The sequence below is a fragment of the Carex rostrata genome, chromosome 29 (assembly GCF_964058835.1).
Source record: "Carex rostrata chromosome 29, lpCarRost1.2, whole genome shotgun sequence".
NCBI classification, from domain to species: Eukaryota; Viridiplantae; Streptophyta; class Magnoliopsida; order Poales; family Cyperaceae; genus Carex; species Carex rostrata.
In genome coordinates this window covers 1,046,839-1,168,734 of record NC_135946.1, presented here as the reverse complement: position 1 = coordinate 1,168,734, position 121,896 = coordinate 1,046,839, and the positions used below count along the sequence as shown (strand labels likewise).

Here is a 121,896-nt window from a genome sequence, read left to right as displayed (position 1 = left end):
ATCCCCAACCATATTTTAGTTTGGATATCATGCATGTTGAACGGTTTGGATCGATAATTTAAACTTTGAAAATAAAGATATAAGATATGAGGTATGAAAAGCATGAGGCATTGTAACCCTCCTCTTGAGTAAATATGTGAGTTGTTGTGATTTAGAAGGGTAAATATGTTATTATAGAATTTGGAGGAGGAAATACGTAATTTTTCAGTTTTTGAAGGGTATACGTGAAATTCTCCCAACTTTATTAATGGATGTGAAGGCGGTATTAGTTATTACAAATTAAATTAGTTGTGGTTCAAAATTGAAATATTTAATTAATTAGAAGCTTTGCTACATTGTTTGGAAACTCGGCCGATTCCAAGTCAACTCGGTATTAGCCGTGTCTGGTCCGAGTTTCACCTGAGTTTTGCGTTCATGCGATTTTTTCAGCAAAAATCGATTGAACAATGTTTGACTCAGCCGAGTCATTCAATCTTCAGGCCGAGTCAACTCGAGTCTGGCCGAGTTTGGCCGAGTCTGGACGAGTCTGGCTGAGTCAACAATTTTTTCAATTATTTTTAAATGCTTACTCAATAAAATAAGAATAATATCGAATAGATAATGAGTGGAACCAAAAACCACCAGCGAATTACTATACATTCCAAATTCTGGTGGTTGATAATTGCATTGCAAAAAAAAATGTGACTGAAAGGAAAGAAACTGATGGAGCTTTTCACCGATAGATAATTCATTGTATCTATTTATAACCATGAACTGACTACACAAACAAAAAAAAATTACATAAGTGATAACAAAGTTAATATGTTTAAATACACGTAACTATGTTTAAAAAATGTGTTTTATTTGTAATGCTTGTATTACATTATGTAATTAGTAGATATTATGTAATTAGTAGACATTATGTTTAAAAAGTGTGTTTTATAACTATCCTTGGATTACATTATGTAATATTTTGTTTTAACATAGTTTTTTTACAAATTATTTTTTTATCCATTTTTTTTCCTACTTTTTGGCTACAAAACAAGTTTCTGCCAAAAAAATATGAGTTACCGATCCAATTCTTTCGATTTCGGCCGATTTATCTGATTCCCATTCCACAGTCAAAATCCTGATTCCGATGCCGATTCTGTGTTTCAGAACCATGCTTTACTAAGTTTTTTTTTTTTTTATAATTATCTTTTAAGAATGCATTATCTTGAACCCACTTGTGGACTGATCTGCTAATTAAATCAATTTTGGTTTCTGGAAATTAATTGATTTGTAAAAGGTCAAGGTCTTTGAAAGAGAAATATTGAAAGCTGCGTTACAATGACTCTGAAATGCACTGACACTGACTCTGAAAAAGAAATGCATGGGAAGACTGACTCGGTCTTTGGCAAATTTTATTTCTATTCAAACTTTTAGAAAAAAAATCTCAGAATCAAGTCTATTTTTCTTCTTCTGAAGAAGCTTCACAATAATTGTGATGTGATAACGACAACTCTCCTAATAAGAATTTTTTCATTAGGCCTTACATTTTAAACTTGTTTCAGTTATTTGTCTGTCTATTTGTTTGTTTGTTTTTCCCAAGTACTTTGTTTTCTGTACTAATAAAGAAAAGAATTACAAACAATAGGTTTGTTGAAAATTATATTATGAAATAAGATTTCAGTTATATAAGGTAATGGTAAAATAGTTGAAAAAATGAGAATTAATAAGAAAATTCTATGGAAGCATTGCATGGGTCTTTATAATAGCCACCTCTATCACACTGCAAAATTATGTACTCGGAATCGGAGTCGGAAACGAAATTGGTAAGTTTACTGTTATAGAACTAGAATCGGGTTAAATGGTTAAATCTGATTAGAAACTCTGCTTTTTTTTCCATAAGTTGTTTTGTACTAAAACAATAGGAAAAAACTAATTATAAGTTAATTTGTCAACCCTCAAATAATCTACTAATATAAATATAACACAATCATTCGAAAACAAAATAGAGTTACTTTTAAATTAAAAAAAAATAGAAAACACAAAAAAATTAAGAAATAGTAATTTGTAAATAATTCGGCACAATGATTAAGAAGACACAACGAGAGTACAATTATTAAAACGATCCATCCCAAACATTAAGTGCTAATTTTAGCAACTAATTATAGAATTGATCCGGATTCACAATCAACCAATAACTGATATTATATCTAAAGTCTAAACAAAAGGGAATGTACAAAGCTTATGTACAAAGTCCACTTCCTTCTAAACAGTCGATTCAAACTGCTCAACATGATCTTTATATCAAAATGTACCTGGAGACTAAATGTTTCAATTTTTATAATGTTTCTATTTTGTTAAATAGGTACAAATTCACTACTTTCGGATGGTTAATCAATGTTTATATGAGATGATTAAACATTTTAAAAATACTATTTTTTATTTAAAAGTTAAATTTGATCTTCAAGTATATTTTTATGTGGAAATAAATATCCAACAGTTCTGATTAATTAATTATTTGGACTTTGTAAACATACATATTGATTCATAGCACTGATCATTCAGTGAATTTGCAAATTACCTTAGTCTCACAGTAAAATATTAGTTTATACACTAATTTTCTTTAATTAAAAATATTATATAATCAGTTATTTTGTTAGATTCTTCACATGACTCGTTCGTAGCTAATGCTAAGAATACGAAATAAAAAAAAAACCCAAAAGTCGCCTCATGCCTCATGCCTCATGCGCATAATTTGTCTTTCTTTGAAAGTTTGGTAGCTGCTACCAAATTGTATTGCATTATAAAATGGATTACAATGCAGCCAATTAATATAGTATCAGTTTATCATTCCCCCATGCAACTGGCTGCACGTTCTACAACTGCACATGCATGTATAAATTGAATCTCTATCCAATATCCTGATCTATACAAGCGTGCATAATTTGTCGTTGTATAGTAAAGTTGCTTAAAAAATATATTCAGTCTTGACCGAGTTCTCTCCTTGGTGTAGATCTATCACATTCTGTTCCCCTCCAAGTTCTCTGGCCTTTGTCCCTCTCCATGTTCAGATCTAAGCATATTTCCTTCTCTTCTTTGTATTCAATTAGCACTTACAATTTACAAATTAAGTTCCGATCTATGCATATTTTCCTTGTTAGCACTTACAAATTATCGGATGCCATGTCAATCCTATCCAGTTGTGTATAAAAAGAAAAATCAAAATCAGTCACTTGACCATACATAAAATCAGAATTGAACGAATCAGTAGTTATCTCTTGAATCAAATCAGAAACTCGGATTTTTTTTGGTCTAGAATTTTGTTTTGTACTAAAAAAAATTAAATAATTGATAAAAACTTAATTTGTCAACAATAATATATAATGAGGCAAATGACTCCATTCAAATAATATAATATAATGCAAACATTGATAAACATAATAGAGTTAATTTTAATTAAAAAACATAGAAAAATACAAAAAAATGAGAAATAGAAATTTAGAAATAATTCGGCAAAAAAAAAAAAGTTTCATTAATTGATAGAAAGAAGTAATTTATAAAATAACTAAAATATCTTCTAACACTCACAACACTAATGGCAACACAATTATTAAAACAATTCATCCCACATCAAATGCTTACTTTAGATACTTAATTGTATAATTGATCCGGGTTCACAGTGATCCAAGCTGTGAGAGAATTGGTCTAAAAGTGAAGAATCAGTCTGGAATAGGTCCAGACTCGCTTCACTCGGCCGAGTCACCACTGTTATATATGTTGGAAACAAAATTTGGATTGTGGATTCAAGAGAAGACTCTATAAACTTAATTTCTTTATTTAAAAAGTACAAGAGTTTACAAGTACAGAACTGTGATATAATTTTACTTACCACTCTATCTCCTATTCATACCACTCTAATGTCGGTTAGGACAAATTGTATATTATACCTGAAGGCTCTGCATTTCAGTAGCCGTGAAGACTCCCTTCTGATGAGTCATGCATACTAGCAAAAAATTTCAACTTCACTTTATATATACATTCATGAAAAGGAGTTTTTACGGAAACTGAAATAATATACATTTTTAATGTCAAATTGAAGATGAAGTCTTTACATGGAAATTCACAACTGATTTCATAAAATTTGGAGAAGTTTGTAATTTTACATTCTTTCTCAAGGCCAACGCTTACTGAGCTTGTTTATCATACCTTCCTATCTGTTTTTATTTTATTTTTATAATACATAAATTATAAGGAGCTTGAGTACTATCTTATTTATTTGAGAAAATAGATAAATAAGTTAACTTCTCTGTTGAATCGACAAAATTCAGCATATACATTCATTTTTTACTGATATACGTACTATTTGTTTTCAAAACACTTCAGAGAAGATTAATTATCACACACACGTACAATTAAAGATATTCATGTTCTGATAAACACATAAAAGAGGTTATGGTAAAGAAAGACAATTAAGCAAGCCTAGCTAGCACACACGTGTTCTAAATTCTGAATATTTGAAAACCTGAAGAACACATACAAACATATTAAAAATAAAGGGAACATAGAAAACAAAACAGGAACTTTCAAAGCATGATACAAAATGAATGGGATCAAATTTATTTGATGATTGCCAAATGTTAGGTGGTTTAAATAGGCCGTATTTCAATACCTGCAACGGTGAGTCCGGCCTTTTTGATGTCGAGGCGTTTGGTTTCCTGGATGATTATCACCACCTCTTTATCAGCAGTAACATTATCGCAGTAAAACCGTCCCAGCTCCAGCTCCAACCATCTGTCTGAGAACTCTCGGGGCCTTCCAATGTTGGATGGTGTGTTCCTTGTTGGTTTTAAGCATACAGACCTCTTATCATGCTCTCTGCCCGCAGAAACCGATGTGTTCATGATAGCATGGAGGCCTTTTGAGTCTTCCGCTCTTTTGAAGATGAGATATGCACCATATTGTGTGTTAGCCGAAAGTCTGAGGAAGTTCACACTAGTCTTTATGTGGAAGAACCAGACTTTCGATAGCACCGCTACCTCCGTGATGAACCTTATTATTATTATTAGTAAACAAAATTAATCAATGTCTAATTTGGTACACTGATGGATCAAATAAATGTATCAAAATTGAAAAATACTTCATGTATATCAAGGTTAACAATCCTTATATCAGTGTTAATGACTACATAATGATTGCGTGATCATATTTTCGTACATGTATCTGTATAAAATTATCCTTAAGGGTAAGTATTAAAGTTATCCAATTCCTACTCTACATGTTACAATTAACAGATAATGAATGAATAATGAATAATTATCAAATAATAGAATTGATTATTTATATAATTTTAACTATAAAATAACAATTAAATAAAAAGATTAAACACGTAAATTTTATTATATCAATATATATAAAGTTATAATTGTATGTCTCATTTTTTGACAAATAGAAATTATAATTAAATAAACAATTATAAAAGGCTATAAGCTGATACTATTATGATAAATCAATTTTGGATAATTTACTAAATAAAAAAATCATATAAAGTATTATATAAATCAATATAATCACAATAATAAAAATTATATTTATACATATGACTAAAAAAATAACATATATCATTTTATATTTATTAGTTACATTATTTAAATATTTATTATATTAACCTAACCAAACTTTATCATATTATTTAAAAATTTCTTCTCCATATTTGTTTATTTAATAAAATAAATGTTCTAACAAATATGAGGCAATTAAAATAAACATGTAAAACAATTAGGAAGCCTGAACATCAAAAGGGCAGTACTTACCTTGGATCACTAACCCAGTCCCAGTTCTCGTACTTATCTGAGTGCTCTATTTCTAAATCTCTTGCGAAAATCATCTCGCCAGCGTTCGTTTGTAGGTCTCCATTCTGTTCTTCTGGCGTCCACTGTTCCTCATTGGGCTGGCCTCCATTTCTCTGGCCGGTTTTAATCTGGACTTGCTGCATCTGGCATCCTGAACTCTGGTTAATATTCAACTGCTCATTGCTCATTTCGCCTCCATTCATCTGGACTCCATTCTCGCCTCCATTCTGGTGAATAATAACATATAAATGGTTGGACATGGCACTGGATCTAATTAATTTGTATGTTTTAACAGAAACTAGAGGAGATATGAATGGATCGGAACTTGGGCAATTGGCAAATATATAGCAAGATGGAGAGAGGAAATTGGGAGGTAATGAGATGTCAGGAATCAGGTCAACCGAATTCCGTCCAAGACTGAAGTTTTCTGAAGCAACATCCTCTTTTATTTTCTTTGTATTTTCTTCTGAGATAAGAAAACGTATAGAGGATTAAAAGCATAGTAGGAAATATCGGCCGATACCGATATGGATCGGCCGATACGTATCGGTATCGGCCTACCCCAATCCAATCCTGAGCCGATCCTCATGTAGCAAATCATAAAGAAAAAGAAAGAAAAAACCCCGATCTTGAGCCGATACCGATCCGATATCCCGATCCCGTATCGGTATCGGCTGGGACCGATCCCGATCCCGATACCGATAATTCCTACTATGATTAAAAGTATTCACCAGTCAATTTTGACGCCTTTTTTAGGCCTTGTATTGTATATAAATCTTGATGTAACCATTGGAAAGATTATTAACAATTATTCAATAAAATTCAAATTAATTAATTCAATATAATTATGAAGTTTCAACCAAAAATAATTCTTTTTTTATAAAAGATCGCATTCATCCCCTTAATTTAGGCTTTAGTTAATTACCAAATGAGTTTTGTCACCATCTGTCATATTTTATTTTGTTATTTATTATTTATGTAAAATAATATAATAACCAAGAGAAAGATGGAAGGAAAAAAAGTCATAGACGTGTGAGGACCGAGCAATTTCATTTAAGAAAAAAATTAATTAAGATGGCGACGTTTTATTAATTTTATTTTGTGGAGTTCATTGAATCTTACAAGTAAAAGCATCCAAGCTAACTTTCTCCATCAGGAAATGGTTAGTAATTATTGCTTTAGTTGAACATGGCCCAAAGTCCATATTTGCCAATAGCACACGGTTTAATAATCATTCCAGTGGTTACATCCAGATTTATATCTCTCCTTCTTATTAAGGAGCTTAATATCTAGATTCTGCAAGGGTCTTAATTTACTGTTTTTTTTTCGGAATGATGCTCAGCCGTTGAATTTTCAGATCACACATAGATGAATTTTCCAAATTATGAGCTTCAATACTTAAGTATGCATTGGTCGCGCCGCATATGATCCCAATGCCCGTAGACCACGCGCCGCATCCGTTGACTGCGCCTCTGAACCACGCATGGCACCTGCGGACCGAGCCTGTGCACCGTGCACCCTTTGTTTTTCTGCTGAAAGCAGGATTCGAACCCAGTTGAGTTATGTTGGTGCCAAAATTCTTACCACTACACTAGAGTTCACATGTGTTATCTTGTAAATAAATATAGTATTTAACTATTTTTCTCTACAAATTTGATTTAAACTATCTCTCCTTCTTATTAAGGAACTTAATGTTTTCTACTACATAATTTGCTCCCGTTGCTGTGCACGAGCACGATTACTAGTACAATTAATACAGGGCCTAAAAGAGCCGTTAAATTAAATTGACTGGTGAATACTTTTAATCCTCTATACGTACTCTTATCTCAGAAGAAAATACAAAGAAAATAAAATAGCAAGTTGCTTCAGAAAAAAAAATCAGTCTTGGACGGAGTTCGTTTGACCTGATTCTTGACGCTTGCTATCTCATTACCTTCCAATTTCCTCTCCAGCTTGCTTTATATTTGCCAACCGCCAAGTCCAAATAACAGATCCAAACCATTCATCTTGTTCTCCATATTAATATGTGTTTGGAGACCAAATTTTACATTTTTCGGAAATATTTTACTATTTTTTACTGTTCACCCAGATTTTCATATTTTCAATAAATCTAAAAAAATAGTAAAAAAATTCCAAAAATATAAAATTTGGTCTCCAAGCACATTAATATGAAGAATGATACTTTTTTCCATGGCTGTATCTCATATTTATCTCATAATTACGAACAATGGGCTCCGTTGGAGATTTCCGGGATGGTGAGGTTTCAGTGGTCAGGCCAGTAGACAACGTGTATGGAGCCGAAGAAGGGAAGAAGGCGAAACGCACAACGATCTGGGATGTCACCAGACCCATGGAAATGGTGGAGGTTCACTAATGGAGGTGGAGGTAGGTTGATTAAAGCATGAGAGAGTTGGATCCTAGATTTATTGTTTCCAAAATAAAATTGAAAGTGATTGAAGACACGAGAACTGTAGTAAGGAAAGAGATTGGTTTGTAGGGACCACAAATTATTTAAAGCTGGCAATTATGGTTAGAAAATAAGGAAAGAGATTGGTTTGTAGGGGCCACAAATTATTTTAAGCTGGCAATTATGGTTAGAAAATTTATTTTATTTGACGAGGAATAGGATGGGGAAAGTAAGCTGGGGAAATTTATAATTACCCTAAAAAGATGGTGAATATAACAATTCTCTTTACGTGAAGAAAAGAGAATAACAATCAAGTTTCTTTCTGGTCTCAATTCTTAATATTCACATACATATTCTCTTACATAACTACATAATATCACTTCTTTTATAACCTAAAACATTAAAAGAAAGTTGTAGAAATTTTTAAAAGATTAAAACAGAGAGCAAAATTGGAAACGATACAGTAAATTTTGACGTTCCTTCACTAAAAGAAATATATCTCTCTATAGGAAACTACTAACTTCAAACCTCCACCATTAAAACTAGACTGAACAACCTTAATTCAATAGGTCATACACTCAGATTGACCAACGTTTTCCCTTTCAAAATTGATCTTTAATTAGCCTTAAATGTGTCCAACGTATAAACATTATTGAAAATTAAGTTTATAATGCAACATATGCAGGACAACACAATATTGATTGATTGAATTACGTAACAATACTAGATTCAAGGCATCACCGACTCTGGGTAATGTTCAACTGGTCATGATTATTCATTTCACCTCCATCGAACTGGACTCCGGTCATCCGGCCTCTTGAACTCTTGTCTCCTGAACTCTGGCTAATGTTCACCTCGCCTTTATTGTCCATTTTGCCTTCAGTCATACTGATTCCGATCATCTCGCTTATCGTTCTGTGAACAGCATCCGTCTGACCACCCGTACTAGTGACAGCATCTATCTGACCTCCCGGACTAGTGACAGCATCCGTCTGACTTACTGTACTCTGTTCAGCATTTGTCTGGCCTCTGTCCGATTTAAAACTCTGTTCACCGCAAACCGATCAACAATTGCAATATATATATATATATAAAATAAATTAAACTGGTAGTTATCGAGTAAAGACTGGTGGTAGTAATTTAATTACCTTATTAGATTGGGTTACTTGACGCAATTAATATATCTTTCTTTGTTCTATTTTAGTTTTTTTTTTTGTGTATGTGTTCATTTGATAAGGAGTAACTTCCATTTTTAGAGAAAGTTCTTACCTTCCAAAATACGGAGCAGCACTTGCAAAATGCTGGAAATATATGGCGTTTATAAAAATCAATGATGGCGTTAACAAATGCGAGTATAATGGTACAAATCTCCACCATGGCTCTTGATAATCAATGATGGGGTTAAGAATCGCGTATATATAAGAGATTGGGAGACTTTTTTAGCTTGAAGTGGACTCAGTCCAAGACGTGAGAAGGAAAGAGAGAACAAATTAAGACGACCCAGGATAAACTTGTTTTTCTTTTATTTTTGTTCTTTTAAAATAAGAGAATGTTCATAGAAGGAAGTGCGATTAAAGCTGTCCACCTACCGAATTTAATTCAAATTTAAATATTAAAAATATGTACCTCTATTACACACACTCAAAAGTGTAATATAAAAGAGGAGGGTTCAAATGCACCCAAATTTTTGTGCATCCAAATGCATCCTATCCTTTTTCTCCGTTTTCAAAGTCCAAATAGTTAATCTGAACCGTTAGATGCGATCTATATATTAATATGTGCTTGGAGACCAAATTTTACATTTTTTGGAATTTTTTTACTATTTATTAAGCCACTTTGAAAATCACTGATCCAATGGTCCAGAAAATGTAAAATCAGTAATTTTCAAAGTGGCTTAATAAATAGTAAAAAAATTCCAAAAAATGTAAAATTTGGTGTCCAAGCACATCTTAATATATAGATCGCATCTAACGGTTCGGATTGACTATTCGGACTTTGAAAATAGAGAAAAATGATTTGAAAGATAGGGTGCATTTGGGTGCACAAAAATTTGGGTGCATTTGAACCCTCCTCAATATAAAATTATATAACCAAAAACGTTGGCATTTAAATAACATTAATAATTTTTTTATTATTAGAAATTTATATGATAATTTTTCATAGAAATTTTAAAACTTCACCGATAACCTTTATATTATTATAATTGTTGTGATAAAAAAAAGTCAATTTTCAAATATTACAGAGATTTAAATTTTCTACATACATATTTGATAAAACTATATCTATGGCGAAATTATATATTTATTATGTATAAAATGTATAAAATATTTATTATGTACAAAAAATGTTCTAGATCACTTAAACATAATGATTTTCCATAATATAAAAAATTGTAATATAAGTAAAAAGAAATGTAATAAACAACAATAATGATTCATGAATATCTTGTTAAATAGTTCAGATCAACGTTTGGACATTGAAAACAAAAATATTAGTTCAAAGTACTGACCAATATATGATATGCATAGTACTTTAGACTCACTATATTAACTTATACTGTAATGATAATTTATAATAAAGGAGGGATCCGATTACATCCTTTTTTGGTGACACCGAATTACACTCTCTATTTTTTAAGTTTTCAAAGTCCAAACAGTCGATCCAAACCGTTCAACTTGTTGGATATGTTAAAATGTGCTTGCAGATCAAATTTTACATTTTTTGGAATTTTGTTTACTATTTATTAAGTATTTAACAAAATCGCTATATTCAGACCATTGAATTTTTGTACCCATCTTAATAAATAGTAAAAAAATTTAGAAAAAAATATAAAATTTGATCTGCAAGCATATTTTAACATATCCAACAAGTTGAATGGTTTGGATCGACTGTTTGGACTTTGTAAATATAGAGTGTAACCGGTGTCACCAAAAAAAGGGTGTATTCCGATCCCTCTTTATAATATTGGATCTTTCATGGATAATGAATAATACAACATAATTAAAAAAAAATGGCCTCAATATTAAGCCTGAATGTTTATTGAAACATGGTAATATATTGAGTGCCTTCAAACGCATTTGTATAATAAAATAGATAAGTCCACCTTTGCTTCTTCAATTTAAACAATTGGCTGGAAAATAAAATAAATGGAATCCGTACAGGACCGGGCATACTCGTACGTCATGCTAAATTTATAAATTATGCGATTTTGGTGTTGTGAGTTCAAATTTTTTTTTTCATATATAGTACAGGAAAAGAAATATCATTTTCCAAGACCATATATAGAAATTCTCAAATAACATTTTATTAATATAATATTCGGAAGCATTTCTTCATATATTGAAAAAAATTGTTTCTTGATCGTATACTGATATTGCCGAATTATCTTTGCGAGTTCTTTGTATGTTCGAGATATTGTATGTTCAAAGATAGTGCAAGCACCCCCAATTAAGCAATGAATGATTTTATATAAAATAATAGAAGTCAAGTAGAGCAATAATCATCACTGACCATTTCCTGATGGAGAAAGTCGGTTTGGAAACTTTTACTTATAAGATTCAATTAATTCCACAGAATAAAATAAAACGTCGCCATCTTAATTATATCCCTCAACATATCCACAAGACCTAGTTACTGATTAATTAATTATAACCTAAACAATTATCAACAACTAGTTAATTAATGGGAACCGCTATTTTCAGGGCTAGTTTTCAAATATTCAGCGATCAATCCAGTTTTTTTACAGTTATATCACCTTTACCCCTAATTAATGTTTTCTTTATTTTTTGTTCTATACTTAATTAATTCTTTCCAAAGGAAATTTTCTATGATAGGATTGAAGAAACAGTTGTCCAGCGGTTAGGCTCCTTTTTTATGGAAATAAGTAAATTGTGTTTTTCTACAAAATTGATTTTATGTGGTTTACATTCATATGGTGTTAACTATAATCTATCATGAAAACTAGTAGTTACTATATACAGTTGTATCAAATAATTGAGAAACCTTCATTACAAACAAATTATTATTCATTAATAAACTAAAACCTACTCTGCTATTACTTTCGTAGTATGAAATATTTTCAAAAGTATATCTATTTGATATTTTTTAAAATATCAAACATAATTCAAATTAGAAAACTAAATATGTATATGTATTTTCATTTCTTAAATATCACAAGTATCATATTATAATCAATTTCAATGATGTTTACCACTCCATCAAACAACTTTAAAATTTTAATGGTGTAATAATGACGTTGTGATAAACTACTAATTGAATTTCAAATTGCCTTATTTGTGATAAACTACTAATTGAAGTTCAAATTGACTCAAATATCAAAATGATTTTAATTTTCTAATTTAAACATTTTTAATTTGCCCGAAACATCACATGGATGTACACCATAAGTACTCTAATATATTTTTGAAGAAATCAATTTTCTTGTACCATAACAATTTGGTTGCTGCCGAGGATTATGATTTGTCTGATAATAGTATATTAATATTATCTTTGCAAAAAAAATGAAATTTTCGAAAAAGAAAATACATGTTTCAATATCTAAGATTTGTTTTGATAATGGGTATGGATAATGATCCATGTATTTATCCGAATCTGAACCGAAATCTTATTCGTATATGTATTCGTATAAATCATATCTTTATCCGTATTCGTAGTAAACTATTTGTATTCTAATATGTGAATCTACAAAAATTGGAATATGGACATGAATACGGACGAGTATATTTGATAGGTTTGTACCTCTGCTTTTATCACATCTTGAGATTTGTACAGTCTATATATTGATTTTTGAACAGTAAACAGAGTAAACAATGAGAATAAATAAGATAATATTTTACTAAAGTTCACACGGATGGTTTAAATTTGCACAAGTGTCGCTGTACAAAGTTGAAAACAAAAGCTACCTACTAACATTTAATACTACTAGCTTGTAACATTTTTATTCGTCTACAGGCACTCTTCTTTCAAAGGCGGAGCAAGTTGCTTGCAAAAAATATTTAAGTTGTGGACCGTGTCCAGTTGACCGGATTCCTGGTTCTTGCTACCTCTTTACCTCGCAATTTCCTCTCCAAGTTCCTACATGTATGCCCTGGATATCACCCAAGTTCTCATCCATTCATATCAAATTAACTAGATCCAGTGCCATGTCCAACCTATTCCGTTTTATTGTCAGCCTAGCCCTTGCCCTTGCTGCAGCTGATTACTTCTTTTCTGTATTTGCTGCCCTCATCGATCTATTTCCCTCACTACCTACTCTCCCAAGCTCCTATATATACATATCTTCTCTTCTTGTTGTTTGCGCTTACAAATTATTCAGTGCCTTGCCGAAACTATTCAATGATGGTCTTGGTGGTCTCTTCTTTTCTGTATTTGCTGAAAATATATCTTCACGAATAATCTCCTGGATCATCGATCATTTTCCGGTAAAATTTTTATTTCAAAATAGTTGTTACCTATTGAATGCATATATACAAAAAAAAACAAGAAGAAAAAAACCAGATCATGGTGCCCTGAGTTACCCAAACTGATAAGGTAATGAGTAGGAGACCACCAGTACCAATAAGTACCTTTACTAAATAAATACCAATTTATTTATTTTATTTTCATATTTTCTTTTTCCATTTTTAATCTTGGGGAACCAGTGTTTTAACTCGAACGGAGACCAAAAGAACAGAGACCAGATGAATGGGGGGAAGTTGAACAATAGCCAAAGTTCAGAAGGCCAGATAAACGGAGACCAAGGGGACACTGGCCACAGTTCAGTAGGCCAGATAGGTGGCCAGAATTCAGGAGTCCATATGAACGGAGTCCAGATGAATGGAGGCGAAATGAACAATGGCAAGTTCAACTGTCGCCAGATATCGGTAGGCGAGAGTTCACGAGTCCATCTGACCGGTGTCCAAATGAATGGAGGTCAAATGACCAATGACCAGTTGAACATAAAACAATCAAAAGTAGCAAAAGCAAATATAAAATATAATAATTGAATTGGTAGTTATTTGAGCAAACATATCAAAAGTACCTTACCATATCAGTTCGAGTAACTTGCGGCAGAACAATCTTTCTTTCACTTATTTTTGTTTATTTTTTTGTTTATGTGTTTAATTGATAATGTGTAACATCCATGTGAATATAGATTTGTACCAGAAAATGATCGGTGGGCCAAGACATTATTGGTGAAGATAATTTCTTGAGAAAATTCAGAAAATAAGTGAAGATATGTGGTAAATTTTCAGAATAATTCAAATAGTAAATAATATAAATCATGTTGAAAGGATAATACCCGGATCATCTACGAGACACTGTCCTTAAGCGTATTCCATCATCTCTATCGTGCAAGATGGAACCACAACCAAGATAATATGAGATTGTTGATTTTAGGGTACTAGCATGAAAGCGACTGACAATAAATCTGTAATATCCAGCAGTTAATTTGGTAGAAACAATACGACATATGAATGGTTGGGAAGTTGGGTGGAAATAGGGGGTAAAGAGATACCAAGACCCAGGAATCAGGCCAACCGGACTCGGTCCTGGATTGAATATTTTTTTGAAGCAACTTGCTCTGCGTTCTAACTTTGTTTTTTCTTCTCTGTTACTTATATAATATTTTTAATTTAAGCTAATGATTGAAGAAAAATAGTAATAACTCATATTTTAATAATTTATAAAGGCAATTATATATATAAACGATGTTGTTCAGAACACTCGGTTGATTAAATTTAAAATTTTAATTAACCAAAATTAGTGTGTTATTAGTTAAGACTGGAGGTGCTTTACATTAATTAAGATTGCACTAATAATATATATAAAATAAGGTAGTGTAATTTATTTTTAATTAATTTAGAAGCTCTAAATGTTTTTTTAAGAAAATTTAAATTTTAATATGTTTCCCAACCAATATATCGCGGAGCTTTTTTTTTTTTGTTGATGGTTGGCGGCGAAATGCGCCTCAAACACATATATTGATACTAACAAAGTATATTTATAAAATCATGTTGACTAAATGGCCTCACAAAAACAAGTAAATTAAGAAAATCCAAAGACCTATCATGTCTTATTTCAAACTCAGCTATTGAAAATTGCAGCCAGCAAGGTGCAGTACTCTCCTCTAGTATTAAACGGCTGAATCCTTATTCTCATGCCTCGACACTTACCCATCCTGGGTCCAAATTTTTTTTCAATTGTTGTATCATTGATCCACATTTGTACTCTCTTTCTTTTATCAGAGAATAGGCCTCTATTCCTTTCTCGCCATAGCGCGGAGAATAGCCTTCTATTCCTTTCTATTCCTTCTATTGTCGTATCGTGGAGCTTTCACATACAGTGATAATCACGTATATTACTAATCTAATATTTAACGAGAAAAAACAAAGGTGTAAAAGCATGTTAAACAAATAAATGCACACTATACTGCTATTTAGCATTTCTATAATTGTTCCATATATATATATAAGCAACCACATTTATGTCATAAAATCTCTTACAACCATCTGGCAGATTTTATCTATAGCATCCAAAAAATAAAATAAAAAATCAGCATCTGTCTCAAAAATTTCGGGATGCGTTCAAAATTAAAAAAAATTAACCCAGACTTACGCTCAAAGATAAAAATGAGAAAACAGAAAGTATTTTTGAACTTGATGCAAATTAAAAATTCTAATTCTGTTGCTGGAGTAAATGCATCAGTGAGATAGAGAGGGAGTGTTTACCCTTGGTTTAATTAGTCAAATAAGACAGATTACTCTATTAAAAATAAACGGTGAGCACAACAACTTTTTTTAGTTGAATAGAAAAGAATTACAAACAAATTTCATTCTATTATCAATTTTTAATATTCATTTATATATTCTTTTACATAATGAAAGTGGAAATTGGAATTTCTCTATATATATATTGCAATTAACCATTATGTATAAATATATAGAGAAAAAAAGAGAAACCTAAAAAACGAATATCTAAAATGAGCAACTTTAGTAAATAAATGTATGTGCTCCTCAAGTTGAAGCATATACATCTAACTTGGGCAACTTGTTACATATACTATTATTAATGTGTTCTTTTCGATGTGACTTAGTTAGGATATCTACGAGCTGAACATCTGTTCGAACATGAATCAGTTGGATTCATGGAAGGTGCGAAGTTGTGGATTTATCAGCTGTCAGTTTGATTTATCAGCAGATGGCAAAAGTTTCTTACACCATTGGCTTTGTTTGATTTGGCATTTGACAGTTCCTTGTTTTGCCATATGTTCTTAACAACGTCTGTTGGATGTATATGCATGTATTAGGGGCTAGCCTTCATATATTTGCTAGCCATTTTTTAAATCCAGCAAAGCACGGAAAAGAACATAACATAATCTAAATCGGATAAAAATAACATGCATTATAGACCAACAAATATATAGAACCATGCAACAAAGCAAGATAATATAGATCGAACACCAACATAATTAATTTGTAGCACCAACTTAACCCCAGTACCATCATTGTACTTGTAACATATTTGTTCTGTAGCAACAAAGACATAACCAGCAAGGCATACCAGAATTATAACCCCCCGAAATGTATAACTACACTAAAACCAACAATCGAGCTTTCATAAATCACCCTGACTGGTTGTATGACCAAAACACAACAGCATATTACTTGCAGAGAAAAACCCCCAATTAAGTACTTGTATCAGGTAACTTACAAGTGTACACCCTTTTTTATTTTCTATTTTGGAAATATGAGAAGAAGCGAGTGTATTGCGATGAGGCACAAACAATGGTCAACAAATCTAGGGTTTTTCATTTTGAAAAACCTAAAGAAAGAAGCCATGGAGGAGCGTAAAGATCCTAATATAGCTGTCGGTTCTTTCGTCACGCTTCTCGCCAAATCCTCAAACATAAACATACAAGAAGAAAAAGAAGAGGTACCTGACGATTCGTGCATCAACCTTAATTTCATACCTAATCGAAGTGTAGCAATTAGACACGGTGTTGGATACCTATGCCTCTACATAGGAATGGCAGATAAGATTGCCTTGATTAGTGATAGGTAAAAATTATAGCTAATAATATTTATAACCCTAATTGTCTAATTTACCATCAATTGACAAGTGCATGAATCTATTATATAGTATAAATTGGGGTGTCGATGCACAAGTATAGTGTATTAAAGATATAACTAATAATTATGTCTAGGTTTAGTTGGTTGTTTAGTTGTTTGGTTGGTTAGATAAATTGTGCTAATGAGGCAATTAATATTAAAGTACATGTTATGTATGAAAGAAGTGTTGTAGGGTAACCTTATTTATAAAATAATAAGAATTATATATGGTTTTTTAATTATAACCGTGTATGATTGATGATTTTATACACGGTTTTAAATTAAAAAATCAAGTATAAATGTTTTTGTGAAAAAAAATTGCACTGTTTTTTTAAGAGACGTACATGGTTCTACAGTCTGGCACAATCCCGTTTTTTAACCGTGTATAATCTATATTTCTGTGGCAGTGATAGCAAATTAAAGAAAATAAGAAAGGAAAAGGAAACCATCAATAATGGGATCCTCGTCGTTCGTAACGTGTACTGCACATGCCCTCAAACTTGAAGGCCAAAATTAGCACCAAGTATCACTGTACAAAGTTGAAAACAAAAGCTAGCTAGCTAGTAACATTTAATACTTCTAGCTATAATAAAAATTAAGCAAGTGAACAATTTTAATCCTTTATACCTACTCTTCGTTCAGAACATAAAATAAAGAAATTAAAAAAAAAAAAAGAATGTTCAAACGCGGAGCAAGTTGCTTCAATAAAATATTCAGTCTTGGACCGAGTCTGGTTGTCTTGATTCCTGGGTCTTGCTATCTCTTTACCTACCAATTTCCTCCCAATTAAGTTTATAAATATATACACAGCCTATCACCCAATTTCTAATCCATTCATATCTCCTCTTGTTTCTGTTAGCAGTTACTAATTTATTAGATCCAGTGCCATGTCCAGAAAAATATATTTTATTGGTAACCAGATGAATGGAGGCCAGAGTTCAGGTGTCCAGATGAACGGAGTCCAGATGAATGGAGGCCAAATGAGCAATGGCAAGGTTAACATTAGCCAGAATTCAGGAGGCAAGATGAACAGAGGCCTATTGAATGGATGCCAAAATTCTGGAGGCGAAATGAACGGAGTCCAGATGAATGGGGGCCAAATGAACAATGGCCGGTTGAACATCAACCAGAGTTCAGGAGGCAAGATGAATGGAGGCCGGATGAACGGAGTCCAGATGAATGGAGGCCAAATGGACAATGACGAGTTTGACAGTAACCAGAGTTGATGATGCCTTGACTCCGGCAATACCAAGTAATTAAAAATGTTTTTACCAACACTTTATTTTCCATTGTTAATGAAAATGAATAAAGTCTCAAATTTATAATTTTTTGTTGTATTTTCATTTTTTTAGTTAGAATATTGTTCATGTAAAAATTTGTGTAATGTAATTATAAATGTTGTTTATATTGATAAATGTATTGTTTTTGTGTTGTATTAAATTCATTTTTTTTTTCAATTTTTTTTTTTTTGGTATATTGATAAATCTTTTGTTTTAGTATTTCCAAATTTATATGTAGGTTGACCATATATATATTTTAAAAATAATGCGTTATACATGGTTTTCTTAATTAAAACATGATTGGTGTCACTGTTTTTGGTGAAACGTGTCCGGTTCTACAACCGTGTATAATTTTATTTTTTAGCCGCGTATAATAAATGTTTCTGTAGTAGTCAATGAAAAAAGAAAGGAAAAAAGATTCCTAAAACCTGGGCCTGACCTCAAACTTCAAGATCAAAATTGCTGTACAAAGTTGAAAACACAAGCTAGCTAGTAACCTTTAATACTAAAAATTGAGCATGTGAACATTTTTAATCCTCTAACGCACTCTTAGTTCAGAAGGAAAACCAAAGAAATAGAAAAAACAATGTTCAAGGGCGGAGCAAGGTGCTTCAAAAAAATATTTAGTCTTGGACCGAGTCTGGTTGACCTAATTTCTGGATCTTTCTATCTCTTCACCTCCCAATTTCCTCCCCAAGTTGCGATCCATTCATATCTCCTCTTGTTTCTGTTAGCACTTACAAGTTAACTACATCCAGAGACATGTCCAGCAAGGTATATGTTATTATTAACCAGAATGGAGGTGAGAACGGAGTCCAGATGAATGGGGGTGAAATGAACAACGGCCAATTGAACAATAACCAGAGTTCAGGATGCCAGATCAACCAAGACCAGATTAACGGAGGCCAGATGAATGGAGACCAGATGAACGCTGACCAGAGTTCAGGAAGCCAGATGAACGGAGATCAGATAAACAATGATCAGAGTTCAAGAGGCCAGATGAATGGAGTCCGGTTGAACAGTCATCAGAGTTCCAAAGGCCAGATGAACACTGGCCAGAATTTAGTAGTCCAGATGCTTATTGCAAAAGATTTACAAATAAAGCATGTAGATGGTCTCAATCCTGGTGAAAAAAACAAATACTGGAAGTGCGTTTCTCTAAGGGAGTCAAGGTAACTACTACCTCTTTGATTCTGAGGCTTGCTTATTGTTTTTTGTTATTCCACACCTCTCCATTCAGTAACATATAGATAACATAGATATTAGGCGGTCAACGAAATATTCATCATTACAACGACGTCAGACAACCAATTGGACAGAGGCTCAGGTCATTGATTCATTAATCAAACCGTCCAAGTTAAATGGTCTAACCCTTAGTGTCTTAGCAATATTATATTAGTAAATATAACAGATTTTATAAAACAATAAATTATCTGAGATTATGGTAATATGCATATTATGGATCAACTCATGCTATAGTCAATATGCCCTTGTAAATATATATATATATATATATATATATATATATATATATATATACCCTTGCAAATTCTTTCACGAATAGCAATGGAAATATATACGGAAACATACAACTTGTGCACCAAATTACAATTTGATTTTTCTTTACTAATACTTGTAAGGTTTGTGGAGGCACTGGAGGCATTGCAAGTGTGGGTGTTGCGTGTGGAGGCGAAAATAAAGTTGGACCAACTTTCGCCTGAGACAAACTATGCTGCACATCTCATCTTCAAAACAAAACCAAACTCAAAAGGTCTTCACGAATACCAGAGGGCATTGATTTATTCGGACGGCTACCGGTGGGAGAAGAATGTGTGCATAAGTCCAGGAGTGGTGAGGCCAGGCAATAAATGCAATGTTTATCCCGTAAAGAGGTCAGATGGATGGATGGAGATCGAGCTGGGGCAGTTTTATTGTGATGGTGATGCTAGTGAGGTGGGGGTATGCTTGGAGGAAGCCAATACAAACAACAAAAAGACCGGCCTCATCATTTCGGGTATTGAAGTACGTCCTTTTTAAACTGGTTAGACTTGTGGCAATCATGAAATAAATATTATACCATTCACATTGTATATATCAATGTATCATGTTGTAGAAATTACGACGTGGCATCAATGTTAATTTACAAACATTTTAATGTGTTCTTCAGGTTTTCAAAAATTCAAAATTTGTCAATTAACAACACTTGTCAGGCTTGAATTATTGTACTCATTCCAACCGATTTTATGTGTCTTTTCTTGAACCTTAGTTCTGTCATTGTACATGTATTTATATAAATCTTCTCTGAAGTGTTTTGAAACAAAAAAAAAAGGTATGCCAGTAAGAAATGAAAGTATATGATGAACTTATTGATAATAAAAACAGACAATAAAGTATATTATATTGACCTTGATAAACAAATTTGTGAATCATACTAAAATTTGAGGCTATTTTGTCTCTTAAAATTCGGTTGCATCTCTTTCTACAAAACAAAAATTGCAACCATGAATGCTCACCTATTTTGAGGCTATTTTTTAGGTTTCCCTATATTATTTTAGGAGGAATTTCATGTATACCCTCAAAAACTGTAAAATTTCGTATTCCCCCCTCTAATTTTTATAATAAAGTATTTACCCTCTTAAATTCTAACAACTTACATATATTCCCAATTTAATTAGTAATATGTCATTTCCTTTATTTACGGATGGCTCACTCCCCCTCATTACATCTATGTGGTGTTGGCGTGTGCTGAATTTGGCAACAAATAATTAGGTCAAGAAATCTTGTGTTTTAGGGAAATTTATTTTATTTGTATCTGTTTCTATTTCTTGTGTAAGAGAGAATAGGAAAGTTATTTTTATTTTATTACTTGCTATATTTTCAAGCAACGCAGCAACATATATAGCTAGGTCTCTTCTTCTTCTAAAGATGATCAGAAAATATTTTCTTATGTAAAAGAGGTTGTTACCAATGAAATAAAACTAGGGTGGGAAGGGAGTTTCACGGGAGTTGTATTATTTATTCATTTCTAACATTGTGATATGGTATCAGAGCACACCTGGGGTGGTTATTGATTCCTAAGAAGTATACCAATTGTTCAACTGAATCTCCGTCATGTTTGGAATCGAAGAAGGGATCGCTGGGAGAGGCGCCTCCAGCGAATGGACGAGCATCCCAGCGAAAAAATTTGCACACCCGCGATTTAATCTGCACAATTTTTTATTCAAATCCAATGGTGCAGAGCGAAAATGTGTATGGTAATACGTGTGGCTATACATGTGGTGGGTCCAATTTGAACTAAATGTAGACTTCTACACATATAAATGATGTATTTAATCAAAGAAAGACGGATTATTTGATTGGAGGGTTTAGATTCAATCCGAATTTATATCAATCAATCCCAACCGTTAGAGTTTCTGTCAGCCAATTCAATTTAGATGCATAATATAGAGGATATATATATATATTAATATTTCTATTATTAGTTTCACACAATTTTATCGTATAATTGTATTTGTTTCCCCTGAATAAAACATAATCAATACTTTAATTTACAACAATAGAAAACCTATAAACCAAAAAACTTCCACTGGTTTCTTTGTAATAAATGCTTCATCGTCGTTCCATTTCTTCGTATTGAGCTGATTACCCTCAATAACTATGTTGTTTTGGTAGGCACAGAGTACAGTAACAGTAGTGGTTTCTGTGAATGATTGTCTCTCCTCGGTGTCTTATGTGCAAGGCCAGTCAACAACAAAGGCAATTATATTTCTTTTGTTACTCCATTTAAGGTATAAAGTTTTGTCTGATTTGAGTAAAAATTAGCTATTCTGGTAGGCATAGACAATAATGGTTTTGTCCGTGCGAGATTATTCAGCTGAAAAATAATATAATTTCTTTTGCATTCAAAGTGTGTGATCATACCTCTTTGATATAATGAATTTTAAGGTTTAAAAAAGAAAAGATGTGACATGGCACTACTGTTAGTACTAACTCCCATTTCTATACATTAAATTTTAGGATAACAAGACAAATGTGTCACCTACCTCCAAACTTGATAGATAGGGCTGACTGATGGACAAAATACGTGTGATTTGATCTTGTGTTTTGAGTGCTTGCTTTTTTTCTAATGTATATGTATATTAATTGTTGATTGATTTTAGTTCTTCTCTTTCTCTTATTTGACCCATGCTTGACAAAGCTTCTAGATATCGAAACAGTAACAATGTAATAATTTCATAAATATCATTTTTGCAAAAGATACTTTGATATACAAAATGAGTAGTTATAAGGGCTCGATTGAATTTTTTTCTGTTATTTGTTGCAGCATTTAAATGGAAGCGTTTCTCTTCTTGCACTTGAAATAACATTAATATTTTATTTGTCTGAACTGTTAGCTATTGAAAAATAATATTTTCAATAGATTTATAAAGAACTTGATACTGAAGGCCTCTTGTGAATATGTATACAATCTTTTGTAGTTTTGGACAGTTCTTTGAATTATGTGCATAAAAATTCTAAATTCAAATAAAAACATCTTCACGCACTTGATAAAAATTGTTCACTGTTAAGTGTGTCCCTTGAAAATGGAAAACTGTACAAAACTTGCTCCTGAATAATATGTCCCCGTTGCAACGCACAGGCACGATACTAGTTATATATATAGAGAGAGAAATGCTATCATGTTTTGCAAATTAAAGGGGCTTTTAATTTGCGCTCATATCTCCGGCTATTTTTTTAATACCAAAAAAAAAAATATTTTACAAAAGTGCCCCCAGTTTCTATTTTTTTAAATCTACCCAAACCGCCAGGCCCACGGGCGACCCAGAATCCTAGCTGACTGCCTGGGATTCGGGAGGTCCACTAGGGACTTGACCGTCTGTGGGCCGGGCGGTCCTATTTTTTTTATTTTTTTTAGAGATCTGAATATTTTCATTGAAGTAGTTTTGTGAAGTTTTAGTTTACTTGTTTAGAGTGTATGCAAAAAAATAAGACATTTGATATATTTATGAGTGAGATGTCGTAACTATTTAGAACTTTGATTGGATTTGTCAGTTCGATATCACAAGTCTAAAAATAACACTAATTAAGGACTTGGTCTTGATTATTAATAATTTATTTTATTCAAATATACACAAGGAAATATAGTTAGATTGCCTCAATGATGTCAACTTTTTTTTTTTTTAGAGAATAATTGGAGAGCGAGAGAGAATAATTGGATTATTTCATTATTGTCAACATCTCCTATTTGCTTGAATAAGCAAACACACACAATAAATAGTAAATGCATTTAAAAATAATTATATGGATAATTCTTGAATAATCTCTCAAGTTTTTGACTAAACAAAATACTAATCGTTGTATGTCTACCATTGAACGAAAATTTAAACTGAATTTTTGAGGCACTAAATTATATTTTTTTGAAATTCTGATGCTTCAGATTCTCAGAGAAGATCCTCGAAGTGATATTCAAATCCGTCTCGTCCCCCCTTTCCGAAAAGTGGTCATACGCGCAAATTCGACTTTCCTAGCCAAAGTTATGGCCGTTTAAAGTTTTTTCAAAAACTAAAATTTGGAAATTTATAACTAATTGTAGAAAAATCCAAATAAATTGAAATTTGTGTCAATTCTATATATTTTTGAATGCTCTACATGCTGATCTCATCACTTTTGTAGTTTGGTCCCCTGTATCAGTCCAGACTTGTTGATTTACCAACAAAGATCAAATTTGTGTAATTAAGGACTTGGCTGCTGAGTTTGGACTTGGTACCATATCAAAGGTCAGTCTAGGATACTTTGTACATGGACAGAGATCTAATTTGAGGTTTGAACATGTTTTAGTAGCTTTATTTTCCAATACATCATTTTTGCTATTTCAAAATCCAAACAATCGATTCGGATCATTCAACATGATCTTTGAACAACACATGTGAAAAGTTGATACCATTCAACCCTAAACCCTAAACTAATTGTCCTTTAAAAACAATTTTAATTGTCTTTCACATTGAAAAGTTGCTAAAACTGAATAGTAATAGAATTATTTGTGAAATATGTGATTTATAATATTGAAATATTTTCCAATTTATTTTGAAATTGGAGAAAATTTAGATTGACACTTGCACTTTGGTTTTGAAATTTTTTATGATCTTATAAAAGATTGGAAGTCTTAGATAGTCTAGCTAAGAAGAAAAAATGTTGTATTAGCCTTTTTAGGGTTAATTTTTGGTATGCTCTTACATATTTCTCTAATTTCCTATTTTCTTGCACATGTGCTCTCCTTCATTTTTTTCGCTCTGCCTCTTATTCTTTTCATCGTCATTTTCATCCGCTCATCCCGTTCTTGCTCTCTCCTGTGGTCTCTATGTTTTCCTGCTCTCTAATACGATGCACCCTTGCAATCTTATTTTTTTGCTCCTCTTTGTTATTCCTCTCAACTGCGGTACAACCTTATTGCTAACGGTACCTTTGTAATTGATTTGAAATGAATTATGAAATGTACAACTAAATCTAGTGATGCAAAATGTGATGTATTTAATTACCATGGTGTGCCGCATGAGCTTTTTAGCACTTCTACAGAGATAACACAGAAAAATAATCGTGTACCAATCGAACCAGTGAACATCCAAAACTGTGCCAAAAGCAGCAACCTCATATTCGCTATTCTCATATTGTTTTCTGCTTCGGAAGTAATAGATACTAAAACTGAACTGTACCAGAACTGAACTTAGATCAGACTTTAACATAGGGATACACACAAATCTTAAGCATAGTAAAAAAAACTAAAAAACTGACTTTTAGAAACTGTGCCAACAAATTTTTAAACTGGCCAATTTGGTTCTTTAATGCATAAACTGGCCAATTTAATTGGTTATTAGAATAAATTTGTTGGCGGCAGGAATACTTGATTAGCAGTGGGGGCTGGGGGGGAAGTTCTTATTTCCAAAATGGCTATGGAGCCTCAAGTATCCAGTACAGGTACTTGATATGGGGTTCCCACTATCAAGGTACATGAAGTTAGCAATGGTCTAAGGGGCATTTGATCGAGCACCTCATACGCATGGTTTTTGAAGGTTGTCAGTTTGTCACATAGTTGTTTCTTCTACAGTTTTCATGGTTGCTACCTTTTTCTACTTAGAACAACACTATTTCCTTTCCTTTTATGGCCAAGTTAGAGTCATTGAGAGAGAATTGGGACATCTCAGCTGTCAAATTCAAATTAAGCTTGTAAAGTCAGGGGGAATAATACATGCAACAGAGAGCACAACCTCAGAATGTTTAATTTCTGGTACGGAACAGTATTTCTGGTTTGGACAGTTCGGTACCAGCCAATTGGTAAGCCAACTGGATGACTGATGTGTTGAAAGTTGATCCAAAATTAGCTTTCCACATTTAGAATTATGTTGAGAGTTGGTCTAAATTCATCTCTTTATATTTGGAGTGCTATAATTAGTCATGGAGCATGTAAGAGTTAGTGGGTTCTATAATTAGTCAAGTAGGTTCAGCTTGTAAGGAGGATAGGTAGTGGGGTACTAAATTTAGATGTTCCAGATTTAGTCTTGTTGTTGTGCTATAAATTCAGCATGTTGTAATCGAATTTAATCAAGCAATAGAAGTTAATTTCAGCAGCAAATTTCTTCTCTTTGTTTCATTCTATCCTTCCGAAATTTCCAACATGATGAATCCTCAATGGTTACTGATATGAATCAGAGTTCTCTGGTACGCCACAGCTTCTAGTATGGACAGTTCGGTATCAGCCAACTGGTTAATGGTACGAACCAGTTTCATTTGATGGTTACTGGTACGAACCAGCATTTCTGGTATGACAGTTCGGTACCAGCCAACAGCGCCTCTGAACCTGGAGGTTCGGATGTAAAAATTCATCGTTTTACTTTTACTATTTCATTTAAACTTCAACATTTAGCTACTCTTTTAGGTTATAGTTTATGTTTATTTTGTAGTTTCATTTTGTTATTTTCTATTTTAGAACTTTATGTAAATAATTACAATACTTGTGTCTATAAATGAAACAGGAATTTGAGGGCTTGATCTTTCATTGAAAACAAAAATATTATTCGTGCACAACAAATTAATTCATGTTGCTCATGAAAACATACAAAATTTTACAAGTAAAGAGGAATGGTATAATGGGAAATAATACATCTCAATAACATTTAAATGTGAATAATTAACTCTATGGGTAAATAGAAAAGAATGAAAAGAGAGGCTAAATAAAATAGACCTTGGTATTGGGCCTACGGTCTCTTCCCATAAAAAGAAACATTGAATTTAAGAAACATGGGCTGCAGCTTGATCTTGGGCCGAGATAAAATTTAGTTCTTATCTGATCACTGGGCTTAATAAATTTATTGAGAGAAGCAATATTTTAATTCGAGTCCGAATCCTCTTTGCTAACAGATATTTAATGCATATTATATATCTTTTCTGTATTGAAAATGCCGTGCTTACTCCTTATTCCTTATTGGAACATCAATGCACATAGCCTGATGCATGTAACAGGAGGACGCGGAAGGGGCCAGGTAGTCAAACCACCAAGGAAAAACAGTGTTTGAGGCCAACTCCATAGCAAATAATTGTTGTTGATCAAAATTATGTTGTGCTTAAATGGCTAATCAACAGCAGCAGTTTGAATGGGTCTCTTTCAAAACCAACCATAATGCCATGGTGAACAATCTTGTTGGGAAAACATCTACTTTCTGTGCGCTAACTTTGGATGTGCTGAGAGCTTCTTATCGTATTACAGCAAGATAATGTGTAGTTCAAGAAGCTGGAGGTTTTAGATATTTCAGAATGCTACCTATTAGATCATATGCCAAAATGGGTATATAAGCTCTCTAATTTAAAGGTATTAAAGGGTTTTGAGGTTGGCAGCTTGGGATATAAAAATCAATCCCGTCGATTTGGTGATCTTTCGAAACTAAAGTACCTTAGAAAGCTTGGCATTAGAATTGCCGTTGACATTTTGGGTCCCAATGATTTTTGGGGATTTAATTCTCTTGACAACCTTTTGGTATTGACCATTACATGGAGAGAAAATAAATATAAGGAGTTACCTAGTCTTTACCAAAGAACCTAGAAAAGTTGGATATCAGATGTTATCCAGAAGTTGATGCATCAAAGTTGCAAAACCCTGAAGAACTGAAAAACTTGAAGAGATTATATATTAGAGCTAATAGATGTTGACTTTTACTAAATGCTTGATGTTGATGTGCATAATTTAGACAATTAAATATAATTTGGATAAACAACGTGGAGTTCTAGTTGACTTTTACTAAATGCTTGAAGTTGATGTTCATATTTTAGACAATTAAATATAATATGGACAAACAACATTGAGTTCTAGTTGACTTTTACTAAATGCTTGATGTGACCTCGAGCGAATACACAGTCCTCATCATATGTATTAGAATATTTTATTTTTATGTAATAGATGAAAGTGGACCTAGACCTAGGCCTCCCTAAAGTTTGACAATATTGTCTAACTCTATTCTAATTTGTAATTAAACGTCGCAATATTGTTTTCAAATTTTTGGGATGTATGACCATTTTATAATTAGCAAGCGTCCTCAAAATTATGGATTCTTATTCAATTGATTATTAATTAATAATTCCATCTTGGACTTTAAATTCTAATTTATAATTAAATATGAAAATTTTCTAATTAATTTGGAAAATGGAAATGTTCAAAGTTAATTTCTATTATGTCTATGAGAACTATATTTATTACGTCGACACCACTGAACAACTGCACTCATCTCTCAAATCTTTTTCATTTCACCTGTTGACTTCTCGCAAATCTGAGTTCATCCCCACTTTCCTTAAGGCATACTAGCTCTTCTCTTTTTGATACAAGCAAAGTTAGCCTCTGGCCCCGTGGAGTTCAACTCCCTTGACCAATCAGCAGCCTTTGATTTCAACTTCCAAAATTCATCCCATGGCCAATTGAAGACCTTCTCATGCATTGCTTTCAACTTCCGCCATTCCTTGCTCGTCGTGACTATGAAGCCCTTGAGGAGTTCTTCTCCAAATTGGTGAGTCTTTGCTAAATGAGGCCACAGAAAAGTTCGGGCTCTCACGCCATGTGGCACTCTACAACCTAACTTTTATGACGTCATTCAATGAGAATGCTGGCTTCAAGATCTTATCGCCCATCATCCTTAAATGGCTGATGCATGCCGGGGCAACATTGCACGGCCTATTGGCACAAGAAATCAGGTCGGTGGTTCAGTCATCTAATGGCATAATTACCTTGTATGCTCTTGAGAAAATGGAGCTCACGAAATCAGTCATCTGGGATGCATTACGCCTTGACCTGCCTGTTCAGACTCAATTTGGCCATGCAAGAAACGATCTCGTAATAGAGAGCCATGACACGGCTTTCGAAGTGAAGAAAGGAGAGATTGTAACATAATAGTTTTTGAATACTTGAAAATATTATTTTGATAAGAAGTCAAACTCGTAATCGAAGGAATTATTATTACGATATAACATGTTTAAACTCTCCTTAAAGTACTGTAAATTTATTTTTAACAATTATTAGGGAAAATTCAATTTCAAGGTTATATAAGATATTAGATAGATCGCCAATTTCTTGAAATGTTTTATAATTTGTCTAACAATATATTAATTTGAATTAAGACTTATTTCCAAAAAGATGTATTATTGGAATTTTAGTACTTTATTAATCAATTTCTTTGCTATATATATAAAGGCATAGTGTAAATGAACCCATCATTTTGAATAATTAAATTGTTGTTGAATTTCATTTATGTTATAAAAGTGTAAGAGGGACACGTGTTAACCACTTACAATATGATTACTCAATATTTCAATTATGCCACTCACCTAACTCCATTATTTTTTTTCCGTATTATGTTTTTGTCCCTCCTCTTCTTATTCTTTTTGTCTCCAAATTAACCATCTCTCATATTTGATTATTTATCTTGTTAACTCCGCCAACTCAATCCCTTCCACCTACACGCCATCATACCCTCACCATTTTGTACATTTCAATCTCCATTGATGTTACCACTAGAAATTGGAAAGAATATGAAGGGATGTGGAAATGACATAACAACCAAAGCATGAAAAGAATAGAAGGTGTGTGCTCAAATTCCTTGTCACTTATTTCAAGTTCTTGGCATAGTTCACTCTTTTTAATTATTCCCTTTCCTTGATTTAAAGTTTGGTTGCTCCTTAGATAGCACTTCCTTGTTTTGTTGACCATATACACTTGAATTGGGGATTATTGTTGGGTTGTTTGGGAATAATTGTTAAAAAAATAAACTTACAAAGAGTCTTGAATTCAGATTTAATCTAGCTTTCATGCAAATTTGTGAAATATAAAAGAATTGGAATTAAAAAATTGATACTCCATTAGAAAATTTAAGTTGTTTAGATGCAAGCAACTTAATTTGTAAAATGGTAAGTGAATAATTATTTTTCTAAAAAAAATGATTTCATTCATAATAGACTTTTGCAAGATGTTTCCCCAAATTTATTTTCTGACTAAAGGTTAACCAAAGAGAGAGTATGTGATATATTGTTGTACCGGAATTGACCTCTTTTATGTCCTTGACTGAGGCTTAATCAGGAATTTCACAAATTCTATCGGTGATGGTTAACTAAATTGATAGAGGGCATTATTGAGTTACCGAATCATTTTCATTAAGTCGGCATAGGCATAGATCCTACATGGATGGATTAAGACGAATTGACGAACATGTCCACACGATAGCAACAAGCTGATTCCATTGTCCCAAAATTGCTAAGGTGTGGGTTTCGAGTTATTCTCAGACACCTCTAACTTATTTTATTGTTGTTGTTGCTTGCTTGCTTGGGTACTCTTGCTTTGTTGCTTGATTGGTAATTAGTTTTAGTTAAGTTCTTGAATTTTCTTTTGAATTGCATAGCATGAATACATGAGTTGAACTAGAACTTTTGCATGATATACTTGTATACATAATAAATGAATTGTATTAAAGAACCATATGTCTGAAACCTGACGATCATGTAGGCGCCCTATTCGGAATAAGCGTGTAATTTCTGTTATGTAGGCGCTTAACTTGTAGCATATAACAGAAATTGCATAGGCGCCATATTCAGGGTAAGCATGTAATTTTTGTTATGTAGGCGCTGAACTTGTAGCACATAACATAAATTGCATATGCGCCATATTCGTGGTAGCGCATGACTCGGTTATGTAGGCGCTGTACTTGTAGCGAATAACTTTAGTCATGTAGGCGCCCTATTCGGGGTAAGCGCATAATTTCAGGTTATGGCCATAACATAAATTGTGTAGGCGCCATATTCGTGGTAGCGCATGATCGGAGTCTTGTATATACTTGGTAAACCTCATACTTGAATCTTGACGGTCATGTAGGCACTATACTTGTAGCGCATGACCGAGTATTGTTAATACCAAAATGGTTACCTAATATAATAATATTTTATTCTATCATGAATAGTATTGAACAAAGCATGATTATATGATATGGTTGCACAACTAAATTGGATTGAAATTTTGAAATCTATTGCACATGAGCATTGTATGTCATAATATTTATTTTGCTTGATTGTTATTGCTATAAATTGTTTTTATGACTTGCTGATTATAAATTGTTTCTCTAGGTTGCTCATTTCTTTCGCGGTATTTGAGAAACTTCTTAAATTGAACTTATATTTATGTTTCTTAACTGAATATAGTTGGTAATTTATATTCTTGGACTCTTAGATTATTGTAGTATGTATTGTTTTGCTCGGTGTTGTTTTGGTTTCAGTTGGTCGGATCTAAGGATAACTCAACTGGAACTGAATACCGCACTGGGAGATTTTCAATCTCTCACTGTTCCACTTTGTAGGTTCCAGGTACGGAGCACAAGACGCTGAGGTGAGATGTCAAACTCAAAGATTGTGGAATTTGCCACAAAAAAAAAGTATATGTTGTTTCTGATAAATCTGCTATGGCATTTCATTTGCATTTTGTTATACCGTATCAGATTTATATCGATTTGTTTTGTTACATATAACTCATGACACTTTGAGAAAAAAAAATACTTCATGTATTGTGGCTTATCTACTTGTCATTGGTAATGTATGTATAATTATGTTGTGTATTAAAATATAATCGCCTTGCGTTGATGAGCGCGGCAGGTTGTCAATCCTATTGTCAGGATGTGACAGAGATGATATGTGGGTACCAGTGCATGGCGATGAAGGATGAGAAAGTATTTAAAAATGCTTAAGAATTCATAGCCGACCGATTTGTTGGCAATGAAGGAAAAAAGTTGTTGGAGTACGTGTATAGGTCGAATGGGCCTGAGACAGTTACACCGACAGTGGGCAACAAGCAGTGCCTGGGGAAGGAAATGGTGATCTTGGTTGGTTGATTGTTTGTTGCGAATCTATTCCTTTGTTATGACACATTCTCGGCTGAGCATGATGGAATGGTACTTGGGCTCGAGCCGAGGATCGTAATAAAATCTTTCAACAAAGCTTCAGATCATTGAACACAAAATATCTTGTAATCTCTTTGTTTTGTTTTAATTAAACGTTCTGTGTAATGTTGGCTCTGCTTCAATAAAAGGTATATCGTCGTTGTGTGGACATCCAAACCTACAAGCAAAGGGAAAAGGAAATGAAAAAGTACAGGGGTTTACAAGAAAATGTATTTTTTTTTTGGGATGCTTCTTTTTGAAATCATGGGTAGGAGGCGGAACTTTGAACTAGAGCTCCAAAGCCAAGATCAATGGTACCCAAGATTTGTCTGGCAAAAGTTTGAAATAGGAGAGATAGATACGGTATTCGCCATAGCAGGTATAGAGGAGATGTATAGAGAGAAAGCAAAGAGGATGTGTAATGTTGCGTTGTGGTGTGTGCAACATCGACCCAATGAGCGGCCGACCATGAGTGATGTAGTGCGAATGTTGGAAGGAGAGCAGGAGATTAGAGATCCTACAGACCCATTCCCACAAATGTCACCATACATCCCAAAGTCTTTTGCTACTAGCGGTACCAGTACCACTTCAAATCACTGAGCTTGTCACGTTGATTTTCAGGGACATAATTTGTTGTAGTTTTGTTAGTAAAGCTTTTGTTATAGGGGTTTGAGATGCATATATAACCTTTGTATTTGTTTGTCAATATTGTATAAAAAAACATATAAATTTAATTGGTGTATTTATACGAACATTCCAAGTGATAATAAATAGCAATAAAAAATGGGTTAGAAGCCCAATAGGAACAAATAAAAAAAAACACAACAGACAGAAATCTAAAAATCTAACCGGTACTGCTATGGTTGGAAATTGTAACACAAAATGGGTTGGAAGCCCAATAGATTTGAGGCCCACATTCCTCTCATTTTGTTTCTTCACTTGAAATTTCAATTAGTGGAACGTGCTTTCACCTTTTAGAAATCCAATCAAAATGCTGAAATTATTCCTATATATTAATACTCGTGACTATATACGATCATTTTATACCATCATATGAAGAGATCATGGTAGCAGTAACTTTTCGAATCAGAGATATACTACTAAAAACAACACATTTATCAGCGCCCCTTTACCATTGGATGTGCCTTCCACACAAATGGTGTATGTAATGAGTGGCAGCGGTGTAATTACTTTGAACTTTTTACTGTCTGTTCGGTATAAACAACCGTTGGCATTGATGCCCCCTCATTTTCCATCGTTTAAATTTTACGAACAATTAGAATTGATCGAATCTTCAACATCAGTTTGGCTAAACGGACGATAGCGTTGAGGGGTTTTTACCATATGTTATTGTGTACATGATCCATTGGTGTCGGATTGATCAACTCTGACTGGTATCCTTACTGAATCGATGGTGTACTTTTGATTGGAAACTGTGGTAAATAATCAGAATATTGACCATGCAGGTACATCAATTTAACGGATGGTGTTACTACTAAATAATATCTAATTAACTTAGGATTAACTGGCTCCTAAAATTTTTGTGTTACATTTTTTTAACAGAAAAGTTTATAACCAAGGTAATATATATATACAGAGAGAGAGAGAGAGAGGAGAGTTTGGCTCTTCTAGTTTTGGAACAAATGATTCGGTTTTAAAATTTTCGAAGTCCAAACAGTCGATCCAAACCGTTGTTTGCATAAAACCAAAACTCATGAGGCCACGCAATAAATGCATTGGATTGCCCATATATAAAGAGGTCAGATGGATGGATGGAGTTGGAGATGGGGCATTTTACAGTGATGATGGTCTTGATCGATGAAGAGATGGTGGTAGGATTCAAGGAAACCACATGTGACACTGAAATTATGGGGCTCGTCGTTGTGGGTATTGAGTTACGTCCTATTTAAAACGCCTAACATCTGTCCTCTGACAATTACAAAATAGATTTGATTTAATTCATAATGTTTATATCATGATGTAAACATTCCTTTGTTGCTCTTCTATGTTCCCTTTATATTGAAACATTCTAATCTGTTCTTCAGGGATTTACAAAATTCAGAATTCAGAACACTTGTCAAGCTTGCATAGTTGTATTTCTTTCGTATAACCTCTTATGTATCTTTCTGATGAGCCTCTTATGTAGCTTGTGTGCTGTGTTGGTAAGTTGTGAGTGTCCAGGTAACTCAATCAAAATAATATAACTTCGAAATGCCATGGCCCTGTCCCAGTTGTGTTCCGGATAAGTATTAATTGAACGTGTATCAACTGTAAAAGTGTCACATTTTATCGGCTGGTCAGTCCAAAAGGAAATGGAAAATGATTATTAACGTTCCTCAATTATTGATGGTAATTTCTATTACAAAAAAGGAGATGCACTCTCTCGTAATTTGAATTCCGTTTCGCCCTTCCGCCTCCGTGTCAGCCTTCTCATCCGCCTTCGACTTCTCTCTCAATTTTGTTGTCTTCGGTCATTAAATAAATTTGTATACCGGTGAAATTTACTGGAACAAATAATATCGTGGATTAATTGAAACATGGCCACTAGATAAGGGATCCCTATCCCCTCATGCAGCTGTCTACAAAAAATAGATACACATGAAAAGATTATCTTCATTCTATTTCTTTTTTAGATAATATGAGACGAAGGTCTAGTCTTCCAACTTCTATTTAATGTCCAGAAAAGACGTCTCATCCAGTTCCAATTCCACGAGTGTGTTGCATTTTGCCAATAGACCAAGGCTTCTGACACAATTTTAAAATAACACATTATTATATAATTATTTCAATACAAACATATTCTATATTTTTCTAAAAAAAAGACAAAAAAAAAAAACGAATTCTAAAATAAATTTTGAATGAGTTGACAATTCCCTCCCCTCGGAACCCCATTGACTCATAAATATGACTTTTGAATTTGACACAATTTTTTTTAGAATTAAATACTATTAAATAAAAAAAATGGCAGGTGGACAGTTCAAATCCTCTATTATCTTATTTCAGAAGAAAAAATAAAACAAAAAGAAAAAGTATTCAAACGCAGAGCAAGTCATATCAAAAAAATATCCAGTCTTAGACAGCGTCCAGTTGAACTGAAAACCTCGGTCTTGCTGTTTGTACCTCTCTGCTGCTTCCCATCCAATTTCCTATCTATGCATATCTCCTTTCTTGCTACTTCCTTCCCAGTTCCTATCTATGCATATATCCTTCTCTTTTTCAATTCTTTCGTTTGTGCATATCTGATCCTTCTCACTTACAAATCAATTATTTTGGCGCCCTTTTCATTGCGGTGGGTGTTTTCTTCACTTCACGAATTATAACGTACCATAGTCTCACTCATATAACAATACAATATTAAAAATATAATTCTTTTTGTCATTTGGAAAATCATTGCATGGTGAGAAACACACTGGATTGACATGCCAAAATCGGATCAGGACTGAAACTAAACAATGAAAAAGAATCTCAACTTAGGAGTTATTACCTGATCTATAACCATATTTCAAAATCTAAATTCTAATGCATTCAAATATTCAACCATGGAGACTTTGACTTGGCGTGAACCCTTTTCTAGAGGCCTTCAACTCAACCCTCCTTTTTAGGACCTCAATTAAATTCTCCTGACAATCTCTTTTATCTTCGTTCTTTCTTAAGAAATCTTCAAATAAACAATTTAAAATGTGGCGAATAGATGGCCAAGAGAGAAAGTTCATCAGTTTGATGTTGGTGTTCCTTCTGCTGATATTATCTCCAGCAATAGAAGCGCAACCATCATCACCATCAACAGACGAAAATGGTCATTATAGGAACCAATATTCTTTTAATCCTTCAATTGCCATACTGATAATATTTCTTATCGGTGGGTTCTTATTGATGGCGTTCTTCTCTAACTTCATCAGAAATATTAGTGCGAATGACGCTGGCACCGGCGCGTCTCTTCGTGGTGCCTTTGCTAATGCGATGGCACGGTCAAGGCGGCAACGAGGTCTTGATGCAGCTGTTCTAGAGACCTTTCCGATTATGGTTTACTCTGAGGTGAAGGAGCACAAAATCGGTAAGGGGTCGCTGGAGTGTGCCGTTTGCTTGTGTGAGTTTAAAGACGACGAGAATATTCGTCTCCTCCCCAAGTGCAGCCACGTGTTTCATACTGATTGTATCGATGAATGGCTCTCCTCTCATGTGACATGTCCTGTTTGCCGGTGCGTCCTAACTCCTGATCCGAACCAACCGTCAAACCAAACTGAAGAGGGAGTCAAGTCGAGTAGTTTGATTTTAACACATGTTGAAGAGACACAGAACCTATCAAACCAATCCGATTCAGTAGTGGTAATTGATGTTGATGAGCATGAAGACCAGATGAGGAGAAGGCAAGAGGCAGTTGAGCTGGAGAGGATTGGAAGCCAGAAACGGGCCCTGCGTGCAAAATCATTACGACAACAGCAGCAATTTTCTTGTTCACACTCAAACGGGCATTCTCACGCAGCATCACCTATAGAAGTAAGGCCAGACATCGGGATTGTTGACAAGTTCACTCTTAGATTACCTGATCATATCCGAAAAGAAATCATGGCCTTGGGACAACTGAAACGAGCTAGAAGTCTCCAAGGAGAGGCAAGCTCTAGGCAGGGTTACCGCGAAGGAAGCATCCGAATGGGAAGGAGCGTGCAAGTTGGTCGTTTGGAAAGGTGGCCGTCTTTCTATCTAACTAAAGAACCAGCAGGGATAACTAACAGACGAGGTCATTCCGCGGAATCATTTAAAAAGTCAGATGGTGAGGGATCAAGCAAAGGTAAGCAAGGTTGTGTGAAACTTACCTTTGATTGTCTCGGGGGAGTGTCAAGTTCGAATTTCGATTCGACTGGAGATGAGGAGCACGAAGCAGTGCCCATTGCCCGGCGAGTTTGACCAGAAAGTATTACAATTTCACTGTTGAACTTGGGATACTTCTTTGGGTTATATTTGTAAAAAGGGTTGAAATTTATTTAAAGAATGGTAAAGTGACGTGCTTACCAATTAATGGCTCGAGTCACATTGACCTGATTGTCATTAATTATCAATTAGATATGTGGTTTGGAATTTGGACTTTGGAGGAAAATCGCTGTAAATAGGGAAAATGTTTCATGTAGGAAAGATAAGGCTATATATTTTTGGTATTAATTTATATAATACTTCTATAAGGTTTTTACCATTGTTTATTCTGTTTTGGTCGAATTGTTCACATCAATTAAAAACTTATTTGACTTTAAATAAAATGTTTTGTATCATCCGAATTTTTTAATATGTGAAAATTTTATTTGACTTTACATAAAATGTGTTTAAAACAAGCAATCTGAATTTTGATATTAAAAACTTTGGTATTTCAATAATTTGAAATAAATACATGCACTAGATATACATAAGAACAATTAAATTCGAAAATAGGTATTATAAGTCATATATTTAAAAATCAGAAATAATTTTCATAATATATTTGAATATACATTATGATATGGTAAATTAATTATAATTGACTAAGTTTTAATTGTATTTACTTATAATCATATAATGAGGAAAAGAAAAAAAATACATTTAGACTATCTTGGGGTATTTTTAAATGTATTGTAACATCATTGTAATTGGTACATGTTATTCAAAATCAAATTTATTTATAATAATATAAGGGATTTAGTAACTGAGCTTCAAATAAGAAGAAAAATGAAATGAATATTCTTATGCATGTGGGGGACACATGTCACCAATTTGACAACTATATTTCTTTGTTACCTAACTTCAACACCGTTCAATTTTTCTCTTCTAATTTCATTATAGGGGAAGCCGCTTATTTAAAAGAAGAAGGAAAAATGAAAAGGGGAGAAAATAGAGAGGAGAATTGAGAAGAGAAAGAAGATGCGTCACTTGTTCGATGTGGCCGGGAAACGAATAAAGCATGACTTAGAAAGAAAGAGTATTTGAGAAATGTCATATTTGAACAATTGTGCATATGCTAATTTAAATGAACAATGCATTTCAAGAACTTTTATCTTTTCACAAGCACGATTTTGTTCATGAAATTTTAAATTTCTGCACATGGACAATTGAATATTTGATATGATATTTGGATTTATAATAAAGCTATACGGTTTGGAAATACTGGTGATCTGTTTCGGTGTTATGTTAATTAATTTTACTTGACCATTTGTGCATTTGACATAATACATGGCCACATGGGCATTGCAACATAGGAACTAATGTTTATGATAAGTCATTAAGACAAATGCGTATTTCTTCGCATGTGGTTCAATTACATAATTACATCCTACTTTGATAGGCTTCATTTCTTTTAAATATTTCTTGTATTTGTATTACTGATGCTACTTCTGTATCTTCTGTATCACAGGTTTTCTCTTAAAACCTGAACCTTTTTTTTAACCATAAATAAATCAAATGTGGACTTATTTCTTAAAAAAAAGGCTAGGGAAGGAAAATATTTGGATCCTATTTAAATAGGAATTTTTTTTCCCATTCAATCTACTTATGCAGCTAACTCCTTTGTTTTTCTTTGTTTCATCTGAAGCTGTCAACGTAAAATAGATACATATGAAAAGTTTTTCTTCATATAATTGTACAAATTGTAATTAAATTGTAGTTGTGGAGCGACATGCCCCCAACCTTAAAAAGGAAAAGAAAAATTTCTCTTCATTCTATTTGTTTAGATAGAAATATAGAAATTTAGCTTTCAAACTATCATTTAATGTTCATAAAGAACCTCTCATTTTTGTCCCGAATTCACAAACTTCAGATGGAGAATGTTGCATTTTGCATCAAGGCCAAAAGTTACTTATTCTTATAAAAAGGAGCAAAGTCAGAATATAGAATAGTACATAATCATAAAATTTTCAGAATAGTACATAATTATAAATTATTTTGAATACAAGCATATATTTTCTATATATTTTTCCTAAAAAGCATTACAATTAATAAAGCAGTATGATAAAATAAATTTTTAATGAGGAGACAATTACCTTCCTTCTGGGCCCTATTGGCTCCGTCCTTGCTTATAAGTTTGACTTTTGAATTTGTCACAATTTAATTTTGAAATAAATAATTAAATACTATGAAATTAAAAAAAAAAATTGGCAGCTGGACAGTTATAATCCGGTATTATCTCATTTCAGAAAAAAAAATGTATTTATACACAGAGCAAGTCACATCAAAGAAGTGTTCAGTACTGGGTGTTGCTCTTTGTACCTCGCTGCTTCCCATTTAAGTCCGATCTATGCATATATCCTTCTCTTCTTTTCGTTATAATTAGCACTTAAAAGAGAAGTTCTGATATGTATATCTTCTTCTAATCTTTCGTTTGTGAATATTTGATCCTTCTCACTGCCAAGGAATTGAAAACCTAAAAGCTTGGAAAGGAAATTTTTTTTATCTTAATTAGATGGGAATTTATTTTTCCATTCCAAATACTTATGAAGCTAACTCCTTTAATTTTCTTTGTTTCCTCTGCATCTATCAACGGAAACTAGATATATACATATAAAAAGTTTCTCTTCATATAATCGTACAAATTGTAATTAAATAATAGTTCATTTTCATTCTCATTATAGAAAGATAGAAGTCTAGCTTTTTAACTTCTATTTAATGTTCATAAAGAACCTCCCATTCGTGTTCCGAATCCCGGCCTTTGATATGAAGGGTGTTGCTTTTCGCCACTAAACCAAATACATATTCTATTCTCTTGATCCTACTTATTCTTATAAACTGGTGCAAAGTTATAAAATATAATAGAATGTGACAAAATTTCAGAATAGAACATCTACATTCTTATATTATGCACGTAGTTGTCCTGATCCGTCAACGGCTAAGATTGAAAGAAAGATTTTCGAATTGAATATCAACTCTCCAATCACTTAATCTGTCTTCTTTTGATTATATACATCTATTTTATGTGTAGAAGTTTACATTTAGTTAAAAACATGCTTGTCACACAGACTGTTACATGGTTTATCACATTAAAATAGAATAAATCCTTATCAATTCGTTTCCTTATTTCTCCTTACAGCTATATTATATTATTCCAATTAAATTATTTCCTTATTGGGGCAGCATACCCTCCTTGCTTCCTTAAATCCGCCATAAATTATATTATGTGAGAGAGATAACATGTTCAGAGAAATTAAGTATTCTTTGTTCAAATATTTAGTTTATTTAGATAAAAATTGGAATCAAGTCTCTCAATTGAAGATATTTAATTTGATTCACTAATTGAGTTTCGAACATATAAACAAACTTTCACACGAAGCGCTATTATAAATGTAAATTATAAATTATGCATGTAGATGTGAATATGGTAATAATGAGGAAGTTAATAATTGAAATTTTTCATAATTTATATCATATGAACTGAAAAATATGGAAAGTGTCAGGGTGTAATATGCAAACAATCTCAGTTAACAACTTCACATTCTCTTTATGTTGTATTAAATTGCAATGTATTATGTATATACAATATTTATCATCATGATCCTATTATTTGATGCAGAGTAAATACAATTGTGAAATTTAATCACCAAAAATATCATGCAGAGAATCTGAAGGATGTTTAAAGGAGAAAGAAAATAAATTATATATAAAATTTAAAAAGGCTACTGAATCAGAATCAGGGGGGAATGGCAATGAATCTTTTATGGGTGGTTTGGTAGAGATTTTCTTTGATCTTTTTTCTTTCGAGGAAAAAAATGTCTAGAAATTAAGTCATAGACTCATATGGTCATCACCAGAGAGATGCAGAAATAGCAAGCAATTATTTATTAATACATAAGAATCGTATAGTAATTAATTTAATTTTACTTATCTCCATTCTTATATTATGCACGTACTTGTCCTGATCCGTCAATAGCTGAAATTGTAAGATTAATTTTTGAATTGAATATTAGCCATCTAATCACATAATCTACATTCTTTTGATTGAATACATCTATTTTATAGTTTCGATAATGAAAATTGAAACAATTATATATTTTCATACTTTGTTTAGGGCTACTATATCTTTGTGAATAGATGAATAGCAGATCTTGTGCTAATATGAATAATTATATCTTTTCGAAAATGAAGAATATCTAGAACTTTTGTTTAGAGAAATGATATGTAGAGAAATTTTCATTGTTAAAATAATTTCCATCAAGAATATATATGTAGAGAAAATTCTTATTTGAATTATTTAATCATATCTTTTTTTCAATTTTGTCCAGATCATTTCTCCTCTAAATCGTTTAATGACTTGCCTTGCTTGTAAAGAAAATTAGATATTAAATTGCAATGATACTTCAATATTTTTTTTTCATGTTATATTTGATCTGTTTTTTTTTCATTTGTTGTTGTTTCTTTTATTGTTATTTATTATTTGGATTTTTTTTTATTTGTGTCTTTTATTTTCATTTAATTTTTTTTTATTTTTTTTATGAATGTCAAATAAAAAGGTCTTTTCATATTCTATTCAATTTTATAATATGTTCCGTTGCAACGCACGAGCATGATACTAGTAACTATATAATTATTTTGAAATACAAGCTTATTTTTGTAATTTTTCTAATAACAAACACAACAAAAGAAGCATATGATAAATTGAATGAGCAGACCGTTGCCTTCCGTCTGAGCCCCTCCGCCCTTGCTTATAAATGTAGCTTTTGAATTTGTGACAATTTAATTTCTAATTTAAAACAATTAAATATAATCAAATTGGCAGGTCGACAGTTTTAATCCACTATTATCATATTACAGAAGAAGTCACTTCAAAAAACGCAGAGCAAGTCACTTCAAAAAACTATTCAGTCTTGGACCAAGTCTAGTTTAACTGAATCCTGGGTCTGATCCAAGTTCCTATCTATGCATATCTCCATTCTTGCTACTTCCTCTCCCAGTTCCGATCTATGCATATAATTAGCACTTAGAAATTAAGTTCCGATATGTATAACTTCTCTTCTTTTGTTTGTGCATATCTGATCCTTCTCACGCACAAATCAATTTTTTTCGTGACCTTTTCAATGCGATGGAGAGACTTGATCGGTTTGATGCTGGTATTTCTTCTGGTGATACTTTCGCCACTAGTTGAAGGGCAGTCATCACCACCACCAACAAAAGGAAACGGTTATTTTGGCTATCAATATAATTCTTTTAATCCTTCAAATACCATACTGATAATAGTTCTTATTGGTGCGTTCTTAGTCCTGGGGTTTTTCTTTGTGTTCATCAATAATTATGGTGGGAATGGCTCTGTCACCGGCGCGTCTGTTTGTGGTGCGTTCGCTAATCCAATGGCATGGTCAAGGCGGCAACGAGGTCTTGAAGCAGCTGTCCTAGAGACCTTTCCAATTATGGTTTACTCCGAGGTGAAGGAGCACAAAATTGGAAAGGGGTCGCTTGAGTGTGCTGTTTGCTTGTGTGAGTTTGAAGACGACGAGAATATCCGTCTCCTCCCGAAGTGCAGCCACGTGTTTCATATTGATTGTATTGATGAATGGCTCTCCTCTCATGTGACATGTCCTGTTTGCCGTTGTGTCCTAACTCCTGATCCGAACCAACCGTCAAACCAAACTGAAGAGGGAGTCGAGTCGAGGAGTTTAATTTTGACACATGTTGAAGAGACAGAGAATCTATCAAACCAATCCGAATCAGTAGTAATTGATGTTGATGATCATGAAGACCTGGCAATGAGAAGGCAAGAGGCAGTCGAGCTGGAGAGGATTGGAAGCCAGAAACGGGCCCTGCGTGCAAAATCGGTACGGCAACAGCTGCAATTTCCTTGTTCATACTCAACTGGGCATTCTCACACAACATCACCTGTAACCATAAGGCCGGACATTGGGAGTGTTGACAAGTTTACTCTTAGATTACCTGTTCATATCCGACAAGAAATCATAGCCTTGGGACAACTGAAATGAGCTAGGAGTCTCCAAGGAGAGGCAAGCTCTAGGCAGGGTTACCGCGAAGGAAGCATCCGAATGGGAAGGAGTATGAAATTTGGCCATTTGGAAAGGTGTCCGTCTTTTATTACTAGAAGTTTCTCAACTAAAGAACCGGCATGGATAACTAGCAGACAAGGTGATTCGGAGGAATCATTTAAGAAGCTAGATGGCGAAGGATCAAACAAAGGTAAGCAAAGTTATGCGCAATTTACCTTTGATTGTCTTGCGGGAGTGTCGAGTTCAAAAGTCGATTTGACCGGAGATGAGGAGGACGAGGCTGTTCTCATTGCCCGGTGACTTTGACCAGAAAGTATTACAGTCTCACTGTTGAACTTGGTATCCTTTTTTGGGTTAAATAGTAAAATGGTTTGAATTTTATTTAAAGAATGGTAAAGTGACGCGTTAACCAATTAAGGGTTTGAGTCTCATTGGCCTGATTCTCAATTATTAATTAGAGATGTAGTCTGGACTTTTGACTTTGGAGGGAAATCGCTGTAAATAGGGTAATGTTTCATGTAGGAAAGATAAGGCTACATATTTTTTGTATAAATTTATAAAGTACTGCTATAAGGTTTTCACCCATTGTTTATTCTGTTTATATCTTGTTTATATAAAAAATATATAAAAATAAATTCAGTTATGTCGTGTTGGAGTTGGTCATATCAATTAATGTAGCTAATTTTTGATGTTTTATTATTATTTTCGTGATATATTTTCTCTAATATTCACCAGATGCATGTTTTAAATAACACTCACTTAGCCACTTGAGCTTTAGGTAAAGAACAACTATTTGTATAATGATCAGTGAGCATAGGGAGGATCTGTAATAATCTCTGATCTCTACTATTTGCAAATGAAGACGTTTATAAAAGAAATGATAACTACCCTTGAACAGAACGATGGAGACAAGCAAGATTTCCTGATCTGGGAGGTCTCCACAAAGCATACATAGACGCATATGACATGTTGCTTTTTATAATTGACTAAAAATCACAATGAACAAAATAAGGAGTAAATGAGCTTTGGCAGTATGCTCTGTATTAACATCAAACTCGTACATCAGAAAAACATATAAAGATATATATACATATCCAATGAAAATACCTGAATCCCAGTACACTTTTTTTTGTGCCAAAATTTATCACCTAAATTTATCATTAGGGATAATCCATATGTCATCTCTTATTACCAAAATTTATCACTTAAGTTTATAGCATTTATTGATTTGAATTGTCCAACACCATTCGCAAACTTCAGGAGCTTATCGTACTGACAAGGAACCTTACAGTAGTACCCCAAATTAACATTGATATTCGCATTGCAACCCTACTATATTTTATTATATGCAATAAAAGACGTATTGCATGCTTTACTTCACAACAAAAAAAAAAAAAAAGGTTGCTATATATTCTTTCAGCCAAACAATATATGAAAGGTTAGATGAAATTTAAACTGATCAACTGTTTAAAAAAATATAATTCAAAACATAAAATCACAAAGGTAAAATTAAATAAAAAATTATAAGGAGATATCTAACATTTTACAATACCTTCTTATATTATAGTCTTTTTCCCATATTGCATTGAAAATTTTGCTCATTTTAAACATTATAGCCAGAATGCAAATAACTTAAATGATTAAAAGATGGAAGCAAAGGTGTTATTTGATTCCTTATTTTGGTGCATAAAAGAAAACCAAACAAAATTGATTCATATTTGAATTCACTACATAACAAGCAACAACGCTGAAATGAAAAAAATTAGTAAATAATGGAATATCACAAAACACCTGGAAATTAGAGCATAAGGTGTGTCCAGCGTGTTGATTAAAAAGGACAGGAGAATACAAACCAAAATTGTATGTATGAATACCAAGAAGACAAATAGGCGCAAACTACCTTGTAAAAGGACATGTATCCAGTAATGCCACTGATAGAGCCTGCATAGGTGTAAAACACAACATTTTGAAGACTTGAGCATGTACAAATAAAATAAACCACTCCTTTATAACAACATACCTTGTCAATTCTTAGTTGACAGCATGGTTTGGAAAGTCGGCTGAGTCCGATCGAGTCAACTCGGCTGAGTTAGAACGATATCAGTAGGGTCCGAGCCAAGTTTCATCTGAGTTTCACACTCATGTGATTTTTTCATCAAAATTCGGTTGAATTGAGTTGACTCGGACGAGTTATCTGATTTTTGGTCCGAGTCAGTCCGAGTTAGATGAGTCTTGATTGATACCAGATCAGTTCTCTCCAAAAAGAGCCAATTCTTCCTTTTGCTTTGCGTCAAATTGAGTTTATCACAAAGAAAAGTCTTCAAATCGAACAAAGAAAAGAAAATGGATTCACTTAAATAGATTTGGTCTACTAGTCTGTTAAGTATAGAAATAAAATAAACATATGGTCCATAGTGAACCCAGAGCTAGGAAAAGCTATCATGGAGAGATGGGGCCATTTGTAACATTTAATGAAAAAATTAGAGCTCCCTCCACTTTTTCCTGCTCCTCTCCATTTCAGTTTTAATTGGACCTGTCCATTTCAACAGTTTTTTTTTCTATTCTTTTAGTACAAAAAGGGCTTTTGCCAAAAAATATCCAAGTTGAACATCCGATTCACCCGATTTTGATCAATTCATCTGATTCCGATTTCACAGTCAAGTGACCGAGTCCGATTACGATTCAGATTTTGCAAACTATGGTTGACAGTAAATAATTCAGATCATAAGAGAAATCAAGAGAAAAAAGCAAAAACGTTAGCACTATAATGATCGAGGAGCATCATACCAAATCGATGAAACTTTTGCAAGTTCTCCTCAAGAAGAATATCACTTGCACACTAATGCCTTTTACCCCACAAATATTTCTTAAGCAAGACATTTAAAACAAAGATATAATAGTGAAAACCAACGAGATAAAAAGAAACAAAAAAAAATACATACGAAGATTATATATACAAACTCTACTAGAAATTATTTATTTTGAAATAAGAATATTAATATTTGAAGCTTTTCTTGTAACGGATCAAGAAGCCAAAAATTGACGGTTTAATTATTAATTAAACTCGGTAGGTGAAGGGTATTAATCCTACTTATTCTAATAAACATTCTCTTATTTCACAAGGACAAAAGGAAAAAAATAAATAAAAAATGTTCACACGCGGTACGCGGAGCTACTTGCTTCCAAAAAATGTTGAGCCTTGGGCCGAGTCCAGTTGACCTGAATCCTGTGTCTTCCAATAAACCTCTCTTTACCTCTCACACGTCTTGGACCTTGTCTGGTTCTATCTAATTCCCTTGCTACTTCCTCTTGCAAGCTCCAATATATGCATATATATATCTTCTTCTCTTATTTCTGTTACTACTTACAAATTATCCAGTGTCATGTCCGGCCTTTTTCGTTTGATTGTCGCCCTTCCCGGTGCTCTGGCTGGTCTCATCATTTCTGAATTCGCTGGTGATATATCTTCACGAATAATCTCCCGCCTCATTGATAAATTGAAGGTACAAACTACTCATCATCAAATCATAAACACATACACAAAAATTAAAAGGCAAAGCAAAGGAAGACAGATTGTAATTCCCCAAATTACCCAAACTGGCAAAGGTAATTAAGGTACCACAACCAGTCTTTATTCAATAACTAGCAGTTCAATTAAAACTCTATGTTTCATGGCAATGAAAATGGCAACCAGTCTTTTTTCAAAAAAATAACTACCAGTTCAATTATTTTCTTATTATATTTGATTTTTCTATTTTTGATTGATTTGTGGGGAACAGAGTTTCATATCAAACAGTGGCCAGATGGTACTAGCAAGGGCTTTAGAAATAGAACATTCTGATGATGACAATAAGTGGATGTGGGTTCCTCAACAGGACTCAAGGTACTGCCCTTGTCTGAATCCATTCATCTGTTAACATAACATAAAAGTATCCTCAATCTGCTACATATGCAAAAATATACATTTCCAAACATTGTTGTCCCTTGCCTGAATTCATTCATCTATAGCAACGAAAATATATACATCATGTACCAGAGTGGACTTTGAATGTTTGTTTATAAATAATAAGGTTTGAGGAGGTAGTGGGGCTGTTAAAAGTCCACTGGTTGGAAATACGGACGACGATAAGCTTCATTAGACTTACAGCTGAGACAACCTATGCTGCATATCTCATCTTCAAAACAACGCCAAACTCAATATGTCTCGACACATTGCAGGAGGCATCGGTTTCAGTGGGTGACCTCCAGTTGAAGAAGGATGTATGCATCAAACCAAGAGTGCCAAATCCCTGCAATAAATGTAATGCTTTTCCCGTAAATAGGTCGGATGGATGGATGGAGCTGGAGCTCGGGCAATTTTACTGTGATGGTCATGGTGGTGAGGTGGTGGTAAGCTTGAGGGATATCAATATCAAGAATGAAAAGAACGGGCTCATCGTTGCAGCTATTGAAGTACGTCCGATTTAAACAGCTTAGCATCTCGCAATCATGAAATTAATTTGATTCCATGTAATTTTTTTTTTAATTTTCTTTAGTTTTGTTTTATTTCACACATTGCAATAACATGCATTATACATAATAAGTTCCAAAAAATATGCCACAAACTAATTGTGACAGTTAAAACTTCGTTCTAAACTTCAAATCATGTTTTAGAACTTAATTCTTGGTAGTGTATGAAAGGCACGTGACAGTGCATTGTTGTTTAATTCTTTCACAAAGTCGCTTTGAAATAAGTTTTGGTTTGCAAAAAAAGTTTAAACAACTACGTAAGTATACTATCACATGACTATTCATATAATGCCCAAAAATTGGCTTTAAATCATAATTTAAATTTTAGAAAATGTTGTATCAGTTCAAGATCAGTATGTGACCCATTTTTTATTCCATATAAAACATATCCATGTAAGGTATATATATGTATATTAATTGTTTTTGTTTATTGAATGTATATATATGTATATGTATAATAATTATTTTTGTTTGGTGAAATATTGAATGAATGTGATTGATGATGTATGTTGTGATTTTGAATATTTATTGAATGATGGATAGGTAATATTAATTGTGTTTAATGCCTAGTAAATATGGGTGTTAGTCTATTATAAATTGTTTGAAAAAAATACACGGTTCTAAATAAGAAACCGTGTACGGTGTACAAAATAATAAACATATGACTTGTAGAAACCATTTATATAAACCTAGTTATATTGTACATTGTTACTTTGATCGTGCAAAAACTTCTATTTTTCGGCACCTTTTTTTAGATCTGACATGGTTGGGTTTTATCAACCGTGTATATTAGATCTATATAGACACGGTTTGAAAACTGTGTACAAAGTAGCTTTATTCGTAAACAATACTCGCTAACACAGTCATATAACCGTGTGAAATTAATTTTAGTCATGTAACCGTGTGACATTAATTTTACAAACCGTGTATGGTCACATTTTCTGTACTAGTGAACACATCTTTTTGAGGCGCTTTTGTCTATAAAAATTTGGTCGCATCTCTTTGCATAAAACAAAAACGGCAACCAAGATTTTGTCACTTATTTAGTTTTGACTACCATATTTTTCCTCATTTTTTACACACATTTGGAACCAAGATTTTTCATACATCCATTTATTTCAAAAGCACGTGGCGAACACATGAAAAAACATTTGTCTAGATCGCTGATCCTCTACGACCAATCAGTACAAAAATAATAATGAAAAACATGGTAAACCATCTAAGTGTAATGCCAATTTTTTCTATAATATTAAAAAAAAAAAATGCATGACATGCTGAACAGGGCAGACGTGCAAGTGTGCAAACTGACAGTAGAGGCCAACAATGCGACCAATCAATTTTCAAGCCACCACTCCTATTTTCAATATTAATTGAAAAGCTTCTCAATATTCAAGCAATATGCTGACCATTTTAGTGTCCTTGCTATATTTGTAAAAATTAAGCATATGTTATTCCATGCATTTAAAATATTAGTATGATTTTTTCAAATAATTTACTTTAATTAAAATATTATGTAATTATGAGTAGAACTCATGTGTTCTAAAGTTCATCATGCTTGTTGGTGAGCATAATTTCAAAACCTGAGATATTAGCTTAAAAAAACAAACTGTTGAAATTGATCTATTGCATTAGTGATGGATCTACAAGCAATATTATTAATATATCAATTAACGTAATACAAAATCAAAGGGTTAAAATAATAAAAAATAGTAACACTAAAATTAACGTATAAATCTTTTCTTTATAATCGCTTGACTTCATACTGAATTAATTCAAAATTTTATAATTTTTGAATAAAAATAATTAATTAAAAAATTTATAAATTTTGAATAAAAATATATTACTCATAGAGTAGCTTGATTTCAATAGTATAAATTCATTGTTTGAACTCTATCTGATTTAATTATGCACCTAAACTCATTAGAAAATTAATGTGCTAAAATATCTTTAATTTAACTCATATAGTCAAATTGTTTTTATACTAAACGATAAAATATTGATTCCCTACATGAATATATAGATTCAATGTTGGCGCGACTCGTTCGTAGCCTCGTATCTAAATATTCGTATCCTCATTAAGAATGAATCTGGACCGTCCGATCTATGTTGGCACAATATTAAAGATGCTCCGCGAGTTTCACCTCAAATCAGATTAGCTCAGATTCTGATCAGACGGCTGAGATGCATTAGAGATGCGGACTCCGTATCTCATGCTAGGAAATCCCAAAAATTAAAAAAAAAAAAATTGCATCACTCCCCATTAGGGGTGTCAATGGGTACGATACGGGGAGGGTGGAACCATTTTCATATCCATACCCACTAAGAATTGACTTTACCCATACCCTACCCATACCCGTTAATAATTTGTCTTACCCTACCCTACCCATACCCGTTATGATTAACAGGTAACGAAACGGTAGTGGGCGAATAACAAAAATACTAATATAATGGTTCGGACAGCATAGGGTCAATTTTGTCACTTGTTACATTCTTTCTTCTAACATTTCATTCCATCTCATTCAATTATTAAATATATATATTCATAGTATAACCTTGAGAAAGCTGACATGTGATGCAAAATTCAAACGCTAACACCTGAACTGACATTAATGGATTACTTATTTGGACCAAACAATACATTATTGCCAGAAAATAAGATGAGAATATATTTTCTTTGAAACATGAAATATTTTCATTTGTAGAATTAAAAAAAAGGCAATAACGATGAATAAGGAAGAAAACAAGGAAATGAATTCGTTGATATATATATCTCTAGGTTGATACAGGCATACAACAATATGAAAAGAAGAAAAATAAATAAATTGGATATAATATATTTCATATAATTACCCATTACCCAACGGGTACGAAATAACCTTTACCTGTATCCATACTCGTTTATCTAAGAAAAAAAAATCTTTACCCATACCCATACCCAATAAACTAACGGAAAAAAAAACCTTACCCATACTCGTCTTATCGAATACGATACGAGTAGGGTAAACGGGTAAACGGGTATCATTGACACACCTACTCCCCATGCGCATTTTTAACATGTGCAGGCTGCACTTGTCGTTGTACGCTCAAGTTGCATTTAAAAAAATATATATATATTCAGTTTTGACCTGAATTCTGGGTTTTGATCTATCTTGCTGCTTCCTTGTCAGGTTCTTCTCTCCTTTCTAGCAACTTCCTCTCCCAAGTTCAGATCTATGTATATATTCCTTCTAAATTAAGTTCCGATCTATCCATATCTGCTTCTCCTCCTTGTTGTTAGCACTTACAAATTATCCATTGCCATGTCGATCCTGTTCACTTATGCTGGCGCTTTCACTGTTGTGGCTGGTGTCTTGACTATCTTCATTTTTCTGTGCACTTATGCTGGCGCTTTCAGTGTTATAACTGGTCTCTTAACTATCTTCATTACTGCATTTGTTACCGATATATCTTCACGAATAATCTCCCGCCTCAATGATAATTTCAAGGTACGAATTTTATTTCCAATTGGTAATTAATTAATCATTATCAAATGAACAAATACACAAAAATGATAACCACCACTTCAATTATTTTGATTTTAATATTTTCTGTTGCTATTTGTAATTGATCTGTGGGAAACAGAGTTTTAGATCGAACAGAGAAGAACCGAACAGAGGCCAGATGTTTCTTGCAAGGGCTTTACAAATAGAGCATTCTGCTGTTGATGTAAAGTGGAAGTGGGTTCCTAACAAGGATTTAAGGTAATTACTACCTTTGATTTTGTGGCCTCTGTTAACCTTGATTTCTATTAAATACTTCCAATTTTGGTACATTTATTTAAAGCATCAACATACTTCAATCACAAAGTGTGAACGGAAAATATCAAGTTATTGGCTGGCTTCAACTGGTAACATAATATAAAAGTATTGCAAGATCTGGTGCTAACCCAAGTGCAAGTTTTGAATCATATGCAAAAGATATATTTTCCATACATTGATGTCCCCGTATGAATGAGAGCCGAGCAAGTCCAATGCCCATCGGACCCAATTTAGGAACGATGTACAGTTCTTCTGTCCAATCTACTTCAAGATATGTGTGCCGCCTCAATATTTGTGCGGATCAAGAGAGCACACATCTTGCAGCAGATCGGACAGGAGTGCTGCCCATCGAACACAAATTTGAGTCCGATGGACATCTGACCTATCATTTTATCTATCTAAATTCATTCAGCTATAGAAAGTGAAATTTATAATTAGAGTTATATATTTGTTTCTTAATAATAAGGTTCCCGGAGGTAGCAGAGCTATTAAAAGTCCATTGGCTGGAAATAAAGGCGAGAATTAACTTGGACGGATTTATTCCTGAGACAAACTATGCTGCACATCTTATCTTCAAAATAAAGTCAAACACATGCGGTCTCGACACTCTCCAGAAGGCATCAATTTCTATGGGCGGCCACAAGTGGAAGAAGATTGTATGCATAAAACCAAGAGTCGCGAGGCCACGCAATAAATGCATTGGATTGCCCGTAAAGAGGTCGGATGGATGGATGGAGATAGAGCTGGGGCAGTTTTACTGCGATGATGGTACTGGAAATCAAGAGGTGGTTATAAGCTTCAAGGAAAACAATGACAACATCAAAAAGAGCGGGCTCATCATTGCGGGCATTGAAGTACGTCCCATTGAAACTGCCGAACATGTGGCAATAGTAAAATAAATTTCTGACCATTCATTTTGTATTGTGCTATAAAAATTCTTTGTTGTTTCTATGTTCAAGTTATTTCAAACCTTTTATAGGGTTCTTTAGGTTTTAGAAAAATTAGAATTCATAACACTTGTAAGGCTTGCATAAATGTATTTCTTTCTGTGACCACTTATGCATCTTTTTTCGAATTATAGATCTGCCATTGTACGTGTATATCAACAGTTTACCAATAGGAAGTGAAAGTATATGCTGAATTATGTTTGATTCAACATGTTATTCATTTTTAAATAAGATATGGTAAAGTCTAACTTATATTATATTTATAATAATAAAAAGAGACACAACAGATTGTCAAATATATAATAGCAATGTGCATTGAGCTTGAGAAAGATAGTAAACTTACAAACTCCCCGAACTTGTAAAATCAAACTAAATTAGAGGTGCTTTTGTCTCAATTCGGTTGCATCTCTTTCTATAAAATATAAACTGCAACCATGAATGCTCTAATTAATCGATGTGAAAACTCTTTTCCAAAGGTTTAGATATTATCATCTCCCCACATCCAAGAGTAAGAACATGACAATGCATAGAAGAGCGAGAAGTTACACTCATTGAATAGGTCATCAACATGGTTTGGAAACTCGGCTGAGTCCAAGTTGACTCGGCCAAGTCAACTCGCTATCGGTCGTGTCCGATCCGAGTTTCACCCGAGTCTCGCGCCCATACGATTTTTTCATCTCAGTAGTCAACGGACCTACACCAAAAAAGCTGCACATATGGTTTAACCCGCACCCACTGCATCCCAGATTTTCGACCATGTAAAATGTACTCCCCCATATTCATACACGATACTTACTGACACGGCTGTATGTATATTCCTGTGTCGTTAGCTTTTCGGTCTGTGTATAGTCGCATTTTTGTACTAGTGCAAGGTCAAAATTCCATAAATAAGAGTACTGGACGAAGAGCGAGGGAGGGTATATTTGTCAAATCAAATTTTAAATAATTAAATAAAATGTTAAATAAAGTTTTTATGGGTATATTGAATATTATGTTATTTTAATAGGTAAATTGACTATTTCAAAAGTTTTATATGGGCACACTGAAAATTTTTCCTTCTTGAAAATATTTTTTTATTTTTTATGTTTGGCAAGCAGGGTCAGTGCAGAAACTTTTACTTATGGAAATTAATGTAGAATAATATAGGATATTAAAATGATTAAAATAATATTTAGTTGCATATACGGAACTGCTGTAACAATACAATACAAAGCACCACACCAAAAATCCAGATTTTTACAGCCACAACAATACAAAGTACCACACCCAAAATTTCTGTCTCTAATGAATCTGAAATAAAATTTATGTTCCAAACTAAATATTCATTTATTTCTTCCAGCAATGTCCAAACCCAACGATTTTACATATTATTCCCCGCAATTTTTATTCATAGGAAAAGGAAAAAAAAATATATTAAAAATGAGAATGATTGTGGAGAAATTTAAAAAACAGGAAGGCAAGATCGGTTCATGGCGTTCTTGCATGTCAAACTTTAGTTCTACGGGAAAAAAAAAAAATTAGTTGGGACACCATGGTATGGCGTCCCATTTTTTTTATTTTTGTTAGTTGGGATGGCTTATGGCGTCCCACTATAATATATATATATATATATTTTTTTTTTTAATTTTTAGATTTGGGAAGGGATATGCCATGGCGTCCCACTATAATATATATTTTTTTAAGATTTGGAGAGGGATATGCCATGTACAAAATTGATTTACTCGAGAGGCAAGATTAACAATCCTTGACAAAGTCATGGAGGTCGCTCTCAAGAATTAAATATCCTTGACAAAGTTTTGACTTGACACTAAGGTAGTGACATCCATGACTATCATACTTTAATTAGGGTACCAGTATCACAAGTCAACTGTCAAGTCCTGTACCAGCATCACTTTTTTTGGTCAAAATTTACTGCAAACTTGCTATTCTACCCTCTATATATATATGTAAGTGCATCCCCAGAAGTAAAGTTAATTAAAAGAAAAGAAAACCACAGTCAGATCGAAAACGTTATTGCTTACACAATTGGATCTAGTTAATGGTCAGATCCATTACGGAAATTCTGAGTTTTTAAATCAAGCGGTTCACAAAAGCAGTTAGTGATTAGAGTGATATATATGTACAAATATTTATTAGATTCATCATGACCATCAAATGCAATTAGTGATTAGAGTGATATATGTACAAGTATTTACAATTATTTTTTGTAAATAAAAAGAATTGCAATTATCTTGAATTATCCCTTGATACTTCAAATTGGCAGTGACACAGGGTGTTGAAGATTTTAAAATTGATGGTATTTTAAAATTTTGGATGATCATTAATATTCGATTTATTAGACTCACAATGAAAAATTACCGTAAACATAAATATATATACAACAAGAAATATAGAAGTCGTACAACTATATTCTAATTTGGCTAAAATTTCTTAAGCCTACCATGACATTTTGTATCAACCAAAAAATAAAAGAGAATTTTCCTTAATAAATAACAAACAATTACAACCTCAAAACTAACCAAGCAATATATAATTAAATAAAAGAGAATTTTCCTTAATAAACAACAAACAATTACAACCTCAAGCTAAGAAACTAACTTATATATATCACCTAGAAACCTCTTAATGTATAAAACCATCAATTAGGTTATTTTATACATTAGCTTCTCCTCTATTTGTTCTCCAAGCTTCTAAAAAATCTACAGGTTAAAACATTTGTTATTTTCAATTTACCCCCTACACTTATATTTTTGTAAAATTGGTCTATTCAACAAAACTTGATTGACAAATTATAAATACATCTCAATCGTGTGGTGTTTGTCCAAATCAATAATTTTCAATATATGCGAACATCTAGAAAAAATCATGGCCCTTTTACTAAATTTTATGGTGTTTCTACCTTCAAATTTAGGAAAAATTTCCAGTGTACCCATACAAACTTTTGAAATAGCTAATATCCCCATAAAAATTTAACATTCTTATTTTTATCCTACTTTGAATTATTTAACTTTATATTTAATTGTTTTAAAAACTGAACTAACCAATATATCCTTGAACTTAGACTGGAGGTGTCCATTCTAATTGTTTCTTCCTCAATCCCGTCTCTCTCAGCCCAATTGTCAACCCCATTCTAATTGCTTATTAGTAAATATACACCCAGTGATTAAAAAAAAGGTTGATCATAACAGCTCACAAGATTAAATTTCAGATAAGTCCTTTGTGTACACCCGCTCTCACAAGATTAAATTTTAAGCTTCATTCTGACGAGAAAAGAATTACAGGTGAAGCTCAAGCAAAAATAAACTAACACAAGATCTCCGCTAGGATGCCAATTGAGATTAGCAAATGGAGCTAAGGATATCAGTCTCCTTTCCAGCTCGATTGGTCTCCTTTAGTTTCATTTTGATTATTTACTCGTTTCACTTTTTGTAATTTTTTTTTTCTTTTGGTGCAATATTTAGGTAAGAAGAAATTGAAAGAGGTGCCGAATTAGATTAAAATTAAAATATTGAATATGATGGAACTTTTACTCTTTATCTCTGTTAGTCTCATTAAGGAACATTTTTTCCTTGTATTATCTCTTTCCATTAATATCTTGATTTTGCTGTGTGATAGAGACACACCTGAGGGTGAATGGGGCTGAGAGAGACGGGAGGGAGGAAGAAACAATTAGAATGGACACCTCCAGTCAAAGTTCAAGGACATATTGGTCAATTCGATTTTTAAAATAATTAAATATGAAGTTAAATAATTCAAAGGGGATAAAAATAAGAATGTAATTTTTTTATGGGGATATTATCTATTATAGAGCTTTTGTGGGGATATTGACTATTTCAAAAGTTTGTATGGGTACACTGGAAATTTTCCCTTAAATTTAAGTTGATTTGAGCAATTGACTTCATGTATTGACTGTCACTGTTGCCCATCAGATTGTTTGGTTAATGATGAAGACAACCAAGAAAAAAATCACAGGTGCATGCATGTGGATGTTTGAATGAAAGAGGGAGGAGGGCATTTTTGCCAATTTAATATTTAAAATAATTAAATAAAGAGTTAAATAAAGTTTTTATGGATATATTGGATATATGTTGTTTTAATAGGTAAATTGGCTATTTCAAAAGTTAATATGGGCACATTGGAAATTTTCCCTTTTCTAAAATTATTATTATTATTTTTTTTTTTTGGCGAGCAAGTCAGTGCATAAATTTTGTTTATGAAATTAGTGTTAAATAATATAGGATATTAGAATGAGTACAATAATATTTAGATGTATAGACGGAACCGTAAAAAAATTCGGCTCCATTATTTGAAGTCAATTTTTTTTAATCAGATCCATTCAGGCCACAGCAAACACAAAGCACCACACCAAAAATTCTGTCCCTAATGGATCTGACATAAAAATTCTCTTCCAAACTAAATTTTCATTTATTTCTACCAGCCATGCCCAAGCCCAACAATTTTGCGTATTAATTCCACTAACAATCCAATATTTGACTTTGTTCGGATTCTACGTGGCCAAGTCAAGTAACATCTGTGGGTGTGTATGAATTTATAGATCCGAATAAAAAAGAAAATGGTTCCAGATAATAGAGCCAAAAGTTATTTTGATTCCATGTATGACACCTAAAACCTGCAATACTAATATAATACCCTATTTTATTTAATATTAATTTCTATAAATATAAATTTCAAGAGTTGATATAATGTCAAAATAATTGTCATGTGGTGACATAAATAATCAAAAGAAAATTGATTTCATATATATGACATATCATATACATTTAATATTTAACATAATATAAACATATAATTATATAGTACAAGTTACATATGACTATTGGACTTGGTGCTTAATTAATTTATTGAAGTACATTAGGCCCAAATGACAATGTGTAAATTAAGTGGGGACCAAGCTAAGGTTGGCCTTGGCGAAGGGATAAGGATAACAAGCAAAACCGAGAGAGATTAAACATAAAGCGCAAAAGATATCAAACGACAAAAGACTAAAAAATGATCAAACACAAAATATATATCAAAGCATCATGAGTAACAAGGTTTATAGCCTAGTCCTAGAAAAGATGTCTAGCCGTGGAACGGCATGTCTACACTCCTCACAACTAACTATACAAGAATAATACAAAGTAGATCTAAGCTTATCTTCTTCTTCTTCAGTCCAGATGGTATATATAGGAGTGAGGGGGCGTCTAAAGATGAGTTGGAGTCCAATGGATCTGATATGGATACAGCTGGAGCAGTTATTTACCAAAGGGCACCTACTATTACGGACCGTATGAAGTGGTACGATCCGTAGCCATACAGTGCATCGTTGGATTTGGCTATCTCCTGGACCGTAATGAGCATCACCCCCGTATCAATTGATATGGTCTGTAACACAACCCTAGAACCAATGTTGTGCTTTTTCGATCGACCCAATTCGTGCTCCATATGATGTCAAATATCCCCAAAACATAGTTTCTGCATCAAAACATAAACTTGGACAATAGTAAGTGAATGCAATAATAAATAAAGAATAAAGAATAAAGATGAGAAAACAAGATAAAACATAAGACAAAACCCTACGTAATTTTGTCTCAAATATGTCTTGATCAGTACCTTATATTTGGTATCAACGGTAACTTTCGTAAAAAGGTTACAACTCCACTAGTACAAAAAACACTACTAACCACAGCCTAAAGTTAGGTTTATACACGATTTTCCAACCGTGTCTACAGGAGTCGTGTACAATAAGTCATTAAATTTTACACAGTTCTCGAGCCGTGTACAAAAATACTAATCCAATATGGTTGAGGCGATTGTTTTTTTTCAATTTGCTTTACTATCACCCGTAAGATTATTTAGCAAATTTTTACTTTTGCATTGTAAATAGTGCTTGACATTGCAGAAAGGTTGGGGTTAAATTGTCGAAGAAAAGAGAATTATCTTTTACGTTATTTTAGATTTGTTCATATGTTTGACGCTTCTGAATTCTTCTTGTAATAGCCTAAGATATATGGCATGTCTTGTTACATTATTAACCAATCAATGGTTGATGATTGTGTATGTTCCTTCTTGGCAATCATCCATAAATCATTATCTTGTCATTTTTCCCTAATCTAAAATGGACAATTGGTTAAAAGACTTCTGATTGTTCTTTTTTCTTTGTTCTATGAAAATATTGCATGAATCTTTATAATAGCCACCTCTATTGCACTGCAAAATTATGTAATCGGAATCGAAGTCAGAATCAAAATTGGTTAGTTTACTGTCATAGAACCGGAATCGGGTCAATCGGTTGAATCGGATTAAAAACCCTGCTTTTTTTGCCATAAGTTGTTTTGTACTATACCCAAATAAAACAATTGATGAAAAATTAATATGTTTAAATAAATTGCTTAAAAAATTAATTTGTCAACATTATATGTTTAGATAAATCACTATACTCAAATAATTCACTAATATAATATAATACAAACATTCGAAAACATAATCAAGTTAATTTAAATTTAAAAACATAGAAAGAACGCACAAATTAAAGAAATTGCAATTTATAAATTATTCGGCACAAAGATTAAGAAAACTCACAACAATATTGACTGCACATGCAATTATTTAAACGATCCATCCTAACATTAAATGCTTATTTTCGCAACTAATTATAGAATTGATCCGGTTGACGGTGAACCAATAGCTGATATTGTATCTAAAGTCTAAACAAAAGGAAATGTACAAAATTTATGCACAAAGTCCATTTTTTTCTAAATAGTCGATTCAAACTATTCAACATGATCTCTATATTAAAATGTACTTGGAGATCAATTGTTTCAATTTTTATAATTTTACTATTTTGTTAAATAGGTACACATTCACTACTTTCAGATGGTTAATCGATTTTTATGTCAGATGATTAAACCTTTTAAATAATACTAATATTTTATTTAAAAGTTAAATTTGATCTCCAAGTATATATTTATGTAGAAATAATATGCAACAGTTATGATCAATTGTTTGCACTTCAGTGAATTTGCAAATTACCGTAGTCTCACAGTAAAATATTAGTTTATACATTAATTTTCCTTAATTAAAAATATTATACAAACAGTTATTTTCTTAGATTCTTCAAAGATATGATCATGATTCGGTACATGCATAGTGCCAATATTCAAGGGACTCCTTCGTTGCTAATAATGCTAGGAATACGAAATAAACAATAAAAAATGAACCCAAAAGTCGCCTCACGCCTCATGCGCGTTGGTAAATGCGTGCATGATGTCTTTTTTCAAAGTTTGGTAGTTGCTACCAAATTGTATTGCATTATAAAATGGATTACAATGCAGCCAATGCAAAAAGTATCAGCTTATCACTGCCCATGCAATTGGCTGCACGTTTTACAACTTCAAATTTTGTCATTGTATGCTCAAGTTGCTTATAAATATATATTCAGTCTTGACCGAGTTCTCTCCTTGATATTGCAGACTATCACATGATGCTTCCCTCCAAGTTCTCTGGCCTTTGTCCTCTCCCATGTTCAGATCCAACCATATTTCCTTCTCTTCTTTGTATTCAATTAGCACTTACAATTTACAAATTAAGTTCCGATCTATGCATATTTCCCTTGTTAGACTTACAAATGAATTATCGGATGCCATGTGGATCCTATTCAGTTGTGTATAAAAAGAAAAATCAAAATCAGTCACTTGACCATAGAACTAGAATTGGACGAATCGGTAGGAATCTATTGAATCGAATCGGAAACTCGGATTTTTTTTGTGCAGAATTTTTTTTTGTACTAAAAAAACTTAAATAATTGATAAAAAAATAATTTGTCAACAATAATATATAATGAGACAAATGACTACACTCAAATAATATAATATAATACAAATATTTATAAACATAATAGAGTTAATTTTACATTTAAAAACATAGAAAACTAAAAAAAAATGAGAAATAGTAATTTAGAAATAATTCGGCACAAAAATAAGTTTCACTACTCGATAGAAAGAAGTAATTATTAAAATATCCAAGCATATCTTCTATCACTCACAACACTAATGAAAACACAATTATTAAAACAATTAAGTCTTGCAATAAACAGTTTGATATTTTATTATTATTTTATAACACTACTACAAAAGCGAAAACCATACACGGCATACATATAAATATGAGAAAATTTTAAATAAATAGTGTGTAAAAGGAGGAGACGCTATTGTAAAATCGAGCTCAACCACACACACACACACGGTCATTTAAAATGCAACTGTGTACGATAGGTCACAACATTCATACTCGGTTCTTACAAAGAAACGATGTAAGGTTGTACTCCTACATACAAATAAAAAAAAGGGAATAAAAAAATGTTCAAACACAGAGCAAGTTGCTTCAAAAAAATGTTGAAAAACGCAGAGCTATTTTCTCTTCCTTCCTCTTCCAAAGAATTACACCAATGGTGCGTTGCCAACCAACTGCTTCTGTTGGTATACCATCCCTAGCCCTGTACATATTCCTCTTTTTGATGTATTACACACTCCAAAGGTAATTTAAAATTATATAACTTAAAATATTACCATTTAAATAACGTTTTTCAATTATTATAAATTTACATGGTAATTTTTCATCGATAATTTTACAATTTTACCAATTATTTTTCATCGATAATTATTATAAACGTAGTCAATTTTCAAATATTATACAGTTAAAAAATTTCTACTTCAATTTTTAATAAAACTATATATACGGCGAAATTAAATATTTATTATGTATAAACGTTCCGCACTTTATGTCATGGCAAAGTTAAAAAAAAGTTTGATGTTATAAATAACATTTTGATATTTTGAGTGACTATTTGATAAGAATTAATTATTAAATTGAGTGAGACTACAACCACTACAGCAGAAGCCGATTCCGGTCGCTGATAACCCGGTCGCTGAAAGCCTTGTCGCAGATACTCAACAGATGACGTCACCGGTCGCTGATACTTTTTCTGCGACCAATTTTTTTTGTCGCTGTTTTTTTTGCTAACGTCATGAAAATGTATCAGAGACCAAAATTTCCGGTCGCTGATACCCTCTTGTCAGGTTTTTGGGATATTTTTTATTATTTAAATTTGCACCATTTAATAATTGGTACCACACGTACCAAACATTCATATCGATCAAACAATAATATCAAATAATAGCTCGATTCGAATATAATATCAAATAATCATAGCATACATAATAGCTCGATTCGAATTTAATATCAAATATCATACAACAATTCAATGTTGACATACAACATGATATCATATAACATAAATAAAAAGCCATCGCATATATATACACATTGATAATTTTTTTCTGCCAAGTGACCTATCAAAACAGCACATATATGGGTTCATTCCTTATGACCTATCAAAAGAAAACTACAATAATATTAATTAAATGGAAATATACATGTACGTGATGCAGATTTTGAGAAATAAATGCAGACCTCACAATCCATGAGCATATCCATCAAAACAGTGATACCACGGGGTATTGAAAGAATGGCTTCTTGCAACCTATAGTTATTACCAGGAGGAAGATAAACAGAAAGAAAAAAAAAACATATGAGATGCCTAAATTAAATTAAATAATGGAGATAAGAATCAGAAAGTCATATATTACCTTTTGGGTGAATTTGTAATAAGAGCATTTAGAAGCTGAAGTGTAAAATACCCGACATAGAAATCATCTTCTGACTGCACAATTATGCAACTTCTACGAATTAACAGAGCGTAACTAAACAATAGAAAATAAAATCAAGCAAATAAATTAAGTAAAATTGCACTTTGCACTTTGCAGGTACATTATTGGTAAGACAGTCCTTTACATAATAAACTAAAGTTCAAACTTAATCTTAAAGTTGCCAAGCCAAATTCAACATAGCTATTGAGTATAATAGTAAAAGAAACAGTCCTTTTAGGTGATAGTCCAAGAAAGGTGAAAAATAAAGAAATAATTAGGAGGGCTTTTGCAATTGGCACAATTAGAGGTAGGGACTTACCAAATCAAATCAGGGTTTTCCCTTTGCTCCACTGAAATTAAACAACCTAGTTGTTTAGAAACCCAAATATGATGTTATATAAAATTCCGAGATGCATATTCATAACGAAGATTGATCATTTCATATGCACTCAACACTTAACAAACAAAAGTAAAAAATAAGCACAGCTAGCTGAAGCTGCTGAACCGAGCCCACTGATCAAAGCCCGTTATACAGAGATCATACCAGTGAGCGAAGAACTCGACGATGGCATAGGAAGTGGGGGAGCTCTTGAGCACCTCATCAAAATTCGTGGAAGAGATGTCAAAGCTCCAATTTTCTAGTATCTCCAATTTGTGTTTTGTTTATTAATCTTCAACAGCTTCATTTCAGTATTTTTGTCCCTTGAAAAAAATTAGACAAATTATTTTTGTAGAACATATCTTGTAACAGATCTAGTAAAATTGTTCAAACAACTAGTAATATATCTTGTGAAAGATCTGATCGGGAAGATAGAAAAAGCCAACTGTGGGGATTTAAGCAATAGTAAAGTGAAAAATTAATGCTAGCAATAGAGGGTGTACCGTGTACTCAACACGTGAAACTATGGGGTGGAGGTGAGAATATGCTCTTGGCGGCGATCTGGCGGAGCGAATGGCCGGCGATCTTTCTTTCAAAATGTTCATTTACTCATGATCCGGTTTAAAAAGTTGCTGCTCCGAAATAATCCGGGTACGATCTTTCTTTCAAAATGTTCATTTACTCATTATCAAGAGAATGCACACCCAAGAAAAATTAATAAACAGAAGATGGATTAATTGATAAGGTAAGGTAATAGTGTAATACCACCAATCCTTACCCGATAACTACCAGTTCTGCTATTTTATTTTTATATTTTCTTTTGGTGTTTTTGATCTGTTTGAGGGAACAGTGTTTTAAATCAGACAAAAACGACCAGCAAGAAGACAAGAAACCAAATGACAAGAACGAAGACCTGGAAAAATGCCTGTTGACAAAGGACCAAGGGCAGAGTTCATCAGGAGACCAGGAGAAGACCAGAGTCGGGAAGGCCAGGAGCCCGTCGAGCCCGCCGATAATTATTGCAAGAGATTTAAAAATAGAGCATTTAGACAACAATAAGTACTGGGATTTGATTCTTTATCCAAACGAGCCAAGGTAATTAATGCCCTTCTCTTTTTCAGAATTCCTTATTGTTTGTAGTTATTCCAAACCTATCTTTTCTCTAATACAGGGATAAGGGGTGAAAGCGAATATTTTTTATACATTTATATATTCTGCTCGTGTCGTATTAAGCAAGACTGGTATGACTAAAAAATATTGTTCGTGAATTTCACTGATAAGGATAAAAAACTTTATTCCTTAACTTAATAAATAATGATACTAAATTTATTCATAATTATCAATGATTAATTCTTTAAAAGTTAATCTTAATGGATAAAATTAGAATAATTTAAAGACCAATACTAAACGAATAAACATAGAATAAGAATGAGACTAAATTTATCCGGTTACAAATATATATCAACATATGTTCCTTTGATATATATTATATCCATTAACACTAATGGAGGTCTGTTAACCTTGATATATATATATATATATACACACCATGTAATTTAAATTTGGTTATATTTATTTGATGTATCCACATATTAAATACACGAAAAGTGTTATCGAAAAATGTCTCGTTAATTGGCCTCTCTCTGAATTCGATCAGCAAATTTATGCGTAGTGTATATACCAAATATGACCTTGTTTTCGTTTACTTATAATAAGGTTCAAGGTGGCGGCGGAGCTATTGCAAGTCTGGTTTTTCTACATAGAGACAAGCATGAACTTCCTCGAACTTTCGGCTAACACAAAGTATTGTGCATATCTCATCTTCAGAACAAAGCCAGAGCCAGAGTCAAAAGGTCTCAACGCTATCTTGAAGGTATGGTTTTCTGCAGGAACAGAGAAGGGGACGAAATATGTATGCTTAAAACCAACAAAACCGATGCCATCCAGCGTTCAGTCGCCCAAAATGAGGCCGGATGGATGGATGGAGCTGGAGCTGGCACAGTTTTCCTGCGATAAAGTTACTGGTGATAAAGAGGCGTCCATATACATCAAGGACGAAACAGAAGGCAAAAATGAAAAGAAGGGACTTATCATTGCGGGTATTGAATTCCGTCCCGTTTAAACACGTGCCAGTCCTAAAATTCCTGTGTTGTTTGATCTGTCTGTATGTTATATTTAATTTGATTCCATTATATTATGTTGTAAAAATTGCTGAGTTGCTTATATTTTCTATTTATTTTCAAACAATATAATGTGTTCATGAGGTTTTCAGAAAATTGCGTATCGGATACACTAGCTAGCATATTTGATGATGTTGTGTATCCTTAACATTCTGATACGGTCAACGATCGATACCCGTTGAAACGCTTTGATACTGCTCATTTCTGTTCGGATACAGTATGGATACGTCTGCAGACACTTCGTTCTTTCTGTGAGCCGCGCTTGGACTGGCCATTTTACTTTTCTAGAATCGAACCAAGGTTCTGAGGGTAACTGGACATACACCTCAATCACTGCAACAACTCAACTTTGTTGTTTTAACATAGTAACTTATACAAAGCACCTTATTCAGGATTTTTTATATTTAATTTATATAATGCAAATGTTGAATCAATAATATAATTAATATAATATATAATAGACTTAATTATCGTATCTGAGATTTTTGAAAATTGCCGTAATAGCATATCTGTATCGTATCTAATACGATATTCGTACCCGTCTCCATACAACGTAGCTTGTAAGATTCAATTAAGACTTGGTGACAAAATAATATAAAAGCTCGCCATCTTATGTCCCACAACATATCCATAAGACTTGGTGACATGCTGTAACTGAAGGACTAAACAATTATTGATGCCAACTAGTTAATTGTTTTAGATTTGATTTGTAGTTTGCTTCATCGTATTACTATATATAGTCAATTGACGCAACTAGCTTTTGAATATGATATTATATATATTCTTCTACTCCTCGCTCGGCGTTGACCTTTTCCTTCTCCATCTTCTCTCTTCTCATTATTATATATATTTTTTTAAAATTATTTATTAAATAAATAAAATATAAGAGATGGCAAAAAAAAATCACGTGGTACAGGGGCCGAACGCGAGCTTTTATAGAAAAAAATAATTTCTTTTTGGCTCAAACTTGATGATTGTATTGAATGTATTGTTTGTAATCTTTACAATGGTTACATCAGTATTTATATAAAATACAACACTACAAAAATATAAAAATATGTCACTATCCGTGAAGTTAAAAAGTGACAATTGCCACTATGTTCAAGGTCTAAAAGAGCCATTAAGAATTACACTACAGATGAAAACTAAAGTAATTAAAATGAAAAATATACTACAGATGAAAACTAAGGTAACTAAAATGAAAAATAAGATAAACGTCTTTATTGAACAAGTAACTGCGTCGCCTCAGAATTTGAGTTAATGTTTCTCGGCCGTCCGCTCAGAATTCATCCAATCCAGTCCGAGATGGAATAGCGCGCTGATTCCTCAAATGGACACGCAAATATTCAAAAATCCTCTCTTAGTTAGTTTATTCGATTGAAATTAGGAAAAGAAAGAAAGATCATCTATCCCAAATCTTTCTTGGGACATTTAAACGAATCTGTCTCTCTCCCTTTCTCGCTCTTTCTTTCCCACATCCTCGCTTTTATAACCCTAATATTCTACTTTAGAATAAATTCACAAGAGCACGAACCTATCCTATAGTATAGATCTGGGAGTTGGTCCACAAAGATAGTGTATCATGGTGAAACCGTTCACTTATTCTAGGTGTGTTTGTTTATATGGGTATTTAAGTTGATGTTTATGGGTGATTAGTTAGTATTGAAGTAGAGATTACAGATGGTAAAGAGTTCTATGGATCACGCTTACTATCATTCTTACTCATGTAGTCTAATTTTGGATCTCGAGTTGACTGCATGCGGTTTGTCACTAAATTGTGTTCAAATCAATAATAAGTTATTATTTCTACCGTCTAGTTGTATCGTGTGTGGTTTGATTAGAACCACATGCGATTCTGAAACTAGTACTGTGTGCAAATCTGTGGGCTGCTAATCCTAAAACATGTTACAAAGTCCAATCGAAAAGGACTGGTAAGGAAAGGAGACCCAGACTTTATTCCAATCAATTGCATGGAGTTCTATGCTATGTCTCTATTATCAAGAATGGGAGGATTCAAGTTCACAGTTACACCCTTTGCTATTTTTCCCGAAGTTACAATAACCGAGATTGTCCCACTAGGAGTAAATAGAACATGATGTTCATCTCCTAGATAGTCACTGCAAATAGTTACACCGATAACTACTCTATTTAAAGTCTAGCAGATAAATTTTATATGAATGGAAGTACCATTGTTTGGTACACATGGCTGACTTCATGTGAATTTCGCAAATTAAAGCTTTCTTTCTTTGTCTTTCTGTCTGTTTTTTTCCTTTACTTGTGGCTCTAAGTCTAGCAGATAGTATAATTTTAAACGACTCTTTTAGGCCTTGTATTGTGTATAAACCACAATGTAACCATTGTAAACATTATGAGCAAGTATTCAATAAAGATAAAATCAATTAATTAACTAAAATTATAAAATTTAAACCAAAACAAATTAAAAATATTGTAAAAGCTCTCATTCATCCCCTTTACTGACTACATGAGTTTTATTATTAATTAGTTATGTAAAAGTATATCATAATTAAGCTAGAGAGAACATGGCGAATTAAAAAGTCAACGATACGAGCGAGGAGCAAGAGGAGAGAGCAATTTGTTTCAAGAAAACCATTAATATCATCTTAAATTAAAGCCTACGTCAATTAACTATATCTTAAAAAATATGATGAAGCAAACAATAATCATATCTTAAAAAATGAACTAGATGGCAATAATTGTTTATAATTAATTAATCAGTTATAACATGTGACTAGGTCTTATGGATATGTTGAGGAACTTATGATTAAGATGACGATGTTTTATTTTATTTTGTCGAGTTAATTGAATCTTACATGTAAAAGCTTCCAAGTTGACTTTCTACATCAGGAAACGGTTAGTGATTATTGCTCAACTCGACCTCTATTATTTTATATAAAATCATTCATTAGTTTCTATTTTTGTTTTTAAAAGAGGTTTTTTATGCCCATTTTATTTCTGAAATAAGATAATTATAGAGCTAAATCAAGCAGGGTATCCCTTAGCTTTAACAGTGTCATAGTAGCACAAAATGAAAACAACCAACCAAGCAACATATTAACAAGCTTCTAGATATAGTTAGGTTCTAAAAGTAATCTATCGAAGCTAAAGCTAAGCCAGTTAACAAAGGGCATAGGATTAAAGTAGCTACGTACAAAAAGATAATGACTAGATATGTTCATTAGTTAATTAATAAATTTTATATGGATGCTAATAGGATAATATACATACACTACAACAGAATGGTTTATCAGCGACCGGTATCAGAGATCGGTGCTGACGCCGGTCGCTGATACTCAATTTTTTCCAAAAAAACAGAAAAAAGAAAAATCTGCGGCGACCAACACTTTCAGCGACCGGTATCAGCGACCGGCGCCATCACCGGTCGCTGAAAGTTTTTTTTTTAAAAAAAAAAAAAATCGGTGAAATTTTTCGCTGAAAAAAAAGGCGCCCACGCCCTTCTTCTCCGCCAAAACCCTTCTTCTCCGCCAAAAAAATAGGCGCCAGCGCTGATACGAAATCTATCATCAAAACCCTTTGAAATCGATTGCCAAAACCTCAAACCTCTCTCTTCTAGAAAATCAATCGCTGAAATCGATCGCTAAAAAAGGCACCTCTTCCACTTCTCTTGCGATTGCGACTCCCCAGTAGAGATGGCATCTCTTCCACTTCTCTTCGCTCACTGGTATGATCTCTGTATAACGGGCTTTGATCAGTGGGTTCAGTTCAGCAACTTCAGCTAGCTGTGCTTATTTTTTTACTTTTGTTTGTTAAGTGTTGAGTGCATATGAAATGATCAATCTTCGTTGTTTGTTAAGTGTTAAGTGTTTCTTCTCAAATTTCTCAATTTTGGGACCAATTTTAGTTTGATTTGGGTTTCTAAACAACTAGGTTGTTTAATTTCAGTGGAGCAAAGGAAAACCCTGACTTGATTTGGTAAGTCCCTGCCTCTAATTGTGCCAATTGCAAAAGCCCCCCCTAATTATTTCTTTATTTTGCAATTTCAGTCGAACCAAATACAAACATAAAATCTTTTATGAACAAGAGATACAAGAAGTCTTTCAATTCCCCATTAAAATTTAGGTATGTTGTGCTTCACCTTTAATTTATATCCTTTCATGTATCATATTGCATAAATTTAACTAATTATGTGCTTGTTGTAGGCCATTTCATTAATATATTTTAAGAGGTTCTACTTGCAGTGGTCGGTCATGCAACATCACCCTAAAAGTATCATGTAAGTTAATATATGGTATATTTATTTATGACATTAGGCTCAAATCCTTTACAAATCATGTCATGTAGAAAACTCAAGGCTTATCAATTTGACTTTTCTTGCATATTCCATCTATAAGAGTGTAATAGGTCATGACATTAGGCTCAAGCCCTTTAATGTACCTGCAAAGTGCAAAGTGCAATTTTACTTAATTTATTTGCTTGATTTTATTTGCTTGATTTTTTTTTTCTTTGTGTTTATCTTCCTCCTGGTAATAACTATAGATTGCAAGAAGCCATTATTTCAATGATACTGGTCATGCAAACTCTTCCAATGAACTCACTGCACAGGTAATTAAACCATCTTATACTGAATTATTAATATGCATAAATTGTTTGGTATCCAAGAAATGCCCTCTATGAGAAAACAGACAAATCCGAGGGCATAGGCCATGTTTCTGTCAAATCCAAGTTCACAAACAGAAATAAGACTCTTTTTCATGCAGTTTAGACCCAAATTTTGTATTATTTGGATTTTTATACTATTTTCTATGAATTTTTGAATCTCAGCTTTTCAAATTGCTTGATATATTTATAAAGAAAGGTCCATGAAGGAAGGCTTGGATCGCGAATCCGACGGTCGGATCGGGCTCGAAAGGAAGTTAGCTTGGATTTTGGGCTGTGGAGCTCCTGTCAAAAATATACAAGTTGAATTTTTAAGTAAAAAAAAAATTCAAACCGTAAGGAATATTTACGGTTTGAATTTTTAATTCAAACCGTAAATATTCTGTACGGTTTGGGCAAAAATAAAATTTTGACAAAACTGTGGTTATTTATAATAAAATATTTATAAATTTTGATATTTTTAAAAAACTCGGGTCAATTTTGTTTGCTGGAAATTAATTGATTTGTAAAAGGTCAAGGTCTTTGAAAGAAAAATATTGAAAGGTGCGTTACAACGAGCACGGACACTGACTATGAAAAAGAAATGCATGCGAAGACTGACTCGGTCTTTGGCAAATTTAATTTCTATTTAAACTTTTAGGAAAAAAACCGATTTTTTTATTTATATCCAAAAATTAAATCAAATTACAATAAATAACCAAAGTACCGTTGAAATTCGAAAATTACCCAATCCGGTTACCCAGTAACTGGATTTTCTTTTTTTTTCTGGTTACCCAATTCCCGGAATTGGAAAAAATGTCCGGTTATTGGATAACTGGAAATATGGTTTTGGTCCGGTTATCCAATAACCGGTTTTTTTTTTTTTTTTTTTTTTTTAAACTCATTTTTTTATAACCATATTTATATGTATGTATATGTATATGTATATGTATATGTATATGTATATGTATATGTATATGTATATGTATATGTATATGTATATGTATATGTATATGTATATGTATATGTATATGTATATGTATATGTATATGTATATGTATATGTATATGTATATGTATATGTATATGTATATGTATATGTATATGTATATGGAGTTAGGCTGGGGTGCTATGGATAGCATAGTGGCCTCTATGCTACGGCTCAATATTCGAGTTTTCAAAATCCAAACGGTCGATCTGAACCGTTCATCTTATTCTCCATATTAATATCTGCTTGGAGACCAAATTTTATAATTTTCTGAATTTTTTTACTATTTATTAAGCCACTTTGAAAATCGCTAATCCAACGGTTTTACTGTTTTGTGCAGCCACCGTTGGATCAACAATTTTGTAAAATACTTAATAAATAGTAAAAAAATTCAGAAAAATGTAAAATTTGGTCTCCAAGCAGATATTAATATGGAGAATAAGATGAACGGTTCGGATCAACCGTTTGGATTTTGAAAACTCAAATATGGAGCCGTAGCATAGAGGCCACTATGCTATCCATAGCACCCCAGCCTAACTCTATGTATATGTATATGTATATGTATATGTATATGTATATGTATATGTATATGTATATGTATATGTATATGTATATGTATATGTATATGTATATGTATATGTAGATGTATATGTATATGTATATGTATATGTGTATGTATATTTTTCTATAATTTTAAATTTTAGATTTGATTTACAAATTTTTTTTGTGTAAATTTGATAAATCTAAATACGAATTTTATTTTATATGTATATGTAGATTATATAGAATATATAGTGTTTAGGGTTTAGGGTTAGTGTATATAGATTATATAGAATATTAATAAAAAAAATATTCGGACAGAATATATATAGAATATATATAATGTACATTCAAAAAAAAATTATTCCCTATATAAGAAACATTGAAACTATATAGACTAGAAAATTTATACAAGTCGTATATATAATATACAAGAATCAAGATGGTAACAAAAGAGTCATTTGAGTATAGTGGTTAGGGTACTCGGCTCCCACCCAAGAGACATGGGTTCAAGCCTCAGTGTGAGCAAAAAAACTTCTCTTTTTTCGCGGTTCATGAGTAAGGTATGGACCAAGTCTATTTAGGTTGAACCGGTGCATACAACCTCTCCATTTCTCACAGTAATGGACACATCCAATAGCGCTGTTTGAATTAAAATTGGATTTCATACAATCCGGAAATATAAAAATGGTGCACACTGATCATGAACCATCAAATCTGAAAAAAATAAAATTCGGCTTGACCTTGTAGCAAATGTAGCAAATGTATTTGAAACTTTTAAAATTTTACATGTACATACATCACTCGTAAAGTAAATGGATTTCAACGATTTGAATTTGTCATTGGAAGCCGATATGATATATTTTTAGAATTGTGCTCACCTAACTCTCTTGATGAGTACATCACACCCTAGCTTTGCTCTAATTATAGAGTATAAGTAACATATATATGACTATTGGACTTGGTCCTCAATTAATTTATAGAAGTACTTTAGGCCCAAATGACAAGTGTTGATTAAGTGGGGACCAAGGTAAGGTTGGCCTTGGCGAACTGATAAGGATAATTAACCAGAATTGTGTGAAGTTGATTGAATGACTAAACAATCTTATATTCATCGTTTTATAATTTTATATTAGTCATGCTTTCTGGTCGGCTTTTCCCCGTTTTTGAACCAACTCAGCTCAAATTCGAAAATTACCTTTCTCATGTGTTAAGAGTAATTCCCACTGAAAATAATTTTTATTTGTTGAAGTGTGCAAACCTAGGATTGATTTTGAATTAAAATAGTAAATTAAAGTAATGGGAAAGTGTGATTTCTAGTTAATCCCTTGATGGATGCCATGGGGAACACCTATAGATTTGTCTACGATATGGCTGTCCAAAGAGGGATGGCGGCATGGCGCTATGCCTAGGACAAGGTGGAGGCATCAATCCTACAGCTTAAGATCCCTACACTCAAGCTATAAATCTTTGAACAAATTAATTTGCTAAGTTGATTCATTTATTAGTCAAATATCTAGATCTAGATACTCCATATGTCTCAAATATCTTATTTCCTTCAAACAGGCCCCCAAATTACTTGAAAAGGCAAAAATGTGCACTAAAGTGTCGCTGTACGAAGTTGATTACAAAAGCTAGTTAGTCAAATTCAATACTATTAATTATTAAAAGATTCTGCAGATAACATTTTCAATCCTCTATTCGTACTATTATTTTAGAAGAAAAAAACAAAGAAAAGAAAAAGCAATGTTCACACGCTGAGCAAGTTGATTCTTTTGTTTTGTTCTCTTTACCTCCCTATTTCCATTCCCAAGTTCCTATGTATGTAGTTCAGCTTTGCTGCTTGCTCTCCCAAGTTTCGATCTATTGCTCTCCAGTGCCATGTCGAACCTATTCCGTTGGATTTTCGGCCTTGTCCTTGCCCTTGCTGCGACTTATTATTTCATTTTTGCCCTCATCAATCTAATTCCCTCGCTATTTACCCCAAGCTCATATATATGCATATTTTCTCTTCTTTTTGGTTGCGCTTACAAATTTTACCGTGTCATGCCGAACCTATTCAGTGATCTGGGTGGTCTCTTCATTTCTGCAATTGTTGACGATGTATCTTCACGAATAACGTCCCCTATAATCAGTTATGCTGCCACCCTCATCAGTCATTTGCTGGTACGAGTTTTCTTTAAAACTGGTAGTTACTCATTTCTGCCCTCTTACCCAAACTGACAAGGTAAGGTACCACGGCTGGTTCTGAAACTCGGCCGATACCGAGTCAACTCGGTATCGGACGGGACCGGTCTGAGTTTCACCTGAGTCTTGCGCTTATGTGAGTTTTTGAGCAAAAATCGGATGAACAGTATTTGACTCAGCCGAGTTATCAGATTTTCAGGCCGAGTCAGACCGAGTTTACCCGAGTTAGGCCAAGTCAGTCCAAGTTTCACCCGATTCAAGCCGAGTCAAATCGAGTTTCACCCAAGTCAGTACATGGGAAGTGAAAATCATTGTCCTAGACTGATTTGGTCTCCCACCTTAGCTTTCTGTTGTATCTTGAGGTTGAAAGTAAGACAATCATTGTTATTGATTTGAGATTTAAGTTCAGTTTTGCATCTTTTGAAGAAGGAAATGGTGCTCGGAAAAAAATTGGAAAGGGAAAAGTCCTTGGCTGGGTTAGGAGGAAGAATCTTTAGTTATTTCTATGGCTAGACTTGGTGTATAATTTTGTACTATAGAAAATTTGAATTTGTAGTGGTTCATGATAAACCTTGTCCATTTTATATCGTGATCCAACAACTTCTTTTTTTTTTTTTCTGTCGAACAAAATACTTGATCAAAGACTCGAAAGTGTGTTGGTTTGCTTGAATGCCTTACTAGGCTTGTAGCCTGCGAAGCCATTAATTACTGTTTTATTTTATTTATAGTTTAATTTTATATTTAACTAGTGTAGGAGATGCATACAGCGTGGTTTGTTTATTTATTTTTTGACTAAGTAAAGAATGAGATTGTACTATATTACAAATTAAATTCGATTGTTAAGAAAATATAAAATGTAGAAATTAAATATTTTATTTCTCCTTTGTGAATATCATTCAATACAAATTAAATTAATTGTTATCCATCAGAATTTAATTATTATGGGTGTTATAAATATTTAAACTGTTAACTATCAAAATACCAATTTTTCTATTTTTTTTAGTACAAAATAAGTTTCAGCCAAAAACATCTGAGTTGCCAATCTGATTCAACCGATTGCGGGGAACAGGGTTGTCTTAGATGGAATAGAGACGAGACGAAAGCAGGTCAGATGATTTTTGCAAGAGATTTAAAAATAGAGCATTCAGAAAAGTATGAGAACTGGCAGTGGATTAATGATCCAAGAGCAACAAGGTAATTACTAATTACTGCCCTTTTGATCGATGTTGAGGCTTCCTAATTGTTTCTAGTTACTCCAGACCAACATAAATTGTTTTACATGTTTATTTTATTTGCATCATATTTGGTGGCACATTCTTTTGTTAATTTAACACATAAGGATAAGATTTATGTTTATTTGTTAACTTAAAGAGTAAGACACGGATAAGAAAAATGACAGTTAGCTTAATTTGATATATTTTTAATAAAATAATTGATAAATACAAAATTATACATCACGATATTTTAGTCGTATGTATAACTATATATTTTTTATTATTGTGATTATATTGATTTATAAAATATTTTATTTTATTTTTTAAGTATACGACGACGATGACGGTTACTTGATATATATTAAGTATTTTCAATTGTGATACATTTATTTGATGCATCAACGTACCAAATTAGACAATGATTTTTGTTTGCTAACAATAACAAGGTTCACCGAGGTAGCGGAGCTATTAGAAGTCTGGTGGTTCAGCATAAAGGCGAGGAGATGCTTCCTTGGACTTTCGCCTAACACAAAATATGGTGTATATCTCATCTTCAGAACAAGGCAAGACTCAGAAGGTCTCGACGCTATCCAGAAGGCATCGGTTTCTGTGGGCAGAAAAGGGTCAACGAAATATGTATGCCTAAAACCACCAACGGCGACTCCGCCCGGCATTGGATTGCCCGTAAAGATGTCAGATGGATGGATGGAGCTAGAGCTGGGACAGTTTGAGTGTGATATTGTTACTGGTGATAAAGATGCGGTGATAAGCATTGAGGAAACAAAGACCGACAACAGAAAGACTGGCCTCATCGTTGCGGGTATTGAAATACGGCCTATTTAAACCGCCAAACTTTCATGTGGCAGTCATAAAATTCCTGTGTAGCTTCAGTGTGTACATGCTGTTTAATGAATTTGATTTGATTCATATGATACTATCATGTTGTAAAATTTTCTGACTTGCTTCTTGTTAAAGATAGAAAGTCAGAGGTGTATTAGCTGTACGGATTTAGGATTAGCTGTGTGAATATTTGTAGTTATTTCTTTCCTAATTTTATCGTTTGTCTTTGATTATATATGTATGTAACGTTGATTAGATTAATATACATAAATTACATCTTTCTAATTCACTTACATGGTTGCATTTGTTATGTGTATGATAATCGACCAGGTCGTACGAAACTTGATCCCAAGTCCCTCCGATGTATGTTTGTAGGCTATTCTGGAACTCAAAAAGGTTATCGATGCTATAGCCCCACTATTAGAAGGTACTTTGTTTCATATGATGTTATTTTTATGGAGTCTGTACCGTATTCCTTAAATTCTGAATCTGGTCCATTATCTACATCTAGTAATTCTCCACCTATCATGACTTTTCTGAAATATCCTGATGTTCACATCGGCTCTTCTTCAATCCTCGAGAGTGGCGTGCCACCAACACCTCCTGCGCCTCCTATTACTCAGGTATATACTCGAAGGGGTAAGAATCTCCCTGTTAATACTAACTCTGTCCAGACAATGCAGGACCATAAGACTTGTGCATCTCCTGTTGAACCTGACCCAACCACTGAATCCCCACAATCTCCTACACAATCACCTGACCCTACCACACCTAGTCCACAGATTCCTGCTCCAATCCCACCACCTCAAATCTCTGATCTTGACCTTCCCATTGCCCTTCGTAAAGACTCACGTAAATGCCGCAGTACCAGATATCCCCTTGACCGCTTCTGTTCCTACGTAGCCCTATCCATAGATCACCATGCCTTTACTACTAGTCTTGACAGTTACTCTGTTCCTAAGAATGTGCCAGAGGCTCTGCACAATCCGGGGTGGTTTAGTGCTATGCAAGAGGAAATGTCAGCTATGTGAAAAAATGAAACGTGGGATCTTTGTCCTCTCCCTCCTGGCAAAAAGGCAGTTGGTTGCAAGTGGGTCTTCACGGTCAAGGTTCATCCTGATGGGTCACTGCACAGACTCAAAGCTCGCTTAGTTGCTAAAGGGTACTCTCAGGCCTATGGCATTGATTATGATGAGACATTTTCCCCTGTTGCTAAGATGGCATCTGTTCGCATCTGTATGTCTCTAGCTGCTGTTCGCCACTGGCCGCTGCACCAATTAGATGTCAATAATGCATTTCTCAATGGCATCCTTGAGGAGGAGGTTTACATGACTCAGCCACCTGGATTCGTTGTTTAGGAGGAGGCTTCCAAAGTCTGTCGTTTGCGGAAGTCTCTATACGGTCTGAAACAATCCCCTCGAGCTTGGTTTGGGCGTCTCTCCCAAGCACTTGGTCAGTTTGGCATGATCAGGAGTGCTAATGACCACTCAGTCTTTTATAGACACTTAAAGGAGAAGACCATCATCCTAGTTGCATATGTCGATGATCTAATTATCACCGGTGATGATGTCGAGGGGATCTCGACATTGAAGAAGTGTTTGAGCGAGCAATTCCAGATTACAGATCTTGGTAAACTCAAGTACTTTCTTGGCATTGAGGTATCACGGTCTCCTGGTAAGATTCTTATTTGTCAAAGAAAGTATGTTCTTGATATGCTTTCAGAATGCGGTTTGCTTGGATGCAAACCCGTTGACTCACCGATGGTCCCTGAGACCAAGCTCATGCCTGATGACGGAGCACCCCTATATGATCCTGAGAGATATGGGAGATTGGTCGGGAAACTAAATTATCTAACAGTTACTCGACCGGACATTGCTTATCCAGTGAGTATAGTGAGCAAATTTATGTCAGCCTCGCACACTACACACTGGGATGCAGCTATTCGGATCCTTAGATACTTGAAGGGATCTCCAAGTAAAGGACTCGTATATTCTGATCAAGGACATAGTAGGATCACAGTGTTCACTGATGCCGATTGGGCAGGTTGTCCTACTAGTCGAAGGTCCACTACTGGATATTGTGTCTTCTTTGGTGGTAACCTTATATCCTGGAAGAGTAAGAAGCAGACAGTTATATCTCGATCCAGTGCGGAGTCAGAATACCGCGCAATGGCAAACACATCCTGTGAGCTAGTTTGGACGAAGCGTTTACTCAGCGAGCTAGGTGTTCGCCATGATGGTTTGATGAGGCTACACTGTGACAATCAATCCACCATGCATATCGCCAAGAATCAGGTCTTCCATGAGAGGACCAAGCACATTGAGGTGGATTGTCATCTGATTCGAGATCTTGTCATAGGAACATCCTCTTGTCCCCCATGTATTCAACTCATTCACGTTCGGACAGATCTTCAGCTCACCGACATTCTAACCAAGCCTCTTCGCAAAGCCCCAATTAATACTAAATGTAACAAGTTGGGCATGTTAGACATATACGCTCCAACTTGAGGAGGAGTGTTAAAGATAGAAAGTCAGAGGTGTATTAGCTGTACGGATTTAGGATTAGCTGTGTGAATATTTGTAGTTATTTCTTTCCTAATTTTATCGTTTGTCTTTGATTATATATGTATGTAACGTTGATTAGATGAATATACAGAAATTACATCTTTCTAATTTCCTAATTTTATCGTTTGTCTTTGATTATATATGTATGTAACGTTGATTAGATGAATATACAGAAATTACATCTTTCTAATTCACTTACACTTCTTTTGTTCCTTTTAATGTGTTCTTGAGGTTTTCAGAAAAATCTGAATTCTCAATGCTGGACCATTAATTGAACGCAAGTTGAGCATATATATATATATGCAATTATATTGTTTACTGTCAAGTTTTATTATGTTGCTTTATTTTTCTGTTGTAAAGAATTATTTTTTTTATGAGGTCACACAGGTCATAGTTATAATTTTCATCAGTGGTATGCAAAAAAATATTTACCAGCACTGGTTCAATGCTGGGGCCTTGAAAATTGAAACTAATATGAATATTGACACTGGTTTTCTATGTACCTGGAGGTTTTTTACATATCTGGTAGGGTTTCTATGTACCAGAAGGGTTTTGTACTGACCTGGTAGAGTTTCTATGTACCAGCAGGTTTTGGTACAGATCTGGTAGGGTTTCAATGTACCAGCAGGTTTTGGTACAAAACCTGTTCACTGGTTGCACTTTTAGGCAGGTTTTGTTTTATATCAAAGACGGATTTTCCCTTTTTTTGTCACAAAGTTAAATACTATAGAAGGAAAAATCGGAATCGGAGTCCAAATCGGTCACTTGACCAGTGAATCGGAATCGGATGAATCAGTTAGAATCAACTGAATTGGATAGGAAACTCGTATATTTTTGGCAAAAGCTTGTTCTGTACTTGGCTTGATTTGAGATTTGAATTTAGACTTAATTTGAGCTTATTTAAAAATATAAGGACTTGTTTGTGATTTTAGAAAACCGTCAAATGGTTTATTGGGTTATAAAATATAAACAAGTATGATATATGAAAATAATAGTAATAATATTAAGAAAAAAAAATAAAAAATTAGATTTAGGGATTTATTTATTGAGTGCATAAATAGGTATCTTTAATGGCCCAAGCCCAATTGAAGAAAATAATCCCTACATCCTCCTCCACTAAAACTGACGCACAGCCCACAGTATCCTTAACCAGTGCCTCTGTCAGCTGACCCCACCTTCTCTTTAACCCTCTGACTGAATAGGCCCCACTCAAGCGCTTTGTTCTCCCTTGTTAAACCAGATAGGTGGGCCATCTCATTCTGACGCTGGGCCCTTCACGATCCGAGGACCCTTCTTCTCCAATTATCATTTTGACTCAGTCAAAATTGCATATTTCACGCCAAATCCGATAGCAGGTCGTAGCACTTCGTTTTTTTGTGAAAATTCGCTCCAAATCGTGAGAATCAACGTCAAGAATCGCTCCACAGTAGAAGAATCGACAAAGAATAGCTTTATTCGGCCAATTTGAACCAGTTTTTCGCTGAAAAATCGCACACCGAGGAACTCGGTCCAAAATCGGATTGCCGACGGCCGATTCCGATCCGACTAGGCCGATTTTTCCTTCTATGTTAAATACAAAGTATCACAGTCCTAAAAATATGTAACATAATTAAAAGCAAACCACCAATCTTGCATACTAAACAAAAAACAGCTTTTCTGGTATTTTCTCATTCACACCAGCACTCCCCTAATTGTAAGTCTTTGATCTAGCTCTTTCCTTTTTGTAATAGTTGCTATTCGTACTACTAATCCCTTGCGCATAAAACTACCCTCTTAATTTGGTTAACTAGTTTTGAACAGCTTTTCATTACATCCACATCAAAAAAAAGTTTAGTCATTTGACAGCAACGGTATGACTTTCCCCTGGTTTCAGCTGTCCGCATTTGAAGTCTTTGTACTTTAAGAACTCCAATATTTCAAAATCCTTCGGTTGCGAAAGGATTTCTTCACCAGAGCTTGAAAGGTTATTAAATAAAAGAAGGTTCTTTTTAAAGTATTTATCTAAAACCGTCGTTATTGGATTTTGTTCAAATCACAAAACCATAGTTATGGACTTAAATGTCGAAGAGCTCTTACTTCTTTAGCGATTTCCAATCCCCTATTCTGTAAAGATTCTCTTCCGGTCCCGCCTGAATGCATATCCTCTGCATTAACGCAAAAAAGAATCTTTTGAGTTAATGAATTTCAACTATCTGATTTTAAACAGAGCCAATCCGGCTCCTACTTGTGATATAGGGGGCCTTTAATATTAGTGTCGATTTAGTCTGCACGAATCTTAAAACAGATCGGATGATCAATATTCAATAACTCAAAAGATTCCCTTTTGATTTAATGCAGAGGATACGAATTCGTCCCGCCTGACCAGCAGCGCACAAGTCCCCCCTTTGCCCGCTCTCTTTATTCTTTCGCGAGGATCGGATCCAAATCCGTCAATCAGATGGTAGGGCCTTTTCGGTATCGGACTATCCGGTTTATGGTTCAGGATTCTAGGGTCAACGAAGAAATAAAATCCACACAGATAGTGAGTAGCGATGAGATAGCTGTGGGCTGCATAGAAAAATAAATAAACTGAGTTGGGCTGCCGCTACCAAAAAAGTGTTGGGCTGTGATAGGGGTAGGCGAAAAACAAAAAAACATAGATCTAAATTTGTTTTTCAATATTGAGAGATAGATGTAGCGCGGAACTACTTTGTATTTCTATCTCTGAGCTCACATTATGATATTTTTAATCGATAACTCTGGAAATATCCAGCAAATAAACTTATTTTTACTACAGAAATAATACAATTATTAAATATTGAATTGTTTTAATTTTGATAATAATTGTTTTTTTTTTTTTATAAAAACATATATCGTCATTGAATAGTTTTATGTATTAAATGTTCTACAATTTATGTCATGAAGAAATAAAAAAAAAGTTATGTATTGCAACCAATAGTTCTATATTTTAAATAATTATTTCATAAAAATTTTCTTTTTAAGGTTTGATGACTTGGTGCTACGAACAATTTCATTAAACAAGAAAAAAATATTTACAAAAGATTTTTTACACTAAACGCCTCTCCTAGTATGTCTAACTAATTACAGGATATCATCTCGTAAACAAAGTAGCTATCATGGAGCAGTAAATGCATGCTTGCATAATGTCGCTCCTGTTTTCCGCTCAAGGCGAACGAGCAGTTATCCCCACTGCAACCAATTAAGTATATCGGTAATTGATCGCTTCATTGATCAATATTTTTTAATAAACCGAATTGCTCGCGCCGGTGAAGATTCTTCTATTGTGCTCCCTCCAGATTGCCCATGAACCGCATGATTGTTGAGTATTTCACGTATATGTTTTATGGATCTATTTTGTACTGTTTTTGCTTTTCAAATTTATATCCTAATACTCAATGGAAAGTCGGCTGCAAGCGCACAGCCTGACCGTGTAGTACTAGAATCGAACACAAGGATAAGGGGACACAATAGTTTATACTAATCTTAATTAAACTAGAAAGTACAATTAATAATAGTAAATGGGGGGAGGTTTGTTGCAACTTGTCTAAGTTGCGGGTTCAATTCTCGAATGATTAAGAGGAATTGAAACAAAACAAACAAGCAAATTTAAACAAAAGGTGTTTTGTGATCAAGTTGGAAAGTCTAAGGATTATCAGCTTGCTATTTGATTGTTATCCTAATGTGGTAGCGATATTCACTTTCACGAATTGATACCGTGTCTAAATTATTTGAGATTTTATGATTAAGTTCTAAATTATTTGAGGTTTCACGATTAAGTTCATCATCTTAGAGGGTATCAACTAGCCTTATTAATTGAATAAGTAAAAGTCCCAATCAAATGCTAGATTTCACCGTTAAGTACTTCACCTAGGTATTCAACCTTTTAGTTCTTGTGAGTCCCGAATAGATCTAATCCAAGTCCTAAGCAATTTGTACTACTATGTTTGGTGTTATGAATTAATGTGTCTCAAGACTATCACTAACTAAGAGAGATATTTAATTACATGCAATCACAAACAACAATTTATACAAAAAATTCAATCAACAAGAATCCATCATAACACAACCAACTATTATATAACATACTACCAACCGAATAAGGTAGATTTTTAATATTCATGAATTTTACAAGTTTAAGCACCTAGAGAGGAAAACTAGTACCTCATGAATGCACTAACATTCGTGATAAACATAAAGAAAAATATAAAAAAATAATAAACAATAAAGTAGAGAAACAAGGACTTGCCAAATAATAACTGATGGAAAAACTAGGATTTGCCAAACACCGACTCAAAGAAAACATATGGTTGAAGACACTTTTGCCATCGGCTGATAAATCTAACATACGATGTTAATAACATTGGCCATCAGATGCAAAGTACAAGAGATGGCATTAGGTAGTCAACACCGTTTATCAGATTGTTCGAATCGATGGCATAAGTGCTCAACGCTATTAATTGGTTCTTAGCCGATGACATATGTATATATATCTTTACTATCGGAGCGATAGACATTGATTTGGCAACCGATGGCAAATTGTGATTTGAATGGATAACGAAATGTTTTTCTGTAGCGGTGCTCTCTACATGGCAGATACCTTTTTGTTGGATAGATAGAATGCAGTTCCTTAATTATTATTTCATAACGAGGATATTTCTCTAAAATTTATTATTTAATCATAAAAAAAATCAACCAATAAGATATTAGCAAAATGATTATTATGATGATTAATAACCATGTTGAATAAAGACGATGGAAAAAAAAACCAAGTTAACAGAAGTTTCCATTTTAACAGAAGTTAACTTGTTGAATAATGACGATGGCAAAAATGCCCATAGACGCGGGCGTAATGATGTCAATATAATCAAGTGGGATGCTTGTGCAATGACATCACAGAACTATAGCAAAACCGTGGAAGCGCGTAAAATGACATCAAATTGGATTGAAGTTTTCTTAGTTTATTCAAAAAACAAGCGAAACCTTCGTGAAATATTATTTTATTAACCCCTCAATTCAAACGATAACAAATTAATGACTAGGTTTAAATGCATAGTTGGTTTTGTGTTCCAATCAGATTTCAGATCTCTATTTAATTATGTTTTCATAGTTCAAACAGCTAATTTAAACTGCTCAACATGATATTCATATTAAAATGTGTTTAGATATAAAATTTTATATATTCTGAAAATAATTTACTATTTTTTTAGATACAAAATCACTGTTTTTGAATTGTCCAAAAGCAATGATTTTGTATCTATTAAAAATGATATTAAAAAATTTCCAAAAAATAATTACTTTTGGCTCTAAGCATATTTTAATATGTAGATCATCTTGATTTGTTCAAATCGGCTATTTAAATTTTTAAAACAAATATAAAGATATGAGCTATGGTTGGGGCACCAAACCAATGGTGCATTTTAATTCATCTCCTCAAATTTATACGATTATTCATTGGATGAGACTGATTGCAGACAGATCAATTGAAATGGTTGCTAATTTTCGGTGCTGCAAAAGCTTATTGCACTCTATAATCCTTGAAAGTATTGCATGCACCGAACTCTGCTTGAATTTAATAGTTTTATTTTTCTACTTTCTCAGCCATCCTATCTTAAAAAATATTTTCAGAATTCTCTCCGAAAGAAATAATACCTTTTCTTTTAATTCAAATACTAGGGAACCGGGATAACACAAATTTTCCTTATTTGGGCAAATATTACTTGCAGTATATAGCCATATGGAAACATCAATTAGGTAATAAACATAGATGATCATTTCTTTCTAAAAGAATTAAATAATTATTTCAAAAATTTGAATTCCTTTACGTCGAAGTATAAATCAGATGGTTGTATGATGAAGCATCCATAATTTTAATTAAAAAGATTCTATGATGAAGGCTGTATGCATAAAACAAAGTGCGGTGAGGTCACGCGGGCAAATGTTAATTAAAAAATATGACTCTTGAATTTTTTCAAATTTAATTTTGACTCTTTAATTATATATAAAACATTTGTCAGTTGGAAAAACATGTTCAGTTGACCTGAATCCTAAGTCTTGCTGTCTTCACCTGCTACTTCTTCTCCCAAGTTCATATATAAGCATATCTCCTTCTCTTGTTTCTTTTAACATATACAAATTATCCAGTGCAATGGCTAACGAGATCTGTTTCTTCGCCACCTCCGTCCCTTCGCTTATCCTCATTGATCGAACTTACTGGCTACTTACTAATCCAGTCTATATAATCCCATTTCCTTTTGTTTTTCTTTGCATATACATTTTTTTGTGTACCACACCAATCGTGAACCTGTCCAGTCCATTTGACTTGATGAACTCTGGTGATACTAAACAGAGTATTGTAGGATGGATGATTTTTGTAAAAGATTTAGAACTAAAGCCTTCTCGACCTCTTGGTGTGGAATACAATTTCTGGAAGCTCGTTCCTCACATATAGTGATCAGTCAAGGTAATTAATGACCCTTTGATGGAGGCTTGCTTAAGGATGTTTTCAATTAGTAACTTCACACTTTTTAGGTGTAAAATACAACATTTTGAAGACTTGAGCATGTACAAAAGAAATAAACACTTCTTTATTTACTATATATTTTAGTTTTTCTTGTGCGTGAATGTGCTGAAATAAGTAGACAATGAGGCTACTACTTAAGATTAAGTAGACAATAAAAAGGCAATCAATTATTATAGATACACACCCATAAAAATTATTGAAACTGCCACAAATGTATATAGTTATAGTAATTCTAACTATATGCATGCCACAACTGTTATCATATTACAACATGCCGTCTCAATTCTTAGTTGACTGTAAATAATGCAGATCATAAGAGAAATCAAGAGAAGAAAAGCAAAAATGTCTCTTGACTCCCACAACTAATACATGAAACTTTTGCAAGTTCACCTCCTGAAGAATGTCTCTTGCACACTAATGCCTTTTACTCCCACAACTATTTCTTAAGCAAGACATTTAAGACAAAGATATAATGGTGAACTGAAAACCACCGAGATAAAAAGAAACAAATGAAATACATAATTTTTTTAACACAGATTTGACAGTTATGTCCTTGAGTTTTGTGAAAACCACCGGACGAAAGGGGAGGGGGACGTTACTGTTGGTGAACAGTAACAAACTCTTCCAAGATTATATATACAAACTCTACTAGAAATTATTTATTTTCCAAATAGGAATATTAATATTTGATTTTTTTTTTTTTTGTAATGGATCAAGAAGCAGAAAATTGATGGTTTATTTCTAATTAAATTAGGTAGGTGAAGGGTATTAATCCTACTTATTGTAATAAACATTCTCTTATTTCAGAAAGACAAAAGGAAAACAAAAAATATTAGTCACACGCAGAGCAACTTGCTTCCAAAAAATGTTAAGCCTTGGGCCGAGTCCAGTTGACCTGAATCCTGGGTCTTCCAATAAACCTCTCTTTACCTCTCACACTTCTTGGACCTTGTCTGGTTCTCTCTAATTATGTTCCTACTTCCTCTCGCAAGCTCCAATATATTCATATATATATATATATATATCTTCTTCTCATCTTTCTGTTACCACTTGCTAATTATCAAGTGCCATGTTTGGCCTTTTTCGTTTGATTGTCGCCCTTCCCGGTGATCTGGCTGGTCTCATCCCACCTCATTGATAAATTGAAGGTACGAACTTTCTTCTGAAATGAAAGGTACTCATCATCAAATCATGAATACATACACAAAAATTAAAAGGAAAAGCAAGGGAAGAAAGATTCTAATGCCCCAAATTACCCAAACTGACAAAGGTAATTAAGGTACCAGACCAGTCTTTACTCAATAACTACCAGTTCAATTATTTTATTATATTATATTTGGTTTTTGTATTTTTGATGGATTTGTGGGGCAGAGAGTTTCAATCGAACAGAGGCCAGATGGTACTAGCAAGGGCTTTAGAAATAGAACATTCTGATGATGGCAATAAGTGGATGTGGGTTCCTCAACAGGACTCGAGGTACTGCCCTTGTCTGAATCCATTCATCTGTTAATATAACATAGAAGTATCCTCAATCTAGTCTCAACTCAAGTGAATGTTTTGTTACATGTGCAAAAATATACATTTCCAAACATTGTTGTCCCTTGCCTGAATTCATTCATCTATAGCAACGAAAATATATACATCATGTACCAAAGTGTAACTTTGAATGTTTGTTTACAAATAATAAGGTTTGAGGAGGTAGTGGGGCTGTTAAAAGTCCACTGGTTGGAAATACAGGAGACGATAAGCTTCATTAGAATTACAGCTGAGACAACCTATGCTGCATATCTCATCTTCAAAACAACGCCAAACTCAATATGTCTCGACACATTGCAGGAGGCATCGGTTTCAGTGGGTGACCTCCAGTTGAAGAAGGATGTATGCATCAAGCCAAGAGTGCCAAATCCCCGCAATAAATGTAATGCTTTTCCCATAAATAGGTCGGATGGATGGATGGAGCTGGAGCTCGGGCAATTTTACTGTGATGGCCATGGTGGTGAGGTGGTGGTAAGCTTGAGGGATATCAATATCAAGAATGAAAAGAACGGGCTCATCGTTGCAGCTATTGAAGTACGTCCGATTTAAACAGCTTAGCATCTCGCAATCATGAAATTAATTTGATTCCATGTAATTTTTTTTTTAATTTTCTTTAGTTTTGTTTTATTTCACACATTGCAATAACATGCATTATACATAATAAGTTCCAAAAAATGTACCACAAACTAATTGTGACAGTTAAAACTTGTTCTAAACTTCAAATCATGTTTTAGAACTTAATTCTCGGTAGTGTATGAAAGGCACGTGACAGTGCTTTATTGTTTAATTCTTTCACAAAGTCACTTTGAAATAAGTTTTGGTTTACAAAAAAAGTTCAAACAACTACGTAAGTATACTATCACATGACTATTCATATAATGCCCAAAAATTGGCTTTAAATCATAATTTAAATTTTAGAAAATGTTGTATCAGTTCAAGATCAGTATGTGACCCATTTTTTTATTCCATATAAAACATATTCATGTAAGGTATATATATGTATATTAATTGTTTTTGTTTATTGAATGTATATACATATATGTATATGTAAAATAATTATTTTTGTTTGGTGAAATATTGAATGAATGTGATTGATGATGTATGTTGTGATTTTGAATATTTATTGAATGATGGATAGGTAATATTAATTGTGTTTAATGCCTAGTAAATATGGGTGTTAGTCTATTATAAATTGTTTGAAAAAAAAATACACGGTTCTAAATAAAAAACCGTGCACGGTGTACAAAATAATAAACATATGACTTGTAGAAACCATTTATATAAACCTAGTTATATTGTACATTGTTACTTTGATCGTGCAAAAACTTCTATTTTTCGGTACCCTTTTTTTTTATCGACACGGTTGGGTTTTATCAACCGTGTATATTAGATCTATATAGACACGGTTCGAAAACTGTATACAAATTAGTAGCTTTATTTATAAACAATGCTCGCTAGCACAGTCATATAACCGTGTGAAATTAATTTTAGTCATGTAACCGTGTGACATTAATTTTTCAAACCGTGTATGGTCACATTTTCTGTACTAGTGAAGACATCTTTTTGAGGCGCTTTGTCTATGAAAATTTGGTTGCATCTCTTTGCATAAAACAAAAACGGCAACAATGTTTGTCCTCATTTTTTACACACAGTTCGAACCAAGATTTTTCATACATCCATTTATTTGAAAAGCACGTGGCAAACACACGAAAAAACATCTCTCTGTCTAGATCGCTGATCTTCTACGACCAATCAGTACAAAAATAATAATGAAAAACATGGTAAACCCACTAAGTGTAATGCCAATTTTTTCTATAATATTAAAAAAAAAAAATGCATGAGATGCGGAACTGGGCAGACGTGCAAGTGTTCAAACTGACAGTAGAGGCTTCTCAATTTTCAACATTAATTGAAAAGCTTCTCAATTTTCAACCAATATGCTGACCCTTTTAGTGTCCTTGTTATATTTGTAAAAATTAAGCATATGTTATTCCATGCATTTAAAATATTAGTATGATTTTTTCAAATAATTTACTTTAATTAAAATATTATGTAATTATGAGTAGAACTCATGTGTTCTAAAGTTCATCATGCTTGTTGGTGAGCATAATTTCAAAACCTGAGATATTAGCTTAAAAAAACAAACTGTTGAAATTGATCTATTGCATTAGTGATGGATCTACAAGCAATATTATTAATATATGAATTAACGTAATATAAAATCAAAGGGTTAAAATAATAAAAAATAGTAACACTAAAATTAACGTATAAATCTTTTCTTTATAATCGCTTGACTTCATACTGAATTAATTCAAAATTTTATAATTTTTGAATAAAAATAATTAATTAAAAAATTTATAAATTTTGAATAAAAATATATTACTCATAGAGTAGCTTGATTTCAATAGTATAAATTCATTGTTTGAACTCTATCTGATTTAATTATGCACCTAAACTCATTAGAAAATTAATGTGCCAAAATATCTTTAATTTAACTCATATAGTCAAATTGTTTTTATACTAAACGATAAAATATTGATTCCCTACATGAATATATAGATTCAATGTTGGCGCGACTCGTTCGTAGCCTCGTATCTAAATATTCGTATCCTCATTAAGAATGAATCTGGACCGTCCGATCTATGTTGGCACAATATTAAAGATGCTCCGCGAGTTTCACCTCAAATCAGATTAGCTCAGATTCTGATCAGACGGCTGAGATGCATTAGAGATGCGGACTCCGTATCTCATGCTAGGAAATCCCAAAAATTAAAAAAAAAAAATTGCATCACTCCCCATTAGGGGTGTCAATGGGTACGATACGGGGAGGGTGGAACCAAACAATATATCCATATCTGGACCAAACAATGTCAGAAAATAAGAATGTAACAAGTGACAAGAAAATAAGATGAAAATAAGAATGTAACAATGTTAGAAAATAAGATGAGAATGTAATGGATATATCCATCTCATTCAATTACTTATTTGGACCAAACAATACATTATTGTCAGAAAATAAGATGAGAATATATATTTCTTTGAAACATGAAATATTTTCATTTGTAGAATTGAAAAAAAGGCAATAACGATGAATAAGGAAGAAAACAAGGAAATGAATTCGTTGATATATATATCTCTAGTGTTGATACAGGCATACAACAATATGAAAAGAAGAAAAATAAATAAATTGGATATAATATATTGATATATTTATATATAATATATTTCATATAATTACCCATTACTCAACGGGTACGAAATAACTTTTACCTGTATCCATACCCGTTTATCTAAGGAAAAAAAATCTTTACCCATACCCATACCCAATAAACTAACGGAAAAAAAAACCTTACCCATACTCGTCTTATCGAATACGATACGAGTAGGGTAAACGGGTAAACGGGTATCATTGACACACCTACTCCCCATGCGCATTTTTAACATGTGCAGGCTGCACTTGTCGTTGTACGCTCAAGTTGCATTTAAAAAAATATATATATATTCAGTTTTGACCTGAATTCTGGGTTTTGATCTATCTTGCTGCTTCCTTGTCAGGTTCTTCTCTCCTTTCTAGCAACTTCCTCTCCCAAGTTCAGATCTATGTATATATTCCTTCTAAATTAAGTTCCGATCTATCCATATCTGCTTCTCCTCCTTGTTGTTAGCACTTACAAATTATCCATTGCCATGTCGATCCTGTTCACTTATGCTGGCGCTTTCACTGTTGTGGCTGGTGTCTTGACTATCTTCATTTTTCTGTGCACTTATGCTGGCGCTTTCAGTGTTATAACTGGTCTCTTAACTATCTTCATTACTGCATTTGTTACCGATATATCTTCACGAATAATCTCCCGCCTCAATGATAATTTCAAGGTACGAATTTTATTTCCAATTGGTAATTAATTAATCATTATCAAATGAACAAATACACAAAAATGATAACCACCACTTCAATTATTTTGATTTTAATATTTTCTGTTGCTATTTGTGATTGATCTGTGGGAAACAGAGTTTTAGATCGAACAGAGAAGAACCGAACAGAGGCCAGATGTTTCTTGCAAGGGCTTTACAAATAGAGCATTCTGCTGTTGATGTAAAGTGGAAGTGGGTTCCTAACAAGGATTTAAGGTAATTACTACCTTTGATTTTGTGGCCTCTGTTAACCTTGATTTCTATTAAGTACTTCCAATTTTGGTACATTTATTTAAAGCATCAACATACTTCATTCACAAAGTGTGAACGGAAAATATCAAGTTATTGGCTGGCTTCAACTGGTAACATAATATAAAAGTATTGCAAGATCTGGTGCTAACCCAAGTGCAAGTTTTGAATCATATGCAAAAGATATATTTTCCATACATTGATGTCCCCGTATGAATGAGAACGAAGTAAGTCCAATGCCCATCGGACCCAATTTAGGAACGATGTACAGTTCTTCTATCCAATCTACTTGAAGATATGTCTGCCGCCTCAATATTTGTGCGGATCAAGAGAGCACACATCTTGCAGCAGATCGGACAGGAGTGCTGCCCATCGAACACAAATGTGGGTCCGATGGACATCTGACCTATCATTTTATCTATCTAAACTCATTCAGCTATAGAAAGTGAAATTTATAATTAGAGTTATATATTTGTTTATTAATAATAAGGTTCCCGGAGGTAGCAGAGCTATTAAAAGTCCATTGGCTGGAAATAAAGGCGAGAATTAACTTGGACGGATTTATTCCTGAGACAAACTATGCTGCACATCTCATCTTCAAAATAAAGTCAAACACATGCGGTCTCGACACTCTCCAGAAGGCATCGATTTCTATGGGCGGTCACAAGTGGAAGAAGATTGTATGCATAAAACCAAGAGTCGCGAGGCCACGCAATAAATGCATTGGATTGCCCGTAAAGAGGTCGGATGGATGGATGGAGATAGAGCTGGGGCAGTTTTACTGCAATGATGGTACTGGTAATCAAGAGGTGGTTATAAGCTTCAAGGAAAACAATGACAACATCAAAAAGAGCGGGCTCATCATTGCGGGCATTGAAGTACGTCCCATTGAAACTGCCGAACATGTGGCAATAGTAAAATAAATTTCTGACCATTCATTTTGTATTGTGCTATAAAAATTCTTTGTTGTTTCTATGTTCAAGTTATTTCAAACCTTTTATAGGGTTCTTTAGGTTTTAGAAAAATTAGAATTCATAACACTTGTAAGGCTTGCATAAATGTATTTCTTTCTGTGACCACTTATGCATCTTTTTTCGAATTATAGATCTGCCATTGTACGTGTATATCAACAGTTTACCAATAGGAAGTGAAAGTATATGCTGAATTATGTTTGATTCAACATGTTATTCATTTTTAAATAAGATATGGTAAAGTCTAACTTATATTATATTTATAATAATAAAAAGAGACAACAGATTGTCAAATATATAATAGCAATGTGCATTGAGCTTGAGAAAGATAGTAAACTTACAAACTCCCCGAACTTGTAAAATCAAACTAAATTAGAGGTGCTTTTGTCTCAATTCGGTTGCATCTCTTTCTATAAAATATAAACTGCAACCATGAATGCTCTAATTAATCGATGTGAAAACTCTTTTCCAAAGGTTTAGATATTATCATCTCCCCACATCCAAGAGTAAGAACATGACAATGCATAGAAGAGCGAGAAGTTACACTCATTGAATAGGTCATCAACATGGTTTGGAAACTCGGCTGAGTCCAAGTTGACTCGGCCAAGTCAACTCGCTATCGGTCGTGTCCGATCCGAGTTTCACCCGAGTCTCGCGCCCATACGATTTTTTCATCTCAGTAGTCAACGGACCTACACCAAAAAAGCTGCACATATGGTTTAACCCGCACCCACTGCATCCCAGATTTTCGACCATGTAAAATGTACTCCCCCATATTCATACACGATACTTACTGACACGGCTGTATGTATATTCCTGTGTCGTTAGCTTTTCGGTCTGTGTATAGTCGCATTTTTGTACTAGTGCAAGGTCAAAATTCCATAAATAAGAGTACTGGACGAAGAGCGAGGGAGGGTATATTTGTCAAATCAAATTTTAAATAATTAAATAAAATGTTAAATAAAGTTTTTATGGGTATATTGAATATTATGTTATTTTAATAGGTAAATTGACTATTTCAAAAGTTTTATATGGGCACACTGAAAATTTTTCCTTCTTGAAAATATTTTTTTATTTTTTATGTTTGGCAAGCAGGGTCAGTGCAGAAACTTTTACTTATGGAAATTAATGTAGAATAATATAGGATATTAAAATGATTAAAATAATATTTAGTTGCATATACGGAACTGCTGTAACAATACAATACAAAGCACCACACCAAAAATCCAGATTTTTACAGCCACAACAATACAAAGTACCACACCCAAAATTTCTGTCTCTAATGAATCTGAAATAAAATTTATGTTCCAAACTAAATATTCATTTATTTCTTCCAGCAATGTCCAAACCCAACGATTTTACATATTATTCCCCGCAATTTTTATTCATAGGAAAAGGAAAAAAAAATATATTAAAAATGAGAATGATTGTGGAGAAATTTAAAAAACAGGAAGGCAAGATCGGTTCATGGCGTTCTTGCATGTCAAACTTTAGTTCTACGGGAAAAAAAAAAAATTAGTTGGGACACCATGGTATGGCGTCCCATTTTTTTTATTTTTGTTAGTTGGGATGGCTTATGGCGTCCCACTATAATATATATATATATATATTTTTTTTTTTAATTTTTAGATTTGGGAAGGGATATGCCATGGCGTCCCACTATAATATATATTTTTTTAAGATTTGGAGAGGGATATGCCATGTACAAAATTGATTTACTCGAGAGGCAAGATTAACAATCCTTGACAAAGTCATGGAGGTCGCTCTCAAGAATTAAATATCCTTGACAAAGTTTTGACTTGACACTAAGGTAGTGACATCCATGACTATCATACTTTAATTAGGGTACCAGTATCACAAGTCAACTGTCAAGTCCTGTACCAGCATCACTTTTTTTGGTCAAAATTTACTGCAAACTTGCTATTCTACCCTCTATATATATATGTAAGTGCATCCCCAGAAGTAAAGTTAATTAAAAGAAAAGAAAACCACAGTCAGATCGAAAACGTTATTGCTTACACAATTGGATCTAGTTAATGGTCAGATCCATTACGGAAATTCTGAGTTTTTAAATCAAGCGGTTCACAAAAGCAGTTAGTGATTAGAGTGATATATATGTACAAATATTTATTAGATTCATCATGACCATCAAATGCAATTAGTGATTAGAGTGATATATGTACAAGTATTTACAATTATTTTTTGTAAATAAAAAGAATTGCAATTATCTTGAATTATCCCTTGATACTTCAAATTGGCAGTGACACAGGGTGTTGAAGATTTTAAAATTGATGGTATTTTAAAATTTTGGATGATCATTAATATTCGATTTATTAGACTCACAATGAAAAATTACCGTAAACATAAATATATATACAACAAGAAATATAGAAGTCGTACAACTATATTCTAATTTGGCTAAAATTTCTTAAGCCTACCATGACATTTTGTATCAACCAAAAAATAAAAGAGAATTTTCCTTAATAAATAACAAACAATTACAACCTCAAAACTAACCAAGCAATATATAATTAAATAAAAGAGAATTTTCCTTAATAAACAACAAACAATTACAACCTCAAGCTAAGAAACTAACTTATATATATCACCTAGAAACCTCTTAATGTATAAAACCATCAATTAGGTTATTTTATACATTAGCTTCTCCTCTATTTGTTCTCCAAGCTTCTAAAAAATCTACAGGTTAAAACATTTGTTATTTTCAATTTACCCCCTACACTTATATTTTTGTAAAATTGGTCTATTCAACAAAACTTGATTGACAAATTATAAATACATCTCAATCGTGTGGTGTTTGTCCAAATCAATAATTTTCAATATATGCGAACATCTAGAAAAAATCATGGCCCTTTTACTAAATTTTATGGTGTTTCTACCTTCAAATTTAGGAAAAATTTCCAGTGTACCCATACAAACTTTTGAAATAGCTAATATCCCCATAAAAATTTAACATTCTTATTTTTATCCTACTTTGAATTATTTAACTTTATATTTAATTGTTTTAAAAACTGAACTAACCAATATATCCTTGAACTTAGACTGGAGGTGTCCATTCTAATTGTTTCTTCCTCAATCCCGTCTCTCTCAGCCCAATTGTCAACCCCATTCTAATTGCTTATTAGTAAATATACACCCAGTGATTAAAAAAAAGGTTGATCATAACAGCTCACAAGATTAAATTTCAGATAAGTCCTTTGTGTACACCCGCTCTCACAAGATTAAATTTTAAGCTTCATTCTGACGAGAAAAGAATTACAGGTGAAGCTCAAGCAAAAATAAACTAACACAAGATCTCCGCTAGGATGCCAATTGAGATTAGCAAATGGAGCTAAGGATATCAGTCTCCTTTCCAGCTCGATTGGTCTCCTTTAGTTTCATTTTGATTATTTACTCGTTTCACTTTTTGTAATTTTTTTTTTCTTTTGGTGCAATATTTAGGTAAGAAGAAATTGAAAGAGGTGCCGAATTAGATTAAAATTAAAATATTGAATATGATGGAACTTTTACTCTTTATCTCTGTTAGTCTCATTAAGGAACATTTTTTCCTTGTATTATCTCTTTCCATTAATATCTTGATTTTGCTGTGTGATAGAGACACACCTGAGGGTGAATGGGGCTGAGAGAGACGGGAGGGAGGAAGAAACAATTAGAATGGACACCTCCAGTCAAAGTTCAAGGACATATTGGTCAATTCGATTTTTAAAATAATTAAATATGAAGTTAAATAATTCAAAGGGGATAAAAAGAAGAATGTAATTTTTTTATGGGGATATTAGCTATTATAGAGCTTTTGTGGGGATATTGACTATTTCAAAAGTTTGTATGGGTACACTGGAAATTTTCCCTTAAATTTAAGTTGATTTGAGCAATTGACTTCATGTATTGACTGTCACTGTTGCCCATCAGATTGTTTGGTTAATGATGAAGACAACCAAGAAAAAAATCACAGGTGCATGCATGTGGATGTTTGAATGAAAGAGGGAGGAGGGCATTTTTGCCAATTTAATATTTAAAATAATTAAATAAAGAGTTAAATAAAGTTTTTATGGATATATTGGATATATGTTGTTTTAATATATAGGTAAATTGGCTATTTCAAAAGTTAATATGGGCACATTGGAAATTTTCCCTTTTCTAAAATTATTATTATTTTTTTTTTTTTTTGGCGAGCAAGTCAGTGCATAAATTTTGTTTATGAAATTAGTGTTAAATAATATAGGATATTAGAATGAGTACAATAATATTTAGATGTATAGACGGAACCGTAAAAAAATTCGGCTCCATTATTTGAAGTCAATTTTTTTTAATCAGATCCATTCAGGCCACAGCAAACACAAAGCACCACACCAAAAATTCTGTCCCTAATGGATCTGACATAAAAATTCTCTTCCAAACTAAATTTTCATTTATTTCTACCAGCCATGCCCAAGCCCAACAATTTTGCGTATTAATTCCACTAACAATCCAATATTTGACTTTGTTCGGATTCTACGTGGCCAAGTCAAGTAACATCTGTGGGTGTGTATGAATTTATAGATCCGAATAAAAAAGAAAATGGTTCCAGATAATAGAGCCAAAAGTTATTTTGATTCCATGTATGACACCTAAAACCTGCAATACTAATATAATACCCTATTTTATTTAATATTAATTTCTATAAATATAAATTTCAAGAGTTGATATAATGTCAAAATAATTGTCATGTGGTGACATAAATAATCAAAAGAAAATTGATTTCATATATATGACATATCATATACATTTAATATTTAACATAATATAAACATATAATTATATAGTACAAGTTACATATGACTATTGGACTTGGTGCTTAATTAATTTATTGAAGTACATTAGGCCCAAATGACAATGTGTAAATTAAGTGGGGACCAAGCTAAGGTTGGCCTTGGCGAAGGGATAAGGATAACAAGCAAAACCGAGAGAGATTAAACATAAAGCGCAAAAGATATCAAACGACAAAAGACTAAAAAACGATCAAACACAAAATATATATCAAAGCATCATGAGTAACAAGGTTTATAGCCTAGTCCTAGAAAAGATGTCTAGCCGTGGAACGGCATGTCTACACTCCTCACAACTAACTATACAAGAATAATACAAAGTAGATCTAAGCTTATCTTCTTCTTCTTCAGTCCAGATGGTATATATAGGAGTGAGGGGGCGTCTAAAGATGAGTTGGAGTCCAATGGATCTGATATGGATACAGCTGGAGCAGTTATTTACCAAAGGGCACCTACTATTACGGACCGTATGAAGTGGTACGATCCGTAGCCATACAGTGCATCGTTGGATTTGGCTATCTCCTGGACCGTAATGAGCATCACCCCCGTATCAATTGATATGGTCTGTAACACAACCCTAGAACCAATGTTGTGCTTTTTCGATCGACCCAATTCGTGCTCCATATGATGTCAAATATCCCCAAAACATAGTTTCTGCATCAAAACATAAACTTGGACAATAGTAAGTGAATGCAATAATAAATAAAGAATAAAGATGAGAAAACAAGATAAAACATAAGACAAAACCCTACGTAATTTTGTCTCAAATATGTCTTGATCAGTACCTTATATTTGGTATCAACGGTAACTTTCGTAAAAAGGTTACAACTCCACTAGTACAAAAAACACTACTAACCACAGCCTAAAGTTAGGTTTATACACGATTTTCCAACCGTGTCTACAGGAGTCGTGTACAATAAGTCATTAAATTTTACACAGTTCTCGAGCCGTGTACAAAAATACTAATCCAATATGGTTGAGGCGATTGTTTTTTTTCAATTTGCTTTACTATCACCCGTAAGATTATTTAGCAAATTTTTACTTTTGCATTGTAAATAGTGCTTGACATTGCAGAAAGGTTGGGGTTAAATTGTCGAAGAAAAGAGAATTATCTTTTACGTTATTTTAGATTTGTTCATATGTTTGACGCTTCTGAATTCTTCTTGTAATAGCCTAAGATATATGGCATGTCTTGTTACATTATTAACCAATCAATGGTTGATGATTGTGTATGTTCCTTCTTGGCAATCATCCATAAATCATTATCTTGTCATTTTTCCCTAATCTAAAATGGACAATTGGTTAAAAGACTTCTGATTGTTCTTTTTTCTTTGTTCTATGAAAATATTGCATGAATCTTTATAATAGCCACCTCTATTGCACTGCAAAATTATGTAATCGGAATCGAAGTCAGAATCAAAATTGGTTAGTTTACTGTCATAGAACCGGAATCGGGTCAATCGGTTGAATCGGATTAAAAACCCTGCTTTTTTTGCCATAAGTTGTTTTGTACTATACCCAAATAAAACAATTGATGAAAAATTAATATGTTTAAATAAATTGCTTAAAAAATTAATTTGTCAACATTATATGTTTAGATAAATCACTATACTCAAATAATTCACTAATATAATATAATACAAACATTCGAAAACATAATCAAGTTAATTTAAATTTAAAAACATAGAAAGAACGCACAAATTAAAGAAATTGCAATTTATAAATTATTCGGCACAAAGATTAAGAAAACTCACAACAATATTGACTGCACATGCAATTATTTAAACGATCCATCCTAACATTAAATGCTTATTTTCGCAACTAATTATAGAATTGATCCGGTTGACGGTGAACCAATAGCTGATATTGTATCTAAAGTCTAAACAAAAGGAAATGTACAAAATTTATGCACAAAGTCCATTTTTTTCTAAATAGTCGATTCAAACTATTCAACATGATCTCTATATTAAAATGTACTTGGAGATCAATTGTTTCAATTTTTATAATTTTACTATTTTGTTAAATAGGTACACATTCACTACTTTCAGATGGTTAATCGATTTTTATGTCAGATGATTAAACCTTTTAAATAATACTAATATTTTATTTAAAAGTTAAATTTGATCTCCAAGTATATATTTATGTAGAAATAATATGCAACAGTTATGATCAATTGTTTGCACTTCAGTGAATTTGCAAATTACCGTAGTCTCACAGTAAAATATTAGTTTATACATTAATTTTCCTTAATTAAAAATATTATACAAACAGTTATTTTCTTAGATTCTTCAAAGATATGATCATGATTCGGTACATGCATAGTGCCAATATTCAAGGGACTCCTTCGTTGCTAATAATGCTAGGAATACGAAATAAACAATAAAAAATGAACCCAAAAGTCGCCTCACGCCTCATGCGCGTTGGTAAATGCGTGCATGATGTCTTTTTTCAAAGTTTGGTAGTTGCTACCAAATTGTATTGCATTATAAAATGGATTACAATGCAGCCAATGCAAAAAGTATCAGCTTATCACTGCCCATGCAATTGGCTGCACGTTTTACAACTTCAAATTTTGTCATTGTATGCTCAAGTTGCTTATAAATATATATTCAGTCTTGACCGAGTTCTCTCCTTGATATTGCAGACTATCACATGATGCTTCCCTCCAAGTTCTCTGGCCTTTGTCCTCTCCCATGTTCAGATCCAACCATATTTCCTTCTCTTCTTTGTATTCAATTAGCACTTACAATTTACAAATTAAGTTCCGATCTATGCATATTTCCCTTGTTAGACTTACAAATGAATTATCGGATGCCATGTGGATCCTATTCAGTTGTGTATAAAAAGAAAAATCAAAATCAGTCACTTGACCATAGAACTAGAATTGGACGAATCGGTAGGAATCTATTGAATCGAATCGGAAACTCGGATTTTTTTTGTGCAGAATTTTTTTTTGTACTAAAAAAACTTAAATAATTGATAAAAAAATAATTTGTCAACAATAATATATAATGAGACAAATGACTACACTCAAATAATATAATATAATACAAATATTTATAAACATAATAGAGTTAATTTTACATTTAAAAACTTAGAAAACTAAAAAAAAATGAGAAATAGTAATTTAGAAATAATTCGGCACAAAAATAAGTTTCACTACTCGATAGAAAGAAGTAATTATTAAAATATCCAAGCATATCTTCTATCACTCACAACACTAATGAAAACACAATTATTAAAACAATTAAGTCTTGCAATAAACAGTTTGATATTTTATTATTATTTTATAACACTACTACAAAAGCGAAAACCATACACGGCATACATATAAATATGAGAAAATTTTAAATAAATAGTGTGTAAAAGGAGGAGACGCTATTGTAAAATCGAGCTCAACCACACACACACACACGGTCATTTAAAATGCAACTGTGTACGATAGGTCACAACATTCATACTCGGTTCTTACAAAGAAACGATGTAAGGTTGTACTCCTACATACAAATAAAAAAAAGGGAATAAAAAAATGTTCAAACACAGAGCAAGTTGCTTCAAAAAAATGTTGAAAAACGCAGAGCTATTTTCTCTTCCTTCCTCTTCCAAAGAATTACACCAATGGTGCGTTGCCAACCAACTGCTTCTGTTGGTATACCATCCCTAGCCCTGTACATATTCCTCTTTTTGATGTATTACACACTCCAAAGGTAATTTAAAATTATATAACTTAAAATATTACCATTTAAATAACGTTTTTCAATTATTATAAATTTACATGGTAATTTTTCATCGATAATTTTACAATTTTACCAATTATTTTTCATCGATAATTATTATAAACGTAGTCAATTTTCAAATATTATACAGTTAAAAAATTTCTACTTCAATTTTTAATAAAACTATATATACGGCGAAATTAAATATTTATTATGTATAAACGTTCCGCACTTTATGTCATGGCAAAGTTAAAAAAAAGTTTGATGTTATAAATAACATTTTGATATTTTGAGTGACTATTTGATAAGAATTAATTATTAAATTGAGTGAGACTACAACCACTACAGCAGAAGCCGATTCCGGTCGCTGATAACCCGGTCGCTGAAAGCCTTGTCGCAGATACTCAACAGATGACGTCACCGGTCGCTGATACTTTTTCTGCGACCAATTTTTTTTGTCGCTGTTTTTTTTGCTAACGTCATGAAAATGTATCAGAGACCAAAATTTCCGGTCGCTGATACCCTCTTGTCAGGTTTTTGGGATATTTTTTATTATTTAAATTTGCACCATTTAATAATTGGTACCACACGTACCAAACATTCATATCGATCAAACAATAATATCAAATAATAGCTCGATTCGAATATAATATCAAATAATCATAGCATACATAATAGCTCGATTCGAATTTAATATCAAATATCATACAACAATTCAATGTTGACATACAACATGATATCATATAACATAAATAAAAAGCCATCGCATATATATACACATTGATAATTTTTTTCTGCCAAGTGACCTATCAAAACAGCACATATATGGGTTCATTCCTTATGACCTATCAAAAGAAAACTACAATAATATTAATTAAATGGAAATATACATGTACGTGATGCAGATTTTGAGAAATAAATGCAGACCTCACAATCCATGAGCATATCCATCAAAACAGTGATACCACGGGGTATTGAAAGAATGGCTTCTTGCAACCTATAGTTATTACCAGGAGGAAGATAAACAGAAAGAAAAAAAAAACATATGAGATGCCTAAATTAAATTAAATAATGGAGATAAGAATCAGAAAGTCATATATTACCTTTTGGGTGAATTTGTAATAAGAGCATTTAGAAGCTGAAGTGTAAAATACCCGACATAGAAATCATCTTCTGATTGCACAATTATGCAACTTCTACGAATTAACAGAGTGTAACTAAACAATAGAAAATAAAATCAAGCAAATAAATTAAGTAAAATTGCACTTTGCACTTTGCAGGTACATTATTGGTAAGACAGTCCTTTACATAATAAACTAAAGTTCAAACTTAATCTTAAAGTTGCCAAGCCAAATTCAACATAGCTATTGAGTATAATAGTAAAAGAAACAGTCCTTTTAGGTGATAGTCCAAGAAAGGTGAAAAATAAAGAAATAATTAGGAGGGCTTTTGCAATTGGCACAATTAGAGGTAGGGACTTACCAAATCAAATCAGGGTTTTCCCTTTGCTCCACTGAAATTAAACAACCTAGTTGTTTAGAAACCCAAATATGATGTTATATAAAATTCCGAGATGCATATTCATAACGAAGATTGATCATTTCATATGCACTCAACACTTAACAAACAAAAGTAAAAAATAAGCACAGCTAGCTGAAGCTGCTGAACCGAGCCCACTGATCAAAGCCCGTTATACAGAGATCATACCAGTGAGCGAAGAACTCGACGATGGCATAGGAAGTGGGGGAGCTCTTGAGCACCTCATCAAAATTCGTGGAAGAGATGTCAAAGCTCCAATTTTCTAGTATCTCCAATTGTGTTTTGTTTATTAATCTTCAACAGCTTCATTTCAGTATTTTTGTCCCTTGAAAAAAATTAGACAAATTATTTTTGTAGAACATATCTTGTAACAGATCTAGTAAAATTGTTCAAACAACTAGTAATATATCTTGTGAAAGATCTGATCGGGAAGATAGAAAAAGCCAACTGTGGGGATTTAAGCAATAGTAAAGTGAAAAATTAATGCTAGCAATAGAGGGTGTACTGTGTACTCAACACGTGAAACTATGGGGTGGAGGTGAGAATATGCTCTTGGCGGCGATCTGGCGGAGCGAATGGCCGGCGATCTTTCTTTCAAAATGTTCATTTACTCATGATCCGGTTTAAAAAGTTGCTGCTCCGAAATAATCCGGGTACGATCTTTCTTTCAAAATGTTCATTTACTCATGATCAAGAGAATGCACACCCAAGAAAAATTAATAAACAGAAGATGGATTAATTGATAAGGTAAGGTAATAGCGTAATACCACCAATCCTTACCCGATAACTACCAGTTCTGCTATTTTATTTTTATATTTTCTTTTGGTGTTTTTGATCTGTTTGAGGGAACAGTGTTTTAAATCGGACAAAAACGACCAGCAAGAAGACAAGAAACCAAATGACAAGAACAAAGACCTGGAAAAAGGCCTGTTGACAAAGGACCAAGGGCAGAATTCATCAGGAGGCCAGGCGATCCATGGCCCTACACATGCTGTCCCGAGTCGGGTAATTATTGAAAGAGATTTAAAAATAGAGCATTTAGACAACAATAAGTACTGGGATTTGATTCTTTATCCAAACGAGCCAAGGTAATTAATGCCCTTCTCTTTTTCAGAATTCCTTATTGTTTGTAGTTATTCCAAACCTATCTTTTCTCTAATACAGGGATAAGGGGTGAAAGCGAATATTTTTTATACATTTATATATTCTGATCGTGTCGTATTAAGCAAGACTGGTATGACTAAAAAATATTGTTCGTGAATTTCACTGATAAGGATAAAAAACTTTATTCCTTAACTTAATAAATAATGATACTAAATTTATTCATAATTATCAATGATTAATTCTTTAAAAGTTAATCTTAATGGATAAAATTAGAATAATTTAAAGACCAATACTAAACGAATAAACATAGAATAAGAATGAGACTAATTTTATCCGGTTACAAATATATATCAACATATGTTCCTTTGATATATATTATATCCATTAACACTAATGGAGGTCTGTTAACCTTGATATATATATATATATATATACACCATGTAATTTAAATTTGGTTATATTTATTTGATGTATCCACATATTAAATACACGAAAAGTGTTATCGAAAAATGTCTCGTTAATTGGCCTCTCTCTGAATTCGATCAGCAAATTTATGCGTAGTGTATATACCAAATATGACCTTGTTTTCGTTTACTTATAATAAGGTTCAAGGTGGCGGCGGAGCTATTGCAAGTCTGGTTTTTCTACATAGAGACAAGCATGAACTTCCTCGAACTTTCGGCTAACACAAAGTATTGTGCATATCTCATCTTCAGAACAAAGCCAGAGCCAGAGTCAAAAGGTCTCAACGCTATCTTGAAGGTATGGTTTTCTGCAGGAACAGAGAAGGGGACGAAATATGTATGCTTAAAACCAACAAAACCGATGCCATCCAGCGTTCAGTCGCCCAAAATGAGGCCGGATGGATGGATGGAGCTGGAGCTGGCACAGTTTTCCTGCGATAAAGTTACTGGTGATAAAGAGGCGTCCATATACATCAAGGACGAAACAGAAGGCAAAAATGAAAAGAAGGGACTTATCATTGCGGGTATTGAATTCCGTCCCGTTTAAACACGTGCCAGTCCTAAAATTCCTGTGTTGTTTGATCTGTCTGTATGTTATATTTAATTTGATTCCATTATATTATGTTGTAAAAATTGCTGAGTTGCTTATATTTTCTATTTATTTTCAAACAATATAATGTGTTCATGAGGTTTTCAGAAAATTGCGTATCGGATACACTAGCTAGCATATTTGATGATGTTGTGTATCCTTAACATTCTGATACGGTCAACGATTGATACCCGTTGAAACGCTTTGATACTGCTCATTTCTGTTCGGATACAGTATGGATACGTCTGCAGACACTTCGTTCTTTCTGTGAGCCGCGCTTGGACTGGCCATTTTACTTTTCTAGAATCGAACCAAGGTTCTGAGGGTAACTGGACATACACCTCAATCACTGCAACAACTCAACTTTGTTGTTTTAACATAGTAACTTATACAAAGCACCTTATTCAGGATTTTTTATATTTAATTTATATAATGCAAATGTTGAATCAATAATATAATTAATATAATATATAATAGACTTAATTATCGTATCTGAGATTTTTGAAAATTGCCGTAATAGCATATCTGTATCGTATCTAATACGATATTCGTACCCGTCTCCATACAACGTAGCTTGTAAGATTCAATTAAGACTTGGTGACAAAATAATATAAAAGCTCGCCATCTTATGTCCCACAACATATCCATAAGACTTGGTGACATGCTGTAACTGAAGGACTAAACAATTATTGATGCCAACTAGTTAATTGTTTTAGATTTGATTTGTAGTTTGCTTCATCGTATTACTATATATAGTCAATTGACGCAACTAGCTTTTGAATATGATATTATATATATTCTTCTACTCCTCGCTCGGCGTTGACCTTTTCCTTCTCCATCTTCTCTCTTCTCATTATTATATATATTTTTTTAAAATTATTTATTAAATAAATAAAATATAAGAGATGGCAAAAAAAAATCACGTGGTACAGGGGCCGAACGCGAGCTTTTATAGAAAAAAATAATTTCTTTTTGGCTCAAACTTGATGATTGTATTGAATGTATTGTTTGTAATCTTTACAATGGTTACATCAGTATTTATATAAAATACAACACTACAAAAATATAAAAATATGTCACTATCCGTGAAGTTAAAAAGTGACAATTGCCACTATGTTCAAGGTCTAAAAGAGCCATTAAGAATTACACTACAGATGAAAACTAAAGTAATTAAAATGAAAAATATACTACAGATGAAAACTAAGGTAACTAAAATGAAAAATAAGATAAACGTCTTTATTGAACAAGTAACTGCGTCGCCTCAGAATTTGAGTTAATGTTTCTCGGCCGTCCGCTCAGAATTCATCCAATCCAGTCCGAGATGGAATAGCGCGCTGATTCCTCAAATGGACATGCAAATATTCAAAAATCCTCTCTTAGTTAGTTTATTCGATTGAAATTAGGAAAAGAAAGAAAGATCATCTATCCCAAATCTTTCTTGGGACATTTAAACGAACCTGTCTCTCTCCCTTTCTCGCTCTTTCTTTCCCACATCCTCGCTTTTATAACCCTAATATTCTACTTTAGAATAAATTCACAAGAGCACGAACCTATCCTATAGTATAGATCTGGGAGTTGGTCCACAAAGATAGTGTATCATGGTGAAACCGTTCACTTATTCTAGGTGTGTTTGTTTATATGGGTATTTAAGTTGATGTTTATGGGTGATTAGTTAGTATTGAAGTAGAGATTACAGATGGTAAAGAGTTCTATGGATCACGCTTACTATCATTCTTACTCATTTAGTCTAATTTTGGATCTCGAGTTGACTGCATGCGGTTTGTCACTAAATTGTGTTCAAATCAATAATAAGTTATTATTTCTACCGTCTAGTTGTATCGTGTGTGGTTTGATTAGAACCACATGCGATTCTGAAACTAGTACTGTGTGCAAATCTGTGGGCTGCTAATCCTAAAACATGTTACAAAGTCCAATCGAAAAGGACTGGTAAGGAAAGGAGACCCAGACTTTATTCCAATCAATTGCATGGAGTTCTATGCTATGTCTCTATTATCAAGAATGGGAGGATTCAAGTTCACAGTTACACCCTTTGCTATTTTTCCCGAAGTTACAATAACCGAGATTGTCCCACTAGGAGTAAATAGAACATGATGTTCATCTCCTAGATAGTCACTGCAAATAGTTACACCGATAACTACTCTATTTAAAGTCTAGCAGATAAATTTTATATGAATGGAAGTACCATTGTTTGGTACACATGGCTGACTTCATGTGAATTTCGCAAATTAAAGCTTTCTTTCTTTGTCTTTCTGTCTGTTTTTTTCCTTTACTTGTGGCTCTAAGTCTAGCAGATAGTATAATTTTAAACGACTCTTTTAGGCCTTGTATTGTGTATAAACCACAATGTAACCATTGTAAACATTATGAGCAAGTATTCAATAAAGATAAAATCAATTAATTAACTAAAATTATAAAATTTAAACCAAAACAAATTAAAAATATTGTAAAAGCTCTCATTCATCCCCTTTACTGACTACATGAGATTTATTATTAATTAGTTATGTAAAAGTATATCATAATTAAGCTAGAGAGAACATGGCGAATTAAAAAGTCAACGATACGAGCGAGGAGCAAGAGGAGAGAGCAATTTGTTTCAAGAAAACCATTAATATCATCTTAAATTAAAGCCTACGTCAATTAACTATATCTTAAAAAATATGATGAAGCAAACAATAATCATATCTTAAAAAATGAACTAGATGGCAATAATTGTTTATAATTAATTAATCAGTTATAACATGTGACTAGGTCTTGTGGATATGTTGAGGAACTTATGATTAAGATGACGATGTTTTATTTTATTTTGTCGAGTTAATTGAATCTTACATGTAAAAGCTTCCAAGTTGACTTTCTACATCAGGAAACGGTTAGTGATTATTGCTCAACTCGACCTCTATTATTTTATATAAAATCATTCATTAGTTTCTATTTTTGTTTTTAAAAGAGGTTTTTTATGCCCATTTTATTTCTGAAATAAGATAATTATAGAGCTAAATCAAGCAGGGTATCCCTTAGCTTTAACAGTGTCATAGTAGCACAAAATGAAAACAACGAACCAAGCAACATATTAACAAGCTTCTAGATATAGTTAGGTTCTAAAAGTAATCTATCGAAGCTAAAGCTAAGCCAGTTAACAAAGGGCATAGGATTAAAGTAGCTACGTACAAAAAGATAATGACTAGATATGTTCATTAGTTAATTAATAAATTTTATATGGATGCTAATAGGATAATATACATATATATAAAAATTCTAAAAATATTTGAATTGTTTCCAAAAATAATTGGACAATATCAGGATCCAAATATTATATAATAAATAAAATGATATTTGATAATTTGTACGGTCTTAATATTTGGTAGGTGGACAGTTTCAATCCTCTATTTCTTTTATTTAAGACGTGACAAAAAGAAAAATGTTCTAAAATATATGTTGATGGAGATGGCTTACAAGTGGAAGTTTCCGAACTGATCACTTTTTCCATCACCAAATGAATAGTGATCGGTGTTGTTGCTATAGTTGACTCTATTGTTTTATATAAAAGTCTTCCATTGAATAATTAATTACTAAATTAATCAAGGACGCGCACCTACCGCATAATATAATTAGTATGAAGTTATTTAGCCAACATGCATAGCGAAACAGTTGGAACATATTAATTCAAAAAACAGTTGGAACATGTACCTTCTATTAGGGTTGTGGCTTCCTCTATTATTGTTTTAACTACTTAGTTGTGTAAGGCAAGATTAGATAATTCATACTTTAAGTTATCTTTAATAATGCATTTTGATGTTTCTTCTTTGACTCAGATAGGCACTACGATAGTTCTCTCAGACACAGACACACAGGACCAGGATAGCTCCCAGTTGGATTCCGGCGTGGACCCTGGTCTTGGTTTCGTAGGGTTGGATGTACCTGATAGAGCTGCTTCTAATGCTATTGATGCAGCTGTTGGTCTTCTACCAAGTATCTCTTGGCTTCTAATGCTATTGACTTCATAATTTTTGAAGGTGTTTTAATATGTTAATCAGAGATGCAAATTTGGGCTCAGAAGCACTCCTTCAGCAGTTCGGGCAATTTTTGAGAGCCGATATCTTACGATCTGTTTTGAGATTTTGTATGAAACTTCACAATCTTGTTCTATGAAGTCAACAATGCATGTCGTTAAATTTTCATAATTTTTGAAGGTGTTTTGATATGTTAATCATTGATGCAAATTTGGGCTCAGAAGCACTCCTTCATCAGTTCGAGCAAAAATATACAGGTTGAATTTTTAAGTAAAAAAAAAATTCAAACCGTAAGGAATATTTACGGTTTGAATTTTTAATTCAAACCGTAAATATTCTGTACGGTTTGGGCAAAAATAAAATTTTGACAAAACTGTGGTTATTTATAATAAAATATTTATAAATTTTGATATTTTTAAAAAACTCGGGTCAATTTTGTTTGCTGGAAATTAATTGATTTGTAAAAGGTCAAGGTCTTTGAAAGAAAAATATTGAAAGGTGCGTTACAACGAGCACGGACACTGACTATGAAAAAGAAATGCATGCGAAGACTGACTCGGTCTTTGGCAAATTTAATTTCTATTTAAACTTTTAGAAAAAAAACCGATTTTTTAATTTATATCCAAAAATTAAATCAAATTACAAAAAATAACCAAAGTACCGTTGAAATTCGAAAATTACCCAATCCGGTTACCCAGTAACTGGATTTTCTTTTTTTTTCTGGTTACCCAATTCCCGGAATTGGAAAAAATGTCCGGTTATTGGATAACTGGAAATATGGTTTTGGTCCGGTTATCCAATAACCGTTTTTTTTTTTTTTTTTTTTAAACTCATTTTTTTATAACCATATTTATATGTATGTATATGTTTATGTATATGTGTATGTGTATGTGTATGTGTATGTGTATGTGTATGTGTATGTGTATGTGTATGTGTATGTGTATGTGTATGTGTATGTGTATTTTTCTATAATTTTAAATTTTAGATTTGATTTACAAATTTTTTTTGTGTAAATTTGATAAATCTAAATACGAATTTTATTTTATATGTGTATGTAGATTATATAGAATATATAGTGTTTAGGGTTTAGGGTTAGTGTATATAGATTATATAGAATATTAATAAAAAAAATATTCGGACAGAATATATATAGAATATATATAATGTACATTCAAAACAAAATTATTCCCTATATAAGAAACATTGAAACTATATAGACTAGAAAATTTATACAAGTCGTATATATAATATACAAGAATCAAGATGGTAACAAACGAGTCATTTGAGTATAGTGGTTAGGGTACTCGGCTCCCACCCAAGAGACATGGGTTCAAGCCTCAGTGTGAGCAAAAAAACTTCTCTTTTTTCGCGGTTCATGAGTAAGGTATGGACCAAGTCTATTTAGGTTGAACCGGTGCATACAACCTCTCCATTTCTCACAGTAATGGACACATCCAATAGCGCTGTTTGAATTAAAATTGGATTTCATACAATCCGGAAATATAAAAATGGTGCACACTGATCATGAACCATCAAATCCGAAAAAAATAAAATTCGGCTTGACCTTGTAGCAAATGTAGCAAATGTATTTGAAACTTTTAAAATTTTACATGTACATACATCACTCGTGAAGTAATTGGATTTCAACGATTTGAATTTGTCATTGGAAGCCAATATGATATATTTTTAGAATTGTGCTCACCTAACTCTCTTGATGAGTACATCACACCCTAGCTTTGCTCTAATTATAGAGTACTAGTCAAGTGCCCACGCGTTGCTGTGGGTTGAAAGTTTGTTTTGATCACTTTTTTTAACGGTATGTTTGAATGATGAGGTAACTAATAGTGCTAATCCGGATTAACGACTATTCCAAACTACTATTCTATATTTGGATGTGTTTGAGTTAGCAAAAATGACTATTATTTGTTTGTCTTTTATGGGTTAGCAGGCTATTCTAATAAAAGTTGGGTTAACTCACTATCTCAAATTTGAATTAACTTATTATTCTCACTAACTCAAGCATTTATCAAAACGCATCCTCAATGAGATTAATTTAAGAATTAATAGTATTACATATTATAATTTTTTACTTTCAAGAAAAAATTGATGACAATAGTTCAAGACATCTAATTTGGCAAAAAAATGAACTTAATACTTTAGTTACTTTGTATTAGTGTGTTTGTTCGGTCTGAAAAATTACATAAGCTGACACATTTTCTTAGTTATTTTGTTGTGGCTTTCCTTTTCAATTTCTTTAATTTTTTGTTTTATTAGCATTTTTGCTATATGATGTTTAAAATAACATTTTTGTATCAACTGAAATGTATTTTTAAACACCAGATTTCTAGTGATGTATTGTCCTTTGCAGTTGAGAATTGAGCATTTCATAATATCAAGAAAGAAATATATGATCGCTTACAACAAATTGACGGTAGTGAATTATAAACACAGGAGAAGGCAAAGTACACTTATTCTCCTTAGCCACCTATATTATTAAGTATAAAAGCTTCAACAATACAAAGTTTGCTTTAGTTTTTTTTATCAAGAACCAAATATAAAGTGAACGTTGCTCTCATCATATGCTCACCCAACTGGAAATGTATCACCTAAACAAAAAAACAAAATAATTGCCACACTTTATACACCAAGTTTTTCAAAGCTGTTCATGTTGCCACACTGGATCCCATTAATTTGTCTCCCAGTTCCTTAAGTTGTTTCTCAGTTTGGTACACTGATTCAGCCTGGTTCTTGGTGTCAATTTCTTCTCTCTTCTCCTTGTCCTCCTTTGCAAATTTCTCTGCTTCTTGCACCATTTTCTCAACCTACGCATTTTCATAAAATATTGTCAGCAAACAACTATCTAAAAGTTAAGGATTCACAAGCAACCTATTTGGTACAATAATCGACCTCTTCAGCTATACACCTGAATTTTCAGCTGAATTCACTACAAGAACCTCAAGAAATTCCAAATCAGCTTAAAAAAAAGTAAGCTGCTGATCTGCTAAAAGGCCCAAAACGGAAACCGAAAATAAGGAATGGTACTAAACAGTTAAATGTTGCAAGGTATGTGTCAATAAGAACCATCATTGTCAGGGCTACTACCATCCTGCTTTGTTGCCACAATTTTCATAATCTTATATTAACTTTAAGACATCATACCTCATCCTTGGGCAAAGTGCTGGCACCAGTGATGGTGATATCCTGCTTCTTCCCAGTGCCCTTGTCAACGGCTGCAACTGAGAGAATACCATTGGCATCAATGTCGAATTTCACCTCGATTTGCGGCACACCACGTGGGGCTGTGGGAATGCCATCAAGTCTGAAGCTACCAAGGGACTTGTTGTCTCTGACAAATTCTCTCTCACCCTGGAGGACATTAATCTCCACACTTGTCTGGCCATCATCAGCTGCAGTCGAGAAAACTTCTGACTTGGATGTTGGTAGAGTTGTGTTCGTCGGGATGATCTTTGTCATGACACCACCAAGGGTTTCAAGGCCAAGGGAAAGTGGGGTCACATCAAGCAGAACTATGTCACTTACATCACCAGCCAACACTCCAGCCTAGAATTTTCATAAATAAACAGAGAGTCAATAACACTGCTAGAAATTTCATTTGCAAAATGAGGGACATTTCTAATAATTAGATGCAGTGGAAAACTCCCACACAGCATATTGAACAGTTTCATCCTACTCAACTAAACTGCTGCCTTATTTTGGGAAAGCTTACTGGTAATTGGAAGATTGTTGTATTTACTGGTAATTGGAAGATTGTTGTATTTACTTGTAATTGGAAGATTGTTGTATTTACTTGGAAAAGAAGCCTGATTCATATAATTAAGTGAAAATCATGCATGAGAAGCCTAATTTCAAACATTTCAGAGGCTTCTCTGCATAAAACCATGTTCTAACATTTTTAAAATTGATTTAAAATGATCAAGTTGATGAAATTTGAAGTCTGAATCTCTTTTCTTTGATTACTGTCACATAAAATAGTGATTAAATGCTTTAAAATAGGTTTAAAATGGTTTAAATGATTAACCACACATTAACCAATGTACATGACCCCTTCAATTGACCTCTGGTACATTACCAAGTCCAAACTCAGCACTTGAATGCCATACAAACACCACTGGTACAGTGTTGTACATCAAAATGCACTGTTTTGACCTACATGGACAGATCAGCCAATATTGACAAAGGAAAGGACCAAATTGTAAAATAAAGTTCACAGTCAGATAGAGCACAGAAAAATACATGAAATAGACTCAAACTTTGCATTTTTCTGATTTCCCTACATTAAGATATGAATTTTCAAAGTTCAACTTTTAAAAATAGAAAAATACTGAGTTTTCTGACAAAATGACCATCTGTGCCCTTCACAGTGCAGAACCCTTTAGACTGGGAAATCATGCTCAGAAAATTATGAATTGACACAAAAATCCTTGATAAATTATGAATTTAGGCATAGACTCATTTTACATGTGCTTTTGGGTGGTTCTTGGATGGCACTTGAGTTTAGTAGTGTTGTTATAGTGGGGACATAAACCCAAGGCGGTCGGATCAATCTGACTCCATATGAGGTGTTTTAATGAAATGTTCTTCAGTGCAACATTAGGGTATTTCTGCCCTCCGATATTTACCAAGTATATCTAAATATATTCATTTATACATGCTTAGTCTGATCTGTTTAGTATGCAATTAGCACGACTAACTTTTTATTTGTCAGTAGCTGGGCATCTGTAATTACTGATTACTAAAGTAGATCAGTTAAATTAGTGTTCAATCTAATTTTTATATTGTACTGTTTTTTAACCATGAGTCTTGTTTGGTAGGGAATGTAATGAGGGTTTAAATGTCCGCCTTTCGTACTTCATTGTGCGTCACATTTTAATATCCTGTTTTTGAAGTCTTAACTATTGATTTGAATTTCTCAATGTGATATTTACATTAAAATATATTTGAAGACTGAATTATATATATATTTTATTAATTTTTAATTTTTTAAGATTTAAAATTAGTACACAATTATTATTTCTAGACCATATATAAATAATGATTTTGTATCTATTTCAAAAAATTATCTAAAAAAATAGTAAAAAAAAATTCAAAAAATCATAAAATTTGGGTTCCAAGCATATTTTAATATAAATATTATATTGAGCATTCGGATTAATTATTGAACTTTGACAACAGAGATACATTATGCATGAGGTATTTGATCCTATAGAAGGAATAAAAAAAAATAGTTCATTCTATGGGATTTTTATATTATTTAAAATTCTGATTCTGCAATTGGTCCAGAGTGCAAAATTATACAAGTTGCCTTCTCTGAAACTGCCAAGTTGACTGGTACGATATACTAATCAGTCTCCATCAAACAACATTATGCTTTTGATAACATAAAAGGCAAAGCAAGTATAGGTCATGTCGGCCAGCTCAATCAGTTTAGTAACCAGACAGATAGGAACAGAAAGGAAAACAATATTGTACCTGGTGATCTCTCGCTTTGATGAAACAACAAGATTATTTTATGCTCTCTCAACTTCACCTTAACTCTGGTACAAAAAAAGAATGTCAAATTAGTAATTAGTAATATGCTAAAATGGGACATATTAGTACTGATGTTACGGTACAGCCAATCAATAAGGAGGTTTTCTGAAATTCACATTTTTTGGAAGAAAAACAATGAAAACAATAAAAACAATGAAAAAGGAATCTAATTTACTTTTTTGGCAGAAAAACAATAAAAACAAACAATAATAAAATGTGGAAAATTTACTTTGGCAGAAAAAATTGTCACTGACAAAACAACAGTAGAGTAATAACTTGATTAAAGTTCAACAAAAAAGGCATCCAACAAAAAAGGCATCCGACAAAAAACCTACCACATTTGAGAAAGGAACTAATACCACAATTATAATCTAATTCTATCTCCATTCAACCTTAATTAAAACCTATACAGAAAAGAAGGTTCTCAACAATACACATTTAAAAATCTGGTTCTTCCTCTATTCTCCCAATTAAAAAGCCCAACAGAGTAGAGGGTCTCAGCAACTCAACACTGGTTCTTACCCTATCACAATTGCAACCACACAAAGTTCATGCATTTTTTCAAACAGAACAGATTCAAACTCAGCACAGATCATCACAAATTCAGACCATCATTTAACACAAATAAGACCACACAATTAGGTTCAGCACATCACAAACTTAAAAAAATAGATTCAGATCAGCAATTAAGCAAAGGCCAAAACTAAAGAAATGGGAATAGAGCAACTGCAATTTGAAAGGGGTTTTGAACAGTACCAGTGGTTTTTAGTGAAGAAAGGGGAATAGAGCAAATGCAATTTGAAAGAATGGAGATTTCATTGATATATATAGAGTGTGATCTGTTATATTTTAAAAAAATTTGAAATTCTAATTGGAGGGAACATTTACCTTTCTTATCAATGCTGGAGGACATCCAGAAGCAAAAAAGAGTTTTATTTCATCCTTTCAAACAATTTTGACCATGGCAGAAGAATTGGAAGAGGAGTAATGGATACCTGTCCAAAAGACATATAAAAGTTAACTATCAGAAATTCAGAATTAACTTAACTTGAATTAAATTTCTAACATTCTTGAGACTGCCAAAAAAAACTTGAATTAAAATTCTACCATTTCAGGAAATACTAACATTTCTGTAAAAAAATCTTACATTTGAAAAATAATCTAGATAAATTAACATTTATGTAAAAAATTCTAACATTTTAAATTAACATTACTGTTGACAGGAAATTCTAACATTTATGTAAAAAATTCTTACATCCTAGCTAGGGTTTACCTCTGACAGCGGAAGTTTAGGCATCGGGCGCGGAGAGAAAACGGCGACAGCGGAGAAGAGAGAAGAGAGGCATCTGAATTTACGCGGCGCCAGCGGAGGAGAGAAAAGATGATTCGGAAGACGATCCGCGCGGCGCCAGCGGAGAAGAGAGAAAAAAGTATTTAGCGCTAGGGGAGAAAGAAAAGGCATCTGGCGGCTAAGGTTTAGGATTCAAAGAGACGATCTCAGCCTCGAAGAGAGAAGAGAGGATCTGTTGTTTGAGGAAGGATATCGATTTAGATCTGAAGAGAGAAAAGAGGAGGTGATGGAAGACGGAGGAAGAAAATCCGCCAGATGCCTTAGCCGTGTGGAGAAAGAAAAGGAGAAAGAAAATTAGTAAAATATTTGCTGATTAGCGCTGGCTAGTAAAGGAGAAAGAAAATCTGTGTGGTTTTGTATGTAGCAGGTTGTATTACAATTAATTACAGACTTGTACACAAATGAATACATAGAATACATATATAATATCTCATATTCAACACAATAATTTAGAATGGTTGGATCTGATTATTGAATGGCTGAGATCGTCTCTGGACAGATACACCATTCAGTCCCTTTTATACCAAGGTGCTATTATAGGAGTCCTGATAAGTAACATATATATGACTATTGGACTTGGTCCTCAATTAATTTATAGAAGTACTTTAGGCCCAAATGACAAGTGTTGATTAAGTGGGGACCAAGGTAAGGTTGGCCTTGGCGAACTGATAAGGATAATTAACCAGAATTGTGTGAAGTTGATTGAATGACTAAACAATCTTATATTCATCGTTTTATAATTTTATATTAGTCATGCTTTCTGGTCGGCTTTTCCCCGTTTTTGAACCAACTCAGCTCAAATTCGAAAATTACCTTTCTCATGTGTTAAGAGTAATTCCCACTGAAAATAATTTTTATTTGTTGAAGTGTGCAAACCTAGGATTGATTTTGAATTAAAATAGTAAATTAAAGTAATGGGAAAGTGTGATTTCTAGTTAATCCCTTGATGGATGCCATGGGGAACACCTATAGATTTGTCTACGATATGGCTGTCCAAAGAGGGATGGCGGCATGGCGCTATGCCTAGGACAAGGTGGAGGCATCAATCCTACAGCTTAAGATCCCTACACTCAAGCTATAAATCTTTGAACAAATTAATTTGCTAAGTTGATTCATTTATTAGTCAAATATCTAGATCTAGATACTCCATATGTCTCAAATATCTTATTTCCTTCAAACAGGCCCCCAAATTACTTGAAAAGGCAAAAATGTGCACCAAAGTGTCGCTGTACGAAGTTGATTACAAAAGCTAGTTAGTCAAATTCAATACTATTAATTATTAAAAGATTTTGCAGATAACATTTTCAATCCTCTATTCGTACTATTATTTTAGAAGAAAAAAACAAAGAAAAGAAAAAGCAATGTTCACACGCTGAGCAAGTTGATTCTTTTGTTTTGTTCTCTTTACCTCCCTATTTCCATTCCCAAGTTCCTATGTATGTAGTTCAGCTTTGCTGCTTGCTCTCCCAAGTTTCGATCTATTGCTCTCCAGTGCCATGTCGAACCTATTCCGTTGGATTTTCGGCCTTGTCCTTGCCCTTGCTGCGACTTATTATTTCATTTTTGCCCTCATCAATCTAATTCCCTCGCTATTTACCCCAAGCTCATATATATGCATATTTTCTCTTCTTTTTGGTTGCGCTTACAAATTTTACCGTGTCATGCCGAACCTATTCAGTGATCTGGGTGGTCTCTTCATTTCTGCAATTGTTGACGATGTATCTTCACGAATTACGTCCCCTATAATCAGTTATGCTGCCACCCTCATCAGTCATTTGCTGGTACGAGTTTTCTTTAAAACTGGTAGTTACTCATTTCTGCCCTCTTACCCAAACTGACAAGGTAAGGTACCACGGCTGGTTCTGAAACTCGGCCGATACCGAGTCAACTCGGTATCGGACGGGACCGGTCTGAGTTTCACCTGAGTCTTGCGCTTATGTGAGTTTTTGAGCAAAAATCGGATGAACAGTATTTGACTCGGCCGAGTTATCAGATTTTCAGGCCGAGTCAGACCGAGTTTACCCGAGTTAGGCCAAGTCAGTCCAAGTTTCACCCGATTCAAGCCGTGTCAAATCGAGTTTCACCCAAGTCAGTACATGGGAAGTGAAAATCATTGTCCTAGACTGATTTGGCCTCCCACCTTAGCTTTCTGTTGTATCTTGAGGTTGAAAGCAAGACAATCATTGTTATTGATTTGAGATTTAAGTTCAGTTTTGCATCTTTTGAAGAAGGAAATGGTGCTCGGAAAAAAATTGGAAAGGGAAAAGTCCTTGGCTGGGTTAGGAGGAAGAATCTTTAGTTATTTCTATGGCTAGACTTGGTGTATAATTTTGTACTATAGAAAATTTGAATTTGTAGTGGTTCATGATAAACCTTGTCCATTTTATATCGTGATCCAACGACTTCTTCTTTTTTCTGTCGAACAAAATACTTGATCAAAGACTCGAAAGTGTGTTGGTTTGCTTGAATGCCTTACTAGGCTTGTAGCCTGCGAAGCCATTAATTACTGTTTTATTTTATTTATAGTTTAATTTTATATTTAACTAGTGTAGGAGATGCATACAGCGTGGTTTGTTTATTTATTTTTTGACTAAGTAAAGAATGAGATTGTACTATATTACAAATTAAATTCGATTGTTAAGAAAATATAAAATGTAGAAATTAAATATTTTATTTCTCCTTTGTGAATATCATTCAATACAAATTAAATTAATTGTTATCCATCAGAATTTAATTATTATGGGTGTTATAAATATTTAAACTGTTAACAATCAAAATACCAATTTTTCTATTTTTTTTTAGTACAAAACAAGTTTCAGCCAAAAACATCTGAGTTGCCGATCCGATTCAACTGATTCCGGCCGATTTAGCCGATTTTGATTCCATGATCAAGTGACTGATTCCGATTTTCAGAACCATAGTACCACCACCAGTCTTTAATTACTCAACTCACTACTAGAATCCAAATTTATTGCATGCATCGGAAAGTGACTTGTTTTATTTTTATATTTTATTTTGCTATTTTTGATCGGTTTGCGGAGAACAGGGTTGTCTTAGATGGAATAGTGACGAGACGAAAGCAGGTCAAATGATTTTTGCAAGAGATTTAAAAATAGAGCATTCAGAAATGTATGAGAACTGGCAGTGGATTAATGATCCAAGAGCAACAAGGTAATTACTAATTACTGCCCTTTTGATGTTGAGGCTTCCTAATTGTTTCTAGTTACTCCACACCAACATAAATTGTTTTACATGTTTATTTTATTTGCATCATATTTGGTGGCACATTCTTTTGTTAATTTAACACATAAGGATAAGATTTATGTTTATTTGTTAACTTAAAGAGTAAGGCACGGATAAGAAAAATGACAGTTAGCTTAATTTGAAATATTTTTAATAAAATAATTGATAAATACAAAATTATACATCACAATATTTTTGGTCGTATGTATAACTATATATTTTTCATTATTGTGATTATATTGATTTATAAAATATTTTATTTGATTTTTTAAGTATACGACGACGATGACGGTTACTTGATATATATTAAGTATTTTCAATTGTGATACATTTATTTGATGCATCAACGTACCAAATTAGACAATGATTTTTGTTTGCTAACAATAACAAGGTTCACCGAGGTAGCGGAGCTATTAGAAGTCTGGTGGTTCAGCATAAAGGCGAGGAGATGCTTCCTTGGACTTTCGCCTAACACAAAATATGGTGTATATCTCATCTTCAGAACAAGGCAAGACTCAGAAGGTCTCGACGCTATCCAGAAGGCATCGGTTTCTGTGGGCAGAAAAGGGTCAACGAAATATGTATGCCTAAAACCACCAACGGCGACTCCGCCCGGCATTGGATTGCCCGTAAAGATGTCAGGTGGATGGATGGAGCTAGAGCTGGGACAGTTTGAGTGTGATATTGTTACTGGTGATAAAGATGCGGTGATAAGCATTGAGGAAACAAAGACCGACAACAGAAAGACTGGCCTCATCGTTGCGGGTATTGAAATACGGCCTATTTAAACCACCAAACTTTCATGTGGCAGTCATAAAATTCCTGTGTAGCTTCGGTGTGTACATGTTGTTTAATGAATTTGATTTGATTCATATGATACTATCATGTTGTAAAATTTTCTGACTTGCTTCTTGTTAAAGATAGAAAGTCAGAGGTGTATTGGCTGTACGGATTTAGGATTAGCTCTGTGAATATTTGTAGTTATTTTTTTCCTAATTTTATCGTTTGTCTTTGATTATATATGTATGTAACATTGATTAGATGAATATACATAAATTACATCTTTCTAATTCACTTACATGGTTGCGTTTGTTATGTGTATGATAATCGACCAGGTCGTACGAAACTTGATCCCAAGTCCCTCCGATGTATGTTTGTAGGCTATTCTGGAACTCAAAAAGGTTATCGATGCTATAGCCCCACTATTAGAAGGTACTTTGTTTCATCTGATGTTATTTTTATGGAGTCTGTACCGTATTCCTTAAATTCTGAATCTGGTCCATTATCTACATCTAGTAATTCTCCACCTATCATGACTTTTCTGAAATATCCTGATGTTCACATCGGCTCTTCTTCAATCCTCGAGAGTGGCGTGCCACCAACACCTCCTGCGCCTCCTATTACTCAGGTATATACTCGAAGGGGTAAGAATCTCCCTGTTAATACTAACTCTGTCCAGACTATGCAGGACCATAAGACTTGTGCATCTCCTGTTGAACCTGACCCAACCACTGAATCCCCACAATCTCCTACACAATCACCTGACCCTACCACACCTAGTCCACAGATTCCTGCTCCAATCCCATCACCTCAAATCTCTGATCTTGACCTTCCCATTGCCCTTCGTAAAGACTCACGTAAATGCTGTAGTACCAAATATCCCCTTGACCGCTTCTGTTCCTACGCAGCCCTATCCATAGATCACCATGCCTTTACTACTAGTCTTGACAGTTACTCTGTTCCTAAGAATGTGCCAGAGGCTCTGCACAATCCGGGGTGGTTTAGTGCTATGCAAGAGGAAATGTCAGCTCTGTGGAAAAATGAAACGTGGGATCTTTGTCCTCTCCCTCCTGGCAAAAAGGCAGTTGGTTGCAAGTGGATCTTCACGGTCAAGGTTCATCTTGATGGGTCACTGCACAGACTCAAAGCTCGCTTAGTTGCTAAAGGGTACTCTCAGGCCTATGGCATTGATTATGATGAGACATTTTCCCCTGTTGCTAAGATGGCATCTGTTCGCATCTGTATGTCTCTAGCTGTTGTTCACCACTGGCCGCTGCACCAATTAGATGTCAATAATGCATTTCTCAATGGCATCCTTGAGGAGGAGGTTTACATGACTCAGCCACTTGGATTCGTTGTTCAGGAGGAGGCTTCCAAAGTCTGTCGTTTGCGGAAGTCTCTATACGGTCTGAAACAATCCCCTCGAGCTTGGTTTGGGCGTCTCTCCCAAGCACTTGGTCAGTTTGGCATGATCAGGAGTGCTAATGACCACTCAGTCTTTTATAGACACTTAAAGGAGAAGACCATCATCCTAGTTGCATATGTCGATGATCTGATTATCACCGGTGATGATGTCGAGGGGATCTCGGCATTGAAGAAGTGTTTGAGCGAGCAATTCCAGATTACAGATCTTGGTAAACTCAAGTACTTTCTTGGCATTGAGGTATCACGGTCTCCGGGTAAGATTCTTATTTGTCAAAGAAAGTATGTTCTTGATATGCTTTCAGAATGCGGTTTGCTTGGATGCAAACCCGTTGACTCACCGATGGTCCCTGAGACCAAGCTCATGCCTGATGACGGAGCACCCCTACATGATCCTGAGAGATATGGGAGATTGGTCGGGAAACTAAATTATCTAACAGTTACTCGACCGGACATTGCTTATCCAGTGAGTGTAGTGAGCCAATTTATGTCAGCCCCGCACACTACACACTGGGATGCAGCTATTCGGATCCTTAGATACCTGAAGGGATCTCCAGGTAAAGGACTCGTATATTTTGATCAAGGACATAGTAGGATCGCAGCGTTCACTGATGCCGATTGGGCAGGTTGTCCTACTAGTCGAAGGTCCACTACTGGATATTGTGTCTTCTTTGGTGGTAACCTTATATCCTGGAAGAGTAAGAAGCAGACAGTTATATCTCGATCCAGTGCAGAGTCAGAATACCGTGCAATGGCAAACACATCCTGTGAGCTAGTTTGGACGAAGCGTTTGCTCAGCGAGCTAGGTGTTCGCCATGATGGTTTGATGAGGCTACACTGTGACAATCAATCCGCCATGCATATCGCCAAGAATCAGGTCTTCCATGAGAGGACCAAGCACATTGAGGTGGATTGTCATCTGATTCGAGATCTTGTCATAGGAACATCCTCTTGTCCCCCATGTATTCAACTCATTCACGTTCGGACAGATCTTCAGCTCGCCGACATTCTAACCAAGCCTCTTCGCAAAGCCCCAATTAATACTATATGTAACAAGTTGGGCATGTTAGACATATACGCTCCAACTTGAGGAGGAGTGTTAAAGATAGAAAGTCAGAGGTGTATTAGCTGTACGGATTTAGGATTAGCTGTGTGAATATTTGTAGTTATTTCTTTCCAAATTTTATCGTTTGTCTTTGATTATATATGTATGTAACGTTGATTAGATGAATATACATAAATTACATCTTTCTAATTTCCTAATTTTATCGTTTGTCTTTGATTATATATGTATGTAACGTTGATTAGATGAATATACAGAAATTACATCTTTCTAATTGACTTACACTTCTTTTGTTCCTTTTAATGTGTTCTTGAGGTTTTCAGAAAAATCTGAATTCTCAATGCTGGACCATTAATTGAACGCAAGTTGAGCATATATATATATATGTAATTATATTGTTTCCTGTCAAGTTTTATTATGTTGCTATATTTTTCTGTTGTAAAGAATTATTTTTTTTATGAGGTCACACAGGGCATAGTTATAATTTTCATCAGTGGTATGCAAAATAATATTTACCAGAAACTAATATGAATATTGACACTGGTTTTCTATGTACCTGGAGGTTTTTTACATATCTGGTAGGGTTTCTATGTACCAGAAGGGTTTTGTACTGACCTGGTAGAGTTTCTATGTACCAGCAGGTTTTGGTACAGATCTGGTAGGGTTTCAATGTACCAGCAGGTTTTGGTACAGATCTGGTTCACTGGTTGCACTTTTAGGCAGGTTTTGTTTTATATCAAAGACGGATTTTCCCTTTTTTTTGTCACAAAGTTAAATACTATAGAAGGAAAAATCGGAATCGGAGTCCGAATCGGTCACTTAACAGGTGAATCGGAATCGGATGAATCAGTCAGAATCAACTGAATTGGATCGGAAACTCATATATTTTTGGCAAAAGCTTGTTCTGTACTTGGCTTGATTTGAGATTTGAATTTAGACTTAATTTGAGCTTATTTAAAACTATAAGGACTTGTTTGTGATTTTAGAAAACCGTCAAACGGTTTATTGGGTTATAAAATATAAACAAGTATGATATATGAAAATAATAGTAATAATATTAAGAAAAAAAAAATTTAGATTTAGGGATTTATTTATTGAGTGCATAAATAGGTATCTTTAATGGCCCAAGCCCAATTGAAGAAAATAATCCCTACATCCTCCTCCACTAAAACTGACGCACAGCCCACAGTATCCTTAACCAGTGCCTCTGCCAGCTGACCCTACCTTCTCTTTAACCCTCTGACTGAATAGGCCCCACTCAAGCGCTTCGTTCTCCCTTGTTAAACTAGATAGGTGGGCCATCTCATTCTGACGATGGGCCCTTCACGATCCCAGAACCCTTCTTCTCCAATTATCATTTTGACTCAGTCAAAATTGCATATTTCACGCCAAATCCGATAGCAGGTCGTCGCACTTCGTTTTGTTGTGAAAATTCGCTCCAAATCGTGAGAATCAACGTCAAGAATCGCTCCACAGTAGAAGAATCGACAAAGAATAGCTTTATTCGGCCAATTTGAACCAGTTTTTCGCTGAAAAATCGCACACCGAGGAACTCGGTCCAAAA

At 33.4% G+C, this 121,896-nt stretch overlaps 8 protein-coding genes, 3 long non-coding RNA genes and 1 pseudogene across 11 annotated transcripts; 9 read left to right on the top strand and 3 right to left on the bottom strand.

Moving 5' to 3' along the window:
• The first annotated feature begins 452 nt into the window (after positions 1 to 452).
• Positions 453 to 73,440, top strand: LOC144546354 (uncharacterized). The gene is made up of 2 exons (XR_013508748.1): positions 453 to 494; positions 73,100 to 73,440. It is a non-coding gene; the product is annotated as an uncharacterized LOC144546354 (long non-coding RNA).
• Positions 2,826 to 6,264, bottom strand: LOC144546353 (F-box protein PP2-B10-like). The gene is made up of 3 exons (XM_078294899.1): positions 5,778 to 6,264; positions 4,637 to 5,016; positions 2,826 to 3,159 (listed from the first exon to the last, which is right to left on the bottom strand). Exons 1-3 carry the CDS (start codon positions 6,074 to 6,076, stop codon positions 3,125 to 3,127), a joined length of 714 nt encoding a protein of 237 aa, XP_078151025.1. The 5' UTR covers positions 6,077 to 6,264; the 3' UTR covers positions 2,826 to 3,124.
• LOC144546079 (uncharacterized) lies at positions 13,279 to 22,675 on the top strand. The gene is made up of 5 exons (XM_078294616.1): positions 13,279 to 13,664; positions 19,598 to 19,785; positions 20,254 to 20,635; positions 22,286 to 22,369; positions 22,631 to 22,675. Exons 1-5 carry the CDS (start codon positions 13,326 to 13,328, stop codon positions 22,673 to 22,675), a joined length of 1,038 nt encoding a protein of 345 aa, XP_078150742.1. The 5' UTR covers positions 13,279 to 13,325.
• LOC144546477 (allene oxide synthase 2-like) lies at positions 28,549 to 32,241 on the top strand (annotated as a pseudogene).
• LOC144546078 (E3 ubiquitin-protein ligase ATL31-like) lies at positions 35,743 to 36,969 on the top strand. The gene has a single exon (XM_078294615.1). It carries the CDS (start codon positions 35,743 to 35,745, stop codon positions 36,967 to 36,969), a length of 1,227 nt encoding a protein of 408 aa, XP_078150741.1.
• LOC144546077 (F-box protein PP2-B10-like) lies at positions 50,816 to 52,393 on the top strand. The gene is made up of 3 exons (XM_078294613.1): positions 50,816 to 51,001; positions 51,138 to 51,256; positions 51,780 to 52,393. The coding sequence occupies exons 1-3, from the start codon at positions 50,816 to 50,818 to the stop codon at positions 52,210 to 52,212; spliced, it is 738 nt and encodes a 245-aa protein (XP_078150739.1). The 3' UTR covers positions 52,213 to 52,393.
• Positions 63,356 to 64,369, top strand: LOC144546447 (uncharacterized). The gene is made up of 2 exons (XR_013508786.1): positions 63,356 to 63,441; positions 64,063 to 64,369. It is a non-coding gene; the product is annotated as an uncharacterized LOC144546447 (long non-coding RNA).
• Positions 73,441 to 73,942: 502 nt separating the features above from the next.
• On the top strand, positions 73,943 to 74,911 carry LOC144546039 (F-box protein PP2-B10-like). The gene is made up of 2 exons (XM_078294585.1): positions 73,943 to 74,048; positions 74,515 to 74,911. Exons 1-2 carry the CDS (start codon positions 73,966 to 73,968, stop codon positions 74,909 to 74,911), a joined length of 480 nt encoding a protein of 159 aa, XP_078150711.1. The 5' UTR covers positions 73,943 to 73,965.
• A 10,477-nt stretch (positions 74,912 to 85,388) lies between these two features.
• On the top strand, positions 85,389 to 86,077 carry LOC144546112 (F-box protein PP2-B11-like). The gene is made up of 2 exons (XM_078294643.1): positions 85,389 to 85,468; positions 85,681 to 86,077. Exons 1-2 carry the CDS (start codon positions 85,389 to 85,391, stop codon positions 86,075 to 86,077), a joined length of 477 nt encoding a protein of 158 aa, XP_078150769.1.
• A 3,138-nt stretch (positions 86,078 to 89,215) lies between these two features.
• On the top strand, positions 89,216 to 90,793 carry LOC144546111 (F-box protein PP2-B10-like). Its single transcript, XM_078294642.1, has 3 exons — positions 89,216 to 89,401; positions 89,538 to 89,656; positions 90,180 to 90,793. Exons 1-3 carry the CDS (start codon positions 89,216 to 89,218, stop codon positions 90,610 to 90,612), a joined length of 738 nt encoding a protein of 245 aa, XP_078150768.1. The 3' UTR covers positions 90,613 to 90,793.
• Positions 90,794 to 109,176: 18,383 nt separating this feature from the next.
• Positions 109,177 to 110,519, bottom strand: LOC144546361 (stromal 70 kDa heat shock-related protein, chloroplastic-like). Its single transcript, XM_078294901.1, has 2 exons — positions 110,083 to 110,519; positions 109,177 to 109,745 (listed from the first exon to the last, which is right to left on the bottom strand). Exons 1-2 carry the CDS (start codon positions 110,395 to 110,397, stop codon positions 109,587 to 109,589), a joined length of 474 nt encoding a protein of 157 aa, XP_078151027.1. The 5' UTR covers positions 110,398 to 110,519; the 3' UTR covers positions 109,177 to 109,586.
• Positions 110,520 to 112,410: 1,891 nt separating this feature from the next.
• LOC144546075 (uncharacterized) lies at positions 112,411 to 113,848 on the bottom strand. The gene is made up of 3 exons (XR_013508707.1): positions 113,747 to 113,848; positions 113,362 to 113,468; positions 112,411 to 112,478 (listed from the first exon to the last, which is right to left on the bottom strand). It is a non-coding gene; the product is annotated as an uncharacterized LOC144546075 (long non-coding RNA).
• Between the last annotated feature and the right edge of the window lie 8,048 nt (positions 113,849 to 121,896).

Coding starts and splice junctions, on each gene's coding strand:
- LOC144546353 (XM_078294899.1), bottom strand. CDS start 6,076: ATGTCCAACCATTTATATGTTATTATTCACCAGAATGGAGGCGAGAAT. Junction 5,017..5,777: donor GACTGGGTTAGTGATCCAAG/GTAAGTACTGCC, acceptor AATAATAATAAG/GTTCATCACGGAGGTAGCGG. Junction 3,160..4,636: donor GGCCGGACTCACCGTTGCAG/GTATTGAAATAC, acceptor ACAACTGGATAG/GATTGACATGGCATCCGATA.
- LOC144546079 (XM_078294616.1), top strand. CDS start 13,326: ATGCCCTGGATATCACCCAAGTTCTCATCCATTCATATCAAATTAACT. Junction 19,786..20,253: donor GTTTCTCTAAGGGAGTCAAG/GTAACTACTACC, acceptor AATACTTGTAAG/GTTTGTGGAGGCACTGGAGG. Junction 20,636..22,285: donor TCATCATTTCGGGTATTGAA/GTACGTCCTTTT, acceptor TTGTTTTGGTAG/GCACAGAGTACAGTAACAGT.
- LOC144546078 (XM_078294615.1), top strand. CDS start 35,743: ATGTGGCGAATAGATGGCCAAGAGAGAAAGTTCATCAGTTTGATGTTG.
- LOC144546077 (XM_078294613.1), top strand. CDS start 50,816: ATGTCGATCCTGTTCACTTATGCTGGCGCTTTCACTGTTGTGGCTGGT. Junction 51,002..51,137: donor GCCTCAATGATAATTTCAAG/GTACGAATTTTA, acceptor TGTGGGAAACAG/AGTTTTAGATCGAACAGAGA. Junction 51,257..51,779: donor GTTCCTAACAAGGATTTAAG/GTAATTACTACC, acceptor CTTAATAATAAG/GTTCCCGGAGGTAGCAGAGC.
- LOC144546039 (XM_078294585.1), top strand. CDS start 73,966: ATGATTTTTGCAAGAGATTTAAAAATAGAGCATTCAGAAAAGTATGAG. Junction 74,049..74,514: donor AATGATCCAAGAGCAACAAG/GTAATTACTAAT, acceptor AACAATAACAAG/GTTCACCGAGGTAGCGGAGC.
- LOC144546112 (XM_078294643.1), top strand. CDS start 85,389: ATGGTACTAGCAAGGGCTTTAGAAATAGAACATTCTGATGATGGCAAT. Junction 85,469..85,680: donor GTTCCTCAACAGGACTCGAG/GTACTGCCCTTG, acceptor ACAAATAATAAG/GTTTGAGGAGGTAGTGGGGC.
- LOC144546111 (XM_078294642.1), top strand. CDS start 89,216: ATGTCGATCCTGTTCACTTATGCTGGCGCTTTCACTGTTGTGGCTGGT. Junction 89,402..89,537: donor GCCTCAATGATAATTTCAAG/GTACGAATTTTA, acceptor TGTGGGAAACAG/AGTTTTAGATCGAACAGAGA. Junction 89,657..90,179: donor GTTCCTAACAAGGATTTAAG/GTAATTACTACC, acceptor ATTAATAATAAG/GTTCCCGGAGGTAGCAGAGC.
- LOC144546361 (XM_078294901.1), bottom strand. CDS start 110,397: ATGACAAAGATCATCCCGACGAACACAACTCTACCAACATCCAAGTCA. Junction 109,746..110,082: donor GCACTTTGCCCAAGGATGAG/GTATGATGTCTT, acceptor GAAAATGCGTAG/GTTGAGAAAATGGTGCAAGA.